Source organism: Haliotis cracherodii, unplaced genomic scaffold, assembly GCF_022045235.1.
Source record: "Haliotis cracherodii isolate W230 unplaced genomic scaffold, xgHalCrac1.p SCAF_13, whole genome shotgun sequence".
Taxonomy (NCBI): Eukaryota; Metazoa; Mollusca; class Gastropoda; order Lepetellida; family Haliotidae; genus Haliotis; species Haliotis cracherodii.
In genome coordinates this window covers 38535547-38652980 of record NW_027266268.1, presented here as the reverse complement: position 1 = coordinate 38652980, position 117434 = coordinate 38535547, and the positions used below count along the sequence as shown (strand labels likewise).

Here is a 117434-nt window from a genome sequence, read left to right as displayed (position 1 = left end):
ACTCTCAGGTAAACACAATATACAAATAGATCTGTTGAAACAGTTTCCATGGTTACAAGATTTGTACATCTAACTTGTTGACATGGCCTAGAAACAAGCAGGCAACAACATACTTGCCATGTCTGCTGTAAAAATGAGTTACATGAATTTGCTTTACAACACATCACTAAAAGCGTTAGGAACGAAGTCTCTGTCATAAAATGTCATAAAGTGTCATGTTAAAGATTTAGTGGGTCCCTAGACCTGTAATAAACAGCAACAAAACTCAATGACTCCAAGATGGCCGACATGGCTGCAGATGCACATTCTGTTTATCACAGCAGTCAGCTACATCCCAGAAGACTGTAAAAAAGTAAAGTCAAACCAGACACTGTCCCACGTACAACAATCATAATTCTAAAATCTTAACACTACACTGACTGTTACACCAAATGCTTGAAGTAGTGCACTGATGTAGGCTCACGTTCAAGCATATCCACTATGGTAACTGAATATTTTCACTGGACAAAATGATTACTTCATTTGTCCTGTAAGTGGATGATTTGCTTCTTCTTTAGATACTCACAATAGTCCAGCCATATGATGGCAGTCTGTAAATAATCGAGTCTGGACCAGACAATCCAGTGATTGACATCATGAACATCTAACTATGAAATCAGTGAGCCTGACCCCCGATCCCAACTTAAAACTGATCATCAATAAGAACATATGCTGTGGATTTGAGCTAATCCTTGACAAGGTCCTTCAACAAACATAATCTGATTTTCACATCTGCTAATAACCTAATTGTTTCAAACCATATTCACAGAAATGACTGAATTAAAGACTTGTAGCTGCATTGGTCTGGTCTGATTAAGACAGAATCACAGTGCTCACTCACAATGTTGTAAATTAAATAAGATAATCACATGCTATACATTTTTAAAAAAATGAGAATATTTAAAAATCTGTACAAATGTAATTAAAATGGCACCTGACATAAAGAACATATCTGAAACAAGTGACGGATTAACATGTGCAGGACAATAGTTTCATAATTGTCACAATGATACCTTTAACCCTAAAAATTACTTTTTACTCAGATAAAGAAAAAGTCAAAGATTACTGGAAGTAATGTTTCCACTCATAACATAGGTAACAATTATAATGATTTGTAGTTATAGTAACAAAACAGTGGATATTTTCAATGAAGTAATATCCAGAATTATTTAGCATTATGTCGTCCAGGCTACTTCTGCCCCTTACTTTGTTATTGCAGAATTCACGAGGGACGGCTATTTATTTAACTTTGTAATATGCAGTATGGGATTGGTAGAAGACAAATACTATAAACCAAGCTATTGAATCAAACCAATAGCCATGCTTCTATACCTCTCTCCATCAAGATCTGACAAACCATTATGTCTGAACTGTCTACTTGGCCAATCAGCATATGGGATTTCTGTGTCTTGAAAACAAATATAACATGGGCAGTCCTTAATGAAAATAATAATTAATTATGGATATTTGACACCCTTTTGTTTCAGTCGCATCATTCAAACAGATATGAGATCTATATCTGTCGTTTTATTCCTCTAGCTTCAAACATGAGTAGCAAGAGTCATCAGATGACATATCCCCCCGGTCTGGGGCAATTCGGAAATGGAATATGGCTACTTATACCCCACTTTTGGTTCACTGCCACTGGATACCTTTGGGGAAGAAAAAATATAATGCTGTTCATTGTTATTAAAAATCCCCAATCATCAAAACACACAAGTTCACCACCAGACTTATCTATATAGTAACTTCCAACAAGAAATATTTGTTTTGAGTTCTGCTCTGGAAATGGAAAACAACTTGTTTAAATCATGAAAACAAAACAATAAAAAGACTGATGTACATAGAAAGTTTTAACAAGAAATATATAATGGTTTTGCAGTTCTGCTCTGAAAACGGATGGTGGATGGTGGATGGACGGATGGACATGCCCTGTTCATGGGTGCCAGTTTGACAAGGAACCATTATAAATGTGATTGGCCCAAGAACCCGCCCACCCTTCATCTTGATTGGGTGTGAGAATTAGCTCAGTGTCCACCTGACGTGACTTCTTGTGGTGGGTTTGACAGGTCGTGAGGAGAGAGGTATCAAATCTGAGTAAACAACCTGATTGTATTAACATGATTAAGATTGAAAACCTTCCAAGGCTGCAGTTCTATGGAAACAGCTGGTGTCACACAAGGCAGTGTGTTATAACATGAACAATTCATGAACATTTCATGAACATTCTGCTGGAAGTAAACATTTTGAGGTGATGCTTTTACACATAGGTTTAACCACAGGAGTCGCGTGTGGAAATGGTCATGAATATGCATGAGGGCGTCTATTTTTAGATACAGACTCCTGTGGTTAACAATACTAGTGAAAGGGAGATAACTCTTGATAGAGACATCGAAAGTCGGAGCCAATTACTTTTCGGATTGTTCGAGAATGAGGCAAGTGGGCACAAACAGCAGCTACGTCCAACCAGTTTCCTAACCACACCCAAGCACAGTTAGGTGAACTATCAGGACCACATACAAAACAACTCAGGTTTCTGTTACCGCTCCTGTTGGGTTTTCACACAATCCACGGATGTTTAGTAAACACTTGCTGGAACTGAGTAATGGAAAAAAAACCTATAAAGTTAACATTAAACAAATAATTACTCTTGACGAGGTCAATATGCAAAAGGACCCAAGGACCTGACCCCAGAGGTGGTCTGACCGGACCTCGGGTCCTTGTTTTTGCATATTGACCTCGTTCAAGTAATCATTGGTTTTGTTACACCGAAATTCACTTTAAAGTTTATGAAGTCCTTTATCCATCCTCTGTTTCATTACAGTAACTTAGCTGCAAACTGTGAAACGTTCATACCCATCTTGTTTTCTAGCAGACGAGTTAAAATTCATCATGACAGGTCAATACTGATCATGTGACAATTAAGTATTCGAGGTCAGTGTCAGTAGCATGATTTCAGGGTCTACATTGAAATGTATTGTTTCATCATGTGGTACAGATTAATCAATGGAATTTCAAGATTCGTAATAGAGGTATAACAATGAACACTGATTAAGGCTCAACTGAAGGTTTTCTTCCAATGACAGATCAGTAAATCAGAGTTGAGCCTTCAGAATTCTCGGTATGAGTGAGCGAAGCAATCAGACCAGCATATCTGATTTCTGCATCATGAAAACCCCCGAAATCTACAAGTTATGAATGTAGATACATAAGCGCCATCACATTGTTGTGGATGTGTCATCCACCGTCACTGGTTTGGAAGGACTTGGATTAAGTTGGCCCAAGCCATATCACACTTCAGAGAACAGTTACGGCTCACATTCATATCTGCAGCTTGACCACATATCTTGATAATGTATGGAAACTTTTCCTTCATCTATTACCGCATTTATCTTTAATACCTGACATGATAAATACATGAATTTGAACAATGATGTTTTGAAAAATTTCCCTGTAGCCAGCTACAGTGACCACTCAGAGAGTACATCAAACTGTATTCCCTGTGGGATAAGCCTACAATATACATGTAAGTTGTAGCAGGATCACTCCAGGTGCATAGGCTTTCATGAGTCCTGCATTAGGTTTAATAAGAGCAGGAGGCGAGCGTTATAAAACCTAACGAGGGACGCATAAAACCCCATGTACCACGAATGATTCTGCTACAACGAATTTATCTTACTGACATGTCTCAATATGACATTGTAAAAAAATTCAAACAAATTCAATATTGATAGAAAACAGCTGTTCAATTGGTGAGGTAAGCTTGGGCTATGTCATGTGACTTCCATTGATTCAGACAAGCGTCCAGCTTTTTGCTTTGAAGCGTATAAAGGATTTATTCTTCCTCTCAGAAATCCACATGCAGCCTGACTTGCTTGTGGTGGGGTATAAGAGATTTATTCCCTTACTGAGAAATTTATTCCCCTCCAAGGTGGGATACAGTATTTTATCAAGATCACGTGGACAACAGATCTCATCATTCTGACAAGGAGGTATGATAACTGTATTTCAACACCTATTCTTCTTGAGCCACAAACTCATTACTCTGAACCCTTCTGGCATGAGATAGCATGCACTACCATCTGACACTCACTAACATCTGAAACTCACTAACATCTGACACTCACTAACATCTGAAACTTGCTACAGCTTGCTACATCCCCCCAGACCCGTGAAGAAGAACAGGTCTTCAGTGACCCATACTTGCTGTAATAGGTGACTGTGCTTGTCGTAAGAGGCGATTCACGGGATCAGGTGGTCAGGCTCGCTGACTTGGTTGATGCACATCATCGATCCCAATGCGTGGATTGATGCTCATGATATCAATCACTGGATTGTCTGGTCCAGACTTGATTATTTACAGACCGCCGTAATATAGCTGGAATATTGCTGAGTGCGGTGTAAAACAACAAACAAACAAACACCCCTTCAACTACCTACACATGGCACAATTCATCACCAGTCATCATAGCCAAACATACTGATCACAAACGGATAGTTATGAAAATATACTACAAAATATCACAGCTAATCTTACAGCCATTTCCCAGGTAAATACACAGTGCCCTAGTTCACATATTTGCAATACGACAGCATGTAAATGAAACGATGCAGACGCTTTGTGCTGAGGCATTTTAGAAAAACATCTCCTGCAATCTGTATAACATAGGCACTATTATGCAACAAAAACTGAAAGAGGCAAGTCTGATTCAACAAATAACATGTACATTATCTTGAGTCTATAAAAGAAATCTGCCATGATAATGATAATTTCTTCCTGATTTACATGTGTATTAAGTACCAAAACGGTTCTGTCTGTGTGTAGCTACATGTGTGAATCTTCGTTGTACAAGAACTAGGACACTGTCTCTTCATGTCACTGTATGGAGCACACTGAACTGGCTTTCTGAGACCTCTCTCCATTGGCCATGTGCATAGCTCGCTTCTTGTTGCCTGAAACGAAAGAGAGGGGATATCATATACGTCAAGAGCGCCGCGTGTTCCCGATCCTGCTTCTAGTAATAATGGAAATTATCACAAGGTGTTACGGCTTCACAAATTGTATCCCTTTACAGACATTTGTAAAATTGTTTACAAATCTACTGACCCTAAAATAATAGCAAAGAGAAAAAAGAATTAACTGCACAAAGTACTATCTATTTGATTCTGCAAAGTTGAAATCACCATTTTGCCCTCAACAATTGTGCCTGCAATAGGTTACAACAGAGAAGGCAGCTTCTAAACACAGCACACATGGCAAAATATTCAAAGAGAGGGCGAGGCCTTCAGCGTGACAAGCAAATGTTATAACCACTAGGCAACACCACTGCCTCTTACCTGGGAGATATGCTATAACTTACCCTCTATGTACACTGATTTATCCAAGTCAACTTACCCTCCTTGTACACTATCTATCAAAGTCAACGTACCCTCCAGTACACTATATATCAAAGTCAACTTACCCTCCATGTACACTGATCTATCAAAGTCAACTTACCCTTCATGTACACTATCTATCAAAGTCAACGTACCCTCCAGTACACTATATATCAAAGTCAACTTACCCTCCATGTACACTGATCTATCAAAGTCAACTTACCCTTCATGTACACTATCTATCAAAGTCAACGTACCCTCCATGTACACTATCTATCAAAGTCAACTTACCCTTCATGTACACTATCTATCAAAGTCAACGTACCCTCCATGTACACTATCTATCAAAATCAACTTACCCTTCATGTACACTATCTATCAAAATCAACTTACCCTCCAGTACACTATCTATCAAAGTCAACTTACCCTTCATGTACACTGATCTATCAAAGTCGTCTTACCCTCCATGTACACTGATCTATCAAAGTCAACTTACCCTCCATGTACACTATCTATCAAAGTCAACGTACCTTCCAGTACACTATCTATCAAAGTCATCTTACCCTTCATGTACACTATCTGTCAAAGTCAACTTACCCTCCTTGTACACTGATCTATCAAAGTCGTCTTACCCTCCATGTACACTATCTGTCAAAGTCAACTTACCCTTCATGTACACTGATCTATCAAAGTCGTCTTACCCTCCATGTACACTATCTGTCAAAGTCAACTTACCCTCAATGTACACTATCTATCAAAGTCAACTTACCCGCCATGTACACCACCATATATGTCCGCAGATAGGCTGAATTTTGAGGACCAGAAAAAAAAATTGTGTAGAAAGGGGTCTGCTTATCCACGGGATACACTTACATGATAGTATTTTTCAGATTGTGATCTGTCAGATCTTATATCATTGAATATCTGCAAGTACAGGCACATGTCTTGCAGTCCGACTTTGCTTTGTGTCTTTGCCTTTCACTTCCTGGTTCGGCTTATCTACGGGTCATATCATGTTCTTTCATATTTCAATGGTCAAGTTAACACCTCGGCTGATCTACGGGGTCGGCTTATCTGCCAAATCAAAGTCTGTATCTGTATCTATCAAAGTCAACTTACCCTCCATGTACACTACCTATCAAAGTCAACTTACCCTCCATGTACACTGATTTATCAAAGTCAACTTACCCTCCATGTACACTATCTATCAAAGTCAACTTACCTTCCATGTACACTATCTATCAAAGTCAACTTACCCTCCATGTACACTATCTGTCAAAGTCAACTTACCCTCCAGTACACTATCTATCAAAGTCAACTTACCCTCCATGTACACTGATCTGTCAAAGTCAACTTACCCTTCATGTACACTATCTATCAAAGTCAACTTACCCTCCATGTACACTATCTATCAAAGTCAACTTACCCTTCATGTACACTATCTATCAAAGTCAACTTACCCTCCATGTACACTATATATCAAAGTCAACTTACCCTCCATGTACACTATCTATCAAAGTCAACTTACCCTCCATGTAAACTACCTATCAAAGTCAACTTACCTTCCATGTACACTATCTATCAAAGTCAACTTACCCTCCATGTACACTATCTGTCAAAGTCAACTTACCCTCCATGTACACTATCTATCAAAGTCAACTTACCCTCCATGTACACTATCTATCAAAGTCAACTTACCCTCCATGTAAACTACCTATCAAAGTCAACTTACCTTCCATGTACACTATCTATCAAAGTCAACTTACCCTCCATGTACACTATCTGTCAAAGTCAACTTACCCTCCATGTACACTATCTATCAAAGTCAACTTACCCTCCAGTACACTATCTATCAAAGTCAACTTACCCTCCATGTACACTACCTATCAAAGTCAACTTACCCTCCATGTACACTATCTATCAAAGTCAACTTACCCTCCATGTACACTGATCTGTCAAAGTCAAATTACCCTATATGTACACTATCTATCAAAGTTAACTTACCTTCCATGTACACTATCTATCAAAGTTAACTTACCCTCCATGTACACTGATCTGTCAAACTGTCCACCTGACAAGTGACCCCTGCAACAAAAATGAACACCTGTACACAAATACATCAACAGTGACCTGCAGAGTTGACACTCCTTCCAATCTCATCAAAAATAAGATATTTTACTGAAGGGCTCTAAATTCTCGGTATGAGTGATCTGAGATTTGAACCTACTGTCAGCAGATCCTGGCACATGTAAGAGATACAATTCTGCACTTCAAACACCAAGATCATTGCCTGATATTTTAGCAAAGCATAGTGCATACGTTGACAAGCAAGAAACATTAACATTCATGTGATTGATGTAAGCTGAGCACTGACTGGTCAGATCACTTCCTGGCCTCTACCTCACCAGGCCTGTTTGATTGGTTGGTTAAAAATAGCCACTCCATCACTAAGCAGATGTACATATAGAGCTCCAGATAAGTTTTTAAGTAATTTGAGTTTTTACTCTAGGGTTTCTATTTTAATTGGGTTATTACATTTTTCATAGGTTAATCAATATGGTTTTTTCTCATCTATTCATCACTCTATTGGGTTTTTCCCACAATTAGAGAACATTTTAATATTTTTAAAAAATGAAATAATGTTTTAGATGTATATACCTGTCCTAAATATATAGGCTTGACTCTGAAAGTAAATTAACTTGTAATTTTGTTTTGGAAATTAGCTCCTTTGTACACAAGCTGAAAAATATTCATGGGGTATTTACAAGTGCTTTTTTTATACATTTGAGTTTTTCATTTAATGCATGCGCTTCTGTATGCAAGTTAATTGAAAGTAATTTAGTTTTAAATATTTTTTTAGGGTATTTTACTAAAATACGCTGTGTATCTGCAGCTCTGTCCGCAGTACCGGGAGAAGTAGGACCGTAGTGTTTACAAGAACATCCATCTTCCCAAGGCAAGTGTGTCCACTAGCCTGTATCAAAGCCTAGAGAAATACGACTTTGGTAAATGGGCTAGTGGACGCTTTTGCCTTGGGAAGATGAAGACCGTTAAGTAATGATGATGGATAAGCTGTCCTGAAGACACTGTCATGTTTCCACAAATCACACAACAAGAATGCACCTTACACAGTATTGACTGTCAAATCAAATTTCAACATGCCATTATTTCTGGTAACCTGTGCAGCTGAGATGACTATTGAGATGTTTAACCCGTGCACTGATGATTGTTAGGACCACCACCAATTGGTCACCCTAGTTTAACCTGTTTAAAAGATGTTGTACGTGTGACACTGACCCTTCTTTCCCAGCCTTGATGCAGGTCTCATAGACACCAAACACTGGCTTGTGGTCGGAGTGGCGGACCGACATCACAGAGTCATACTGCACACACTGGACCCAGTTCTTCTTCTTGCACCGAAACAATATACGGTCCTGGAAGTCAAACAACCCCTTATTATCTGTCTTCATTCACACTGATGTAGAAGTATTCCTGACCTGTGAAGATCCGGGACAGAATAAGTCTTCAGCAACCCATGCTTGCCGTAAAAGGCGACTATGCTTGTCGTAAGAGGCGACTAACGGGATCGGGTGGTCAGACTCACTGGCTTGGTTGATGCATGTCATCATGTCCCAATGTGTGGATTGATACTCATGATGTCAATCATTGGATTGTCTGGTTCAGACTCGATTATTTACAGACCGCCGTCATATACCTGGAATATTGCTGAGTGCAGCGTTAAACAACAAACAAAGATAAAAGAAGTATTCCCACAAATGTCATCTTCTGACATCTATTTCTCAATATTTGATACACATGCTAAACTAATAGCAGTGAATAAAAAAATGGTCTGAAACTTTAAGCTCTCTTCCAAATTTAAAGTCAAGTAACATTCCTTTTGGGCTAGTGAACTGATCATGCTTATCTGACAATAATAAAAATCATAATAATGTACTTCCTCATAATGCAATAAATCCACACCCTCAAGCATGCTCACACTGAGGCTATTTTGTAATTCTGAAATGTTTCCTTTTACCTGTTCAGGTGCTGTGCATTGCTAAGGCCACGGCTCAACACTTGCTTAGTTATCACACATTGGTAATCACAGAGTGAGTGAGTGAGTTGGGTTTAACCCTGCTCTTAACAGTATTCCAGTTATGTACAGCATGTCAGAAAAGCCCAAAGTGATGCAGGTCTCAGACGTTTTCCACTTCGGTGAAACCCCTAAGCACAGGTATGGTGCTGACAAACCTAGAAACATAATCAGGCGAACATGGATTCGAACCCACAATCATAGGTTTCTGGTGTGCCCAAACTCTGCACAGCGATTCACGGCGCCTTGGACAACTGGGGCTTGGTTCCTATAGTATATGAATCTAGGGACCCCCTCAATATGTAACGTTTAACATTGGGGTTATGACAAGGAGCCTTGGCCATCTATGTTTAGTCTCAAACACTGCGCTACCAGTGCCATGCGTTTGGACATACCGTGTATGAGGGAATCCTGGATTTGTTAGATGTATCATACTGGTCAGTCTTGATGTCAAACTTGTATGACGGCTGAAAATTTATCCTTCCCTCTTGGAAACCTTGAAATATTTTTCCTGGAAAAAGATCAATTATTCCACATCACACTTATGGTAATGGATAACAAGAAGAACAAATCTGTAGGGTAGGAACCAGAGTCAGTGCGGGACAAGGAAAGACAAGGGAGGATAGGGAAGGAAGGACAAGGAAGGATAAGGAAGGACAAGGAAGAACAAGGAGGGAAAAGGAAGGATAGAGAAAGATAAGGAAGGACAAGGATGGATAAGGAAGGATAAGGAAGGAAGGACAAGCAAGGATAAGGAAGGACAAGGAAGAACAAGGAGGGAAAAGGAAGGAAGAACTAGGAAAGAAGGACAAGGAAGGACAAAGAAAGAAGGATAAGGAAGAACAAGGAAGGACTAGGAAGGAAGGACAGTGAGGGAAAAGGAAGCATAGGGAAAGATAAGGAAGGAAAGATAAGGAAGGAAGGGCAAGGAAGGATGAGAAAGGACAAGAATGGAAGAACTAGGGAGGAAGGACAAGGAAGAACAAGGAAGGACTAGGAGGGAAAAGGAAGGAAGGACAAGGAAGGATAAGGAAGGACAAGGAAGGATAAGGAAGGACAAGGGCGCTTGTTGCCTCAGTGGAAATGTTGAGTTTTTAAGCAAAGGAAACTTTGAAACAAGACCGAGCTAACTTCAGTAGTTTTTGAGGAAACTTGTCCCCATTGCACACAATATGCACCAAGTAAAAAAACATAATTCAAGGGCCATAACTCTGTAAACTAATAATTTACGTGACCAATTTTCGAACTCATTCTTGACAAGTATCTCTTATATAAGCCTGCAAATTTTCATTCATGTCATTCAAGTATTTGCTGAGAAAACTTGTCCACAATTTCACACAGTATGCACTAAGTTGAAAAGCATGGAGCAAGGCCATAACACTGCAAAAATGAATGCTCAATGCCAACTTTTAAACTCATTTGAGATCATGACCAGTTACATCAGTGAGTGAGATTTCATTTCTCTTACTTGAATAGTTTTTGAAAAAAGATTTCCACTTTGAGAATTTGGCGGACGGACGGACGGACTCTGTTCCGCTATCCCTGACCCCACTTCATGGCGGGATAATAATGGTATGAAAACTTTCAGACATTTTCAAATGGTTGACATGTGGCCTTGTTTTATTCTTACACTTTCTAATTTCTAAACTGATGATGAAGACTGATTTTTCCAACTTCAAGAGAAAATCTAACTAAGAGCAAGACACTGACCCAAGATGAATGTTTGCTTATGTAGTATTGGAATCCTGGGACCCCTGAATTTGGCGCTGTTAACACGAGTTTAATGACAAGAAACCCTTTAACTTTATGTTAAATTTCAATCACTAAAATGGATCGGGTGATCAAATTTGTCGACTTTGTTGATTGCTTGTCATCGTACGGAAACAGCTATTATATCAATCACCAGTTTCTCTGGTTTAGATTTGATTAGGCTAAAATAAATAATAGTCTTGGTTCTTAGGCACCGCCCACATCATCATAAAGTCTGCCGCATATTTGGTGTTTATTTCCATTTCTTTTTTAAATAAAGTAATCATAATACTTTAAAACAAAGTGATCCAATAGAGCACACAGTTACAACCCTATACATTCGCACTGCTTTACTTTGTATCTTATCTTATGGCTATGGTGGCAATAGGAGTTTGTATGCTTGTTTATGTAGGGAGGCCCATTCCCAGGTTAGTGGTACACAACTGTTTGGTTGTAACTTGTTTTGAGCTAACGAAAAAATACAAAAAAAAACAACACCTGCCTGCTCTATGTTTTCAAAAGTCATTGTCTGAGTAGCAATTCATTTTTTTTAAAGCCTTATTTACAAGCAGCCATGACTAAGCTAGAATATTGGTGACTGTGTCGTCAGAGAATAAACATACCTTCCACCATGAACTTGGACAGCTGGTCTCCTCCCAGGAGGTTCTCGTAGTTCTTAAACTGCTGGTCTTCGATGTGGTCCACCATCCCCTCCACTGCAGCCTTCTTCCTCTCGATGCGGAAGTTGAGGTCGCCACTGAAGAAGACGCTGTCGAAGTTGGATGTAGCATCCCCTGTAGCACAAGCATGGGGTGGGTGTGAAATCACAAGGCTTTTTTATGACAACTCATCGTACTCCAACACGAGACAAGGGAGATAACTGACAGGAAAAGTCCAGTTTCCACCCTTGATGAACTAGGCTAGAATTTCATTGCTCAATTGTAGCACCACCAGTGGTGATTACAAGTTATGTCCCTTCTACATCCCTCCTACTGACCAATCAGATTCCACCCAGATCACTTGCATTTGCTTCAAACAAAATGTCAGCGCTCAGTCAAGACAATCTGATTAATACTCAAGATCTCTATTGTAATAAAATGGGCTAAGTTCAGCAACGATGGAAACTGGAATTTTATGGTCAGTTAACTCCCTTGTCCTGGGCAGATGACCCCAACAGTGTGGGACATTGTAACAAATGTTTTTGAAATTTGGGATTGCAGTTTACTGAACAAATTCAAGTACTTTTTAGGGTGAGACCTCCATTTTCATGCCTGGGACCTCCATCACCATGCCTGGGACCTGTCCCTATTCATGCCTGGAGCATCCATTACTATGTCCGGGACCTCCATTACCATGCCTGGGACCTCAATTACCATGTCTGGGACCTCCATTACCATGCCTGGGACCTCAATTACTATGTCCGGGACCTCCATTACCATGCCTGGGACCTCAATTACCATGTCTGGGACCTCCATTACCATGCCTGGGACCTCCATTACCATCCCTGCACCTCCATTACCATGCCTGGGACCCACATCATCATGCATTGGACCCATATTATCCTGCCTTGGACCCATATCATCATGCCTTGGACCAACATTATCATGCATTGGACCCATATTATCATGCCTTGGACCAACATTATCATACCTTGGACCCACATTATCCTGCCTGTGACCTCCATTATCCTACCTGGGACCTCCATTACCATGCCTGGGACCTCCATTACCATCTCTGGACCTCCATTACCATCCCTGGACCTCCATTACCATCCCTGGACCTCCATTACCATGCCCAGGAACTCCATTACAATCCCTTGGACCCACATTATCATGCCTTGGACCCACATTATCCTGCCTGGGACCTCCATTACCATGCCTGGGACCCATATTATCATGCCTGGGACCTCCATTACCATCCCTGGACCTCCATTACCATGCCTTGGACCCACATTATCCTGCCTGGGACCCACATCATCATGCATTGGACCCATATTATCCTGCCTTGGACCCATATTATCATGCCTTGGACCAACATTAATTATCATACCTTGGACCCACATTATCCTGCCTGGGACCTCCAATATCCTGCCTGGGACCTCCATTACCATCCCTGGACCTCCATTACCATGCCTGGGACCTCCATTACCATCTCTGGACCTCCATTACCATCCCTGGACCTCCATTACCATGCCTGGGACCTCCATTACCATGCCCAGGAACTCCATTACCATCCCTGGACCTCCATTACCATCCCTGGGACACTAATGAATTCAGTTTATTTACAATCAAAGAAACACAGACATAACATGTGCATTACCAGAATTACTGACCTGATCTGGGGGTACCCGTAGAGGAAGACTTGGGCAGTTTAATGCCTTGGATTATCTTCATGTAGTCATTCAGACGCTCCTTCTTCTTGCTCAGATCAGCTGAAACAGTAAAGTAAAGTCACATGTAAAGCCACATGTAAAGTGGCAGTTGAGGAAGGAGGGGCTACTTACATGTAAAGTGACAGTTGAAGAATATGGGAGGGGCTACTCACATGTAAAGTGACAGTTGAGGGATGTGGGATGGGCTACTCACATGTAAAGTGACAGTTGAGAGACGCGGATGGGCTACTCACATGTAAAGTGACAGTTGAGAGATGTGGGAGGGGCTACTCACATGTAAAGTGACAGTTGAGGGATGTGGGAGGGGCTACTCACATGTAAAGTGAGAGTTGAGAGATGTGGGAGGGGCTACTCACATGTAAAGTGAGAGTTAAGAGATGTGGGAGGGGCTACTCACATGTAAAGTGACAGTTGAGGAAGAGGTAGGAGGAACCAAATATAGAGAAGCAGCAAGCGATGCTGCCCTTCGTCCGCACCATCGTCATTGCACGGGTTGTCACAAAGTCCTCCTCTGGAGCTGAAATATGCAAGTTCGTAAAGTTAGTTTTTAGTTTCCTCACGTTTTAAGACTTACGTGTATCACAATGCAGGTTTAAGGTTCATCTCAGTGTGTTTCAGTCATTTTGGACCCTGCAGCTGGCCTACCTGAACAGAACCAGATGAGGTCCCTGCGGATGAAGATTGCAAGGTGGAGTGCGCCATGCGCTGCGGAGTGATACATGACGTGAGATGGCCCAAGGGTCTCCTGGATCTTGATCTCCCACTCTCTCCTGCAAGTAACAAACAGCTAGTGAGGAACTGGTAACATGGTAACACCTAGTGAGGAACTGGTGACATGGTAACACCTAGTGAGGAACTTGTAACATGGTTACACCTAGGGAGGAACTGGTAACATGGTAACACCACATGAGGAACTGGTAACATGCTAACACCTAGTCAGTGAGGAACTGGTAACATGGTAACACCTAGTGAGGAACTGGTAACATGGTAACACCTAGTGAGGAACTGGTGACATGGTAACACCTTGTGAGGAACTGGTAACATGGTAACACCTAGTGAGGAACTGGTGACATGGTAACACCTAGTGAGGAACTGGTGACATGGTAACACCTAGTGAGGAACTGGTAACATGGTAACACCTAGTGAGGAACTGGTAACATGGTATCACCTACTGAGGAACTGGTGACATGATAACACCTAGTGAGGAACTGGTAACATGGTAACACCTAGTGAGGAACTGATGACATAGTAACACCTAGTGAGGAACTGGTAACATGGTAACACCTAGTGAGGAACTGGTGACATGGTAACACCTAGTGAGAACTGATAACATAGTAACACCTAGTGAGGAACTGGTAACATGATAACACCTAGTGAGGAACTGGTAACATGGTAACACCTAGTGAGGAACTGGTAACATGGTAACACCTAGTGAGGAACTGGTAACATGGTTACACCTAGTGAGGAACTGGTAACATGGTAACACCTAGTGAGGAACTGGTGACATGGCAACATCTAGTGAGGAACTGGTGACATGGTAACACCTAGTGAGGAACTGGTAACATGGTAACACCTAGTGAGGAACTGGTGACATGGTAACACCTAGTGAGAACTGATAACATGGTAACACCTAGTGAGGAACTGGTAACATGGTAACACCTAGTGAGGAACTGGTAACATGGTAACACCTAGTGAGGAACTGGTAACATGGTAGCACCTAGTGAGGAACTGGTAACATGGTAACACCTAGTGAGGAACTGGTGACATGGTAACGCCTAGTGAGGAACTGGTGACATGGTAACGCCTAGTGAGAACTGATAACATGGTAAAACCTAGTGAGGAACTGGTGACATGGTAACACCTAGTGAGGAACTGGTAACATGGTAACACCTAGTGAGGAACTGGTGACATGGTAACACCTAGTGAGGAACTGGTGACATGGTAACACCTTGTGAGGAACTGGTAAGATGGTAACATCTAGTCAGTGAGGAACTGGTAACATGGTAACACCTTGTGAGGAACTGGAAAATGATAAACTGTCCCGAAAATTCTCCCTCACCCCCACCCCACCCCAGGAAATCAAATGGTCGGTTGCCAACATAGATACCAAACAAATCCTGTGATTCAGATGTGGGCAAAGGATCTATCAATCCCTACTGGCTTACTTGTTGAGGGCATTCTCCTGGGTACACACACAGTAGATGTCCTGAACATACATGGAAGTCTGCGGCAGTAGGAAGTCGTTGATGTCATCAGGAACTGTCTGGGAAAAAAAGTATCAAATCATTAGTTTCCTGCCATCAATGATACAGTGCTTGCAATAGCCTGAAACTACTTGAGACTGAAATACAAATCTTGGTTTGTCTACACTATTACATTCAGAAAAAATGTCATATATTAAGTGCATCCATGGGGCGATGGGCATCATTGATGGATTTACATATCTGTCCAGGTAACCAACCCCATTACCTGAAATTTCTAACATATCTTTAATAAGAGCAACCTCTTTATTTTAATTTTTAATTTGAACATTTTAATGGGAAAAGAGGAATTTTCCAATCACTGATTTTTCTAGATTCCTAGACTGTTAAAAGAACGAGTTTCGAGTGTCTGAAGTCACAGACTCTTGCTGCACGCAGTTTCTCTGTTTTATTGGGGGGCACGGGTGGCCAAGTCGTTGCGATTCGCTGTGCGGAGTTGCGTCCCTTGGGCACGCCAGAAACCTATGATTGTGGGTTCGAATCCCGGTTCACCCAGATTATGTTTCTAGGTTTGTCAGCACCATACCCGTGCTCGTGGGTTTCACCGAAGTGGTAAACATCTGAGACCTGCATCACTTCGTGCTTTCCTCCCACATTAAGCTGACACGCCGTGATATAACTGGAATACTGTTAAAAGTGGCGTTTAACCAACTCACTCACTCTGTTTTATTGTTACCTTGATCTCATTCATGTTCCAGGTGCCGACCCAGACATGGACTTCCTTGGAGGGGAAGTACCGCTCTAGCTCCTCACTGCCCAGCAATGAGTGGGTGCTGGAGTTGCCCACCAGGAAGTTCCTGCAATAACAATAACACTGAGAACATTTCCCAAAGGACTCTGAGAAGTTACCAGTCCAGATTTTGTTAAGCCCTTGACATATATTGTGATCACTGCTAGTTTGACATAAATCTACAACCTCCTCCAACAGCATTAGAAATTGGCACTAGTCCTGTAAGCCTTGCCAAGGTATCCTAAGGACCAGTAGAAATTTGCCATTTCTAAGGATTTTACTATATGTTATCATTATAAGGACTAATAGGCTATTAGTTTCTATTGCTGTCCACTGTGCCAACAGGTGGCCCAGTCAGCCAGTGCACAGGTAGAGGACACAGTCAGCCAGTGGTTGATAGCATGAGCATCAAACGATGTTGTACAGGGAGAATGAGTGAGTGAGTGAGTTGGGTTTAATGCCACCTTAAAACAGTATTCCAGTTATATGATGGCATGTCAGCTTCATGTGGGAGGTCATTTACCATTCTAGTGACCAGCACAGGTATGGTGCTGACAAACCTAGAAATATAAACAGGGAAAACCTGGATTCGAACCCACGATCACAGGTTTCTGGTGTGCCCAAGGGACACAACTCCACAAAGCTAATTGTGGCACATAAGAGTGAGTGAGTGAGTTGGGTTTAACGCCGCTTTTAACAGTATTCCAGTTATATCGCGGCGTGTCAGCTTATTGTGGGAGGAAAGCCCGAAGTGATGCAGGTCTCAGACGTTTACCACTTCGGTGAAACCCACAAGCACGGGCATGGTGCTGACAAACCTAGAAACATAACACCCACAATCATAGGTTTCTGGCGCACCCAAGGGACGCAACTCTGCACAGCGAATCGCAGCGCCTTAGACAACCTGGCCACCCGTGCCCCCCTGGCACCTAAGACAACACACAGGGAGAATGAACCACCAAATGGTTGATAGCATGAGTATCGAGCCATGTTGTACAGGGAGGAGACACAGAGTCAATCGGTGGTTGATATCATGATATTCAATTTATTTTTTGTCATTTATTTCTAAATTAAGTTTTTTTTGTCTAACATTGTTACCTTTCCCTGGCTTGTCGTGTGGTAATAGATGTCATAACACTGGAAGAAGCAAATGATCTCTCGGATAAACAGTCCAGGTTGCTCTGTTGGGATGACATAAACTTTTCTGGATACAGATCAGATTTATATGTTGTCCTTAAGGATTTTGAGGATATATTCTGTCCCAGAGGTGGGGGGCGTGTTTTTGGAGACAAAGGCGGCAATCTTGCTGAGCGAGGTGTCAGGGACTTTTCCTTGGCATCCATTGAGACAATACTCTCAGAAACAGCCTTCAGATCAGAAACAGATCCCATTATCACCTCTGCCTTTGGTTCACTTACTGAATCACCAATAGCAGAGTCCGCATTGTCGAATTCTTTATTCAAATGTTCCCTTATTTTTCTTCTTGACTTTGGCACAGCTGAGTCTAGGAATTGTGAATGGTCTGTAGAACTACCTTGAACAATATTATTAGCACCATTGGAATCATTTGCATTCACATTTAAATCTTCAAGACCCTGGTAAACAAGTCTCTTATGTCCTTGATCTGGTTCATCCCCGGAGGAGTTCGGATCCCTGGTCCGTTTCTCTCCTTTTGATGATCCCCTGGCCGACTTTTTAGGGGTAGAAGGAGGTTTGGGCATAAAAGGGCTACTTTTCAGAGATTCAACCGACCCAGATCTCTCAGTAGCCATTCTAAGATTTCTGAATCTGTGTAAAGTTGCATCTGTTTGAGATCCTTGCAAACAATCTTTATCATCATCTGACAAAGCCATTTCATCTATCTCCATTCCGACTGGGGACACACGACCTTCACTGTTTTTAGGCATTTTCCTTGGCTTAGGCTTGGGTTTTGCTGCATCATCACCAACAGGTAGGTTGGGTTTTACAACAACTACTGGTTCTATATAAACATCTCTGGATTCATTAGAAGTGAACACTTCATTCCTTGCACTAGAACTCTTTGAGTGACCTTTTTCATCTGTACTGACAGCTTTCTCCTTCACTGACAGAACTGACCCTAAGTTGCTTTCTGCTTCTGAAACTAGCGATGCACGTCGTTTTCTCTCGGCAAGTTTTGCAAGTGCACCCTTTTTCTTTCTTTTGGGGGTTCCCGGTGGTCTGCCACCAGGCAATGTTGAAGTAACTTCAGCTGTCATCTTGTTGTCAGTCATGGTGCTTATTTCATTCTGACTCAACTGACGATTTTGCTGCAATGGAAAATAGTGAAAATGGTGTTATTTTTCACATGATATTTTGATGCTGAAACCAGAGCTCCAGATAAGCTTTTGGTGTTGTGGGTATTTTACCCATGCATTTTAAAATCATTGGGTATCAGTAATTCTAGGTGCGTATTCAAATTTCTGTTACCCACTAGTTTTTACACATGTGGGTATTTAAGTTAAATATTTAAAAACACTATTCATCTAGTCCCTGCAAACTGGTGTCGTGTGGGTTCGAGAGCTTTATAGGACTCAAAAATACCACCATACTTCCACAAGAAAGTGTGATGGCAAATTATCATGATGAGTTTGGCAAGGTTGACGGAATGCCAACTTATAATTTCAATATAAGTTGCTCATTTGCTAATCAAATACGCAGGGTTACTTCACAATATTTCGATGATACGCACAAGTTTTATTTTTGTAGCGTATCTGTAATGTTCGTTGCGTATTTGATACGCTTGGATTATATTTTACTGCGTATTTCTGCATTTCTGATGCGTATTTCACGCAGATACGCAGCTTATCTGGAGCTCTGTGAAACAGTGATCAAAACTTATGACTGATCAAACTGCATTAGTAATAATAAAATAACGCCTGAGAAAAAAAACTCTAGGACCCTCTAACACTGCCTAATTTCCGGCGATGCCGAAAGAAATTTCTGATGAATGAAATAGCAATTTAGTGAGCGTTAACTTAGGCTCCTTTAACTGTTTTATGCTGGTTGACAAAAACATATTTTTTTAAATTGCCAAAAAGTACATGGAACAGAATTGTGATCATGACAATGATGATTAGTTGCAAAAAGTGAGTAAAGCCAGCATACACTGACAACTAATTGTGTTCATATGGAATAACATGTGTTTACACTGATTCTATATCTTAACACTTCATGACATAAGAAATATTTTTTGTAGCAATCCTTCAACTTGTGTAAGGGGCTGTGGGGTAGCCTACTAAAGCATTCACTCATCGTGCCGAAGACCTGGGTTCAATTCCCCACATGGATACATACTGGTTGTTATTGTTGTCATTTGTGTTGATAAACTAACTTATTGTGAGTATTTGTGACCAGTGAATATTGGAATATTTACATTCATTAGAAACAGCTTTAGATTCAAAACAATATACCAGGTGCAGCTCTTAAGTGTTTGGAGTTGACATCAACATACCACGAAAATAGGATTCCCACGGAAACACGGACGTGCTAAAAAACAACTTCGTCAGTAAAACTGCTACATAAACAAGTTTACCGACGATTTAGACATCAGAATGACATTGGTCATAGCAACCGGCTAACCAACAGTGCTATATATACTCAGTGTCATTGATCGTGTCAATAACAATGAACGGTGACAGTGGCATCTGTGAAAAATACAAACATTTACATGGCAACAGAAAAACAAACTACAGGGACTGACATGACAGGACAAAATTAGATTAAACACATGGACTATCTGTTAGAATGTGACTATTTGCTTGAAAATCTGACACTAAGAATCTCGGAAACAAATACAATGTCCATAATTACCGATCAGTGACAGAAGTAGTCTGCTAGAGTACGTCGCTTTGTCCGCCATAATGGAATGCGATTGGTGAATGCGCATGCGCATGTGCTTATCGGTAGGAAGTAGTTTTTACGACATTATCAGTTCATAAACAACTCACCAAACGCCAAAAAGTATGTTTTGTGCTACTTCCGTCATTTTACCGAAGGTTTATTATTGTGAAGTTATAACATATAATTTGCTTAGAGTGTATATAATATGTCGTTAAACAATACAGTCCCACAAAGCGAAGACTGTGCAGGGGTTAGCTGGGCGAGTTGTAAAGGGGAATATCTTGGTCATCATATCTTTGAGTTGCGTGTCAACATACACCGATGAAATATTTAATTGTCACACACCACACTTCTACAACAGAACAATTCATAATCTATTCCCACGGTTAAACGTGTTGATATGGGTTATCATAATTCACAGATGTAGTAGCTATATATGCTGCAGACGTATATTTTTATCAGATATGACGCGGCTTCAATTATGCCATAGAAGCTGACATAAAATATATAAGGGAATACTATATATATCAATATGTCACTTATTGACTGCAATGTTTTGCCTGGCCCCCGTTCCACAAAGTTCCACAAAGTGATCTTAGCGCTAAGTCGATCGTAACTCCCATTCTTTAACACTGACTTACTACAGTCTATACATCTAATAGTGATCACTAAAAAACAACATGAGGGTGCATATGATAGGGATGAACAAAAGCATCAAAGGATAATGGTTGATAAATATAGTAGAAGCCAGAAATATACAGTTCTGATTGGATACATTCGAGCGCTGGAGTGTTGTGTTTTATCGGTCCATTGCAGGCAGATGAGATGAGCCATCCTTGACAGCTGTTGATTCGGGGCTTGTGTCGGCGGATAAAGACTGCTTCTACTAGTTTCCGTTTGAATTGTGTTAGTCCTGCACCATGACCGTGGAATATATTTATTTTATGAAAAAATAATAATCTAGAAATGCATACAAAAGCAAGTCTAGCCAGCTCAAGCTAGCTGAAATCAGCATAGGGAATTTTTTTATTTTTAGAGTCAAGAAGGATATTGTGTAATATAAGATTTCAGAGACTAAATGTTAGTCTAGAATTGTGTGAATGGCATTACTTAGAAGTTACCGGGTGACAAAGTAGACACAATCTATGGATAACAACTTCGTTAATACTGAAGTTTTCGTTTGGCGAAGTCATGGAGATAATAGTAATTTTACTCTGTCCTACAAATGATGTATACCGTATTCGACGTAATAAGCGTCCAGGGCGCTCTCAAAATTAGAAATAGGGGACTCTTATTAGAATATTATTTTGGTGAAAAAAATCAGAGTTGAAAGATAAATTTCAAGGTTTATGCTGACAGCCTGAAATGTTTATGTACGACAGATATATTTTTTTAATAATAATAATTTAATTGCCCACAATTAAGGGTGCATATAACACACGAGTGCTTATTGTTCGCGAAAAAATAAGTCTTGTGTACATTGATCAATCGGAAGGGGTGCCAATTGGGATTGTTCACTAACCAATATATCAGCAAATATCGCCGGGGGCGCTTATTACGTCGAGACGGTATTGTGATTATGACAGCTGAAAATGAGGTCTGAGATGGCCGATTTTCGGTCTTTGGGGTAGATGTTTTATGTTCTTTTATTCTGACGTTTTTTTGTGAGTTAGCTTTCACCACCAAACGCATTGGTAGAGGTGATGCAGGCAGAGGTGAGGGGTGATGGAATCTAGGGAGAGGCTGGTGTCTAGTCGGCATTCTAGGTCGATGACACAGTGTCGGAGGATCTGGAGGGTTTACGATAGGGACCATCTTCCCGAGGCAAGGGAGGGAACTGACTATAAAAGTCCAGTTTCCACCCTTGCCGAACTAGGCTGGTATTATGGAGTTACTTTTTGGCTGGACAAACGAGTCTATGCATAGTCCAATCAAAATCGCGCACCGAAATTGAAATCCGGTTCGTAAACTGTCGTGCAGATTTCGATCGATTGCAGGATTTGCAAAATATGTGCTTCACCAACTCGTTGTCAGCAGATATTTTCCAATTTTTTTCATGATTTTAATCAAGGTGCTCACGTGATTTGAAACTTTTCGCGATGTAAGACCCGTTTTATCACAATGTAGATCTTGATTATCCATCAGATCGTCCTGACTGGGCGCCACCATTTTGTGTGAAGCAAACGCAGGTGATACGAGAGGTGGAATCTGATTGGTCCATAGAAGAGACTTAGACGGGACATCACTGGTAATAGCCACTGGTGGCGCTACGATCGAGCCCAGGAATTCCAGCCGAGTTCGGCAAGGGTGGAAACTGGACTTTTAAAGTCTGTTAACTCTCTTGCCTCGGTAAGATGGATAGGGACATCAGATAAGAGGTCTACCACGTTGTAAATGAGGATCTTGATGCAGTTGTACAAAGCGATCTTAGCGCTAAGGTCGTCTTAACTCCCATTCCTTAACATAGACGTACCGCAGTATTCGTCACCACTCGCCCCTTTCCGTAACCTGCAAGAAGACTCGCCCCCCCTCTCGATGAATGTTATGTGCGAAAATACGACAAACCAATCAGAATTCGCGTATGATTTCGAGTTCTTTGTCAAATAATCCCTCAGAAATAATTTTTGATTTTACATATGTCTTGCATCTAAAAATATACCCAAGACACAGTGAAATGTGTTCAATCATACTGTATAATACCGCACGACCAGATGTGCTTTAAATTGCATCTGAAATATATATACTATATGGTAAAATATATGTGAACCATTACGCAACGAGTTGACAATTGTTTTAGGTATGCCCGTTTGCGCTAAGACGGAACCTAGTCGCAAAAATGGCCATGAGAGGGGCACGAGTCGCTATTCGGCTTTTCCCGGAATAACACGAGTTGCTCACGAATGGTACCGCAGTAGTAGTGTTAAGTTTCTTTTATACAACGGGACCCCGTGATTTTCTGAAGTTTGAAGCAAAAGATAGTGGAGACGGAGATGATCGAGTCAGCTGTTTTACAAAGTGGAGAAAAGATTTTGGTCAAGTGTTGAACAGGAGTACAACTTGTCTCTAGAACAGAAGCAGCCTTGCCTTGCCTGGGTCCTTGTAGATTTTTATTGGCATAATGTGGTTGTGGATTGGGTGTTGATAGTTTGTTGTTCAGTTCATGGCTGATGTCATAGTTATCTTTAAGTGGTTGGGTGAATGAGTATTGTTTTACGCGAATGTTGAGCAATATTTCAGCAATATCACGGTCGGGATACCGGGAATGGGAGGCCTTCACACATTGTACCCACGTGAGGAATCGAACCCGTGTCTTCGGCGTGACGAGCGAACACTTGAAGCTCTAAGCTACCCTACCGCCCCATGTGGTCTGAGGCTGGCTTTATGGTGGCGGTGTGAAGTTTGCAGTGGGTTTTTTCTTGATCTTGCGGTGGGTGGTGGCGTTTCGGGGGATCATATAGGCATGTTGTGGTGTGTGGTGGGGTCTCGGGGGATCATATAGGCATGTTGCGGTGTGTGGTGGGGTCTCGGGGGATCATATGGGCATGTTGCGGTGTGTGGTGGGGTCTCGGGGGATCATATGGGCATGTTGCGGTGGGTGGTGGCGTCTCGGGGGATCATATGGGCATGTTGAGGATCACCGTCGGCTGGCGCAAAGGTGATCGTTTTGTCAATCAATCAGTCATGGTGCAGGTTACTCATGGCTTGCATGGGCGGATACAGTTTTTTTTAAAAGGAGGGGGGTGGGGTGGTGATTTATTGATTTTTTTCGAAATATAAAGGGGGGGGGGGGGGGGGCCCCCCCCCCCCCTTTTTGTATCCGCCCATGGCTTGGTTCTCGGCAGTTGTCAGGTTGGGTGCACGTGGACTGGCTTTGGCAAGGACTTCACTGTTCATTTCCGTTTTTGGAAACATCAAACGCAAAACAGTAGGCTTGGTTAGCCAATGAAATGACATGGATTCACCTGCAATGTATTTATTTAGGAAATGTCCACCTTCTAAATGTGTGTTTTCTTTCACTTGCCAAAGCACAGGTGTATGCAGATTAATGAGCTTATCCACCATAAGGAAGAAAAACAGCCAATTGACCAATCAAACAATCTCCACCAATACCGCCCCGAGTCGTACAGTTCAGGAGTACCTCCACGCAGATGGAGACCGCCTCCATGGTCTAGTGGTAGAGCGTCCGCCCGGAGAGCGGAAGGTCCGGGGTTCCATCCCCGACCGCGTCATACCAAAAGACGTTAAAGGATGGTACTTGTTGTAACCCATTAAGGGGCTAATACAAGGACTGGGAGGCTCGGAGTCAGTATACTGTGTCTGAGTGGGGTATTCATGTTAAACTGCGGCATGGTATCTCAGTGAGCTAGCACTATAAATCGGCATCAGTCCGGACTAGTACAAGCAGCCACACACACACACACGTACATGCACGTCTCTATATAAGTGCAATAATCTTGGACGCGACGTTAAACCCCATTTCACCTCACCTTCACGCAGATGGCGGTCTTCTGTAAATTTCATTTACAATCCTCAAGCTATGTTCGTTACAAACACACCCACTTCTAAGCACCATGAGAACCATCAATCAGCGTTGGGAAAACGTAAATTGCAGACAGCATAAAAATATGATTCCGATTTTGAAAGTTACCCATATTATATTTGGGATAACACTTTCAGAAAGTACGTGATATAGACTACTAGTTGTCGAACGGAACTCAACCCCCAAACGTACGATAATCTGTAGTTTACAAAGAAAGTGTTATCCCAAATATGTTACATTTGACCACTTTCTAAATGGCATTGTGTGTTCCGTGAGAAGAAGTATTGGAACTGCGTTGTTGCTGCCTGCAGAGCGTCGGTGGTCACTAAAAACGGCATTCTTCAAGCGGCTTTGCGGGTAAGAAAATAATGCACATGATCATGAAGATAATAATCTTAAAGACTTTGCTTAACAAACTATTCAGTTATATATTTTACTTATTATTATTACTTATTTTTAGACACCACAGGAATTTGTCACATGTAGGTATTTGTTTATAGTTAATATTAGTTAAAATGCAATTATGTAATTGCAGGTGAACCATACCCACCAACCTATCCCATATGAGATGGAAGTGGAATCTTTCAAGTCCAAGCTCATCCACCGTGCTAAGACGGAAACAACGCCGATTCCAACCATATACGGAGATGAGATTTCCAGACTTATTTTAAGATATTAGTTATTGTTGTTTTTGTAGAAATTATAATGTACATCTATGAAATATTAAAGTATTAGAGTTATTAAATTTGTTAAATGTAAAGTACTTTTGTGCAACTGTATTATACTTCAATATAGCATCTAATAAATTACTACTGTAATTACGGTATACGCATTTCTGTGTTTTTCTTGTAATTTGAGAGTCCCGGTATAGAAATATCCCGTGTTTACTGTAGCGGGACCAGTCTAACTGTAGCTTCACGAAAGCGAAGAGATTTTAGAGTTGATTATGGCTAGGTTTCGCTCTTCCGGCCCAGAACCCCTATGTGGCTGAGTGGGTAAGGTCGCTGACATTGTGTGCTGGCGATTATGGCAGTGTGGGTTGGAATCCCGGACGGGACACAACTCCCAAAAGTACGAGAATCTGTACTTTACAAAGAAAGTGTTATGCCGAATATATCACATGTAACATATTTAGATATTCAACTTTCAAACTGATTAGAAACACCCTTTATTTACACGAGAAATAAAAGTTGTGTTAAGAGTTTTAAATGATATACAAATGGCACCTCGCTAACTGCCCGATCTGTAATGACGACCACCCAGTCTCATTTGCCACATGGGCCTCGTGTTAAGGAATCACTTTCGGAATTAGTTGGGTGATATGAGTGATATAATTATTAATTAGTTGGGTGATATGAGTGATATAATTAGTTTGGTGACATAAAACGTATGTTCCGATTGGCGGGGTTCGGTGTTCTAATATGTTACGTGTGGCGGGACAGCGTTCCCTAACGGCGACCCGTAAAGATCGGGGTAGAATAGGTCTTCAGAAACCCATGCTTGTCGTAAAAGGCGACTATGCTCGTTGTTAAAGGCGACTAACGGGATCGGGTGGTCAGGCTCGCTGACTTGGTTGATGCATGCTATCGTATCCCAATTGCGTGGATCGATGCTCATGATGTCAATCACTGGATTGTCTGGTCCAGATTCGGTTATTTACAGACCGCCGTCATATAGCTTGAATACTGCTGAGTGCGGCGTTAAACAAACAAAACACGGCATATGATGTTGCGCATAATACCAATCACTGGATTGTCTGGCCCAGACGCAACATGTCTTTGTCTTTGTTGCTTGCGTTTCCATGGCAACGAGTTGACCTTAAGTTTTAAATGAAGATAGGGTTCATTTCTGAATCATAACTCATAGACGGTTCAATGTTTCGACATGAATCTTTGTATACACATCAGTCATGACCTGAACCTTGTCTTGTGTGTATTTTGTTAATCGGGAATTCTATTTTGTTGCGTTTCTAAGGCAAAAGGTTCGCCCCGATTATGTTTCTAGGTTTGTCAGCACCATACCCGTGCTCGTGGGTTTCACTGAAGTGGTAAACGTCTGAGACCTGCATCACTTCAGGCTTTCCTCCCACATTAAGCTGACACGCCGTGATATAACTGGAATAATGTTAAAAGCGGCGTTAAACCCAACTCACTCACTCACTCTAAGGCAAAAGATTGGCCTATGGCAATAACACAAAGGTTCAAATGAGTGTTTCAGGCTGCGGATCATGACTCATAAACCATTCAATATTTGTTGATGAATCTTTGTAAATAAGGGCACATCCAGTAGAAAAATCTAAACAACCCTTGAGAGATTCGGGGTTAGAATTGTAGATCAACAACTTAGGCTTGTTCTGGGCAGACAGACATATATGTTTATTTAGGTCTCCCTCGCATACATACAGCCATAAATCAGTAGGAATTTAAATAAAGTAGTATTACGGGAGACAACTATTAGCTTTAATACACACATCCAGCAAGCACATGAGGTATTCTTCACTTTCTGCCAGTAAAACAATGTCGACAGCCTAGGCTAACACATCATCCCGAGGTAAGGGAGGTAACTGATTGTAAAGGTTGAAACAGGACTTATATATATAGATAGTTAACGCCCTTGCCTCAGAAAGATGAGGCTAACACTCCGATAGTATATTCTCCATTCTGTATTCCTCTCCCTAAGGTAATGATTGTCTCAATGATGTTATTCATATATGCAGGTTAAAAAGCAGTTGTTATAAACGGTAGCCCTGTTTTAGGCCCCATTTGACTGTAAAGCATGACGTTTAGCCGGTTGACACGAATAGAACACTTGACATTGTGGTATATAGTGACTTGAGGCTCGCAACATTCTCCTTCTCTCTCCACTTCCGTTAAGATATTTACTTACTTTTTTCCTGTCGATCCAATCATATGAGTAGTTAAGTACCTCGGTATAGAACCCCCTCAGGATTATGGAACCACTCAGGATTATGGAACCAAGATGGCGGCACATCCTCTGTGACGTCACTTCCGGTCACGTGACCTGCGCAGTGCATGATGGGACTCTGCGCGTGCGCCTCCAAGATGGCGTCGCTTCCGTTTCCGGTGGCGTGCGCCTCCAAGAGGGCGTCGCTTCCGTGTCCGGTGGCGTGCGCCTCCAAGAGGGCGTCGCTTCCGTGTCCGGAGGCGCGCGCCTCCAAGAGGGCGTCGCTTCCGTGTCCGGAGGCGCGCGCCTCCAAGAGGGTGGCGCTTCCGTGTCCGGTGGCGCGCGCCTCCAGGGGGTGGCGGTGGTGGAGGGAGGGAGGGAGGGAGGGAGGGAGGGAGGGTGGTGGTGGTGAAGGGAGGGAGGGAGGAAGGAAAGGAGGAGGAGACGGGTTCATGGTGTGGGTGGGTGGGTGGGAGGGTCGTCAAAGCAAAGGAGGAAAGTTGTCTTTCGGGAGAGATGGCGATCCTGTTTTGTTTTTCTTCATCCTACAGACCACACAACACGACTATGGGTTCAACTTTTTTTAATCCCCCGCTCACATGAACCAACACAACAAAACAAAAGTCACAGGATTAGGGGCGTCCCTGTGACTTTTGTGAACATGAACGTATGTACACGTATGTGAACGTATGTGAACGTATGTACAGTTTGAAAAAAAAAAAGAACTTTTGCCACTTTGATAGTGAACGTATGTACATTCCTAAAACGCAGTGAACGTATGTACACTCCTCAATCAGGAATGTTGACAGTCAGGTGATCGTAGGTTCAGTGAACAAGTGTCAGGTCAATAAGGGCAGAAAGGTTGGTTCTTTTGATGTAGGGTACGCGTCTGGGCACTCAGTCGAAAGGCAGGCATCTCATCCACAGGAACGGAGGTAGACACTTTGGTATGAAACCATGCTAATACCGTGGCATCATTCATGGTGGTGTCCTTCCAGTCCAACGTATCTAACACTTGATTAAAAGTCCACCCACGCACGCGATAGGTCAGCATGTAGAGACAGTACACCCCACACAACGTGCTGTATCCATGTTGTAAGGGGCGTGTATTCCATCGTTGTTGAATCTGACCCATGCGATTCAAAGTCTCTTTAAACAGGGGTAATGAATACAGTCCATAGCTATCCATCATTTCCACGGATCCAGGAGCTGGACGATAGATGCTCACCCAGTGTGTGCCAGGTTGATCGCTTAAATCCGTGTTGATCACGTAGGCTTTGGGGTAAAAGGGGTCATCCTGTTGCCATCCCAGTCTGGCAAAGTCATCTCTGGCCAGGGTGCCCCGGTAGATGGCATGAAGTGGTTCGTCATCAGCCACGAGGGCTTCTAAATCCAAGGTGCTCAACCCGAGTGGTTCATCCATGGTTCCTTGTAGGAGGAGAAAAAGTGTGGCATGACCGTCTGTCGCTGCTCTTTTTATACCATCATCGCATTCCGGAAACGATCTATTTCCAGAACATTTTCGTATTCCTCATAGCAGATGAGGGTGGCTGGGTCCTCGAGAGCTTGTCCAAACTGGATTTCCAAAGCCAGCTTGCCAGTGTGTCGAGGGTAGTTGATGCCTTCATCAGCGCCAAGGTCTGGGGTGAGATCCACCACCCACAAGGTGTAACCTTGAGTAAAGGCCTTGGGAGTCAGTTCGCAGGTCTCAGGTCGCCATAGCTGCCCCGTATTTCGGAACAGATTCATGTAGACTTGTTTCAAATTGGCGCTGTTGTTGCTGAAGTCGCTTTTCATTTCCGTGCCATGGACTTCCTGGCCGTTGACTTTGAGCTTCATCATGGTGACATGATTGTGTTTGAAGTTGTACGGATTCTTCTCTTTGCTTCCTACGTAGGCACTATTGTCCACCAGTCCCAGGACCACGCGTTTTGGTAATTGGCCACCGATGAGGTGATCCTTGTGAAAGTCCCTACCGCCTCTCGGGATGTCATGGGCAGTCACATGCACACGTGAAAGGGGATACTTGGCAGTCACCCCAGCGTTCAGACTGGACACGTGTGTTTCTCGGACAGCAGGATCGATGTTGAGCTGACGCACATAGAATTCGGCTTTGGTCAGCGCTAGTTTGTAGGCACCATCAGCAGCACACATGAAGAAGAACTCATCGGGACTTCGTAGCAATTCCAGTTTCATAGGGACACCATCCAGCAGATAACGGTCTTGAAGAAACAGGTCACAGTGTAGACGGCCTGTAAGTTCCACTTCTTTGGTGGGTACGATAAGATCGCGTCGCGTTCTGACACCTGTGTTTCTAGTGTTCGCATCTGCATCAGGATTGAAGACGTCCATTTTACCAGCATCGTCGGTGAACCATCCAGGACATCGAAGGTGAGATGTTTTGGCTCCTGTACCATAACTCAGAAGGGTTTCCAAGTAGGCTCTGTAAGGGTAAGTGCCCATGGAGGGTGTGATCTCCAACTGATTGTGTCCTACTTGCAGCCGCACTTCGCGAAACAGGGAATGCATCACATTGTTGACTGTCGATACGGGGTTATCTGCTAGAACGGTATCCGTGCCATCATCTTTCGTCACGCGTAGACATACTCTCAGGTAGCACTGTTTCAAATCAATGTAAGCGTTCACGGGATTGGAAATGTTAAACTGGAGTGGTCCTGCTACAGAGGGTGGTGCCAAGGGACTATAGCGAATCCACTGACCCTCTTGCACAGAGGTGGACACAGGGGGTACAGTAAAGAGATCCAACTGGGCCTTTGAACATTCGCAAGCATCTCGGCGCATCATGATGATGGATGTTTCACCCTTTTCTCTGCCTTGAAGGACGTCTGGTCAGGTTGAAAGTCTGATGAGGACTGACCTTTAAACTGTTTTTCTTTTTCTTTTACGCTGTTTGTGGTGGGTGGTGGTGGTGGTGGTGGTGGTTGGGACGACTTTACGGCTTTTGGGGGGTCTCGGCTCCTCACGTTCCTCCAAGACATCCATCAGGGCTGCTGTGCCGCGATGTTTCAAACTCTCTGACCATTTGCGTTTGCCTCCAACCACATCACTCACCAACCCAGGCAGGATCTTTTTACCCATCTTGAGCACAGATGTTCCGGCAGATTTAAGGAAAGGCAACGCCATCTTCAAGATACCTCCAAGACCACTGCCACGTTGATGATAACGTCCTTTGTATACTTTGATACCACTCCCACGCTGGCCAAACTGTCCTCGATTCATCTGGTGTGCCATTGCGTGTCCCAACATGTTGTTTTCTGCGTTAGTAGCGGCGTCTGAAGTGAAGTGTCACGATGGCTTTTCCCATTTGAAATGGCACGGGTCGCCCTGTGTCGTCCATGATATAGAGTTTAATACCGTCAAAGGAACCATGACGCAACCCAAGGTAGTGAATGTGCTGAGGGCTTTTAATCACCACACTGTCTTGCATCATCTTCTTTGACACAGGCACGTAGATCAGCAAGGGAGCCATCGTATTGCCCACAATTTGATCTTCGACCAGGTTGGTGTAAATGTACACAGTATCGAATCCTGACAGACGATGTGCTTTTGTGTCACCTGTGATTTCCACATAGCCACCGGTCATGGGAGTAGCCCCCACTTGCCAATGGGCCAAGGCAGTCAAGGGAACGGCCGTCTCTGTGTAGGTTTTATAGTCCTCCTCACCGAGGAGCGGTAGTTGAACAAATCCGAGCATTCTCGAGAGTGGACTTGGCATGATCACTTCCGTGGAATAGAGTGGTCCACCAGTATTTCCCATGAGAGGATGATTGATTGCTACTTCTTGAGGGGCTTGGAATCGCACCTTTCCATCTTCAAGCATGTCAAATCGAAGACTATCTGCGGGATACTTGACATCAATGACAAACCGTCTTCCATCACTTTGGACGCTGTCTGAGGGCTGTTCTTTCAAGACATCCGTAATATGTTCCTGAATCAAACGGTTGAGGGTTTTCACCAAATCTTCAGATGAATAGACGCCTTTGTCGATAGGAATCTTCTTGCTTTCATAATGGACGACACCATACTGTGGCTGTGGTATAGCGCTCCCCGCGCTTTCATACACAAGGGTGTCTTTTTTCAGTTTGAGGTTCAGCGCAAACCAGTCAAAGGGTGGGGCGACGTTGTACCATGTCATCGGAAAGTGAACTTCGCTGACGCCCACCTCCCACTGTTGACGGTCCAGATGCAGAGGATAAGGCAACTTGATTTCATACGCATTGACGGTGTTGTTTGGATAGATGTCCATGGAGGCATCACTGGGCAGGGTCATGTAAAAGTCTTGTTTCGAAAAAAAGGTGGCAGCCATGATGACGTGAGTTAGGGTAGAAAACTCTGGGTGGATGAGGTATCAAGTTGAAGTCTTCTGGTGGACGGGGTCGTCGTGGGTATGCCTGGTGAGGCGGCCAAGGTGGGTGGTGGAAGTATGTATCCCAAACAACTGGAGAGCAGGGCTGTCCACAACTGTTTCTCTCCGTGATCCAAGGCCAACTGTACCATGCTCATGATGATCACGCCATATATCACAATGATCTGAGCAAAAAACACGACTTCACTGCGGGGTAACGTCATGCCAAAACAACACCAAGGTGAGTGTCGGCGCTGGTGATGACGAGGTGCAGCAGCAAGGGGTGGTTCATCGGTACCCACGGATGCTGAGAGGCTTCTCTGCAGAGGTGATGACGGTGGTGGTGGTGGTGGCGGTTCTGTCATCGCGTGTGTCCACCCTCTGAATGAGTCTGAGAGACAGCATGCTCCTTATTTTATCTGTAAATGATCTGCAGGGATCCACGAATTAAAACTGGCAGGGTAACCAGTCCATTTCACCAAGACCTCTTCTTGACCCTGTTTCGGTCCTGGACGTCTTTTTAGCACGCGATCCACGGCATACACATCGTCTGTTTTCAAGATGGGTTGTATTTCTTCAGGGTAAAAAGTTCCTTGGAGGACTTCACCATGATCATCTTTGATCCGATACACAGGTGGTGTTCTCCCTGTCACCAACCGGTCCACCGTAAACAGTTCGGTGGTCCAATTGGGGAGATAACCTTTCTCAAAGGTGCCTTTGGTTTTGTTCAGACGTACACGGGTGCCCGGCAGTAAAAGAGAGGGGGATCTTGTCTTGGGGGACGACAGTCTTTGAGCTGTTATTTTCTTTTTGTGCTGAAGCCGTTGTTGTTGTTGTTGTTGTTTTTCCTCCATGTAGTCTAACACCCGAATTTCTGACAGGGGATCTCCTGGGAGGACGTCCACAGGTCGCTGGCCAATGGTCCGATGCACACGACGGTTGTAAGACTTGATCAACTGGGGTAAGACTTTCAAATAGTGTCTGGTCCCATGCTGTGTAAAGTATCGCCACATTTTATTTTTCAGAGTCCTTTGAAACCGTTCCACCACGGCTGCTTTCGTTTCAGGATTTTGACTGGTGTAGAAATGAATGCCATGCTTCGTCATGAGAGCCTGGAAAGGACGGTTGACAAATTCTCTGCCTTTGTCTGTTTGCAATTGAGCAGGGAGTCGATCTTTGGCTTGTTGCATCAGCAAGGTTTGAAAACCTTCTGTCAATGCAGAACTGCTCTTGGCCTTCAGGGGTTGCACCCATGCCATCTTTGAAAACACATCGATCACGCACAGCAGATATTTGAATCCTTCGTTGTCGTCTTGAAAGGCAATCATGTCACTCAAGTCTGCTTGCCACAGTTCATCGACCCCTCCCACACGATAGTGGTCTCTGGGAAAGGAGCGTCTGGCTGGTTTGTGCAAGGTGTAGGTACTTTTGGTTTGCAACCAACGCTTGATTTGACTTTGCGATGGCATGGTTTTCTTCTTGCTTTTACTGGTTCTTGCATCTTGAGCGTGGATGCGTGCTGCTTTCCACAAAGGTCGCCAGCCTCCAAAACTTGCAGGATGTTCAGGATGAAAGTAGGTTTTTTCCAACCAGGCCGTCCAAAGGGAAGTAGGAAATCCTTTGTTTTGTTTCCCTGCAGCAGCAGCAGAGGGAAGAATGCTCTGTCGCGTCTTGGCCTGTCGCTTCATTTCTCTCAGACTGATGCCACTTCCTACATGAATGGCCTTTTTATAGAGAAGGGGAGAGATTTATTTGTTTTTCTTAGGTGGTGCTAAAGGGTATCCATGAACCTCGCCTGTTGATGACTCTGTCCTGTTTGGTATCAGATGGAGGTGGAGTCATCAACCATGGGGTTGACATCACATCTTTTTCTTCCTCCACTGGTGGATCCAGTTGCCACGAAGGAGGTGGGGGTGGCATCTCATCTTCTTCTTCTTCCGCTTGTGGATCCAGCTGCCGCCTCCTCCTCCTTCTTTTTCTCTCGTTGTGACTTTGCGGGGAGAACGTGGGGAGGGAGAACTGGGTTATGGGTGTTTCTGGTGTGGCATGAGGATGGTGTTGCTGCTGCTGCTGCTGCTTCTGCATCCATTGCCATCGTTGAGGATTTCCAATTATTTCATGAGGGACATGACTGTTGGCCAAATGGTGACTCAAAATGGTCCAACCTGCAGGTCCCTCTTTGGTTTTCCGGTGACGCACTAAATCGTTGATCAAGTCCACCATGTGTGTGCCAGGGACAGGTTTCCCTTCCACGGTCAGGGTTCCCTCTGGAGTCCAACTCAAGTCGGGATTGTTTTGAATCCTTGTCATCAAATTCATGGCTTTACTGGACATGGCTTTAGGAACACTCATGACCACTTCGTCTATCACTTGTTGAGGAGGGGCAGGTCTACCTGTGGTGTCCATTGTTGATGGTGATGACGGTGGTAGTGGTGGTGTCACTTTGGGTTGTAGTGGTTTGATGGTGTTGTTGTTGCTGTTGTGGTTGTTGTTGTTGTGCTGTTGGCGCTGCAACTCTAGCATGTGTTGCAACAGTTGGTTGTATTCTTGTTCCCGCATGTGAAAAGGCTGCTGTGACCTCTGCATCAACGCGTCCATCTCTTCCAAATTTTGGAGACGTTTCTTTTCCAAGAGAGGGGTGTGAAGTGTCTGTCGATGACGTTGTTTGGTGGCTTGTAGACTTTGCCATGTGTCTTCAGGCACCAACACCATCTTGCGTGCGTACTTCATGGTGGCACACCACACACTGATCCCAACCTTCCTGGTGTCAGACCATTTATTACATTCCTCCAAACAACGAGGCTAGGGCAGAACCAATAAGAGGTATGAGTCCTCCTAATAATCCTCCTCCATGTTGAAGAAGTTTACGTTTCTTGCTTAGAGGTACTTGTTTTTTCATGAGCGTATTCAAGACTTTACCGTGTCGTTGCAAGTTTTGACGTTGCGTCGTGGTCATGGGAATATTGCCTGCATACAAGTTCACCACACATTCACAAAGGGCACGGATGAGATCGGTAGGAGCATGTTTGAGAATGGCTTTGCGCATCGCTGGAGCGGCAGCACACAAATGACACAGAGCGTGTTTCTGTTTCCTGAGGCACTGAGACATCTTTCTTGCATGGAGGTGTTAGCCTGAATGAGGCACCTGATCTGCAGCTTCTCTCTTTTATCAGGCAGTGGCAGGAGGGAGTTGCAACTGTTGATCTGACTTCTTGGACTTTCTTTGGGTCCGCATGTGCACCAATCGTCTGAGAGCATCAGCTTGATATGCTTTCATGACATTTTCATGAGCCTTTACTTTTGGCTTAGTAGTCATCGTTGTTGTTGTTGTTGTTGTAGGTCGGTGTCGCCTGGTGTTACCCTGTTTAAGGAGTGGTGCTTGAAGATAATTTTGCCATTGCAACAGAATGCGTGTCAAGACCCCTGCAAGTGTTCCACTACCACTGCGTTGCATCAGGTAGTCAAGACGTTCATCCATAGGCAAACGTGGATTGACAATTTTAGCCAGGGTATCATTATGTCTCTGCAACCACGTCTTATGTTGAGCTTTCAATGGGATGTGTCCTGCTCTCAGGTTCCGCACGACAATCGCAAACCACTGCAAAAGACGATTTCTTCCTTTGACGGCAAGGGTTGTCGCATCCCTTGTCGGAAAAATAGACGGTCTCTTGTCTTTTTTCTTCCTTTGTGGGGTGTCCTGCTGCTGCAGACGTTGAAAGCGTTGAAGATCGAGTGGGGGTGAGGGTGCTGGTGAGGAAGACCGTTGTTGTTCCTGACGATGCTTGTTCAAGGGTACCATCGAAGAGGAAGACGGACCTGGCGTGGACTTCTGTTGCTGCTGCTGCTGTTGCTGTTGCAGAGGTTGAAAGCGTTGAAGATCATGTGGTGACGAGGGTGGCGAAGGTGCTGATGATGTTGAAGGACGTGGTGATGGGTGCTGCTGACGATGTATGTTCACGGGTACCATTGAAGAGGGAGACGATCCTGGAGGTGAAGGAGTCTTGTGAAATACAGAGGTCACAAGTCCCTGTAGCGATGAGGGGGAGACCATACTGTCATAGACATCATTCACCATCTCTTTGTCTTTGTTCTTTCCCTTCGTAGGATGAATCTGTTTCCGTCTTTGCCCCATGATGGATGTAGGTCAACTGAAGGAAGGTCTGAGGGTTCACCTCCTTTTATGAAAGTCTCTTCATCTCATAGGATTGGCACATACACGAGGGGTAATTCGGATCTCGAAAACAGGCGGGCGCGTACGCGATGGTCTTGCAACGTGGTGGGCTTCAAGTCCAAGAACAGGTAAGTGTAAGGCTCTCGGGTAGCGTCTTCATAGGCTTCACGCAGAAAAGGAACTTTGCCTGGAAACACCTGGCGAGCCAGACTGTCGATCTGCGATGCATCTCTCGGATTTTTAAAGAGGACCATGTAGTGAGCATTCAGACTGATGGTGCGATGTTGCGGCGATTGAGCAAACAAGTTCTGAGTGAGATACAGCACAGATGTGTTTCGGTGATGACTTTTCTTGGTGAACCATCGCAGTACTTCGGTTTCTTCTTCTTTTGTATTGTCCCCCAGCAAATCATCGATGACCAGCCAATGTGGGGCCACCCCTTTTTCGGGCAAGGCACGATCCGCTTCTTTCATGCTGTGGACAAACTCAAGAGCGACCCCTAAGCGGTCTGCCATCTCTTCCAGTTCATGATGAAGCGGTTGCCATTCGCTGTACACCCACACCATGCGATGGGGTGGCGTATCCAACACCTCGGGGCGATGCATCTGCTCCATACATGATTTCACAAAGGAACTTTTTCCTGATCCCGTGGGTCCCGCAATGAACATCGTAAAAGGATGGCGTAGGGTCAAAGGGCTGGTCATGACCTCTTCATCATCATGTGATGCCATCCTGTGTTCTGGCTGACTGACACCAGGCAACTGATCCTTTCAAGCATGACCTTTCTCTTTTATCTGTTATTTTTTCTTCCTATCTCTCCCATGACCCATACAATTTCTTATGAAAAAAAAGAAACACAACGGTCGGTCCGATTTAGAAAACCAGGGGCTCAGACCAACTGTCGGAAAGAACCCATCAGCACGATGCGTTTTCGACCAATCAGGAAACAGGGTGTCAGTGCCTCTCCTATAAAAAGAGCGAAGCCACGCACACCGTCACAGTCGAGCACTGAAGGAGAGATCAACCATGTCGTCTCGATGCAACTGTCTGACGTGCCAGACCGACAGTCAACAATGCCAGCGGAGGATGAAAGTCTATTCGTGGACAATAGTGGGCTACCCACGGGGTGAATCGGAGACGATCCTATCGCAGAGCCCACACTGGTTTAAGAACAAGTCTGAGGCTATGTCAGCATTACAACAAACTATTCAACGCGGAATTGACATACCCGACTGTTGGGGTGGTCCGTGTTATTATCTAGTATCGAGATCAAGGAAAGTAATGTAATCAAGGAGACAACCTTTGTCCAGCTTGTTTCCAGTTTGTTTTCCAACGGCCCTTTTCAGGGCCACCCATCTCTCCCGAAAGACAACTTTCCTCCTTTGCTTTGACGACCCTCCCACCCACCCACCCACACCATGAACCCGTCTCCTCCTCCTTTCCTTCCTCCCTCCCTCCCTTCACCACCACCACCCTCCCTCCCTCCCTCCCTCCCTCCACCACCGCCACCCCCTGGAGGCGCGCGCCACCGGACACGGAAGCGCCACCCTCTTGGAGGCGCGCGCCTCCGGACACGGAAGCGACGCCCTCTTGGAGGCGCGCGCCTCCGGACACGGAAGCGACGCCCTCTTGGAGGCGCACGCCACCGGACACGGAAGCGACGCCCTCTTGGAGGCGCACGCCACCGGAAACGGAAGCGACGCCATCTTGGAGGCGCACGCGCAGAGTCCCATCATGCACTGCGCAGGTCACGTGACCGGAAGTGACGTCACAGAGGATATGCCGCCATCTTGGTTCCATAATCCTGAGTGGTTCCATAATCCTGAGGGGGTTCTATACCGAGGTACTTAACTACTCATATGCTTTCTTTGAGTCTTAAAGGCTGCGCAGAGAGGCGACTAAATGGATAGCATGGGCGGATACAGCTTTGGGGGGGGTGCACAATTAAGACCTATTTATTGTCTTTGGTGGTAATTTATATTTTCTTCAAAATAAAAGGCGCGCGGGGGGGTTGGGGTGCGGAAGCCGGGCTCTGTCCTGGACAGGTTTTCCTGCCCTAGAGCGCTTGGGCTCCTCGTCTGCAGCCGCAAGGAAGCGAAAGGCATGGTACCAGTCTAACTCTATCCGACCTATTTCCCTGTTCAGCATTTCGCTGCGGTGAAACACTGACCCATTTCCATGTAGCAGGTCTGTCTGTCGAGAAGGATTGGGACAGGCCTTCAGCATATCGCTATGCGGAAAACGTTGACCCAGTGACGGTGTAGCGAGGTGTTAGCACTTTTGGACAGCGTGAATAATTGATGTGTCAGGGTACAAGAATAAACATATCAGCATTAGGAAGGTAACTTCAAAAGAGAAGTATGGTCCATGGTTAAAAACAATACGCATTCACAACGTTGTGGGTTTCAATTTTAACAATATCTGCATGTCTCCACTGATATGGATCATTATAACCTAATATTACAACAACAATGAAACTATTATTTTAAAAAGATCAATTATGAAACATATTAATACCTTTACCTCTGTAGATATATCAATGTCAACAGTATGATGTATGACATTATGATTCTGTCAGCTTAATACCTCTTGTTCCTTGGAAACAATCACAAATACTTCAGGAAGTCATTGTTGTGAAAACATATAACCAATGCCCCCAACAACCTGTCCTCGTCACGGGAGGCGACTTCATACACGTGGTCAGGCTCGGTGATTTGATTGACGGTAGGTCACTGTACTCCGACGCCGTGCGATGCTGCTCATGTATCAATCACAGGATTGGCTGGTCCTGACTCGATTGTTTAAAGGGCGCTGCCATTTAGCTGGAATGTTGCCGGGTGCAACCTTAAACAACAAACTTTATACCAGGGTTGAACTTATTTCATGACTCCGGGACTATACAGCAATATCGTCTTAAACTACAGTAAACTACGGTTATAACGAACTCGAAGGGGCCACTAATTTTAGTTCGTAATAACCGTAGTTTGTTATAAGCATATACAGCATTTATACAACAAATGGTCGGGACTTAAACATAAGTTCGTTATATCGGCCAGTTCGTAATAAGCGTGTTCGTTATAAACGTAGTTTACTGTATCCACGTGTTTTGAGTTAATAGACTTCAAGATCACCTGGTCCGACTGCATTTGGTTTGCCATCTTTTGATTGATATACTACCATTCAATGATGGATCGTCAGATATCTTGGGGAATGTTATACAAGTTTTCATGTGGAGAGTATTAAAACATCAACACGGTCGTATGTTTCTTAAAGCTTCAAGTAGCTCTCAATAATCCTAAGCAGGAGCAGCTTTGACACTCTATTCCGACTCAATCTTCGACAATTGATTAAGTACATTTGGCCACTCACCCGTGCTGTAATTTTCTTCCAACAGGTTGACGGCTCTTCCATTGTCCTCCCCTTTGGGAAACGTTTCCGAACAAGACGTTACAAATGATATTGTTTATTGGCTGCTGTGTCAGCTGGGGAAACATTTACTTATAGGGCCACAATGGTTAATGTCATGTCAACAAGTGTAAACATGATATATGCGCAATTGAATACCACCAGTTGTAAAGTAACCGACTGTAAATAATGTCCGTCAAGTTAATTGAACAGCCAGCGTCGAGTCGCGTGCTTGCCAACTAAACTGTTTGCAAACTGGCGGTGCTTAGGCGCGGATTACAGTGCTCGATAACGTATGTGCTAGTTGTGAAGTATACGCCCATGTACCTGGTCTAAATGATTTTGCTAATAAGCAATGGAGAAATGGCTAAACATGACGTGACGTTTCACGAAAAACACACTTCTCTTAACCAAGATCGTCTGGTCCAGAATAGGTTACTTGCAGCAGACGACCGATATGACAAAGAAGCGCTGATTGAATTTATTGGAAATTCGTCGAAACCAAAAACTGCCAAAAGTATTCGAGAGAAAAGCGAAGAACTGACAGGCTGGTTACACAGTTCCAAAGTGGCACTTAGGAAACCAGAAAAGGACTCGGTGAATTCCAAAGGAAAGGATGGACCGCGGGAATTTTTGAGTTGGAGAGATTCACGATTGAAACTTACCCCCAACCCCAGAGAAAATTATGTGTTTAAACATTATCAGGACATTAGGTACTATATGAAACAATATCGAGAGGAGAATTCAACATTAGACACCGCATCGCCCCAAGCTCCTAAACGAGTCAGTGCGTTCTACCACCCAGGGTTTTACAACGTGGCTCCTCAACCAAATCGTGAATATTCCAGTTGTCATTTGTTGTCAAAAATAGCCCAGTCCTCACAAAATGGAACTTTTCAGTACACCAGACGGGATAGTCAAAAGTTTGATAAACCTTCACTGGTTCCCAATTTATACAAACTAGTCTCAACTACCGCACGCGCTGATTCGGCATCTTCCAGTGAGAACGAAGCAAAAGGAAATACTGTACCTCGGAATACATCAGCGAGTGGTACAAGATCTAAACCACCTGCAACCGCAGGTAAAACACCCACGAAAGTTAGCGTTCCAACACCTCACAATGCGATATCAAGTGTCCAAGGCAAGCTATCAGGTTCCAACGGCCCGGGGTAAGTGTGCTCTTAAGCAGACGCCTGGTTGTACACCTTTGTTGAAAACGTAAATATTGTACATGCTTGTTAACATATAACATTAACAGTATAAATTTTCATACCCCAACTATACCATGTATACGCAGGTCATGGATGTGGTTGGTGGTTGCACCCATTTAAATCATATATATATATATATATATAGAAAAAAACAGTCCAGATATTTGTGCTTATCAAAACTCCTTTATCCAGTTTTGACAAGCATGAATACCTGGACTCTGGTATTTTTTTCTATATTTAATACTTATACACCTGATGAAATCACTTGTTTATATATAGATATAGGTAAAATGTATTTCTAACCCAACAACAACATCGTTTTGTGATATGTTTTCAATAAAAGACCAGTTGAACTTTTTAAACATGTAGTGACGAATACCTTAATAACAGTGTCACGGCTCTCTTGTGTGTGTTTCACCTGGGTGTGAGATTGTTGATTCAGATAGTTGATGGAATGTGACCTTTTAAACCAGGATTCTCACAAGGGCTCCATGGGGTAATCGGTAATACTCAAGTATATCATCGATTGTAATCTAGCCTTGTCAGGAAATGTGTCCTGAGATAGTCTTTATATTGGCCATTGTAAAAGCAGATAAACAGGTTAAGAAATCATTGCCAATACGGGGATTTATCTAGACCTGCTTAGAGGCCGATATTTAGCCCCACGTCTGCATCAAATGACAGTGAAAATTCCCAATTTATATATGTATATATATATTATATTATAATACATTTATATACCGCAGGTATCCAGGTACTAGTATCTGCTCAAATGTGGTTTTATTTGTTCCCCGACCACCGTTTGCATTCCAGTTATCATTCTCAACTCCCTGGGGAGTATACAACCCAATGGCGCTAGAAGGTTTTCACATCCATCTCAAATATCGGGTACCCATTCCCTGCAATTTGAATTAATTATTTCCCAATTTCTCAGAAGTTATAAATATAAGAACATTATAACAAATCAGATTTTGAACAATATCCTGTTTTTTTCCTAATTTGCCTGCCAAAGGCACTTAGGTGAAATGCTAGATAAATCCCTGCAATACATGTAAATGTGTCTGTGCACTGGGCTCTTTGTCTGCCATTCCATCAGCTGTATCAAACCCATTGATTCGTGTGTGTATGGGTCACAGTTTCTGGAACTACCCTTGCTGTCTTGCCTTGTCAAATCCCAAGTGAGGCTATGTCAAACATCTATTGATCATCGGTCATCTTTGTGTTTGCTTTGTCCATCATCATCTTACAAAAATAGTTTGTTTCAGGTCATTTTAGATTAAAATTAATACCAGTGACGCCAATGCTGGGTTACGTTTCTTAAAAAGTTCAAATATTCTTGTCCGCAACATTTGTTGCCACCTCGTGATTATTGTCACAGATCTCAGGGTTAGAGGAACTTGATACTAATGAACTCTCATACTATAACATTACAACATTGAATTTTAACATTACATTCAATGCAATAATATTAAACTAAGCAGCAAAAGCCATTTCCTCTGTAGTGGTCCTGTTATCAGTGAAATACAAGACACTGCTACAAAGCCATATAACATTAGTTATGACAAAAATAGCATAAATTGGAAAATTGTTTTGTTCCAGTTTGGGTTTTTTACTTGGGACCACGGTCAAAATAAATCCCTGGTGATGTCATGCAGAGCTACAGATCAGCTGCATATTTGCGTAAAATAACCCTCAAAACTATCTAAAACCCAATTACTTTCAATCAACTTGTGTACAGAAATGCATGCATTAAATGAAAAACACAACTGTTTCAAAACAACACGCATAAATACCCAATGAAGCTTTTTCAGCATGTGTACAATGGAGCTAATTTCCGAAACACAATTTCGTGCTAATTTACTTTCCGAGTCAAGCCTATATGTAGAACAGTTGTGTACATCTAAAACATTACTTCATTGTTCGTTTGAAATCACAAAATGCTTACTCATTTTGGAAAAACCCAATAGAGTGATGATATGACGAGTGAAGAAATATTGGTTACCAAATGAAAAAAGTAATAACCCAATTAAAATAGAAACCTTCGAGTAAAAACTCAAGTGCTCAAAAAGTTATCTGATATTAAAAACAAATCAATTTGTCAGTCTTCAGGTTCTTTCAGATGTAACTGTATTGGCTGTTCATACACCTGTCAAATGTTGAACGGTTACTGTAATAGATTATCAAGCCATCAGTGCCCCGGCCACCTGCAGACACACTTATTGCACCATCTATTATTGCCGTGACTGGAGGCTGTTGTAATTGATTGATGAGACAAGTGCCATTCAAACAAGTAAAATAATAACTGAAAGGGTATGTGGGTTAACTTCACTTACTGCTGGTAAATACGGGGTGTATACACTACCCCTTGTCAAGAACCCTGCCATTGTTGGAGGACCTTGAAGCTGGACAAGTATTTCAGTTATCAGCTTTATGGTAAGTAAATTGGGTTAAAAGCTGGGCTTGCTTTGTAAAACTAGGTTTGAAGTACAAACACACTGTCATTTCTAAGAAATAAAGAAAGTCTTATCATTATTAGGCAGGTTCCTTTTCTGTTCGTTTTCAACCATTCCAGCGAAATGGTGGCCCGTAGATAGTCATGTCCGAACAAGACGATTCAGTGATTGATGTTATGAGCAACAATCCACACCACCGTCGAGTTTTGTTGACACACTCTCTATCAAGTCTGCTCCTATGACTAACTGACAAAGTAGAGAAAATTTATGGATAACAAGTTTTTTATTTACCGTAAAGGCAAAACTTTCAGTATAGATCCTTATTCAGTTGTCAAGTTGTAATCCATAAATTAGCTCTACTTTGTCATCCGTCAACTTCTAAGTAATTCCTATCAAACAATTTATTTCGAACTGATCCATTACGTTACCTCTTATGACCAGCAAAGATTGCTGGGGAACAGTTCTAACCACAAATCCAAGACTTGCAGTACAGGCAGTATTTGAATTCAATGACTCTACCATTTAAGATTTTGTGGGGTACCCAGTTTCTCATGTAATGACCACGGAAAAGCCTTTAGTTCGCACACTGCTTAGTGTTGTTGCTCATGAAAACTGTCTAGTCAGTCCCAGATGAATTCTGAGGGAAAATTATCAAAATTCTGTGGCTAAAATTGCACAATTAAGTGGTACATTCTGCAGTAAAAACATAACCATTACCCTTTCAAAAGGTAATATTAACAGATGTTTTTCCTTCAAAATATTATTCTCTTACATTTAGACATTTCAAGACAAAATTGTGCAAATAAATATAGTGTCACTAAATATTATTTTATTGTTTGAAAATATGAAAAAATAAGTGTATTGCTTGATAAAATAAAGGCAGATTTTCTATTTTTACTGCAATCATGTAGGAAGGTACATTTTCTGCAACTCTTTCTGCAATCGCAGAATCACAGAATTAGTCTGTGACTGTTTAATGGGTACAAATTGTAACAATTATTGACACAAAAAAGGACATTCACAAAACATATGAGGGGCGGTCGGGTAGCCTAGTGGTTAAAGCGTTCGCTCGCCATGCCGAAGACCCGGGTTCGATTCCCAACATGGGTAAAATGTGTGAAGCCCATTTCTGGTGTCCCCCGCCGTGATATTGCTGGAATATTGCTAAAAGCGGCGTAAAACCATACTCACTCACTCACTCAAAACATATGACATGTTCCATACAACCACTGAAAGGACATTTTCATTTACAAAATTTTAAAGTAAAGATTTCTGTGTTTTAATTGAACCAAATTGTCTCAATTTGTTCACATCACTGACAACTGGAATTGTTTTCTTGATTAAACATGTAATGTTTGAATAACCAGAATATAAATGGTTGGTTGGTTTGCTGTTTTACGCCGAACTCAGCAATATTCCAGCTATATGATGGCGGTCTGTAAATAATCGAGTCTGGACCAGACAATCCAGTGATTAATATCATGAGCATCGATCCATGCAATTGGGATCGATGACATGCATCAACCAAGTCAGCGAGCCTGACCACCCGATCCCGTTAGTCACCTTTTACGGCAAGCATGGGTTGCTGAAGACCTATTCTTCCCCGGAATCGAATATAAAAGGTAGAGAGTGTATGACAAAAGCAAAACTTATGGATGACTCTGTCACTGATTCTTAGATCAACCTAAACATTCCAGGTCCACATTTGAAAGTTTGATAGGGTCCTTTCAGGCTGAGTGGAAATGTAACATGTTATGGTTAGGAAAACTGAAATGTGTTATGCATATTAGGTATCGTGTTAACATGTCTGACAATTAGCTTTTTTTTCTTATGGTTGCAATATTTTTGTTTTTGACCTTATGGTGTGCGTAAAATGGCGAAAATGAACAAGTTTTTGTTCAAATATTACAGAAAAAAAAATTCTTAAAAATTTCTCAAATCCCATTTTCTTCTTACCTCAATATTTGTTTTTTATGGCTTTCAAAATATGCAAGTGTTGAAAATATGAATGTCTAATTTTCATTTACGTGAACATATTTCGTGACAGAACTTTGTGAAAAGTATTGTTCACAGCTTCAATCATGCAGTAGGATTTCCTGGACTCTATATAGTGCATCTTGTAAACTATGAAAAGGGTGCAAAAAATTCAAGTTGTAAGTTGGGGGAGATTTTCTACTGGCATTGAAATCCCCATCTATAGTAGGATAGAGACTTCCAAGCATGTGCAGTGCCTCAGGTTGCCTGGGGGCGGTCGGGTAGCCTAGTGGTTAAAGTGTTCGCTTGCCACGCCAAAGACCCGGGTTCGATTCCCGACATGGGTACAATGTGTGAAGCCCATTTCTGGTGTCCCCCGCCGGGATATTGCTGGAATATTGCTAAAAGAGGCGTAAAACCATACTCACTCACTCACTCACTCAGGTTGCATGACTCTACTATGTTCATACCTTGGACACCCAAAGGCAAAGGGAACCGAAAATTGATAGACCTAGTTAAATACCTTGTGTAGATCCTAAAGGCAAAATTAAACAATTATTAGTCCCAATTATCTGCCCAAAAAAGATTTCACAGACCATTGAAGAAAAGCAGTTAAAATTAAATGGATCACTGAAAATTGGTGATGACACCAGGTGTTCACGGACAGGGTAAGCATGTCCTGCTCTACAGGTAGAACCTGCCACTTGCACAATGTGCATGAAGAAGTATGTTTGTTTATTGCCCATCGCGGCACAGCAGTGCTCCTGCCATACGATGCCAGCCTATTAACAATCAAGTCTTGACCAGACAATCAAGTGATGAAAAGAATGGCCTTGTATGTCAGGGTTGGAAATTAGCACTAGTCCTATAGTCCTTGCCAAACTGTCCAATGGTAAAGGTATCATAAGGACTAGTAGAAAATTGTCATTTTTAAGGGTTTTGCTATATGTTATCATTATAAGGACTAGTGGACGTTCTAATGCTGTATGTCAACCTTTTACAGTTCTAGAGGGCCATGACCTTGTCCTATATGGAATATATTCAATGGGTACATGAGCAATATTGCTTTGATTGTTTCATAATGGTGTAAGATGCATGGATACCAGCACTAATGAAGGTTGTCAGGTACTAATATCAGTTACAATATATTGTGTAATCAGAGCCAAGTGGGTTAGTACTAATCATATTAGTTTAATCAAGCGCGTAAACCTGCAGGCTGTAGAGGCGGAATCCTATCACACCCAACCTGTGTAATCTTCACGTATCAACTACTAGCATCGACAAGGAAATAAATCTATCAAGGACTCCTTGGGACATTAAGCTACGCCCGGCTTGCATGTCCAGGAATCATTTGCATGGGACTAGGATAATTCAAACTGCATATTTCTGTCGCCGATTCCCATGTCATGTTAGCTGACTTTTGGATAGATTTCAGAATTTACAGGGGACTAGGCAGACTTGACACTGTTATTTAGAAATTGATTTGTGTTTCTTTTTTTTAATTTGGTACAATATATTAACAACACGCTATTGTGACGATTAATGTTATAATTGCATACTCGTATATGCAAGGGGTTGGTGTATGATTCTTGGTAAGAAGTGACAACTTGGAGACGATGGCTTGTGGTATATACAATGTTAATTTATACAGGTAGATATGTACATACAAAAATCACTATGTGCCAGGTCAGCACATAGTGGTAGTGGTTGTTGTCTTGGTGCCCCCGGAGCACCCAGCCTAACCCTAGCTAGGCTAAGGGTAAAACCTTTCTCTCTCTCTCTCCCTCTCTCTGATTTTCATCTCTGGACCAAGGCTTTTATAGCCAAGGTCACCTGACATTTAGTAAGTCATACGTATAAGCAACATTGACATACTTGCAAATCTCGTTCAGGATGGCAGATAGTCGATGTACAATACAATGAGGATTAACAACTGGGATTAGCAATAAAAAGCCTTGGTCCAGAGATGAAAATCAGAGAGAGGGAGAGAGAAAGGTCTTACCCTTAGCCTAGCTAGGGTTACGCTGGGTGCTCCGGGGGCACCAAGACAACAACCACTACCACTATGTGCTGACCTGGCACATAGTGTCTTTTGTATGTATATATCTTCTAGGGGTGACAAATGAGGCATTTTTGACTATTGCGATACTATTGCAATAGTTAAAACAACTAATGCGATACTATTGCGATAGTGGCCCTACTATTGCGATACTATTGCAATACTATTGCGATAGTTTTCACTTGCAATTATAGCAGGCTTTAGCAGCATATATTTCAGCATTTTGACTGACACGATCAAAATAATTTTAACTTTGTGATACTATTTGTAAAGAAAACAAGAAATGAAAAGAAAACAAATTCAAATTGACCTCTCAAAAACATTTTAATACAAATATCTGGGTGCCGTCTTGTCAAGTGGTCGGTCAGATTAGTAGTATTTCCTGAATACTTTAGAATTATCCGACAGATTCTACAACTTACTTTTTGCTTGTCTGTCTCGTTTTGCGTTTTGACAAAGCCAAAATGGTCCCTTACCCATGATTTGCCTGTCTTATTGGTGACAATTTCAAACTGACATGTGGCATCTGCCATCTTGTCAATGTTGCCTAGCGACAAGTAGCTAAGGGACGTAACTCTAAATCAAGCAGACAAAGTCATACAATCCAAACGAAAGTACGACAGAGGTTAGATGATCATAGGAGTTGTTTCTATGTTTTTTAGGAAAGTAAATGTACCAAACAAATTAACTATCGAAACTATCGATAGGTAGACAAACTATCGCCAATACATGACATGGCTCCGGGGTAAGTAGCCTTTGGAATAATATTCATTCAGACAATAATCAGTCTCTCTGACAATATATTCAGATCTATGGCATGTCTTGGCTGTAGCGGGGCACGGGTGGCCCAGTCGTCTTGAAGGCACTGCGATTTGCTGTGCAGAGTTGTGTCCCTTGAGCACGCCAGAAACCTATGATTGTGGGTTCCAATCCCAGTTCGCCCCAATTATATTTCTAGGTTTGTCAGCACCATACCCGTGCTTGTGGGTTTCACCGAAGTGGTAAACGTCTAAGACCTGCATCACTTCGGGCTTTCCTCCCACATTAAAGCTGACACGCCATGATATAACTGGAATATTGTTACAAGAGGCGTTAAACCCAACTCACTCACTCACGAGTCCAAATTTACTTCCTGGGTAACACCATCCCTAGGAGAGAGGTACAGTCCTTTGTAATGTGATACAAATAATTACTCTTGACGAAAAATAATTCGTTTTGTTATACTGTATTTTAGGGCTGGCATGGGTAACTTGGGTACTTAGGTCGGATGGATACTGAGTAGGACCCGGGTACCCACAGTACTACCCGGACCCGTGGTTAGTCAATGTGATTACATCCCAGCCCAAGCAAAATTCACTTCAGAAATTTATGAATTTTTTAAACTGTCCTCTGTCTCATTACAGTAACTTATGTATTTTATTGAGATTACATATTTTTCAACTACAGCTGCAAAACCAGGTATTGTTTTATTTTCAACTTTGAACCTAAATTTTCTTTTAAGAAAATAACTTTGCAACAAAGTAATGTTTATTGTAGGCAATTTATTTATTCAACAGCCTGATTTTTTTCAAGAAAGTTTGGGGTCAATGTACTTTTTCCGATAAAATCCCAGCATCCGAGCCCCATTCACTAACTAGGTGACCTGCAAGTACAGCATCACGAACAGTGCAACACAGGTCAGGGGTTTATCGAGGATTTTATACTATTTCCTTGGCAGGCAAATTGGAAATTTATTACTATTTCTGTTCAAAATTGAAATTATCTTAAATTGTCCCAATTAGTTTACTTATTGTCCTAATTTCTGAAGTATTTTAACGTTGCATAATGCTTCTGTACAATAATGTTAAACAGTGTATGAAAGCCTTCCCCTTCAATGGTCCTGTTATCAGTGAACTATTAGTCACCTCTACGTAGCCATAACATTTGTCATAACCATATCAACATGACTTGGAGTACAGGTTTAATTCCATTTGGGGAATTTTTATTGACATATCCTGCAGTCTTGATAAACCCCTAGAGGTGTTACACGCCAACCATCTAACACACATTTCTTTATTACAGACTTACCACTCAACAAACAATGTAACCTGTCATGCAAGACGTTTCAGTTTGTCTACATATCTGTATGTGAGCTATTACTGATACATACCTGTCAGAGCGTGCTTCAATATCAGATCGCCAGTTAATCAAAATTCCTTTGAATGAATCAAAGACCCGCTTGTGTTTAACTGTGCCATTGAATTGACAGGTTTCATAGACATGTGTATTGTCCTTAGAGACAGTAAACACTGGTATATTTGTCATATATGTGTGTCATTTTGACAGAGTTCACACCAGCTTATGTCTGTGTTGTGGATGATTCTATGCTTTTAGTTAGGACAGTGTTTGAATATAAATGTTTTTTGTCAACAGCTGTAGCAAGTCTTTGAAAGGCATTTAGAAGTGACACACATAAGGAAGAGATTTTATGGATGTCAACTTCTTTATTATGAGAAACACAACGTTTCGGAGTATAGCATTCACCTACTAAAGGTAGTAAGCATATACCTCGAAATGTTGTGTTCGTCATAATGTGGGCGGTCGGGTAGCCTTGTGGTTAAAGCGTTCGCTTGTCACGCCGATGACCCAGGTTCGAATCCCGACATGGGTACAATGTGTGAAAACCATTTCCGGTGTCCCCCGCCGTGATATTGCTGGAATATTGCTAAAAGTGGCTTAAAACGTTACTTACTCACTCACTGCTCATAATGTAGTAGCAACCTGGCGGTGCAATATAATTCTTTGGGTGACACCTTTTTTGTGAATTGTCCTAACTGATTTCACAGACCAAATCCAAAAGCCACAATCTGTAAATAAAACAAGCATAGTGTAAATTTATTTATGTTTGAGCCTAACTGCTCCATCTTTGACGGAATAGAAAAACAGCATGATAAACTACACCCATCATGCCAACCGACCTTTTTGAATAGTCTGCACAGAATGTCAGCTTGCACTTAGATGTTGGGCTATCACTTACGTTTGGTCAACATTGGCTGTCAATTTTGCTCCAAAGTTGGTTTGACCGTCAGCCCAAAGTTGGATCAACATTGGCTACATTTCACTGGCCCAAAGTTCAGTCAACATTGACATGACATAGGCAAAGAAACATTAGCTCAACGTTGGATTCATGTCTATTTTGTTTCTCAATACCTTCCAGGCAGCTTGAAATGTTTAGCAAGCAATACATGCTGCAAGCTGAATTCTCGCTGAATTCTCGTTGAACTCCATCCACGAAAAAGCAGTCTGAGTGACAGAATCAATTACAAAACATGATGGTACTAGTGATAGTAAAAGGCTCAGACGCTTTGTAAACATGTATCCTATTTTCAGATCCTTTCTTCTTCTTTATTAATTTCTAGCATTGATAATTTTCTAGACATAATACAGAAATAAACCACTGTTTTAGATGGCTTTATGGTTTTCATTTGGAAAAATACTAACTCCAGTATGTATTGTTGTCGCCTTTAACGACAAGCATAGTCACCTTTTACGGCAAGCATGGGTTGCTGAAGACCTATTCTAACCCGGATCTCTTCACAGGTCAGCTTGTAGTGGGAGGAAAGCCTAAAGTGATATACTGTATTCGACACATCAAGCCCCCCTTCCCCCAATAAGCGCCCCCCCCCAAAAAAATACAAAAATACAAAAAAAAAATTTAAAAAATTTATATAGTAGTTATTTCGTTTTAAATGAAAATCGTCCGGGAACCGAGGTTTCTGGATATTTGAAGTCCGTATAGGCGGGGCATGACTGTATTCTGTTTATTTTAGATATTTGAGACTTTGAATATTATGCTCAGAGAAAAAATACACCGTACCCCTTCAGCGAAGTCAGGCAAACGAACGAAGACCTATTCTACCCAGGATCTTCACAGGTCAGCTTGTAGTGGGAGGAAAGCCTAAAGTGATATAGGTCTTAAATGTTTACCACTTTGGTGAGCCCAATGTGCATGTGTCAGCGAGTCTGACCACCCGATCCCGTTAGTCACCTTTTACGGCAAGCATGGGTTGCTGAAGACCTATTCTACCCAGGATCTTCACAGGTCAGCTTGTTGTGGGAGGAAAGCCTAAAGTCATATAGGTCTTAAATGTTTACCACTTTGGTGAGCCCAATGAGCATGTGTCAGCGAGTCTGACCACCCAATCCCGTTAGTCACCTTTTACGGCAAGCAAGGGTTGCTGAAGACCTATTCTACCCCGGAATCTTCACGATTCCTTTATGTTATGAATGCAGGAGAACATCATGTCTAAGTGTGTGAAATGCCTTCACAAAATCTATGAAGAGGCAGTAAAATCTCCCCCTTTTCTTCCAGCATTACGTCTTGTAAAGCCTGTAAAGTTAACGTGATTTGTAGTGGAGTCATTCCGCTGAAACCAGCCTGCGCATCACTAATTATATTATTACTTTCACACCAAATTTGAAGCGTCTATGCTTGTCGTAAGAAGCGACTAATGGGATCGGGTGGTCAGGCTTGCTGACTTGGTTTATGCATATCATCGTATCTCAACGGCGTGGATCAATGATATCAATCACTGGATTGTCTGGTCCAGACTGGATTATTAACAGACCGTCGTCACATAGCTGGAATATTGCTGAGTGCGGCGTAAATCAACAAACAAACAAAAACAGACAAACAAACAAACCAAATTTGAAGCCTTTTATTCAAAATGGAAATGGAAAGAAATATTTTGCAGAGAGTGTCAATCAGTGACATATCCCTGTAGTTGTTTATATCATTTTTACTGTCAAATTTAAGCTAGGGGCATATGATAGTTATACCCCAGCTGTTTGGGAAGTATCCAGTGTTAAGAATGTTATTAACCATGAGTGTAAGCGACTGGATACTTATATGCTGTGCAGTTTTGAAAAACTCTGTAGTGAGCCCAGGAGTTTTATTGTTTGGTAAGTTTGTGTTGCTAGATAACATTTCCTGTTCTGTAATGGGATAGTTGAGTATGCACATATCATCTGGGTCAACAGTACTACAGTGCATGTTGTAGTCTGTAAGGGTATTTGTGCAGAGACGATTGATAGAGTGTGTTACCCACTGTTCATCTGTGATTGTGTCACTCTGTGAAACTCATTTCTTGCATGTATTAGTTTGTCTTTCTGTTTGCTTAAATATATCTGTTTCTTTTGAATGAAGGGTCTTCTGAAAAATAATCTTAATTTCCTAAATCATGTAAATAGTGAAAATATCTGTGTTATTGTCAGTGTGTGATCTTAAAGCCATGTGTTTTTGTTGTTTGAGGTGATCTTGTTCATTATTCCACCAGGGTGGTTGAGTATTATATCTCTGTTTTAAAACATGTACCACTGTATAATTCTCTTATGTGTTCTGCCGCTTGATGAAACATATTTACTAGTTGTATATCATATCAAACAAAGTGGAATGTTAGTTACTGAGGATATTGCTAAAGTAAGTGATGAAGCAGTTATTCTAGTCTTTATTCCATGAAAACTTAATCTTAATTTCTTGTTTGTCTCTGTTCCTTTCATTTGAAGTGTTCCCTAGTGGTTAAAGCATTCGCTTGTCACGCCTAAGACCCGGGTTCGATTCCCGACATGGGTACAATGCGTGAAGCCCATTTCTGGTGTCCCCCGCCGTGATATTGCTGGAATATTGCTAAAAGCGGCGTAAAACCCAATTCACTCACTCACTCACTCACTCATTTGAAGTGCATGTAGCCCCGTGCTCCAGATAAGCTTTTGGTGTTGTGAGTATTTTACCCATGCATTTTAAAATCATTGGGTATCAGTAATTCTATCTGAGTATTCAAATGTCCATTACCCACTAGTTTTTACAGATGTGGGTATTTAAGTTAAATATTTAAAAACTGTATTCATCTAGTCCCTGCAAACTGGTGTCGTGTGGGTTCGAGAGCTTTATAGGACCCCAAAATACCATGATACTTCCACAAGAAAGTGTGCTGGCAAATGATCCTGATGTAACTGTCATCGTGGAGTTTGGCAAGGTTGACGGAATACCCGTTTATAAGTTCAAAGTAAGTTGCTGATTTGCTAATCAAATACGCAGGGTTACTTCACAACATTTTGATGATATGCTCAAGTTTTATTTTTGTAGCGTATCTGTAATGTTCGTTGCATATTTGATAAGCTTGGATTATATTTTACTGCGTATTTCTGCATTTCTGATGCGTATTTTACGCAGATACGCAGCTTAACTGGAGCTCTGTAGGCAATATGAGGGTCGTGTAGAGTAATGAAATGGTGCAGTGTATTGTACATTTTGATAATTACTATAGAGCCTCTATAAATCAATGATCATGTGGACAGTGGTCATGCATGCTTGGGGGGGCACGGGTGGCCCAGTAGTCTAAGGCACCGCGATTTGCTGCGCAGAGTTGCGTCCCTTGGGCACGCCAGAAACCTATGATTGTGGTTTCGAATCCCGGTTCGCCCCGATTATGTTTCTAGGTTTGTCAGCACCATACCCGTGCTCGTGGGTTTCACCGAAGTGGTAAACGTCTGAGACGTGCATCACTTCGGGCTCTCCTCCCACATTAAGCTGACACGCCGTGATATAACTGGAATACTGTTAAAAGCGGCGTTAAACCCAACTCACTCACTCACTCATGAGTCAAATATTCATGATCATAAAACCATTTGATTTCTGTCCAACTAACCATGAGGATGTTTTTGTGTCAGCATAAATTGTTTATTGAGCGAGCGAGTTTGGGTTTTCAGGTGTAACAAGGTCCGTCATTTAAATGTGGGTGCAAGCCCAAAGTGATGAAGGTTTTACAGAGATCATACCACTTTGGTAAAACCCATGAGCACAGATGGAACCACTACTAATGTACTGTTATGTAGTGTATTGTCAGTGTCCCTCGTGGAATTAACTTGTATCGTAACTATCAACCAACAAATGTACTCACCTCCCCAACCCTACCTGCTCATTACAAGGGCAGTGAATTTCCTTTCCTAAACAAAGTTCTACATATATCAGCATGTTTTTACCAGTAAATTTAGCCTTGAAAGGGTAATTCATGTGACTGCCAGTCCCTGTGGACCAGCAAATAAAGTACCTTATAAATCTTTGTTATGGAACAAAACATCGGTGATATTCATATAAGTATATTTTTCGAACAAAGTCAGCTTGTCTGTTATCATCAGGGTTTTCCCCTTGTCTATTTCTAGGTTAAATATCCATTAGTTAAGTGACTTCGTCTCGAAATATTAAAAAAAAGAGGGAGAAAATTGTGACTGAAGTTTGTGTGAATGATGTAAAGATCTAACTCAATTACTTCAGAGATGACATCTTTGCACTGAACATAATGTTTGAAGAATTAAAACTAAATAATTTTCATACATTTTTTTATTTGTTTAAAGTCGGTAATTTTGCCAGTCCGGAAGGAACACTGTATATACATGGAAGTTTTTTGCAATATTAGGCTTCAAAATGCATTACAACAGAAAATATTGACAGATTAAGAAGCTACACTCCACAACTAGATACCCGGGAAGTGATCACCGGCAAAACGTGTTCCGTTGTGGAAAGTGTTCACCGGCAAAACGTGTTCCGTTGTGGAAAGTGTTCACCGGCAAAACGTGTTCCGTTGTGGAAAGTGTTCAACGGCAAAACATGTTCCGTTGTGGAAAGTGTTCACCGGCAAAACGTGTTCCATTGTGGAAAGTGTTCACCGGCAAAACGTGTTCCGTTGTGGAAAGTGTTCACCGGCAAAACGTGTTCCGTTGTGGAAAGTGTTCACCGGCAAAACGTGTTCCGTTGTGGAAAGTGTTCACCGGCAAAACGTGTTCCGTTGTGGAAAGTGTTCACCGGCAAAACGTGTTCCGTTGTGGAAAGTGTTCACCGGCAAAACATGTTCCGTTGTGGAAAGTGTTCAACGGCAAAACATGTTCCGTTGTGGAAAGTGTTCACCGGCAAAACGTGTTCCATTGTGGAAAGTGTTCACCGGCAAAACGTGTTCCGTTGTGGAAAGTGTTCACCGGCAAAACGTGTTCCGTTGTGGAAAGTGTTCACCGGCAAAACGTGTTTTGTTGTGGAAAGTGTTCACCGGCAAAACGTGTTTTGTTGTGGAAAGTGTTCACCGGCAAATCATGTTCCGTTGTTGAAAGTGTTCACCGGCAAAACATGTTCCGTTGTGGAAAGTGTTCACCGGCAAAACGTGTTCCGTTGTGGAAAGCGTTCACCGGCAAAACATGTTCCGTTGTGGAAAGTGTTTGACATGTGGAGTGGAAAGCATTCAGTGGGTAAGGGTGGTGGTCCTTTGGTGCTGATGAACCACTGAATAGCGAAACTTCTTAGTTTGCAAAAGTATTCTTTAATGAATTATGTAGAAGTCTTTATAAACTTTGAAAACTAAAAGTTTGTATGGTGAATATAGCAATCCTTTCTGTGGCTTTGTTTCTCAGATGTTTTTCTTCCGACTTTTTTAACGGCTATCAATAGTATTGCAAGTAAAGGGCTTATATTTTGCGACAAAGTATTTTCATGTCTTTGCCTTTACAGCATTGAAAAGGTTTTGACATTAATGCTTAGAGCTCCAAAAATATAAGAAAATGCTACACTGAAACAATGTTTGCAAATTTTACATCTCGTAGAGAGGTAAAATTCCCTTGTGGAAAGATCACCTGACATACATGATCAAAGGGGTGCGTTGTAGACCAGACAATCAAGTGATTGATATTAAGAGTAATGATCCACGTTGTCGGGGTAATATTACACACAATCAACCAAGTTACCAAGGCAGACCACCCGTGCCTCAACTCAACTAATGACAATCGCAGACCCGGGAGGATTCCGGGGTAGAATAGGTCTTCAGCAACCCATGCATGCCGTAAAAGACGACTATGCTTGTCGTAAAAGGCGACTAACGCAATCAGGTGGTCACGCTCACTGACTTGGTTGATACATGTCATCGGTCCCAATTGCGTGGATCGATGCTCATGATATTAATCACTGGATTGTCTGGTCCAGACTCGATTATTTACAGACCGCCGTTATATAGCTGGAATATTGCTGAGTGCGGCGTTAAACAACAAACCAACCAACCAACTAATGACAATCGCAGGTTCCACTGAAATAGCCCATTCGGAACAGCTTTCGTTTTCTTCCTTTCAGGTCAAATGGGTTTCATGTGAAGTCGGAAGTATTGCCAACAGGGTCAAGGACACTGGACACCCTGGCTTGTGTTGCTGCTCAGGAAGGACAGGTAACCCCAGCAGTCATGCCTGCTTCCATGTCAGCCTTGTGTGATAGAATAGACAGAGAGAATAGGTTTAGGCTCACCTGGACCAAGGGTACAAGGGAGCATATGGGGAATTGTCCGTTATCCGTCCGTCTCAGAATCTAATGAAGCTGAATGAACGTGTATCTACAGGAAGATGTTTATTACAATAGGACATGATTTGTTCTTGGTGTTAAAAACTACACTTTTTTTTTTCTTTTTCTTTTTATTGAATGAAGAAAGATATGATATGTAGAAATGACATGGTCATGCAGCTTAAATATTGATATGTTGCAATATAATGGGATTCATGCCAGAAAGATTAATAAACACTTTTTTTTAAATTTTCTTCATAACACATGTGAAAATCTCAAGGTATCTTCTCAGAAACCACAAGACCCAGGGTGCTAGAACTTTATGAAGATGTGCAGGACTGAAAAAAAGGAAAAAAAGATGTGTAGGATTGTAATGTAACTGTATTCTTGGCATGGAGTTGAAAAATTAACTTATTTTTGAAAAATAGAAAATGGATAAAAAAAAATGTTTATGCATTATCTTTTCATTTCTGAAGCAAAAGCGCCTTTTGTAGGATATATATATATATATATATGGCACTACAACAGGATTCAGATTTTATATTATGGCATTGATAGAGAACTAATTTTTTTTATGTGATGATACTTACACAAGTGTTTTTTTCAACAATGTGGTTTAGTGATATATATTAAGCAGCCAATTATCAGCCATGCTTTCCTTACTTGTTGACTAAAGATTCACTACAATTGATCATTTAGTAAGGCTCGATAGTTTGGTTGATTGCATGTGGTAAACATCTGAGACCTGAATCACTTCGGACTTTCCTCCAACATCCAACATGCCATGATATAGCTGGAATATCAACTCACTCACTCACAAACAACAACCAACAAACATATATAACATCCAGCTCTCAACCAACAAGCATATATAACATCCAGCTCTCAACCAACAAACATATATAACATCCAGCTCTCAACCAACAAGCATCAATAACATCCAGCTCTCAACCAACAAGCATATATAACATTCAGCTCACAACCAACAAACATCAATAACATCCAGCTCACACCCAACAAACATATATAACATCCAGCTCTCAACCAACAAGCATATATAACATCAAGCTCACAGCCAACAAACATCTATAACATCCAGCTCACAACCAACAAACATCAATAACATCCAGCTCACAACCAACAAACATATATAACATCAAGCTCACAACCAACAAACATATATAACATCCAGCTCACAACCAACAAACATGTATAAGATCCAGTTCACAGCCAACAAACATATATAACATCCAGCTCTCAACCAACAAACATATATAACATCCAACTCTCAACCAACAAACATATATAACATCCAGCTCTCAACCAACAAACATATATAACCTCCAGCTCTCAACCAACAAACATATATAACATCCAGCTCTCAGCCAACAAACATATATAACATCCAGCTCACTTGGAGTACTGGTGAGCAACAGCGCCTTGGTTCTTTGTGTGAGGGTGAACAGATGTTGATCTTTCTAGACGAAGCTCTGCTTGTAGATAGAATTACCACTTATAATCAATTTCTATCAACATTCAACTAATTTAACAATATTCAGCGGATTGCTTTTGGTGAGCGGATAAGTATACCACCCATGGCAGTGTTTTCATTGCTCGATATCTCCTTTTGACATAGTGTGCGTTGTCCCCTGTCTATGTTCATGTACCACCCATGTTAGTGTTATTACTGGGTATCTCTTACTGACATATAGTGTGCGTTGTCCCCCAGCCAGATGTGGAGGAGGCTGAGAAGGCTACAGCAGTATCGGAGGCGAGCGAGGCCATCAGTATCGGTAAGCTCTCGACGACGTGCTTGGGAGCCGACGCTGTCGTCAAGCAGTCTCCAAAACTAGAGGCATCATGCACATATCACATCTTCCCCTCCGAGTCTGTCCTTACACAACAAGCAACCATTGTTAGCAGTAGTAGTACCATGATGTGGAACCCACAGAAATCAGCGTTTGAACGGAAACCTGCGAACAGAAATGAAAAGGATGCTGGGATGAATTCCCCATTTAAACAACCGCGGTCCAATGTTAAGTTGTCTGTTAGAAGGGGTGACACAAATGGGAATCGGTCGAAAAGAAAATATGGCAAAGATGAGTTCCCTCCCTTGGCAACAGGTAAAATGGCTAAGGGAAGTGCGGTGAGAGAACACACATTAGCACTGATGGAAATAAAAGGGGAAACGTCAGACGCTGAGAAAGAACCAGTGTTGAAAGTTCAGAGTCTCAGCTCTCAGGGCCGGAGTCACAGCACGGTTAGTTATGGAGAGTTACATGGGAGCAAGAAATCACGGAAAATGCGCACACCTACCAAAAAGTATTGCCGCTCCCCCATTGATGAGGGTGAGGCTCGACATGGGTCAGCAGGGCTGGTTGATCAGCTCCACCCAGGCTTCGAACTCTGTGTGGCAGAAGGTCCTCTTGAGGACGTGATGACTCCGGAAGGATTTGTGCCGTATCATCAATACTGGAATCACAACGTTCCCCAACGTGCGATCGCATTGACCAGAACAAAGAAGTGGTGTGTGGACTCGGATCACAATCTGAAGCACCTTGCGGAGATGGTTCTGGCAGATCCCCCACCTCTCATGGCAGAGTTTGAGAATGGGTCTGGACAGCAGGTTCAAGGACCGTCTATCGCATCTGGGGTAAACCAAGTTGAGTTTGCTGTGCAGGAGCCACCAGTGTTGTTACTCACCGTGTTGATTTCGTCTAACTTCACATCCACTGTTAATTTTTACGTGTTCACGAGTTGTTGAATTATATTGTGAACTAATTATTTGTTTCATTTCAGCATGTGTTAGGGGTGTCATCATTCACACAGACCCGTGAAGATCCAGGTTAAAATAGGTCTTCAGCAACCCATGCTTGCTGTCAGAGGCGACTAACGAGATCGGGTGGTCAGGCTTGCTGACTTGGTTGATACATGTCATTGTATCCCCCATTGGGTTGATCGATGCTCATAATGTCAATCACTGGATTGTTTGGTTCAGACTCAATTGTTTAGAGACCGCCGTCATATATCTGGAATATTGCTGAGTGCGACGTTAAACAACAAACAAACAAACTTATAATGATAGCAATAATAGTCTTTAGTAGAGTGCTTGTTTCCCATAAGTGTTAACTGCTCAAAGACAGTAAGGAAAGAACAATTCTTTGATTCGGTGGTATGCCTGGCTGAAGAGTGAGTGAGTGAGTGAGTTTAACACAGCTTTTAACAGTATTCCAGTTATATCATGGCGTGTCAGCTTAATGTGGGAGGAAAGCCCGAAGTGATGCAGGTCTCAGACGTTTACCACTTCGGTGAAACCCACAAGCACGGGTATGGTGCTGACAAACCTAGAAACATAATCGGGGCAAACCGGGATTCGAACCCACAATCATAGGTTTCTGGCGTGTCCAAGGGACACAACTCTGCACAGCGAATCGCGGCGCCTTAGACGACTGGGCCACCCGTGCCCCCCCTGGCTAAAGAAGTGAGTCTCAGCTGAATCTAAATACATTGGAGATGAGCTGGAAGATTATTCCACAGTACTGGTCCATCTTTGTCAAAGGCTTGATCGCCGAATGTCCTGGTGCATGACTTTGACGCTGACAACAGATGCAGGCTATCTGATCTTTGAGATCAAGTTTTGATCAGAGTTTCTAAAAGTATTATATTTATGATTTGTTGCAATAATACCTGGGCTAGCATTACCTTAGTGTCTAGAACAAAGCAAAATGCTAATCAGTCTGTAAAATATGCTAATTTCACACAAAAACTGCAAATCAAGTACATGTACATTCACATCATATTATGACTTAAATAACACGATAGCAATATGTGATGTACTAATACGCGAGCTAGGGGTATTGTGACTTTTAACAGTTATAGTCTAATGGTCAGTTGGAAAGGAATTCCTGCATGTATTATGTATTTTATTGCAGGGCATGCTTACCCTTTTCATGGACACCTGGTGTCATCACTGCATTTCAGTGATCAATTCGTATACTTTTCACTGCTATTTTGCCTTTTGCAAATGATAGAATTTGTTTCGGTGATGACTTGTGTCAAGTGGCTATTACAAGGTAATCATGATGTCAACTAAAATAAACTGCCTTGAATATTTGAATTTCACTTTACCAACTTCATGTGAGTGTAAACCTTTCATAAAATAATAGTGTCATGATTACAAAGTCAACCTATTCTTGCTTCACCTATGTTTAATTCTATGATCATGATGGTGTATATAACATTTTGCCTGAATTACTAATTTGTTTGCCACAAGGTATTTTCGCCAAATGTTTGTTTATTTTAGCACTAACACAAAATTCTAACATGCTACGTTGTTATATTGTTTTATTCATTACACTTACTATTCACATAGTGTGTTATAGGTTGAAGTAACACTTTTAATTAAAATGTGGTAACTGAAATTTGTTCTTTTATACTTTCTTGGTTTACAGATCTTCATGTTGTAGGTGGGAACAATTTATACGAAATACGTAATTTATATGATATTTTTTACATTTCAGATCAGAAATCATATTTATGTACATGTATATATATATTGTTCCAATTCAAATTCGACATATTGCAAATTAATATGTTGATGTTTGTTGTCCTTTCTCTGTATCGATCTGCCAGCCTTAATAGAATGTTATTGGAAATATAATAGTGAATATAATAGAATGAATGGTAGTGTTGTTTTTGCATTGTTGGGGACCTATGCTGGAGCCCATTCCACAAAGCGATCTCAGCACTACGATTGTTGTAAGTCAGTGTTATAGAATGGGAGTTACGATCAACTTAGCGCTAAGATCACTTTGTGGAACGGGGCTCAGGTTGTAAGAGGTGATGGGGTGACAAGACTTGTTTGAGAGCATGTCATCGTACCCAGAGGGTCGTGGATTGTTGCTTAAAATAACAATCACTTGATTGTCTGGCCCATACTCAATTATTTACGGGCCACCTTCATATAGCTGGAATATTGCTGAGTACATGTCATCATACCCAGAGGGCTTTGATTGTTGCTTAAAATAACAATCACTTGATTGTCTGGCCCATACTCAATTATTTACGGGCCACCTTCATATAGCTGGAATATTGCTGAGTACATAAAAACTTCAGAATGAATAATCATATTGACAGATCAATAAGCTCAATAAAGTTTTATGAAGTATTTAAGTATTAACAATACATATTCTAAATGATATCATGATGTATGTTTTCTCTTTTATGACCAATTGTGATTTCAGTGCAAGAACTGTTTCATTTTCTGTTGTTTCTTTTGTAAGATGTGGTATAATGTTGTATTTCAGATGTGGTTTGATACAAATGGCCGCGCGTATGTCAGCCTAGCAACTCGCTATGACCCTGTTACAAAGTAGTTAGAAACCAGGTATCAGTCTTCCTTCCAACTGTCACTAACTCCTGTACGTTCTTATCGAAAGTGTCTAACATTGTCTGTATCCATGTTCCTGCTTCCATGGCAACTAGACCTCACGGGTATTCCGGGTTAGAATTGGCACAAAGCAACCTATGCTGGTCATCAGCGGCGACTTAATGGATCGGGTGGTGAGTTAGTAGTGGGACTATACACCGATGCATTGGCGGATCAAGTTATTTTTACAACTTGATTCTTACCTGAAATGTACTCTTTAATGAATTTTACACCATACACTAATTACTTGTAAAAATGAGTAGTGAAAACGTAAATATTTTCATCTATTGCGCCCTGCTTGACATGGCCAACAATAAATCGTTAGTTTGCCAGGTATTTGGCCATGCTGTCAATCAAAAAGATGGCTTATGCACCACAGATAAGAGCACATGCAAGGTACAGTGATATGTATCGGGTCGCACAGTTAGTGTATTGTCCCAGCCTAATGGTCAGGCTTGGTGACTTGGTTGATTGCTTGTCCTTTAGGGCTGGGATGAGTCCAAATTTACTACTCGGGTACCCTACCCCCTATTACCCGACCCTACCCGGGTACCTGCTGTGGTTGGGAACCAAATATCTGATTGGGAAAAGTTTTACTTCAGCCCTGGAAAAAACTGTTCAGATACATGAATCAAACAATCAGATCATGCGTATACTGAAGTTGACTGAAGCTTTGTCTTTACTCAAACATATACAAGTCAAAAGGAATTTGTGTATCGCCAGAAAGAAATGCGAACATTAGCGACTTGTAGTGTTACCACAGAGCTATAGTGACTATACAATACAATATACATGTATTATGTGACTAACCATGGGTCTGGGTAGCCATGTGGGTACCCGAGTCCTACTCAGGACCTGCTCGACCCGAGTATCCGAGTTACCCATCCCAGCTCTAGTGTCATTGCAGCCTAATGGCATGGATGGTAGCACAGAACTTCAGTCTGTGGTTTGTCTGGACCAGACTCAATCATTTACCTCTTCCCCATCATTTTGTGGGAATATTTCTGGATGTGGCATGAAGCAGTCAACATGGACTTGGAGACAGTCAGAGCTTCAGAGTGAAGTTAATATTTACAGATACGATCGCACATTACCTGTGCAAAGAATAGCGTGGAGGCTGGAGGGCCTAGTCCTGCACCATGACCATGGAATATATTTATTTTATGAAAAAAAAATAATCTAGAAATGCATACAAAAGCAAGTCTAGCCTGCTCAAGCTAGCTCTGCATAGGGATTTTTTTTATTTTTAGAGTCAAGAAGGATATTGTGTAATATAAGATTTCAGAGACTAAATGTTAGTCTAGACCGGGCAACATGTAGTCTGAAGCACTGCACAATAACCTTTAAGGTGTTTTGTTGAAATTATCTGTGGTTCCTTTCCATGCACCGCATGTGACTAACATTGTTGTTTTGTATGTGCATGAATGTATCGGTCCTAATAACAGAGTTAATAACGATTTTCTGTATATGTTTGCATCTATCAATGCATACCTGTTCAGTCAATGCATACCTGGTGACCAGGGATTCAATCAAAGCATACCTTGTGACCAGGGATTCAATCAATGCATACCTGATAACCAGGGATTCAATCAATGTATACCTGGTGACCAGGGATTCAATCAATGCATACCTGGTGACCAGGGATTCAATCAATGCACTCATGGTAACCAGGGATTCAATCAATGCACTCGTGGTAACCAGGGATTCAATCAAAGCATATCTGGTAACCCAGGATTCAATCAAAGCATACCCAGTGACTAGGGATTCAATCAATGCATACCTTGTGACCAGGGTTTCAATCAATGCATACCTTGTGAGCAGGGATTCAATCAAAGCATACCTTGCGACCAGGGATTCAATCAATGCATACCTGATAACCCAGGATTCAATCAAAGCATACCTGGTAACCCAGGATTCAATCAATGCATACCTTGTGACCAGGGTTTCAATCAATGCATACCTTGTGACCAGGGATTCAATCAATGCATTCATGGTAACCAGGGATTCAATCAATGCACTCATGGTAACCATGGATTCAATCAAAGCATACCTGGTGACCAGGGATTCAATCAATGCATACCTGGTGACCAGGGATTCAATCACAGTATACTTGGTGACCAGGGATTCAATCTATGCATACCTGGTGACCAGGGATTCAATCAATGCACTCATGGTGACCAGGGATTCAATCAATGCACTCATGGTAACCAGGGATTCAATCAATGCATACCTGGTGACAAGGGATTCAATCACAGTATACTTGGTGACCAGGGATTCAATCAATGCATACCTGGTGACCAGGGATTCAATCAATGCACTCATGGTAACCAGGGATTCAATAAATGCACTCATGGTAACCAGGGATTCAATCAATGCAATCAGGGTAACCAGGGATTCAATCAAAGCATATCTGGTAACCCAGGATTCAATCAAAGCATACCTTGTAAACCAGGATTCAATCAATGCATGCCTTGTGACCAGGGTTTCAATCAATGCATACTTTGTGACCAGGGATTCAATCAATGCATACCTGGTGACCAGGGATTCAATCAATGCATACCTGGTGACCAGGGATTCAATCACAGTATACCTGGTGACCATGGATTCAATCAATGCATACTTTGTGACCAGGGATTCAATCAATGCATACCTGGTGACCAGGGTTTCAATCAATGCATACCTGGTGACCAGGGATTCAATCACAGTATACCTGGTGACCAGGGTTTCAATCAATGCATACTTTGTGACCAGGGATTCAATCAATGCATACCTTGTGACCAGGGATTCAATCACAGCATACCTGGTGACCAAGGATTCGATCAATGCATACCTGGTGACCAGAGATTCAATCAATGCATACTTGGTGACCAGGGATTCAATCACAGTATAATTGGTGACCAGGGATTCAATCAATGCATAACTGGTGACCAGGGATTCAATAAATGCATACCTTGCGACCAGGGATTCAATCAATGCATACCTGGTGACCAGGGATTCAATCACAGTATACCTGGTGACCAGGGATTCAATCACAGTATACCTGGTGACCAGGGATTCAATCACAGTATACCTGGTGACCAGGGATTCAATCAATGCATACCTGGTGACCAGGGATTCAATCAATGCATAACATGTGACCAGGAATTGACACAAGGAGCTAAATGAAACTAATCCATATGTATGATATTTCTCACGACGAGCATGGTGAAGATTAATAATACTGTTCAAAGCGGTATCCATCTTAATTCACTGACTAACTCACTCATTATGATGTATGCTGGCAACTATATTCGTGTTAAAGTCAACTTACGAATGACCACATCAACATTTCCCTGCATGTCTCTGTCTCACTGAACTGTATGCGTGTGCTATCTTTCTTTCAAGTATACAAGTTGTAGTAAAATATTATTTTCTTAACTGATTTATTAATGTCAAGAAAAGATTTTTAGTGTGGCAATATTGATTATTATCAGACAGAATGGGATTGTTGTTCCATCTAACTTGTTAAAATGTGTCTCTTACTACCAAATGTATATAATGTATAAAGGTAATATATGGCTGTAACAATTTTTGCACATACTTGAATGCCATCTGGCCATAGCAGTTTTGCTGAAATATATTCCTGACTTTGTCATCCATGTTTTGCCTATCCATGTAAATTTGTATAAACTGCATTTTCTAAGTCATTTATTATAGTCTCCCTTTCCAGGTGACCTTGACCCCAAGAACACTTGATGGCCTGTCATGGAGGGAGAAGCTGGAGGTTCTTCGACAGATAAACAAACCACGGGAGAGGATAAAACGAAGACCGCTTCGACTTACATTCTACAAGGCTCATGCAGAGTGTGAAATGATTGGTTGTCGAGATCCCTTGTCACATGACCAAGTCTCACATCGACGCAGAGTCAGACATTTAATTGAGCAAGCAAAGCTTAAATGTCCTGTACGACCAGTTGAGAATTTTGTGTCTTCTAAATCAAAATACTGGGTAACTGATCCCGAAACGGTGTTAGATGTGCATTTGAATATTACTCGTCCAAGGTTTTCTTTCAGCAAGCAGCAAGCCGGATGCCAACCAAACACACCCAGAGATGGTGTCCTAAATGATGAAGACACTGACTTTAACAAAATTGAGTACCGACTGGTCCGTAGTCCTGAGCAGGCAGCGATTGGACTGCCGTTGATGAAATGGGAAGCGTCTTTGCATCAGTATTCTTCCCCAGGACTGATTCCCAGATCACAGACTTGCATCTACCCTGAGTGAGTGAGTGAATGAGTGTGAGTGAGTGAGAGAGTGAGGTTTTACGCTGCTTTTAGCAATATTGCAGCAATATCATGGATGTGGACACCAGAAATGGGATTCATACATTATACCCATGTGGGGAATCGAAGTGGGGTCTGAAGCGTGATGAGTGAACGCTTTAACCACTAGATTACCCCACCACCCCTCTACCCTGATGGAAGTACATGAGATTATGTAACTTGTGAAAGACAACATATCATAGGCGTTTGTATAAGCCTCTATTTGTCTAACTAAGGTGCCACACATTGCTATACAAAGTTGTCTCCCTTACCTCGTGCAAGGATCCTCTAGATGTAGGCGCAAATAGACTGTGCTCTGTCTACTAGACATGCCTATCTGCTGGTACAAGGATGTGTGTGGTAGGCTGGTTGACGGCATAAGCACATTATTATGATGGAGATGTATGACAGTGTGTAACATGATGAGCTATGATAGATGTTTGGCCATTGGTAGTCTTTCATACATGTGCCTGGGTGTTTGTCTTATGTACACATTCTGCCTCTATGTGTTTATAAAATCTTTGTTGTCACACGAGTAGTTAATAATATATGTCACAGGAAAATGAGCAGGAATATAAATAAATATTCAGCCAATAATGTTGCTGTTTTGCTTGAGTTTGATACCATGCATAATGAACCCATGTGACTAAATCCATGCAATATTGTTCTCTCAAATAGAAAATAAATAAATAAAAAATAAAGTAGAAATACATCCAACCTGTCCCATGTTTGGATGGGCCGAAATAGGAAACACACACATATTATTTTGGTGTTATCAAGAAATTATGATAATGGTGCTTTGACTTGCACCGAAATGTGTCATTCAATAGAATAAAGGAATATATGATGATCTCTATTGAAGGTTTCCGACACCTGATGATTCGGGGTAGAATAGGTCTTCAGCAACCCATGCTTGCCGTAAAAGGTGACTATGCTTGTCGTAAAAGGCGACTAACGGGATCGGGTGGTCAGGCTTGATGACTTGGTTGATGCATGTCATCGTATCCAATTTGCGTGGATCAATGCTCATGATGTCAATCACTGGATTGTCTGGTCCAGACTCTTTTATTTACAGACTGCCGTCATATAGCTGGAATATTGGAGTGCGGCGTTAAACAAACCAACCAATCATGATGGTTGAGGTCACAAGGGTTCACATGAGCCAATGATCAACCTAAAGAATTTGAAGAAGAATTACCTTAACATGTGTAAGTTAGCATCTGTCATGTCATGGTTGTATTGAATGTCAAGGTCGGTATATGCTGTTTAAGTCAAACATGAAGATCCCTGTAAGCATCTTCGCGAGGCAATGGAGTTAACTGACTATAAAAGTCCAGTTTCCACCTTTACCGAACTCGGCTGGAATTTCTGAGCTCGATTGTAGCGCCACAAGTGGTTAATTACGAGTTGTGTCCCTTCTATGCGTCTCCTGTTGGCCAATCAGATTCCACCTCTAGCATCACTTGCATTTGCTTCAAACAAAATGGCGGCGCCCGGTCAAGCGTTCTGTTGAATAATCAAGATCTATATAGTGACAAGACGGATCTTACAACGCAAAGTGCATCAAATCACGTGAACACCTTGATTAAAACATGACAACATTTGGAAAATACCTGCTGACGCCGAGTTCCGGCGGTGCTCGTACTTTGCAAATCTTGCAATCGAGTCAGTTAACTCACTTGCCCCGGGAAGATGCCCTGTAATATATAGAGAATACTACACTCATTCTCGTTAGATACCATTTTTACGAAACGAGTGGACTTTCTATGGTATCTGACCGAGCGAAAGCGAGGTCAGATACCATAGAAAGTTCACGAATTTCGTAAAAATGGTATCTAACGAGAATGAGTGTGGTATTTTATTTATTACCCACGTTAAATATATATTTAAGTGTAAATACATAGCAACTTTCGTTCATTGACAGACCAAACTGAAACCGGTTGCAAAATCTGGTTGCGCATGAATATTGATATATGACCAAATATGGGCATTGTTGACATGTTTATGCATACGCATTAACAACATGCGCCTGCTGTTCTGTTTGCAAACAAACCAGCACCGACGCTCAAGATCCTTTTGGAAGAAAGTCTTCAACTTATGGTAATTCAAGCGCCATGTTGTTAGAACGCAGGACACCGAAAAGAAAATTTGAAATGTAACATTAGCGCCGCGCTTTGAATATCGGATCAACAGTCACACGCATCACACTGCCTGGGTCCCGTCTGTGCATTCAAAATGTTTCGGTTTCCTTGATCTATCAGCTGAATTTATCTCATGTCCGTACCATTTTGGAAGAGGGAAATCAGACTGTTCGCCAAAGACATTCATGTTAACTGTACCACCCTATATACTGAAGACGTGAAAATCAACAAACTAAAATCTGCTTGCATGTCAGTGACAGCTTCGAACGATCGAAGGGCAAGGTCGCCAGCGGAATAAGAAAAGACAACCGCGATCCACTCACAGCGTTTTACGCTAGAGATAGGGAATGTTACTGTTCACATTTGGGATGTTTGGGGCCACAAAATTTGAAGTCAAGCACACTTCCACGGAGTTTTCCAGTGATTTGTATCGGAACTGTGAACTGTAAGTGATCTGGTCGTGCTGTCGTGTTCGTTCATTCATGAACAACACCTCCCGAAACAGCGCCATAAAATACGCTTCAAAGGGGACACCGATGGCACAACCGGATCATCCCAAGTAAGTCTAGATATCTGTCCAGATAGTTTAAACAGACTTCATTTCACCACGCTTATCCTTTTACGTTAAATCAAATTGAAAGTTGCGAAAATGGTCGGGTGCGTCACGCTCAAGGGACGCGCTCGATCGGCAGTCGTTCATTGTAAATCGATTTATAGATCTAGCTCGATTATATGTCTGTAGGAGCTCTATGCATAACTTATATAGAATGCAAACCGAATGTGATGCGTGTGACTATCTTGTTTGGTTTAATAAAGTGTTTGTAAATATCTCTCGTTCTCATGAATTTCTTCAGTTCTGCCTTGTAATCGCAAAATGAATGACGTCTCGCGATTTTTTATGAATGAAAAAAGTAGTCCCGGTGTGACAGAGGTCACGGTTATCCAATCAAAACGAATAAAACAAGGTCAACCTTGTACGACACACGTGTGACGTACGGATTTAGTATCTTACCACCTGTATCTTCACCACGTGGGTAATAAATAAGCTGATCGGGTGGTCAGGCTTCCTGACTAAGTTACCCTCTGGATGCCGAGTTTTTTTTCTGACGCACATTTTCCCAAGATCGGAAAAGTGAAGGTTGTGCGAGAATTGCGCTCATGCGGCACTGGATCTACCTCTGGCTATAAAATTACGCAAAGGTGGAGAATATTAAATTTCCTATTTGATGGTGTAGATTTAACTGCAAATATTAAACCGGTTTTAAAAAAGACACTTCCAGGTGTTGTCCGAGAATTTATTCTGCGTTGAAAAACAATAAATTTCTCCGCTTTTTATCGTACAACGATAAAAGAAAGTACTGTGCGACGATATTTTTTATTAAGAAGCTTTACGGAAACTGTGAGCGAACAAAATACTGCCTAATATCTGAACGACATAACTACATATCAAATGGAGTTATATGTGTATGTATATCGACATACAGTCAATTCCAAAAACAGCTTGCCGTAAATGACGAAAACTGTTTTTTCTCTATGACGCCAAAAGGCGACAGAGAGGTTACACACGTACAAAGAAAAGGGGGCATAACTCCGGTATGCTTAGCTCCAGTTTGTTGTAACTCAGGTCACTTGGTGAGAACTATCTGTGGGTAAGGACAATATATTTTCGTGGTGTTTTGTTCAGGAGGAACCAAACTATTCCAACACAAATATCGATATTGAAACTGTACACGTTAAGAAATTATGAAATCGTACTTCATAAAAAGGAAGTAATAGATAAATGGATGGCCTTATCTAACCTATAACTTAGTCCTTAGATTCCAACATTCTCCTGATTGTGGAAGTGTAATTTGACTAATGTTGCATCATTATTAATGGAGCACTAGCCTTATCATCAAATGTAATGAAATACCCTAAAAATAACACCATTCCTTTTGACGTCATGGCTGTTTTATGTCTTTCATAACGTCGGAAAAAGACGACACTGGTATTTTGATTAATATACTTCTCCCCTAATTTTCGTTCATGGTATGGACAATATCGATGTGTGGAACGGAATTTGACGCTTTTTCGACACAACATAAAATGACTGCTTTCACCAAGTAAATAATGTCTTGAATATGTAAACAATTAGATAGTTTATCTTGTATCTTAATTGGACAAGACACGCACCTGTTTGGCATAAATTTACGAACTGAATTTCCCAAAAGAATATTTCAAAACAACCCAAATTATATTCAATATTGGACATATATTTGTTCATTATTATGTTATTATTTCTTACACAATAAAAGATGCAAAGAAAGCTCTATTGGTATAGAATTATCAGGGTAATCGTATACGTTTGAACCAATGGGGTGCCTGGCATGGGTTTTATTTTTATACTTTTTACAATTCCTGGAGAAATAAAGTAAACAGTTTACCATCCTGTGATCACAATATTGACAAAAAGAATGAACCCATTGATTATATAATGCAAAACGAGAGGAATAATTCGTAAATTGTTTGTGACTAAAGCGCACCTGGCGAATTGTTAGATACCACTGTTCTCTGTATCCAACGACATAAAAGACAATTCCAAGGCCAAGACATTTCAGAAATATGTGCCTATTTTTTACCGAAAAATATTATCCATTTTGTTAAAGTAATATATTCAGTTTTAGTTATAAAATAAAATGAAACGGCTTTTCATGGACATTGGTTATATGAACTTATTATTATTGACTTATTACACATCCCAAGAAATACGTACATGCTGCAGTTACATTTACACTTCATCCTGTAACACTTGTCCAAAGGGAAGAAATATCGTCAGTCGACACTATAAACCTATCAATTGTTATGTAAATAATGTTCAAACAAACAGGAGATTATCAAAGGTTCGTTCATACATGTTGTGGCCTACATTTACGTATGATATCATTTTGAACATTGACAAATATTCAAAGTGAAATTAATTGTGTGAAAAAATGTATAAAAGATATGCAAAATATACACTGAAACTGTAAACAGCATGATACAATGATCGTGTGCACTCTCATTCAAGGACCTTCACCTCAAAGAAATTACCAAATATGTACAACAATGTTGACGTATGACATCACTACCTGTGACCGACTTTTACAAAATGGCATGTTCCTGTCAACAGTACGCGGGATTTTACGAGCGGACTTTCGTTGATTCAAGGATCGTATATACATAAATGTGACATGTAAGTAATCAGAAACATTCTGACAATCTATGTACTGTTATTTGTTGTCATTTTCATTGAAACAAACGGAAATAGTCAGAAATTCCGAAAAATACCGTTGTCGTTATGCGTGATTTTGCGTCAGTCATGGCGTCACACAGAACGGTAACTTTGACAACCTCTGTTGAAAATATCAAATCATTGCAATTTATCTATTTTAGATTCCCTAATTCTTCCTACGATTCTCTTCCCATGCATATTCTGAAAATGTTGAGCTATATCTTGAACGAATAGACGAATGGATAGCTCAGAATAGGAGAAAATGCTACACTGCGTAAAATCTGAATTTTGCTTTGTTTACATTTCAACCAAGTGCAGTTTTTCGAGCACAGCGTTCGTTTTCACACCTCACTTATTTTGCTTGATTTCATCTAGCCACTTTGTATTGGTGACAAAGACCATTGGTCATTTGATTCTAAAATGTATGAGGAATTAAAGGATATGTGTATGGCAGCTAAGTTTGAAATATACGCGATGTTACAGGCGCCTCATAACCGGTGTACCTGAAACGTGATTTTGTAAACACTAGCCATTATGGCGGAAAGTTCACTTCGGCGTTCGTGTTTGCGTATTTTCCAAAACATTCGAAACGATTCTAGGGTTATCGGAGACATTTTGGAATGATCATAGGTGATTTGATAAAAGACAGATACCCGTGATCACTAATATGCTATTTTTGAAATTTATTTCTCCGAGTAAATATCCAAAATTTAGATTTCAAAACATGCTGTAAATAACGCCGTGAGTGGTGATTTAGTAATGTGTAAAAAATGGCGACATTTACAATGTACCTAATTTTCAGAGGTCATTTTCAGTACTCTTGCTTGGCCTAAAATGCCAGTGGGTGATATCACAGAACAGGGAATCTCCCACCTTATTCAAAACTGTGAAGTCTATTTGTGTGGGTGATGTATTTTGAATTTTATTCGACTTCAAAGTGATGGTTGTAGAGGAGGGACATATATGTCCCTGTGGCATCCAGGGGAAGGCAGGTCTTCATATCCAAACTGCTGAGATGTCAATCAAATATTTACTGACGGCCACCATATAAGCTGCAATATTGATGAGTGGGATACATGCAATTGGAATATGATGACATGCATCAACCAAGTCTGCGAGCCTGACCACCCGATCCTCGTTAGTCGCCTCTTACGACAAGCACAGTCGCCTTTTACGGCAAGCAGCTAACACATTTGGTTGTCACAACGTTGTGGTAAGGTTGTGGATTGGTAACGCCGTGATACAACGTTGCACATTTACGTTGTGAAAACGTGCATCGGACTTCACGCAACGTTTTGTAACTACGTTCCTAAAACGTCGGTGACACGTAATACAGTTTGCTTCTTGATAGTCATATATATCGGAATCGAACTGCTTCATCAAAATCAACTTGATTTTGTCAGAATACCATTTCAGTAATTAATGCATTACGTTCCTATATTTTCGGCATTTGAATTTTCATCTCTCAATACTTAAGTCTCCAAACATAATTACATCTCTCTACGATCTCTCTATGACAACGTTAGTATTACGTTACATTGTAACGTTATTCCACAACGTAACAAATAAACGTTGTGATAAGGTTGTGCATTGGACATCACTAAACGTTTTTGTAAATACTGTTTAGGATACCACTTGTAGATCTACCATCTCTTAGTTGCTTTTTTAAACAACTAGGCTAGATCTATTTACGAAGTATTCTGTATGCTAATGTCTGATGAAAATTAAGCTTACATGAGTAGGATAAAACTATAATCCTTATTAGCTGTTTTGTCACAAACAATATTACAGTCATACAATATTGGCGCGCATCTTTAGCAGCTTGAGAGCAACTGCTGAAAAGTAAAGCCTTGTTGCCTCGTGAAGTGACGTCACATTATCGCTGAAGATATGTTGTCACCAGCCATCTTATTTATTATTTAAGAATTGAGCTTCACTTTGTGTGAGGTCATTGGAGTATGAACCTGCATAGAGTGAGGGCCAAACTGTATGAACGCCTTTTATAGTAGTAAGCTGTAACTTTGAACCCTCAGACATGGCCTTTCACACTAGGAAACTGTAACTTTGACCCTTCAGACACGGCCTTTTATAGTAGTAAGCTGTAACTTTGAACCCTCAGACATGGCCTTTCACACTAGGAAACTGAAACTTTGACCCCTCAGACACGGCCTTTCACATTAGTAAACTGTAACTTTGAACCCTCAGACACGGCCTTTCACAGTAGTAAGCTGTAACTTTGACCCCTCAGACACGGCCTTTCACAGTAGTAAGCTGTAACTTTGACCCCTCAGACACGTCCTTTCACAGTAGTAAGCCGTAACTTTGACCCCTCAGACACGTCCTTTCACAGTAGTAAGCTGTAACTTTGACCCCTCAGACACGGCCTTTCACAGTAGTAAGCTGTAACTTTGACCCCTCAGACACGTCCTTTCACAGTAGTAAGCTGTAACTTTGACCCCTCAGACACGTCCTTTCACAGTAGTAAGCTGTAACTTTGACCCCTCAGACACGGCCTTTCACAGTAGTAAGCTGTAACTTTGACCCCTCAGACACGGCCTTTCACAGTAGTAAGCTGTAACTTTGACCCCTCAGACACGGCCTTTCACAGTAGTAAGCCGTAACTTTGACCCCTCAGACACGTCCTTTCACAGTAGTAAGCTGTAACTTTGACCCCTCAGACACGGCCTTTCACAGTAGGAAATTGTAACTTTGAACCCTCAGACACGGCCTTTCACAGTAGGAAACTTTGAACATTCAGACACGGCCTTTCAAAGTAGGAAACTGTAACTTTGAACCCTCAGACATGGCCTTTCACAGTAGTAAGCTGTAACTTTGACCCCTCAGACACTGCCTTTCACACTAGGAAACTGTAACTTTGACCCTTCAGACACGGTCTTTTATAGTAGTAAGCTGTAACTTTGAAGCCTCAGACATGGCCTTTCACACTAGGAAACTGTAACTTTGAACCCTCAGACACGGCCTTTCACAGTAGGAAACTTTGAACATTCAGACACGGCCTTTCATAGTAGGAAACTTTGAACCCTCAGACATGGCCTTTCACAGTAGTAAGCTGTAACTTTGAACCCTCAGACATGGCCTTTCACAGTAGGAAACTGAAACTTTGACCCCTCAGACACGGCCTTTCACAGTAGTAAGCTGTAACTTTGACCCCTCAGACACGTCCTTTCACAGTAGTAAGCTGTAACTTTGACCATTCAGACACGGCCTTTCACAGTAGGAAACTGTAACTTTGACCCCTCAGACACAGCCTTTCACAGTAGGAAACTGTAACTTTGACCCCTCAGACATGGCCTTTCACAGTAGGAAACTGTAACTTTGACCCCTCAGACACGGCCTTTCACAGTAGTAAACTGTAAGTTTGAACTCTCAGAGAAGGCCTTTCACAGTAGGAAACCGTAAGTTTGAACCCTTAGACATGACATTTCAGTCAGAAAGCAGCTCTCTATTTGTTTACTGTTCTCGCTGTTTAAGTGTTTCCCCCAACTAATTAAAACATCGACCAATCATAAAGCTGCAATCCGACACCCCTCCACTCTGTACGGATCTTGGCTTCAAACAGCATCATTTTGCCTTCACTCAAGTGAAGGTATCCAATGGCAATGAACAAAAAGTGGGGTGTAGGTGTTCAAATTCCATTTCCGAATTGCACCAGACTGGGATGATAATGTCACACCTGATGACTCTTGTTCAACATGCGAATAATTCCAAAATGAGAGGAGAAAGGTGTCATTGTTAATGTGGATCATTTTTTCTTTTTCTTCAGAAAGTGTCATCACAAGAATAGACAATCTGAAAAATACTTTTGTCCAAATCGACCAACTAGAGACAGCAGAGGATCTTCTGGAAAGGTATGACCATGCTGCTAACTGTGGAGCCCCAGGAGATGGGAAAACTAGCATTGCACTGATGCTCTGTGAGAAATATCTCAGGAAACATTATGAGGTATTGTTCATAGAACATATTGAACAGTTTGATGTGAATGTGATCATCAAACGGCACAATCACATATTCATTGTCTTTGATGACATTTTCGGCTCCGTTACATTTCCAACTAATTTAGAAAACACACAGAAAGTGTTCAGTGCCTTGGAAGAAGCTTTACAGATTGACATTCTGGAGAAGGAATGTAAGACCAGATCCAACCAGGGTAGGAGACAAGCGAAACCAGACCAGGATGAATCACAGCCAAGTGAGAAGGAATCACAACAGACATTCAAACTCTGCTTCCTTTTCACATCGCGAACCTACAACTGGAATGAGGGACGTGCAAGACTCCATCAGTTCAAAGTCAACCTTTTTAACCTGCATCGTGTCATTGATTTAAGTAAGAAATGTCTCACAGATGACGAAAAGGAGACTATTCTCAGGTCCCACATGCGAAGATACCCAATGTGTTACATCTCTGAGGAAGATGTGAAGACTATCGCTCATTTACAGACCAAAATGTTTGGATATCCTCTGATCTGTAGCCTATACACATCTAACCCAGACTTCCATGTGCTATCGCCTGAAGACTTTTTCCAGAATCCCGTGACACATTTGAGAGGCCACCTCGACACTATTGTCCGTGAACACAGCTGCAGGTCTGCAGCTCTTATTCTTCTCTTTCTATGTGAAGGGAAACTGGACCTTGTTTCGTTACAGCTTGGTAAAGGAGAAACAGATATGTTTCAAGTTGTGAAGGAAGTGGTTCCATCTTGCACTCCTACAGAAATTGGTAACGAGATCGGCAATTTAACTGGAACCTACTGTACAGTGGAGAAAAACATGGCTTTCTTCTCACATCCATCCATTTATGATGCAACAGCTTGTGCCTTTGGAAACTACAATCCGATTTTGTTGCTGAAACATTGCTCACTGAAGTTTCTATACGAAAGAGTAAAACGGGAAAAGAGAGGCCAGCAACAGCTAGCAATCACTAATGATGTCACAAACCTGACCCACCTCAGTCCTGGTCTGTACCCCCTGGTGTTGACGAGGCTGGTGGAAGGTATCCGACAAGGATATTTCAAGTGGACGTTAAAACACCCTATTTTCAATAATGATGACATATCCAGTTCTTTTGCAAACGATCTGTCTGATAACTTGCCACAGATAATCCAACAGGAAGATAAAGTGTTTGGAGAGTGTTACTTGAATTGGGTGTCACAGTCAGATAATCATGCTCTGTTTGAACAATCACTAGAAATGCTTGGAAAAAAGGAAATTGGTATGGCACTTTCACATAGGTCCATAACTGATCTCCGTTCTGGCATAGTGGCCTGTGTGCAACATGGTAGGCTCAGTTATCTCAAACAGATCATAACAGAGCTCAACGCTGGTGAGGCATTTGATGTGAACATGACAAAGGGAGACAAATCCCTCCACATGATTGCTGCAGAATCAGGCCATTTGGATGTGTTCCGGTTCCTGTTGGAGGAAGGACCAGATATCAAACTAGCTGACAGTAAAGGCTATACATGTCTTCATCATTCTTGTAAATCAGGAAGCACAGACATAACCAAGGTTATTGCAGAGGGTGTTCCAGGTATGATAAATGTGCCTGTCTCCGACGGATGTACACCAGCCATGATGTGCATTTCGTCAGGAGAAGATGAAGGTTTAAAACTCCTTGTGAAGGGAGGGGCAGATATTTGTATCACCGACAACTATGGCAGTTGTTGTCTCCATTTAGCATGTGCAAGTGGATCGATCTGTATCTACAGTCAAATATTTGATGTCATTGAAAAGATTTAATATCAACTGTAAAGGTAGAATGTTGAAGACACCAGTCATGATGGCAGCAGAAAGGGTACATTATGATGTGTATAACCTTCTTGTCTCAGAGGGGGCTGACCTGTCGCTCACGGATGCAGAGAACAGTGATTGTCTGATGTTGGCACGCAAGGGAGGAAACATGTCTATTGTGAGACACCTGCTATCACTTAAAACATTTGACATCAATCGAAAAGGAGGCAGTGGTATGCAGACACCAGTCATGCTGGCTGCAGAAGGGGGACATTATGAAGTGTATAACCGTCTTGTCTCAGAGGGGGCTGACCTGTCACTCACGGATGAAGAGGACAGTGCTGTCTGGAGGAAAGATGTCCTATTCCCGAAAACATAGTAGAAAAAGACACCCCTTCATGCAGGCACCAGCAATGATGGCAATACGAGGGGGTGTAATGATGTGTATAACCTTCTTGTCTCGGAGGGAGGCTGATTTGTCACTTTCTGACAATAATACAATAATGACTTGCTGGCTTGTTAGAAAGGACACATGTCTATTGTGAAACATATTCTTGTATCGGAGGGAGCTGATATGTCACAAAGGAAGACAACAGTGACTGCCTGATGTGGACATGTGAGTGACCTATATGTAAGCCATGTAAAGTATGATCGACTGGTTTCAATGTGTAGTGTGGCCATCTTTGTGTCACTATGGCCTGAGATATATTCTTTTGTGTAAACTACCGATGACTTTGTGTAAAACATCTACTTCTATGACAATGTGTCAGCCTGGATGACTTTGTCGGTGACTTTGGTTGTCATGGTACTGTAACCGTAGATGTCGGAAATGTGATACCCTTCTACCAAAGCAACATAGTCTTTCCACTTGGTTCTGGGTCCATATATTGTAGATGGAAGTCTTGAATATTACACACAATATGTCCTCAGATGTGTTTTCTCTCACTTTTTTTTCTGGTCTAGACTTCCAATATACAGAGAGAAGTTCTCTGGTCAGGAGTTAGTCTCCAAATCCCTGCCCCACTCTCAGACAACTGACAAAATATGCTCAATTGTAATTTGAGCTCCTCATACTGAAATAATGTTTAACGTCTTACGGAATGAGTCATAATGCTAATCTCAATAATAAATAATTTCCATACCCTCTAGTGGTGGATTCAGTTCACGCTAACAACACTTCTTATCTAAAATACCCGTTTAACTTCCTAAATTCAGCAATTAATCGAACATAGGATGGAGAACAAATACTATGTCAGACTGGAAGGCGCGTGAAGACCCTTAATCAGTATTCCAATCAATCAGTTCTTGAATAACCATTTATTCCATCAGTACATTTGCTCTTTGGCACTTAGATTACAAGACCTGGTCTGGGTAACTTCCTGCTACTCAAAAGTAGTTATTTCTTGTCACCAAGGGAAACGGAATCAATTGGCTTTGGTGTCACAGGTCAACCTCTCCTCCCAGTACAATCACCCTTCTTATCGCCATTCATATTTTAACCTAGAACTTTGTAGAATTTAATAGATAAAATATTATGCTTATGTTAAAAACCTTTCTCCAAAAGACAATTGTCTTAGTACCCCTGCAGCAATTGAATAAGCGTGTGTGTTGTGTAAAAAGATGTTGCCATTTTATGTTTTCACCATATTCACTAAAATGTATTGATATATTACCCTTTCCTGATATTACAAATATAATAAAGCAGGCTTCTTATAACAACTCTTAATCCACAGTATGATTCCGACTGTAGCATAAACATGTGTTTATTAATCGCTACTGGTTTATGAATACTTATACGTTTATGAATCATTATATCACTATATGTATACACTGATAAACAAGCACAAATCTACTGTAAAACAATATATCTTTGAAACGAGATATTCTGTATATCATTATAGCACCATAGTGAAGTAACGTTTTTTTGCCTTTCATACAATAAATCATCATTGTTAAAGATTTGTCAAATACATTTTTTCTTGCATGCCATTTAATATGTATATATGTAGCCTGAATATCTGCAAAATTGTTTTCACTGATACATTTACAATTATTGTATTGATTCTGTCTATGAATTAAATATATTTTAAATTCTGACATAGTTTAATCAACGTTTTTAAATAAGGTACCAATGTTAGCAACTACGAATACATGTACGACTGTAGAAGTATTTACAGACTATTCATTTACTAGCTAAGAAAATATATGATAACAATTCCGTCTGACTATGACATACCCACACAGAACACTTCAGCGAGTGCAGTTTTAGAGTGTACAGGAAGCAGGTGCCCCCAACATGCACCTGACTTCCGAAATTACAGGCAGACCATGCTGGTTAGTTGGGAGAAAGTATTTTGCGACTGTTGTTCTTGAGTGAACGTTTGAGTGAACGTTTGATTCCTGTAGACATATCAGTATTTAACAATGTCCTCATTTGTTTTAGAATGAATTATACACGAGTATTATCGGCAAAGATAGGGTGTTTGTGGACAGGCAGCTATGTTATTATAACTGCCGTTGTTCGTTGACCAGTTTAACATTTATGGTACTGGAAAATATATGAAATGACCACATGATAGTATAGAAAAAGACCAGACCTGAAAAGGTTTACTTTTGGAAAAGTCAAAATGAGAGTTATCACTGTTTTCCTGCTATCTTTGTGTCTTCATGAGTAATCACTGATTTCAAGATATTTCATCAGGGCTCATTTTCTGTGTAGCTGATTTCCAAACTCTTTCTTTCTTAACAAATTGCTTATGTAAATATACTTGAAACGATTTGAAAGTAATTTTCATGTGATATTATGTGTATTGCTTCAAACAAGATTATTTTTATTCGATTATTCTTTCATGTGATATTATGTGTATTGCTTCAAACAAGATTATTTTTATTCGGTTATTCTTTCATGTGATATTATGTGTATTGCTTCAAACAAGATTATTTTTATTCGATTATTCTTTCATGTGATATTATGTGTATTGCTTCAAACAAGATTATTTTTATTCGATTATTCTTTCATGTGATATTATGTGTATTGCTTCAAACAAGATTATTATATTCGGTTATTCTTTCATGTGATATTATGTGTATTGCTTCAAACAAGATTATTTTTATTCGATTATTCTTTCATGTGATATTATGTGTATTGCTTCAAACAAGATTATTTTTATTCGATTATTCTTTCATGTGATATTATGTGTATTGCTTCAAACAAGATTATTATATTCGGTTATTCTTTCATGTGATATTATGTGTATTGCTTCAAACAAGATTATTTTTATTCGGTTATTCTAAATGTGAAGTGGTATACATATAATGACAACGTGTCTGTAGTCTTCTATAGGTGCATTGCTTTTGTAATATTTTTGAAGACATATCAGTGCTTTAACTGTGCAGAACGAGTGTCAACATTCGTAGTGAAAGTGTCAGCAAAGCCAGGCCTGAGTAATAGTTTTAGAATAGTCAAAATGTGAGTCATCACTGATCTGCCTTCTGACATGACGTGTTGACCTGATTTATCATTCAAAGATATTTTATGAAGACTTCATTTCATATATAGCTCACTTCAAAAACATTTCTGGACTTGTAATGAAATGTATTCTCGAAATCGGTTAAATGTAGCATTGATGGTTTATTTTGTGTTTTGATTATTTTTCTTATTTTATCTTTGTTTTATCTGGAAGTGAAATAGGATGCCATATGTACTGTTGTCTTCAACGTGTGTGTTTGGTGTATGTTCGTGTGGGGGGCATGGGTGCCCCAGTCGTCTGAGGCGCCGCGATTCGCTGGGCAGGGTTGCTTCCCTTGGGCACGCCAGAAACCTATGATTGTGGGTTCGAATCCCGGTTCGCCCCGATTATGTTTCTAGGTTTTTCAGCACCATACCCGTGCTCGTGGGTTTCACCGAAGTGGTAAACGTCTTAGACCTGCATCACTTCAGGCTTTCCTCCCACATTAAGCTGACACGCCGCGATGTAACTGGAATACTGTTAAAAGCTGTGTTAAAACCCAACTCACTCACTCACTCAATTAGATCCATCTGATTTCTCCTCTGTTCATTGGAGATTGTATTCTATAATATTTCTATTATATTTCAATACATCCAAATTTATTTTATCATTGCAAAAGAATTTGATATAGACTACTTTTGAAATCATTCTTTTGGTTCTAATTCTTCAGATTTAGATTGGTGTATTTTGTGTGTATGTCTGCTTTGTCAGTTCCTCTTGTAAATGTATATGCAATGTTTCATACTTTTTGCTGCTGTTTTTAGGGATGTTTACAGTCGGTAATTTCTTTTCAGTTGTTATTAATAAAAGTGTGTATCAATTCTGATTGTGGAATTTCTACTTTTTGATGATAAAACTAATCGTTATGTCTTTCTCACATTTTTCATAGTCACATATCTAATTACTTATATTTTATGTTGATGCATGTTGCAAGGATGTTGCTTTACCCCTTATTTCCATAAAAAAGTTTGTACAAATAAAGTGTCACCAACATTATTAGTGGTCTAACCTTCAGCCCAGGACTATTTTTCCACGGTATCAGATGATTGATGATATTGCAATATTTTGAATCAGTAATATTTTAACTTTAGGATTGAGCAAACGGGACACTGTTTAATTCATTTAGATGATAAAGTGAAAGGTTTATGAGGGTTTGTACAAGGGTTTTAGGGTTTTATGTAATCTGTACTGTAATTACTGAATATATCCTTATCGGGTTAAAAAATTGACACATTTAGGAGGAGAAAGAGTTCTTTCTGATCTCCTTATAATATATCCCAGCCTTAAAGCAAACATTTTAGTGCAACCTATAACTTGTAAATAACTATACAGATTCTTTTTAAATTTTATGAAAACATTTTTTTACCTATGGGAGAGTTGCAGGTCGAAGTTTATATTCAATATTTGGGTTTTCTGAAAAAATACAGCTCTTTTTATTTTTTTACTATGAATTGTTTGTGCGACCTTTAACTTGAAAACTACTTGGTGGATGCTTTTCAAATATAGGGAACAGTTTCCCTTCTAGTAGAAGAGGTACATTGCAAGGTTTGATTTTGATATGTGTATTTTCTGAAAGAAATATTTGCGACCTTAACTACTTCATGGATTCTTTTCCAATTTAAGGTACATTTCTATACCAATATGGAGAAGTGCAGTGCAAAATTTGGATTTCATAAGTATATTTTCTGAGAACTTTCATGTTTAGAACTTTGAAATATGTTGTAGTATAGTCGGGGGAACTAGGATGTGAAACCTGTTCATTTTTGTCTTGTTTTTCATTGTTATGATCATGATTTTGGGATATGTATTTCTTAAAGACAAATAATAAAGATATCTAGCTATATATTTTTTATTTGCAATTGTTTCTGTTGCCGAGATGCGCGTCTTTTGTTGATTAAGAGTATATGCCATATCCTGTAAATGAGGCTCTGTGATACATCCTCCATCAGGATTGGCATCATCTATATGGTCAGAAGAAAATAACTGTGCTTCATATTAAATTCAATAAGAATAGATGTATACTGAAGATAAATAACGTATATTCATGACGATTTCTCGACTTTGAGGCCCTGATTCCCAAGTACCATTACACCCTCACCCCCCGTGAGTACTTTACAACCGACCGACGAATGTTGTTCCCGAAAGTTAAGAGATTTTACAGGCGTTTCGAGACTGTAACTTCGTCGTGGTACCGCACATCTGTCATATTGCCGTCGATGACCACAACAGCGATCCTGTGATGGCCAGTGATGCCCCTAACACCATTACGCCCCCTCCACCGAATGCAGAGCATTACAACACACGTGTCAGCGTATTGTTCGATAAATCATCACGACCACCACTGCAACCGAGACGAAACTGGGCTACCCCGCGACGAGGACCTCCAGACGCGTAACTTGCACCCTAGATGTGTTGACCATGTCGGGCGTGCTGCTCGATCACGTGACACCAAAATCTGGACGTACAGCTCTCATAGTCGATTCCTCACAGCACTAATTCGACGTAAGGTCAGAATGATGTCAGAGTTGCAATCGGGAACTGATTTCGCAGGTGAGTGAGTATGGTTTTACGCCGCTTTTAGCAATATTCCAGCAATATCACGGCGGGGGGCACCAGAAATGGGCTCCACACATTGTACCCATGTCGGGAATCGAACCCGGGTCTTCGGTGTGACGAGCAAACGCTTTAACCACTAGGCTACCTACATTTTATCTCCATGTTATCTCAACGACCTTCACATTGTATCTTGGTTCAAGGTAACCATCAACAGCTAGCAGATCACACGAGGCAGGCCAGGTTCATATACTTTTTATTCACCCAGAATGGACTATATTGTCGCAGTGAGGTGTGTGTGGGTGTGGGTGTGTGGGTGTGGGTGTGGGTGTGTGTGGGTGTGGGGGGCGGGGGGAGGGGGGGGGGGGGGGGGGGGGTTGTTTATGATAACCTATTTGGAAACAGAATTCCTCATCAATTTGACCTATATCACAATCCTTCCTTCCCTGGTTTGCCGCAAGCCCTACCCTCCTGAATTAGTCGAGGTAAACCTCCACAGAGAGTGAGTGAGTTAATATTTAAAGTCACATCGGCACTACTTCAGCCGCCTCCACATAGAAAGTGTGATAACATACGACAATATTTATGTACAATTGTTGTGCATTAATATCTCGGGTTCGAAATTAGTCTTAAAATCTTCATAATTTTGTAGTATAGAAGTATTGTTCAAACAATAGATACCGAATAAAACTTCCCATCACCATTGTATAACTTTTCGTGGCATTTCATGTTGTCTAGGGGCGGTCGGGTAGCCTAGTGGTTAAAGCGTTCGCTCTTCACGCCTAAAACCCGGGTTCGATTCCCGACATGGGTACAATGTGTGAAGCCCATTTCTGGTGTCCCCCGCCGTGATATTCCTGGATATTGCTAAAAGCGGCGTAAAACCTCACTCACTCATAATGTCTTTACGTATTGTCTGCCCTCCTAGTCATCGTTATCCAATATGCAATAACAGCTTCGATTACTCCCCCGTGCAGAGAACCCACGTTTAATAACATTTTTTTTTTTTTTTTTGACATCATATTGATTGTCCACGATTTTACATGCCCTGTACATTGCCACACGTTTAATAACGTTTAATAACATCACCTGCGGACGGGTGTCTATTTGGCATCAGCCAATAATTCGAATGGAGGCGTTAGTAACACTGTGCAGTTGTACTCTGCAACGTCTATATGATCTAATCCCGATATACACTACAAATTGTCAAAAACATCAGAGATGCATGGGCACACTACTAAAGATTGTATTATTTACTTGCCAGTGATCTATTGCAGGTTTGGCGAACAAATAAACTAGCGACAAATAATCAGGGAGCTTAGGATATGATATTGAATGTGTAATGATGATTAATGTCTGTACCGTTAATATCGGGTGTGTAGATCAATACTTGGTGTGTCCACCCCGTTAGGCGACGGCACCTACTGTTGATTAACTTATGGTTGCCCGTGGTATTGCCCGCCATTTCCCCGAAGAGCTACCCAATGTGGACCATGTGGGTTGGTGCCAGGTCTCTGGCGTACATTCTCCGCCCGAGAACACCCGACAGGTGAGTGAGTGAGTTTGGTTTAACGCCGCTTTTAACAATATTCCAGTTATATCGCGGCGTGTCAGCTTAATGTGGGAGGAAGCCCGAAGTGATGCAGGTCTCAGACGTTTATCACTTCGGTGAAACCCACGAGCACGGGTATGGTGCTGACAAACCTAGAAACATAATCGGGGCGAACCTGGATTCGAACCACAATCATAGGTTTCTGGCGTGCCCAAGGGACGCAACTCTTCACAGCGAATCGCGGCGCCTTAGTCGACTGGGCCACCCATGCCCCCCAAACCCGACAGGTGCTCTATTGGGAACATGTAAGGGGACTTAGCGGACCAGTCCAATGTCCGTATACCTTCTCGTCGGAGAACATCGCTGACTAGTTGGGCACGATGTGGTCTGTCATTGTCATCTTGCAGTTCAAAATTTCTGCCGATGATTCCAGCGAATGGAACAACGAAAGGACGCAAAATTTCGCCAACGTATCATTGGCCAGTCAAATGTTTGGTTACAATGGCCAAACCAGTTCGCCTGTCATGTGTTATGACACTACCGCCCCATGTTGTATACTCGGGCATACCACTACGTCGCCAAAAGCGCATTCTGCCATCTGTGAATCTGAGGCAAAGCCTTGATTCGTCTGTATACATCGCCCACAGCCATTCCTTGTATGTGCCTAGCTCACTAAATCTGTGCTGGGGGCGGTCGGGTAGCCTAGTGGTTAAAGCGTTCGCTCATCACGCCGAAGACCCGGGTTCGATTCCCGACATGGGTACAACCGTGATATTGCTGGAATATTGCTAAAAGCGGCGTAAAACCATACTCACTCACTCACTTATCTGTGCTGCCTATGGTAAGCTCTTTGGGTCACACTCTTCACAGGACGCCTTGCTTTCAGGCGACCTGCCGGTATTATAAATGTACACCCAAACAATAGCGACATTCCAATCAGTAGTTCCCTAAATTTGGGTCGGTAGTATATACGTTTAGAATAGAGTAAATGTGGTCGCACTCGTTATATCCATTTTGAAATACACTCGCTACAATCACAGCGGAGGGAGGGGGAGAGCGAATGGTTTTACGCCGCTTTTAGCAATATTCCAGCAATATCGCAGCGGGGGACAACAGATATGGGCTTCACACATTGTACCCATACCGGGAAACGAACCCCGGTCTTCGGCGTGACGAGCCAACGCTTTAACCACTAGGCTACCCGACCGCCCCATAATAACTACGGTATCTAACGTGGACTCTATTTTAACAAGTATGAATAACATTCACTCACTCTCTCGTGTGGTTAAAAAGTGCTAACTCTCCCTGACGTATATATAGTGTGTTTAATGAGATGAATGCATCACAAAAAATAAGCATGGACCCCTTAGCTTAAAATACGTCATGAAATTTGCACCAGTATCCCTACATTTGTAAATAGAGAAAAACCTCATAAATTCCGGGTTGGACTAGGTGTCGAGCTGATCTCAAGAGGCGGCTATATAGATCGGGTGGTCGTCCCGATGGCGTGGGGCGTCGCTTATAAATGGGGGATTTCATGTATTGCTATCATAATTTTGTGGATCGATATCGATTCTCGTGGTGTAAAACTCTGGTTTATCCTGTCCAGAGTCGATTATTTGGCGCAGTGATGCATGTTGTTACAGGTGTTATCTATTCGCTAAGCATGGTCACATCCGCTGTTACTGCAGTGGAACTAAGTGGGGCCGCGGTGTTGTATCTAACCCCATCACCCCATTACTGCAGGTCGTAGGAGGTCAGGATCAGACGCATGGATCGTTGCTCATAACATCAATCACTGGATTGTCTTGTCAAGGATTACAGGCCGCCGACATATTGCTGGAATTTTGTTGAGTACAGTGTTAATCAACTGTACTTTGGTGCGATCGATTCCTTTTCATAGAAAGTGGCTACACATCTACACATACTAAACCCAATGTCTCTCTCTCTCTCTCTCTCTCTCTCTCTCTCTCTCTTCATATATATATATATATATACAAAACATATCTCCCTCTCCCCTCTCCCCCCCTGTCTCTCTCTCTCTCTCTCTCTCTCTCTCTCTCTCTCTCTCTCTCTCTCTCTCTAAACTTATACATCTCCCCCCCACTCTCTCCCTGTCTCCATATATATACTCTTAAAAAAAAGACACTTGACATAGATGTAAAACCATTTTTTGCCAAATATCTAAAATAATTACATTAAATGAGAACCAAATAAGTCAAACAGAAAGAAGATGTGTCTATAATTCGCGAAAACACATGCAAAGCACATAAACGTAGCGTTTGGGGATCAACTTGACAGCTTCATCCAAACGCAACCGCCTGTAAAAAACGTGCAGCACAGGATCCTGCATTTAGGCATGCAGGCCCCCCCTGCTGAATGGGTATAAAAATCCACATCAACGGCTGTTCACACAGTCCTTATAACGGCAGTAGAGGCGGTGACAGAATGCAAAGACTGAATGCAGCTCAACGGAACAACGGCAGTGGGAGATTACAAGCTGGAGCAACTCAGCAAGAAGTGGCCAGGCACTTTGGCATATCCAGACAGACAATCTCCGCACTGTGGACGCGATACAACCACACAGATCCCTGGGGTACGCAGAATATCAGATCAAACGGCACGCAACAGACTGAGGGAGGCTTGACGTTTTGCACGAAGACCTGTTCGACGTCATGTATTGACCCCACTTCATCTGGCGGACCGTCTGCTTTGGTGCCAACAGAGGGTTAGATGGGCACGTGCAAGGTGGAGAAAAATATACTGTTTACTGACGAGTCCCGTTTCCTCCTCACACGTGCTGATGGGCGCGCACGTGTCTACATACGTCGGGGTGAACGTTACGCTCCCAACTGTGTGCAGCAGGTTGTCCCATTTTGCGGCGGGAGTGTCATGGTATGGGCCGGAATTCATCACGGTGGTAGGACGCCGCTCGTGCATGTGGCAGGTGCATTGACAGGTGTGCGTTACAGAGACTTGATCCTACAACCTTACGTTCTTCCTCACGTCCATGTTCATGGCGGACAGTTCCAGCAGGACAACGCTCGACCGCATATTGCACGTGTTTGTCAGGACTTCTTACAGCACAACCACATCCAGACATTACCTTGGCCAGCCCGGTCATCAGATTTGTCCCCGATTGAGCATTTGTGGGAGGAGTTGGATCGACGCGTTCGCAGAAGGAATCCACCGCCCCAAACACTTTCGGCGCTTCTTGATGCACTTCAGGACCGCCTGCGTGGTCTAGTGGTAGAGCGTCCGCCCGGAGAGTGGAAGGTCCGGGGTTCGATCCCGGCCGCGTCATACCAAAAGACGTTAAAAGATGGTACTGATTGTTACCCTGTCTGGCGCTCGGCATTAAGGGGTTAAAGCAAGGGCTGGTCGGCTCGGAGTCAGTATACTGTGTCTGAGTGGGGTATTCGTGTTAAACTGCGGCATGGTATCTCAGTGAGCTAGCACTATAAATCGGCATCTGTCCGGACTAGTACAAGCAGCCACACAAACGCACACACGTACATGCACGTCGCTATATAAGTGCAATAATCTTGGACGCGACGTTAAACCCCATTTCACCTCACCTGATGCACTTCAGCATGAATGGCAACACATCCAACAGCGTGTTATTGACAACATGATTGCATCTCTCTCCCTCTCTCTCTCTCTCTCTCTCTCTCTCTCTCTAACAGCATTAGTTATATGAATCCCATCCCATCATTAGGTATGGTTACATTACAATATACAGCATCCATGTAATCCATAATCCATACCTCAATATCGGCTTAATATTCCAGATGTCTGCTTTGTGTTTCAACATTATATTCTAACGCCTTGTAAAGTGACAGGTGTGTGCGTTGGAAACACGCACCCTGTAATGTCGTTCAGAGATAACCCTTTGCGAGTGAAACAATCTGTCCGCCGGGTGACTGAATCGATAAAGTTGAGGGTTCGTATCAAGACGTGTATTCAGGGTGTATTCAGTGTGGGACGTATTACCACAATCACGTGTGCATTGTGGTCCCAGCACAACAGATTCTATCCAATGCATTATAATCCCTAAGTGAGCGTTCACACTATGCAATGTGCACATGCACACTAGAGAATAGACGGTATTTCACAGGTTTCTGACTTCACTGTGAGTCAACGCTCGGTCAGTCTGATTGACACACGTGGCTGTACACAGTGCGTAAAAAGGTCCCGAGGAATGAAATCAGGTCACTTATCACCAATTGAGCCCGGAGAGATAGGAATGAATACACACCTCGGCGTCTTCGCCGCTATATGACTGAAGACGGTGTCACAATTAACCAGGTAAGTTGAGGTACAAGGGTTCTATAAAAAAACAAATGAAGACGCGTTATTATTTGAGCCTGGTATGTTTCAACTAGGGATGGGACGGGTAACTCGGGTACCCGGGTCGAGTGGGTCCCGAGTAGGACCCGGGTACCCACAGGACTACCCGCACGCGCGGTAAGTCACGTAATATATTGTTTAATGACAAAAATGATCTAAAACTACACTACAAGTCACTTATGGTCCCATTTCTTTCTGACTATGCACCCATTCTTCTGACTTTAATATATTTGAATTAAGATTCATGAACTTCATATAGTAAACATCAGTGTATGCATGACCAGATCGCTTTACACGTGTATATAAATACATTGTGCCAGGGCTACGGTCAAACTTTTCCAAATCGGACAGTTTGTACCTATCTCTAGATATCTACAGCGGGTATCCGGGTAAAGTCGGGTAATAGGGTGATGGAGTCCCGGGTAGTAAATATTCGTCCCAGCCCTAGTTTCAATGGTGTTTGACATGTGACGGCCATTGACATTCCCGGGAACGGTCAACGATTCTAGTCCAACGATATTGCGATCGATTTGAACTGCTGTGACATTTACCATTGTGTTTACACTCAAACAACTGCTTCGTGATTACTTCCGTGTTAGGCAATAGTGTTTGTTTATTATTTATATTGTCATTACTCATTCATAGGAAGGGCTTATGTCCTCAAAGTTTCGCCAGGATGACCTACATATGCGTCACCACAACCCGATCGTCCAACGTATAGCATTTCTTAGAGGAGCCCACTACTCTCGCGATGGCGAGTCCATGGAATAAATGGTGGCGTCTGTTGTGTCTTGGAGTATCTGGAATAATTCTTATGTTGATCTTCCATTTTCTTCACTATTCAAGAGTGATTGATCCACGGGTCACACCTCATCATGAAGCACGTGTCATTCCTGACACTCAGCCCATGCCAACACAGGTCAAGACGACCCATGCGCCCAAACTCCACACTGGCGTGTACCGTTGGAAACAAGACAAATGGGTTCGGATTCCAGGATTCTGTTCTGCAGTGAACAAGTTTAATTCTGCCCAACTCCGAACCCCGGTCGGGACTATCAAGATGTACATTCATAACGTTAAAGACGACATCCATGTGTCCGGGTCAATTCAGAGATCTGGAATGTGGGAATCTCCAGGAGTTAACACAATGATCTCAATACTCAGGGACAGTGCAGATATGGGAGTCCTTGACCTTGGATCTCAACTAGGGACGTATTCCTTGACGGCTGCGTTGATGGGACGTCGTGTCGTTGCTGTGGACCCGCTTGTTGAGAACGTCATGAGACTGTGCGCAACTGCACAGGAGGCGAACTTGGCGGATCGGATCACTATTTTATTTGCAGCTCTCTCGGATGACTATAGAACTGTCACCTTCAAGCGTGAAAAAGCAAATATAGGAGGTACCGTTATCAAACAAGTCCCGAACGCAACGTTTGACATCAACGACAACTACAATCCAAATTTCATCCCGACTGTTCGTCTGGACGATATCTTGCAGTTTGTTGACTTCCCCAAAGCCTTCATCAAGGTTGATGTTGAGAACCATGAATATGAAGTTTTGAAAGAAGGGAAGCAACTGTTTTCTAAAATTGATATCCGTGATATAATGATGGAATGGTTTCAAATAAAAAGGACTCCAAATGGCCCCAAAATAAGGGATTTCCTTGTAAACCAAAATTTCAAGCCCATGACGATGAGCAGAGTGAGGACGTTGTCGCCCGCAAGCTATATAACATGGCCGAATGATATACTCTGGGTTAAACAGTGACTACTCTAACCGAACTGATGATACGATGGACATCTGGAATATCGTCTTCTTGCCTTAGGGACCGACAATTAATTGATTAAGGGGTGGGGGATGGGGATGGGGGATTTTATCGAAGAAAAATGTATTACATTGTTGCAATGTGTTTTTCATTAAAAACTATTCAGAAAACTATTTAGGCTCATAGTTAAAACTTTAATTTCTTTTATCTGCTTTTGAGGATATAGCTGAAAACAATATTGAATCTCCACACAAAAGCCCAACCAGATCCCCTTCCCGGGTCAGTATCAGTGCCCTGTATGGACTAGAGTCAATGACGTCCTCTTAAACAAGCTGAGCCTCTCGGAGCCCTGTATGGACTAAAGTCAATGACGTCCTCTTAGACAAGCTTAGCCTCTCGGAGCCCTTTATGGACTAAAGTCAATGGCGTCCTCTTAGACAAGCTGAGCCTCTCGGAGCCCTGTATGAACTAAAGTCAATGGCGTCCTCTTAGACAAGCTGAGCCTCTCGGAGCCCTGTATGGACTAAAGTCAATGGCGTCCTCTTAGACAAGCTGAGCCTTCGGAGCCCTGCATGGACTAGTGTCAGTGGTGGCCTCTCAGCCAAGTTGATTCTATGTATAACATCCTATGACTACGACTTGTGTGCTTTGCATGGCATTTTGTTGTTAGTTATATGAATGAGTGGTATGAATAAACATATTTTTCTCTTGTCTTGTCATTTGTTACAACTATACTGCTTTGTAATGTGTATGTGTATATATGTGTGTGTGTCAGTGAGTGTGAGTGTGTGTGTGTATTTGTGTGTGTGTGAGTGAGTGAGTGAGTGAGTGAGTCAGTCAGTCAGTCAGTCAGTCAGTCAGTCCGTGCGTGTGTGCGTGCGTGCGTGCGTGCGTGCGTGCGTGCGTGCGTGCGTGCGTTCGTGCTTGTCGTAAGAGGCGACTAACGGGATCGGGTGGCCAGGCTCGCATTGGGGTATCATCCCTGAAGTGACAAACATCTGATGTCAGCTTCAAATGGTCCTGATGCTGAGGAGATGATGTTGACTGTGCGAGGAAATTATGTAAGAATTGAGGAGCATGGTCAACATGCCAGGGTCACATATAAGTAATCAATATAACATATCGAGAACAACGTCACATGTGTTGAGCTTCACTACTAGCTAAACATATACCAAATGTCGTCACCTTTGGAGAACAGGGCTGAGCTCATGACCATAATATTCTTTAAGCTTTCAGCAAGGTCGAAGTACAAAGGCAAAAAAAACTGCCATGAAACGTCACAACAAAGGAAATTCCAAAAGACAGCAGTACTAAACCGCATATGAATAACCTTCCAAAAAGGTGAAGATCGGACACTTTCAATAGAGTGAGTGAGTGGGGCAGGTTTTACAATTATTTAGTCCAGGCACATCACAGCGGTAGATGCTTAGAATGCGATGCAAACATTATACCCATCTCACCAAAAGTTAGGCTTCTGCACTGACGACACCCCCCCCCCCCCCCCCCCCCCCTTTAATATTTTAATCTCTTTCATCGATGGGCAGATTAACCCCAGTAATATGAAAGAATCGGGTGGTCCTTGACCTTTTTCAGTAGAATATATATATCCAGAGGCAAGAGAGTTAACTGACTATAAAAGTCCAGTTTCCACCCTTGCCGAACTAGGCTGAAATTATGGAGTTATTTGTTATTTGTTAATCGCGTAACGAAATCGACATTCTGTTTGTAAACTACCGTGCAGATTTCGTTCGATTGCAGAATTTGCAAAGCATGTGTGCCGTCAATGTAGCCTCAACATATGTATTCAAAATCTTTTCATGTTTTTAATCAAGGTGCTAACGTGATTTGATACACTTCGCAAAGTAAGAACCGTTTTATTACAATATAGACCTTGATTATCGATCTGGTCGTCTTCACAGGGCGACGCCATTTTGTTTGAAGCAAATGCAAGTCATATGAGAGGTGAAAGCTGATTGGTTCATACTGGTGGCTACGATCGTGCCCCAAAAAATCCAGTCTAGTTCGGTAAGGATCGAAACTTGACTTTTACAGTCAGTTAACTCCTTATATCAGCAACCAGGGTACACATGCTCAAAGTGATCTTAGCGTTAGGATGATCGTTACTCCCGTACTCAACATAGACTTACGATAGTCGTAGCGCTAAGAATGTTTTGTCCAAGTGGGCCCAGGACGCTTTTGAATTAAGGTTACCGGAGACCATATACCGATATATATATCGGTATAATGTGACCGTCAACCCTAACGTGCTGGTTATCTCACGAGACGTTTCCATGGTGACTGCAGGAGATTGTTGTCTGACCAAGCTTTGTTCCTATTCACAGCGCGTGTTCAGAGACAGGATATGTATACACGATATACAGGCAAACAAACGCTGGATAAGTTCATTAACATTATGTTTGCACGAAAGATAAGTAAATAACCCTGACAAGGAGTGCTAACTCTGTGCTTGATCAATGAAATATGATAGACTCGTTCCTGGTCTAACAGTCATGCCGCTTCTAATCGCTGGACTTGGGCGTGCTGCTAATACCTCGGAGCTACATGTATTTGCCTGGTCCTACTTACTGAACATGGTATGTCACATGCGCCGACTCGACCTCATTTGCCCGTCAACTATCTGTACATTCCGAGTACGCATTGGTTTACTATTACGAAAGCCTGATGGTGCCACTTTCGTACCATAATTAATTTTTTTAGTTTGAAATTTCTCCTTATTTCAATTATTTTCTCGAAATTTCGATCTTTTTCTCCTTATTTCAATTATTTCTCGTTAATTAATTTTTTTTCGTCCTTATATCGAGTTTATTCTTGTTGCTTCGATTATTTTCTCGTTACTTCCATTATTTTCTCGTTATTTCAAGTTTATTCCATATCGAGATGATAATTATAATAACGAAGAAACGAGAAAATAATCGAAAAAAGAAGTATGGTACAAAAGTGGCATCATCAGGCTTTCGTATACTATAGGTTGTAGCAGTATCACGGAGGGTGTAGGTGGATTTATGTGTCCCGCGTTAGGTTTTATACCTCGAGCTGGAAGCGAGTGATTAAAACCTAACGAAGGATGCATAAAAACACATATATCCGATTGGTACTGCTACATCGAATTCATACTGCCGACATGTTTCAATCTGCCATTGTAAACACGTTATAACAAATTGATAGAAAACAGCTGTTCGATTGTCATCGTAGCGGGGTATAAAGGATTTATTCTCATGCTCAGTAATCCATGTGTAGCCTGTTTTCTTAATGGCGGGGTATAAGGGATTTATGTATTTCACTCTCAGGCGGGATACATAGTAAACTGGACGGCAAAAGAAAGTATAGGTCGAGTTCCATGATCGATAAATAAATAACAAGAAGAGGTTTTGTTGTGAATTATAATATAATCTAGGGAGGGGTAACAAATGATTGATTGATTGAAATTTCATTATCCAAAGTCAGACACACCACAAATTCCTTGTCGACACAGTTGCCTTCAATAGCGTGTATGACTTCCAGCTTCCTGCATGGTGTGATACGCTGCCTCATCGATGACGTCAGTCTTCCGATGCTACACGTCTCTCAGGGCCTGTTGCAATTCTTGTCTGTTGACGGGTGGCTGATGGCGTGCTCTAATCTGTCAAAATGGTCCCACATATGTTCAATAGGATTCATATCGGGTGAGTGGACAGGCCAGGGCAAAACGTCAACGTTCTGCTGGTTTAGAAAGTTCCGAGTCAGTCTTGCAGTATGGGGCCTGGCATTGTCGTGTTGAAACAATGTCCCCTGCTGTTGGTTTTGTAAGAACGGAAGCACAACTGGCTGCAACACATGGTCTCTGTACTGCACAGCGTTCAGGTTTCCCTGTATAATCACCAAATCAGTCTTCTGATCTACACAAATAACGCCCCACACCATGATACCTCCCCCGCCGAATGAATGGACCTCTCGAATATTAATACACGCCGGAGCCAAACGTTCCCCTCTGCGTTGATAAACTCGTTCTCTGTCGTCATTTCGAAAAAGATAACCGACTTTCTTCAGTAAACAGCACTCGACGCCAATTTCTCACTTGCCAGCGTCGAACCTGCCTCGCCCATCGCAGTCTCAGGCGTCGATGTTGAGCAGTCAGTACCATTCCTCGGAAAGGACGATACGCTCGGATTCCAGCAGCACGAAGTCGTCGTAGTACTGTACGTTGGCTATTGGGATGTCCCAACGCTGTTTCTGCCGTCACCGTCGCCGTCGCCGTTACGAATCTGTTTCGCAGGTGAATGAGCCGTATCTGACCGTCTTCCAGTTGTGTTGTCACTCGTGGTTCTAGGCCTGCCCTGTGTCCTCCCTGTCTACCTGTACCGTTGAATCAGCCTGGCTACTGTCAATTGTGTACAACCAAACCTTCTGGCAATTTGGACCTGTGTTGCCCCCATTTCCGCCATACCGATGGCGCTCTCTCTGCTCCTGTGACAGTCGTGGCATTTCTTTTGTGTGCTTTCATCACGTTTGGTTATACCCTGAAGACGAACGCATTTATACAGCTAACATGCACGTGCAGTTTATGCCATAGGCGGGAAACCTTTTTCACATTTTTTTTGTCACCGCACGAGCGCCGTCAAAGGTGGCGCGTTCGGGTGAGGTGTTAATTGGTACCTGTTCCTGGGCAGTCATATTCCCTATACCCACTTTCCACTAGTTATCGCTGTTTTTAGGAAAATTACAAATTGCCAACCTATACTTTCTTTTGCCGCTTAGTTTATTTTATCAAGATCACGTGAGCCAATCAGATCTCAGATATGGAGGTAAGCGATGTGCATGTCTTCAGCGTGTTATCATCCCTCTAAACAGACCTGGGGCGGTCGGGTAGCCTAGTGGTTAAAGCGTTCGCTCGTCACGCCGAAGACCCGGGTTCGATTCCCGACATGGGTACAATGTGTGAAGCCCATTTCTGGTGTCCCCCGCCGTGATATTGCTGGAAGATTGCTAAAAGCGGCGTAAAACCATACTCACTCACTCACTCTAAACAGACCTTTGAGGTCAAAGTTATTTGCCTTGTCATTTTAGCCTTACAACGACCCCTTTGGTATTCGGGTACTCGGCAACTTATGCTTGTGGTAAGAGGCAATTTAATGGATCGTGTGATTGATGGTGTGTCCTCACACCGTGACGCCGTGGTTCGTTCGTCATATCAATCACGGGATTGTCGATTATTTACAGGTCGCCGTCACACAGGTGGAATAGGCCTGAGTGCAGCGTTAAGCCATGAACACTGAAGATAAGCCTGGACCGGGGACTGGGAGGCTTTATCAGTCACTGTTTCGCAATGTAATTTTGTTGTGTGGACGTGGGAGGCCAACAATGTAATTTAATTAAATTTCACACGTCTTTGTTCAAGAACCTAATAAGTCAAATAATGACATCCACATGACAGCTGAAGGTCCACTATTAAGTCGGGATGAATCTTTGAGGTGCGGTGAAGTTCAACTTCGTTTTCAAGATTATTGGAATCAATGCGTGCGTGCGTGTGTTAGTGTGTGTTAGTGTTAGTGTGTGCGTGCGTGCGTGTGTTAGTATGTGTTAGTGTGTGTTTGTGTTAGTGTTAGTGCGTGCGTGCGTGCGTGCGTGTGCGTGCCTGTACTATTCCGGACTAATGTCGGTTTTATCGTGCTAGCCCACCGACATACCATACCGCTTTTTAACATGAATACTCCAGACACACATACGTACACCGTGCCGACCAGTCCTTGGTTATCTACCTAATGCCGAGACCCGAAAAATCCGGGATATAATAGATATTCAGCAACCCATTCTTGCCGTAAAAGGCGACTATGAGTGTCGTAAAAGGCAACTAACGGGAACGGGTGGTCAGGCTCGCTGACTTGGTTGATGCATGTTATCGATCCCAATTGCGTAGATCGGTGATTATGATGTCAATCACTGGATTGTCTGCTTCAGACTCGATTATTTACAGGCCGCCATAGGGAGCACGGTTGGCCTAGTCGTCTAAGGCGCCGCGATTCGCTGTGCAGATATGCGTCCCTTGGGCACGCCAGAAACCTAGGATTGTGGGTTCGAATCCCGGTTCGCCCCGATTATGTTTCTAGGTTTGTCAGCACCATACCCGTGCTCGTGGGTTTCACCGAAGTGGTAAACGTCTGAGACCTGCATCACTTATGCTTTCCTTCCACATTAAGCTGACACGCCGTGATGCTTGCCGTAAGAGGCGACTAACGGGATCATGTGGTCAGGCCTGCTGACTTGGTTGATGCATATCATCGTATCCCAATTATGTAGATTGATGCTCATGATATTAATCACAGGATTGTCTGGTCCAGACTTGATTATTTACAGACCGCCGTCATATAGCTGGAATATTGCTGAGTGCGGCGTTAAACAACAAACAAACAAACAAACAAACATCTTGCGATTAGAAACTTCATGGTGTCAAGAAAGGTTTAAGAGGAACACATCTAGGAGGTTCCTCCTCGTCGGAGTAACAGTATTTATGGGTAAACCGAATGTGAATGATACCACATCGGCGGTAGATAACATCATCACGTCTTGACTGACATTTAATTTACTGATCAATGTTTCAAATACATGTAACATAATTTATTCATGCCTCTCCCCTCCCAGTACATGTAACAGGTTTTTTTATGACATCACCCCCCCTTACATACAGTAAACTACGGTTATAACGAACTCAAATTTTAGTTCGTTATAACCGTAGTTCGTTATAAGCATATATACAGCATATCTACAGCAAATTTTAGGGGAAAGAGAGTAAGTTCGTTATATCCGTCAGTTCGTTATAAGCGTGTTCGTTATAACCGTAGTTTACTGTATGTAACCTGCTGCTTAGCATAGCGCTCTTAGCGATATACCACTGTCAAACAAAACATCTGCAGTTGCTATACTTTCTATACTTTTTCATAAAATCGACAAAAACTATTAATCATTAGAATTCTCTTCCGATTGGTCCATCGTACGATTCGGAATACACTAAACTACGGTAGTAACGAACTCAAATGAACCTCTATTTTTCGTTCGTTATAACCGTAGTTCGTTATGAGCATATATTAGCTTATATACAGCAAATGGCCGGGACTAAAAAAAACAGTTCGTTATATCCGTCAGTTCGTTATAAGCGTGTTCGCTATAAACAATGTTTTCTGTATATCAAACACATGCAAAGTCATTAGTTCACCTGACAAATATGGCACTATATGGTACAAGTCTAACAAGGAATTTGCATCCACCTTCAATTTAACACCCCGTTTCATGGTATGTATTTACAGCAGTCTGCGAACATTAGTAGTGGAAAAAGAAACACCGCATCTCTCAAAAACCAGCGACACAGAGCGTCCGCTATGGTTCCATACATTAGCTAGGCCCTACAAGGCACATGGATAGGAATGTTTCGGGTATCGTGATTAAACTGAACTATTTTTATTTCTTTTTACATTTTTTTAATCATTGGCTAAATTCATATGCTCTTCAAAAATAAGAAACGCAATACGGATATTTTGGGCCAAAAAAGTAAAATTAGCAGACCAAGAGGTGCAAAATGAAGAGGTTTAATGTGTTATAGTGTCAGCGACTAATTTCCCAAATCAAAATGATCACAAGGACATGCAAACCATTAGTCGGGAAACACGTACGATTCGGAAAAACGCACCTAGTGCATTAATGAAAGGGCCATGGAGCTGCACGTACTGCACGTGCAGCACCACTATGAACGGTATAAAAGTGCAGGGTTATTGCCTTGCATCTGCGTCAATAGAACAGTGACGAACAGTTCAACAACATGCCAAGATTAACAGAAGTGCAAAGAAACAACGTCAAAAGCTGCTTGCAGGCAGGGGAATCCCGATCAGCTGTAGCCAGGCTTTTCAATGTAGTGCCCAGAACAATCACAAGGCTACGGGATCGGTTTCAACAACATATGTCAACATGTGATCGACCAGACTGCTGGGAGAACGTTACAGCGGAAACCGCGTACAGGAAGTGGACAGGTTTGGTAAGGGTAGCGTTCTGATGTGGGCGGATATCTCTGTTCATGGCAGGACAGATTTGGTCCATATCCAGTGCAATCTTACGTCTCAACGATACATCAACGAAAATCTCCTACGCTAGCATGGATCACAAAAGCCTATCTACACAATAACAACTTTGATGTTCTCCCCTAGCCCTCCAGATCCCCGGATTTGAACCCGATAGAGCACATGTGGGATGAATTGGATAGACGGCTACGCCAACGTCAACCACAACCCCAGACGTTGCAGCAACTGGCTTTTGCGTTGCAGGCCGAGTGGGCTACCATTCCCCATGATGTGATTCGCATACTCGTCTCTTCCATGGGCTGGAGATGTCAGACCGCTAGCGATTCCAACGGGGGCCATGCGCGTTATTGATGGTAGCTGACCTTCACCTTGGACTCTTCCTATGTACGGATAATTGAGATGACTACAGTCACCAAGTGTTCTCTCCACCAAATCCACCAAATCCAGCAATAAAAAAAACTTTATCCCCTAATTCTGGGTTGGGGGAAAATATTCATTTCTCTGCCGGACTACAATACCTTGTACGGTTCCTCGTACAAATGTATTTTCCACCCTAACACAAATCTGTATTTGCGTTTCTTTCTCTTCTTTTTTTAAGAGTATGTAATTAGTATCATTAATTTCACTCACTTATTGCTGTAGGGGAAATTGGATTATATCATACTGATCGGATAATCAAATATTACTACCCATTTTAGTGGTGTTCTGTGATGTTTAAAACGGATTTTGTGTCTTAACGTAAGGGTTCAGGCAACAGAGTGAAACATTCGTCAGCTTGTCCTGTTCCGGGACAATATACAGCGCCGGTTCACTACATATTGTATTTGAAACCTTTGTTCAATAAATACAATATTGGTCTTGAATTCGACTTCTTAGAAACGTAGGATAGGTTGTTCTACCATAATGTGGCAGTAACGTATAGTTTTGTTGCCCTAAACTAAATGCAAACGTCCTCGTGCTTTAAATATGATAGTCCGTACTATATTTCAATACAGGGGGAAGGGCAAATTTTGTTTCTTATATACTGAACTAAAACGTGAGGGATCGTTACTTATTTGGGGGATTTCTTTGCAGAGAAGACTGGGCACACAACTCCATGAAAATATCCACAATAATAATATTGATCCCTGACATATGTGTTCAGTTTATAAGAACCTCATTTTATAGGCGGCTTATTGTTGAAGGCCATTGTGGATGAGGTGAAGGTCAAGAGAGGCATCAAGTTGAAATATCTCGGATTTCATTATCCTCGCGTCTTTGATTATCTTCGGGTCTTTGATTATCCTCGCGTCTTTCATTATCTTCGGGTCTTTCATCTGCAATATCCTGATATGGAATAGAACAAAATCACCCTCAACTCAGTTTGTTCAACCTTTGAATATTGTCAGGTTCGTACGGATTTATAGATCGTCAAGCCAGATCGAACAAACAGGTATGCACACAACATCATTATCGTTGCCACCAAGCACTACAGGATTTCCTGGTTAACAAAGCACTAGAGGGCAATCATTTCCGACTATTAATGGCTGGTAAACTGGGATAAAAGAAAACATTGTTCATATACGGTTGCTATGGAGATAGTGATGGTGTTATGACTCATTGTCATGTATAACGGGCTAACGCTTAAAACGCTATGTTACCTTACGGTACCCCACCGACGGTTGTGAAACCAAGAAGGGTGCAAGACAGATGATCATCTGCATCTTCAAGTTCCATAATAAAATGATGACAGACCTGAATCACATGATATGATGAGTGAGTGAGTGAGTTGGGTTTAACGCCGCTTTTAACAATATTCCAGTTTTATTGCGGCGAGTCAGCTTAATGTGGGAGGAAGCCCGAAGTGATGCAGGTCTCAGACGTTTACCACTTCGGTGAAACCCACGAGCACGGGTATGGTGCTGACAAACCTAGAAACATAATTGGGGCGAACCGGGATTCGAACCCACAATCATAGGTTTCTGGCGTGCCCAAGGGACGCGACTCTGCACAGCGAATCGCGGCGCCTTAGACGACTGTGGCAACCCGTGCCCCCACATGATATGATGAATGTGAAAAGTTAACATGTAAGTCATGTTCTACAAAACAAGAGGCGACTACGAAATCAGGTGGTCAGGCTCGCTGACTTGGTTGATGGATGCATGTCATCGTATCCCAATTGCCTGGATCGATGCGCATGTTTTCACTCACTGGGTTGTCTGGTCCAGACTCGATTATTTACAGACCGCCGTCATATAGCTGGAATATTGCTGAGTGCGGCGTTAAACAACAAACAAACCAAAGTAAAACAAAACTACATGCAATCAACGGGCACTCCTACCTTCAAAGTATTACAATGTATAACACAGCAGTTTGGTTATTAATTGAACGTAGCATCTTCCTCGTATTGCCCATCATTCTATTGGTATCTATAGGACAGCTACGCCATAAATGGCAAAGAAACATTGTTCTATCATGACGTCATTTCTGGAGATTTGAACATTCCCTCGCAGCTTAATGACGTCGTAAATTGGACGACGTTTTTTAGAGGGAAGTGTCCAGTGCCCTGTTCCCCACGGACGTAGCTGGGCAGCGGAGGGAGACGCAATGGCCGAACGATCGCCTCATCATGGGAGGGGGCACGGGTGGCCCAGTCGTCTAAGTCGCTGTGCAGAGTTGCGTCCCTTTGGCACGCCAGAAACCTAGGATTGTGGGTTCGAATCCCGGTTCGCCCCAATTATGTTTCTAGGTTTGTCAGCACCATACCCGTGCTCGTGGGTTTCACCGAAGTGGTAAACGTCTGAGACCTGCATCACTTCGGGCTTTCCTCCCACATTAAGCTGACACGCCATGATATAACTGGAATACTGTTAAAAGCGGCATTTAACCAAACTCACTCACTCACTCACTCATCATGGGAGAGACATATGACAATCGGTATTGTGAGAAAAAGTACAGATAATCGATGTAAAACTTGTGAGAATATCCGGGAAATACCACACTCAACTCCTTTGTTCGTAAAATGGACATGTCCGACATTGCCTTGGTATGATTTTACTTGGGGAGTCATCATGATTAAAATACGGGGAAATATGTTTCAAGCTTGTACATTTTATTTTCATTCTTCAAAAGGCTGTTACAAAATGTTAATATCTCATGTAGGAAATAGACGACTCGTGGTCTTTGTTGTCCCGACCATAAAACACTCCCTACAGTGTGTTATTGTACGATAAACAACTCCCACTCGACGTATATTTCAGTACATATGAAATGAATGAGTTGGGGTTAACGCCCCTTTGGAGGGTATTTCAGTTACATCACGCCGTGCCAGCTTGATGTTGGGGAAACCAACGAGCATGGGTTTGATTCTAACTAACCTTGAAACCTCGAACATACCATCGTAGGTCTCTGGAACACCTGCTGGCGCGTTGAACACCTGTCCCACCTGTGTCCCCTGGCAATGAACTAGTACCGAAGATGATGCAAAATCTCCATTAAAATTACTTGAAACATAATAATGATTTTACACTAATTTGTAGCAAATGTAGATGGCGATGCGACTACAGAACCAAAAACAAAGTGACCTGTGTGCGTTCATTCCCTTTGACTGTCAGTTACTTGGTATTTGCTTATGAGTAACGAAGAACAACAAAGAGATATCTCGTCCCAAACATTTCTTTAGTAGTTGACTCAACATAACTGACACATGCTACATATAACGGTTCGTGCCGACTTGGAATGACAACAACTTGCAATATTAAAGCTTATATTTTCCAATAATGAATAACGGTCATTAGTGAACAGGATAAACACGTCCCATGCACGTACAGGTATTCTGATATCTGGCGGAGGTAGATGTACATGTTCTGAAGAGAGGTACCCAACAGAATGCCACAAATGATGCGTTAATCCGTCCCTAGGGTTGTATGCCAAATTTCCCAACATGCAACTGTGATCCTGGCATGATTTACTCAGACTATGCAGTTCGGCCTCACTGCTAACATTAAATGGGAAATGTATTCTGTTCCTTGGGACCATGTAATGTGTGTTGTTTTAATGGGCCCAATAGACTATGGTACTGACTGCCATGTCTCAAACCTAACTTAACTCTAAACTTAACTAGACGAGAAAACGTTGATACGAATATCATCACGGCAGCAACAAATTCTCATGTCTTTACTAATATGGCAAACACATAAAATTTACAATAACATAATTATCTAAGCAGATGTTGAAAACAATACGGACCGCCTCCGTTGTCCAGTGGTAGAGTTCGCCCGGAGAGCGGAAGGTCCGGGGTTCGATCCCCGGCCGCGTCATACCAAAAGACGTTAAAAGATGGTACTTGTTGTTACCCCTGTCTGGCGCTCGGCATTAAGGGGCTAAAACCAGGACTGGTCGGCTCGGAGTCAGTATACTGTGTCTGAGTGGGGTATTCATGTTAAACTGCGTCATGGTATCTCAGTGTGCTAGCACCATTAATCGCAACAGTCCTGACTAGTACAAGCAGCCACGCACGCATACACGCACACACACACACACACGCACACGCAAACGTGCATGCTATACAGTGCATATAGACGCGATGTTTTCTCATCAACCTCAAAACAAGATGAACAATGTTGGTTTAAATCCATTCCCTGTTTTACATCTTACGCCATGTTCTTGACTAAAATGCGATAAACTTCTTACAAACTCTTGCTACAGTTAATTAGCGCAGCGGCTTATGAGGATGAACTAGCACGCAAGCACGTCACCCCCCCCCCCCCCCCCCCCCCCCCCCCCACCACACACACACAGAGTAATTTAGCGTCAAATTGTTGCAATTTGTGAAGTAAAGCTCTAAGTAAAACTGTCACAGACTTCTGACTAACAGTCATGTAGGATTGTTGATATGCCAGCAACTGTAGCAAGTTCGTAACGTGCGAAAGCGAACCCCCACCCCCCCCCCACCCCACCCCCACCCCCACCCCCATTCTCCCTAACACCCCCATTCTCCCTAACACCCCCAGGATCCAACCTTGGTGAGTGTGACATGGATACAAATATAAAAGAGTCACATTCGTATTATGATCAGGGATTATTTCTATACTGTCAACAAGTGTGAAGTAGATTGATCCAATTCTCGATTTAATATTTGCTTAAGAAGAGATGTGTCACGCGCTATCTGGCGTCAATAATCACATTAAGTATGCACCAAGAACAGACAGGAGATACAAGCACACAAGCCATATACTTTAATAATCATAGATAGAGGATATTCCAGGTGTCTCGTAAAAATACCATCGCATTGTTACATCTGACCGAATATGTGTAAACTGCGTAAAATTTTACCACCTAAACATAAACTGACGTCAAAAAGAAACTTTACCAACTGAAAATATAAATTTCAGACAAAGTATAAATTTGTTTTCGATGAAGTCTATCTAAAACACATAACCTAAATACAACAATAGTGTATGCAGAAAATGTTAATCGTCTGTCACATGTTTGCGAGATAACACGTTAAAAAGTGAAGAACACGTGCACCACGGACAACTGCAAATGCACGTGCGGGTAAAGGTATAAAACGATTGCAACGGCAAGTCAGAAATCCACAGTGATAAAAAACACAAAAGAAATGCCACGACTCACAGTCGAACAACGCGAACGAGCATTGGGTATGGTACAGATGGGAGCCACCCACGCCAATATTGCACCAACCTTCGGTTGCTCCCGTGTTGCCGTTACCAACTTGATGCAACGTTACAGACAGACAAGGCGGACCGCTGACAGGCCAAGAACAGAGAGACCCAGGGTGACCACGCCCCATGATGACCGGTACTTGCGTACCTTGCACCTCCGAAATGGCTTCCTGACAGTGACGTCATCGGCGACAAATGCCTTAGGTCACAAGGTTAGTCGACAGACAGTGGCCAGGAGACTCAGGGCTCATGGAATCAGGGCTTTTAGACCATACAGAGGACAGCTATTGACAGCGCAACATCGTCGTCTGCGATTGAGATGGGCCCGGATTGTACGACGTTGGCAACGACGTGACTGGCAGAGGGTTGTCTTCAACGTGTTTACCGCCGAAGGGGTGAATGAACGGCGGCGTGTTGCGTGCAGGAGGTCGTACCATATGGTGGAGGGAGTGTCATGGTGTGGGGAGGGATCTGTGGGCAGGAGAGGACACCGCTGGTCATCGTTGACGGAAACTTGACAGCTCAGCGTTACATGGATAACATTCTTCGTCCAGTTGTCCTACCATTTCTCCAACAGCAGCCACGTGGTGTCATTTATCAGCATGACAACGCTAGAGCCCATACAGCCAGAATTGTCACTAACATCCTCGCAGCCAACAACGTCTGCGGCCTGCCGTGGCCTGCACGCTCACCCGGTATGTTCCCCATAGAACATCTCTGGGACTTGATGGATCGTCGTGTTCGACAACGACCACACTCTCCAGCTAACCGGCAGGAACTGATCTTGGCCCTCCAGGAAGAATGGCGTCAAATCCCACGTGGCCTCATCAGACTACTGACTTTTTCTGTGCGAAGAGTTTTTGCGTGTATTGAGGCATTTTGTGGTCACACACGCTACTAATGACTTGTTATTGAACGTGAGCGATTGTTTATGTAATCTGCCTATTGTCCATGATTCTGAAAGCTCGAGTTTTGTACCACACCCAAATTTGGGGGGCTCTGACGTCATTCTCGGTCGCGGTATGATTGTCATTTTCAGTGTTGATTATGTTGATATATTGATCTTCTCAATACACTTTACTTCAGGCATGTATGTTTTGTTTTGTTTTAGCAAGAGTGATTTCAAACTCTGGTAAAGTTTCTTTTGGAAGTCAGTTTATATCCATTTGAAACATCTGTCCATATTCATTGTACATTTGAACACGTTATTATGTTAAAGTGTTTGTATTACACATTAAGGCATGTTACAATCTTCATCTGCATTGAATATTACCGTTGGTGGTTTTCAGAGAAATAAAATTGAACTGAACTGTGACGGGGGATAATTTTTTACTCGACACCTGAAATATCCATTTTTTTTATATTCTTTTTTTTGTGAAGTCTACCGACAAATTAAATAATTTCATTTCAAATGTAAACATTAAAGTGTACATTCTCCCTAAACCTATAAACAAAAGTAACACGAAATATTTTATGTATGTCAATTTTATTCTTTATTATGCATTGGGATATGATTATATACAATATCAACTTCAACCAAAAATATTCTTGAAATGAACGAGACAGTTGTGGGAAGCGAAAGAATACACGCTGGCCATGGAACAACAATTGCGTTGCGCGATATGTAGGCACGAAGACCTTACAAAATGATAATTTGTCATTATTTTGCCTGCCAATGTGGGAGATACTTTGAGGCAAATTGAGGGGAGGTAACTCTTGTATGACAATAGTTCCGTCAAAGTGTTATGCTCAGTGCAGTGAAATATCAAGTGTCATGTTCCCTGCGATGAAAATATCACCTTTCTCAATATCAGAAATATCTGTGTAAGTGCATGCACGTGGCTACATAATAATGATAATCTTGAAGGCGACGTCAAAGCCCATTTCATCCTATCACATGCTTGTCATAATAAATATATACATTGTGATATTGGAAAAGAAAATGAAAACACAAAGTCTTGTATTCCCTTATTTGTGTCCCTCAGTATATACAAAGGTGGGGGGTCGGGGGTGGGTGGGGGGGGTGGGGGGGGTGGGGGGGGGGGGGAGGGTGCCCCATACGCTTTCCATTCTAAAAGCCTCCCAGCATATTTTGTTTGTTTGTTTAACGCCGAACTAAGCCATACTCCAGCTATATGACGGCGGTAACTAATATACTCTGGACCAGACAATCCAGTGATTGATATCTTGAGCATTGATCCAAGCAATTGGAATCGATGACATGCATCAACCACGTCAGCGAACCTGACCATCCTATACCGTTAATCGCCCCATCCGGCAAGCATAGTCGCCTTTTATGGCAAGGATGGATTGCTGAAGACCTATCCTACCCCGGATCTTCACGGGTCTCACAACATGGACCAAACCTTTACATTACATGGATACCTACGTTACAAATTGCAGTCTGTCTTGGTCATCAAATACGCAGCGTATGGAATGTCAGGAATGTCAATGGTCTGTGATAGTGTGGGTCTCCAGGTGTATGATTATAATTACCTTAAAACATGACTTTCGGGATCGGATGATCCGGCTCACTGACTTCGTTGATGCATGTCATCGTGTCCCTATTGCGTGATCGATGCTGGTGATGCCAATCACTGGTTTGTCTGGTTCAGACTTCATTATTTCCAGACCGCCGTCATTTAGCTGGGATATTGCTGAGTGCGGCTTTAAAACAATGCAGCCAAAAAAATAAAATAAAAAATAGATATGGATGCAGGTAGGCATAATTTTCATGGGGATCATCTTTCGTGACCACTCGTGTAATTCCGGGATAAGCCGACATACAATTATTAAATTATAATAATACAAAGCAATATGTGTCTTCTTCTCAGTCATGTCAAAGACCTCATACATGCATGCTTAAACGATAATAAACTAGAAGGAGTTATTGTCTAAGATAACAAGTAGGCATCCCTATTGGAGTCTCGACGTCAGAGCAAGATGGTCTCTCTCCGTCTGTGCTGTGACGGAAAGTGGCATTTGAAAATGTCTGCGTCACACAACAGATAAATTAATAAATTAGGATTACTTATTGCCGAACACACGTTCCTCGTGCTGTCACGAGGCTTTTTCCCTTTTTAATGTTTCAAAATACCAAACGCAACAAGGTGAGGTGAGGTGAAATGGGGTTTAACGTCGCGTCCAAGATTATTGCACTCATATAGCGACGTGCATGTACGTGTATGCGTGTGGCTGCTTGTACTAGTCAGGACTGATGCCGATTTATAGTGCTAGCACACTGAGATACCATGACCCAGTTTAACATGAATACCCCACTCAGACACAGTCTATTGACTCCGAGCCGACCAGTCCTTGTTTTAGCCCCTTAATGCCGAGCGCCAGACAGGGTAACAATCAGTACCATCTTTTAACGTCTCTTTGTATGACGCGACTGGGGATCGAACCCCGGACCTTCCGCTCTTCGGGCGGACGCTCTACCATTAGACCACGGAGGCGGTCAAACGCAACAAGGTTAAGCTGCAGTAAAATGTCTACAAACACGACCCTCTGCATGTATCTCTGGTTATCTTACTTATCATCACGCTGTCAAGCAGCAACTGACTGCTTCTGTGTATGTGATTAGAAGATTCCCGTTTTCATATTGTCATATACTTGGCAAAATGTGAATCTGGACCAGACAATCCGGTGATTCCTTGACGTCCTACACCGTCGGGAATGATGCCACGTGGGGACCTGTACACCGGACTCCGAACGCTTGTCAATACAAGAATACTGCAATATTCACCAGCAGGATGTGGAATTGTTAATGACTTCTCAGTGGATCTTCTTTCGAGATCCCCGATCCCCGATTCGCGATTTCAGTCTCAGTTTAAGCATCTCCTCCCTCATAATTTGTTCACGTAGACTTAGTCTGTTTGCATCGCTATTTAACGTCCAACCACCATTGCATGTGTCTGAAAATAACGTCCACCCACCATTCTGTGTGTCTAAGCATATCGACCAACTGCCAATGCTTTTATCTCAACCAACCACCACTGCTTTCGTCTGAACATAACGTCCTACCACCACTGCTTGTGTCTCAACATATCGTCCAACCACCATTGCTTGTGTCTGAACATAACGTCCTACCACCACTGCTTTTGTCTAAACATATCGTCCAACCACCATTGTTTGTGTCTGAACATAACGTCCTACAACCAGTGCTTTCGTCTGAACATAACGTCCTACCACCACTGCTTGTGTCTAAACATAACGTCCAACCGCAGTTGATTGAGTCTAAACATAAAGTCCAACCACCATTGCTTAAGTCTAAACATAACGCCCAACCACCATTGCTTGAGTCTAAACATAACGCCCAACCTCAGTTGATTGAGTCTAAAGATGAGGTCCAACCATCATTTGCTTGAGTCTAAACATAACGCCCAACCGCAGTTGATTGAGTCTAAACATAACGCCCAACCGCAGTCGATTGTGTCTAAACATAATGCCCAACCGCAGAATATTTCTAAGTACGGCGTCAAACAACGAACAAACATATCAAACCATTGCTTGTGTCTAAACATAACTACCACCAATCATTGCTTGTGTCTAAACATAACGACCACCAATCATTGTTCGTCTCAAAACACAACGTTCAGTCGGGTGCTATTTCAAGCTCCATGCAGGGTTGTAGAAAGGACGCATTCAGAGTTGTGAGTAGCAGCGGAGATCCAGGAACGAGGTAAACTGGTTCTACTGTTGGCTCGCGCAGCACTCTCATTGCTTATATCCAATAGGCGGCTCCCAGTATTTTTTGAACAAATCTGTGCCATATTCGGTAATAGGTGCGCATGCGTGGTAACCTAAATGCGAATGTTAAATTTCTTGCATCTAAAAGTGTTATATGTGGTATTTATCTGTGGAAGGTAAAAGTGAAACAGGCATGTCAATATCTGAAATGTGAAATAACTGACTGTGACTTTATTCAAGGTTATTTAAGTTTTAATGTCATATACAGTGTGCAGTATACATGGATTTATTGTGTGTATTTCTACAATTATATCAAGTGTATTTTAAAGACGCCGTTAATTCCAGCCTTTATCATTTTTAAACATTACTCAATAAGCCGACGCACGGGACACAATGCCAAGAAACCATGTTGCATTTTTGCGTAGTGTCAACACATCACATCTTGCTTGCAGTGTTATGCAATAAATCCTGGGCCCACTTGAACAAAGCGATCTTAGCGCAAGATGATTGTAACTCCCATACTTAAACATAGGCTTAAGATAACCTTAGCGCTAAGATCGCTTTGTGCAAGTGGCCCCTGGTTTCAAGAACCGTGGCTTTCCTCATACCACTTGAAATAAAACAACCTCGAAGAACCAGCGCTACATCAATGGTGCCAGGTGTGCTGTGTTCAGTCCATGCTGAAATGGCAGTAGTATGGCCGTGCACTATAACAGGCCACGTTCTCCCATCGATACTTCTTGTCCTTCCACGTGTACTGGATACAGTCACCAAAGTACCAATCCTTCGGGGAGCCGTCGTGCCACCAGAAGCGTGTCAGACGCTTCTCGTCCCAGCCCCACGCCCCGCGGCAGAGCAGTTTGCAGTTAGTTTTACTCGGTCCTAATAGACTGTCTCTCCTGTTTGCTGTTAAAGAAAAGATGATCTTTATAAAGCTATATTTATATTTAGATCTTTGCCTTTGTGATTGTCAATATGTTCCATTTCCTATCAGTAATGATTGCTCAATTGTTGAAGGAGGTACAGATTATGGTTTATACTATGTCCCCCACTTGTCTATTTCATGGTTTTGAATATTATGTTTCATTTTTGATCATGTGCCAATTTTATGCCAATCTTAATAAGAAGGGGGTGGGGGTGGGTTGGGTGGTGGTGGTGGTGGTGGTGGGGGGGGGGGGGGGGGGGGGGGGGTTTAGTCGTCTAAGGCGCCGCGATTGATTCGCTGTGCAGAGATGCGTTCCTTGGCCACGCCAGAAACCTATGATTGTGGGTTCGAATCCCGGTTCGCCCCGATTATGTTTCTATGTTTGTCAGCACCATACCCGTGCTCGTGGGTTTCACCAAAGTGGGAATCGTCTGAGATCTGCATCACTTCGGGCTTTCCTCCCACATTAAGCTGCCACGCCGCGATATAACTGGAATACTGTTAAAAGCGGCGTTAAACCCAACTCACTCACTCACTCACTCACTCAATAAGTAGGGAGATAACTACTGATTGGTATGGTCAGATCACCATGTGCTTTGTGCAGCATGCATGTTGAAGTCTTGAGAGGAATGTTTGTCAGGCCTTGAGTAAAAGTGAGGCAAATTCACTAATTTGACAATTCATCAATAGGAATTAATTTGTAAATGCATCTTCTTAATTTCCACCATACATAATAACTTAATTCTTCATAATTCAGGTTTCTTACTTGGCTTATGCAAATATGGCGTAGGATTCAAATTTTATTCATGAGTACTTTTTGGCCTAAAGTTCATACTTCATAGTTCATCGTGTATATGACACTTTAAACTTCCTTTTTATTTAGTTCAGTTATGGTAATGTTTTTGCACATTTTATTGGACTGTTACGTATTTGGGCTATTTCCAAATTTATGCTGTAATTTACGTTATAGTCAAATGAGCATGCCTATGTGAAGCAAACAAGCCCAACGTTGTATATAATATAGCTGTATTATGAAGTAAATGTGTTAACTTAGGGAAATTAATAGCCACATAATCAATGAAGTTCATTCTATCTGTTACAGTCATTCTAATGTTTGTAGTTCATAAGAAATGAGAACAGGAAAGGAATAAAGAATCGAGGAAGGTTGACTATCATGTTGATATCTACAACCGTCACCATTGACATTTTCTGAAAATTCACGTCGTCTTATAGTGACTACAATTCAATTACAATGTTACTACAATCAGGAGACCAGTACCAGAGGGTCGACATGCCCGAAACAGAAGGACAACCCTCAATTACAAAGAGCCAATGATTTCAATTGTGAAAAGACCCGTGAAGATTCCGCGGGGTAGAATAGGTCTTCAGCAACCCATACTTGCCGTAAAAGGTGACTATGCTTGTCGTAAAAGGCGACTAACGGGATCGGGTGGTCAGGCTCGCTGACTTGGTTGATACATGTCATCGATCCCAATTGCGTGGGTCGCTGCTCATGATGTCAATCACTGGATTGCCTGGTCCAGACTCGACTATTTTACATACCGCCGTCATATAGCTGGAATATTGCTGAGCGCGGCGTCAAACAACAAACAAACAAACAAACAAAATTGTGAATAAAGTGTTCGTGATTTGACACATATTTGTTATGCCCACTTACTCTGGTTAGCCACGACCTTGACGTAGAACTCATGCTTGGCGTCGCTATCTACATTAAACATGGTGCCGTTGAGGTGAGTGCAGTCCTGTATAGCTGTAGTCCACACCGTCACCTTTGGCATCCTCCTGTAGCATATGTCACCCTCGGCCCAGTAGCTGTGCCCGAGACGCGTACACTGAATAGCTGAAACATGGGACACGACTGGTGACCCTGACCCTTCGAAGGAATGACAGAGTACCAACATGGACAATCCCTCACCCTTCTAAGGAATGACAGAGTACCCACAAGTACAATCCCTCACCCTTCGAAGGAATGACAGAGTACCCACAAGGACAATCCCTCACCCTTCTAAGGAATGACAGAGTACCCACAAGGACAATCCCTCACCCTTCGAAGGAATGACAGAGTACCCACAAGGACAATCCCTCACCCTTCGAATGAATGACAGAGTACCCAAAAGGACAATCCCTCACCTTTCGAAGGAATGACAGAGTACCCACAAGGAGAATCCCTCACCTTTCGAAGGAATGACAGAGTACCCACAAGGACAATCCCTCACCCTTTGAAGGAATGACAGAGTACCCACAAGGACAATCCCTGACCCTTCGAAGGAATGACAGAGTACCCACAAGGACAATCCCTCATCCTTTGAAGGAAGGACAGAGTACCCACAAGGACAATCCCTCACCCTTCGAAGGAATGACAAAGTACCCACAAGGACAATCCCTCACCCTTCGAAGGAATGACAAAGTACCCACAAGGGCAATCCCTCACCCTTCGAAGGAATAACAGAGTACCCACAAGGACAACCCCTCGCCTTTCGAAGGAATGACAAAGTACCCATAAGTACAATCCCTCACCCTTCGAAAGAATGACAGAGTACCCACAAGGGCAATCCCTGACCCTTCTAAGGAATAACAGAGTACCCACAAGGACAATCCCTCACCCTTCGAAGGAATGACAGAGTACCCACAAGGACAATCCCTCACCCTTCGAAGGAATGACAGAGTACCCACAAGGACAATCCCTCACCCTTCGAAGGAATGACAGAGTACCCACAAGGACAATCCCTCACCCTTCGAAGGAATGACAGAGTACCCACAAGGACAATCCCTCACCCTTCGAAGGAATCACAGAGTACCCACAAGGACAATCCCTCACCCTTCTAAGGAATGACAGAGTACCCAAAAGGACAATCCCTCACCCTTCGATGGAATGACAAAGTACCCACAAGGACAATCCCTCACCCTTCGAAGGAATGACAGAGTACCCAAAAGTACAATCTCACCCTTCGAAGGAATAACAGTATATTCGCCAGGATAATACCTCAACCTTCCAGGAGGTTATAGAGTATCCCCGATCAGTGAATCCCTATTCACACCAGTTATCATTCTCAACTCCATGGGGAATAACCAACCTAAGCTGCATACTGGCGCTAGGGCGCTTTAACATCCTCAACAACTTTTAATATCTCTTACCTTTCGGACTAAGGGTAGTTGTAGAAAAGTCTTTCTCCCCATCTGTGCCAACGATGTAGCATTTGTCTCTCGCTCGAGAGTAGTAGCGACCCTGGCTCCTGCAGACTTGGGCTGAAGAGTTGAAATGAAGAATGTAGCCTCATAACCAGGACAAATGGCGTCCAGTGAAACATCTGAGACCTGCATCACTTTGGGGTTTCCTCCCACATTAAGCTGACCCGCCAACTCACTCACTATGATGCCCAATTCTGCTGCCTACTGTCCGAAGATTGGTGACTGTCTGAGTGTTCGAAGTGAGGGGTTTAACTGTATATTATTATCTAACTGTGCGGTGAAAACATCGGAGTTCTTAATGCGGACTGTATTTTCCTACTGTGGCTTAATAGCATCTTGTCGACACTACATAATCTACCCGGGGGACTTCGTTTCAAATAAGAGCAAGCCATGCTTTCCATAAGAGGAGAATAAAAATAGGTCAGGCTCAGCTTTTGGTTCATTGCACGTCATTGTATCTCAACTGTGTGGATCGATGCTTATGACGCCAGTCACTGGATTGTCTGGTCTCGATTATTAAGACCACTATCATATAACTGGAATATGACTGCGGAGTTACACAACAAACAAGCTACATTGATCCGTAATCGCCACCCGGCGTGTTGCCCAATATATCGAGATTTAGCTTTCGATGGTCCACAAGACTGAAAATATCATCAACAAATGACATTTACTGATGTTGTTTAACGCCACATTCAACAATATTCCAGCAATATAACGGCGGTCGTCTGTATATAGTGTTTATATCGAGTCTGAACCAGACGAATGACATCATCAGCATCGCTCTACGCAACTTGGATCGATGACATGCATCAACCAAGTCAGTGAGCGTGACCACCCGATTCCTTTAGTCGCCTCTTACGACAAGCATTGGTTGTTGAAAACTAATTCTCACCAGGATCTTCATGGCTCTTGAGATATGGCCCTACCTTTTGGGTCAAGGTATAGGTGCACTCCTTCTGTCTTTATCAACTGATCCTTGATTAGGGCCGTGTATACTTCCGGGTACGCGTAACACTGTCCGGTGCCTTGGCCGTATAGGAAGGTCACACAGCCATTGACCATGACGCACCGATGTCCGCATTGAACCAAGGACAATGTATCGTTCAACGGCTGGACATCGCTCATGAATATATGCTTTACTGCTAAAATGAACTTGACCGCGTCTATTGCCGAATGCATTTTGAAGTGTTGCTGTGGCAACGACGAGATGTTGCTTTGTGAAACTTTCAAACTCTATATGATGTACATGACAGTAGGCCCGATCACAAAGTCACTGCCTCTTTCCACAAGACAGAGCTATATTTGATTTTCACTATAGTATTCAAATTTCATGTTGTCATAAACTATTCATGAATCGACATTCTTAACCAACTAATAATTCAAAGTAGTGGCTGTAGTCTATGAAGGTAGTTGGATTTACTCAGCATGCGGTGATGCAAATGAAACATTTTACTCAGAAGCACCCATTGTTTTAGTCGCCAGAACCTCATGCTTGCGTCCACGTTATGATTAAGGAACAGTGTGAAATGAATGAGAGCGTGTGCAGCAATCTGACTGATATAATAACATTGTTTGATCGGATTGGATATTCCGGCCATTTTGCAGACTTTTCACTGCGTATGAATACTTTTTTCAATGCATATAGTATTATTTTTTCCTCAATCCTAAACCTATTTTTTTTAAATTCGGCTTGGCAAAATGGATGCAATACTGAAACAATATCACGTTTGATGAATATTTACGGGCAGGTTTATTTATCACGGAAGCATTTGTTTTTGTTTGTTTGTTGTTTAACAACGCACCCAGCAATATTCCAGCTATATTACCCGGCCTGGTAATAGGCGATTCTAGACCGAACAATCCAGTGATTGATATTTTGAGTAACGATCCACGCCATCGGCGAACGGTGACACTCACGTCAACGCAGTCACCGCGCCGGACCATTAGATTCATTTGGCCACCCCTTAGGACCAGCTCAGGTTGCTAGACACCTATACTAACCCGGATCCGGATATATATATATATATATATATATAGAGAGAGAGAGAGAGAGAGAGAGAGAGAGAGAGAGAGAGAGAGAGAGAGAGAGAGAGAGAGAGAGAGAAACGCTGTTGATTACAGGCAACAACACCAATGATGATGATGATGAGGCGACCAACGGGATCGGGTGGTCAGGCTCGCTGACTTGGTTGATGCATGTTATCGATCCCATTTGCGTGGATCGATGTTCATGATATCAATAACTTTTGTCTGGTCCCGACTCGATTATTTACAGACCGCCGTCAAATAGCTGAAATATTGCTGAGTGCGGCGTTAAACAACAAACCAAACCAAACCAACATGAGCATTCTCATGAACTATAATGGAATAAATCAATATGAACATTATTGGCTCCTTGGCTCCACTGCTAATGGGCTTTTTGCGGTTGCATTTACACGTGCGTGTGGTGTGACTTGTGTAACACAGAGCAAGTATGGACGAAAAGTAAAGGGTTAAAATAGAAAATCTCAAAGCTGACTTTGTTAATAAACGTTAGCAATTCGATCGCTGTGTACTGCGCTCAAAACGGGACTATGTGAAGAAATTGCATGATGAGATTGCTGACAGGGTAAGGGGTGATAACATACAGTTTGGGAAGACAATAGAAAAAGTGGGCTTTGGTGATGAATGCAGAAATACAATCCCCATGGAAGTGGTTGAGGGTGATGGGACTGTATCCAACTCATTTGATGTTGTAATGAACAAATGTTCATGCAGACTCTGATGTTAACCTCCCCACAGATAGGCAGTACCTAATGTTGATCATACTTTGAATATTCCTACAACGGAGGAAGAATTATCCCGTGTCATCTCCAGTATGAAAAATGGGAAAGCAACCGGAAGTGATGAAATACCAACTGAAGTATTACGTAATGGACCTTCGCATGAATTTCTTCTGAGCCTTCTCAGCAAATTGTTTAGCAGTGGCGTAATTCCTGATTCATCGCGACAAGGTATCATCAACCCAATCCCCAAAGCATCTACAGCAGACATGCGAGATCCTATGTCATATAGAGCATTACTCTGATAAAAGCTATGAATAAACTGTTGTGCAATATTCTTAACAATAGACTTACTAAATGGGTTGAACAAAATGGCATTTTAGTTGAAGAACAAAATGGATTCCGAAAGGGAAGAAGAACAGTTGACCATTTAACCACTCTGACATCGATTGTGGAGCTGAGAAAGAAGAAGAAATTGTCAACATACGCAGCACTCATAGACTTTAAAAAGGCGTACGATTCAGTGGACAGATCAATATTGTGGGGGAAGCTACGCCAACTCGGCCTCGGAGGAAACATACTACAGA

General features: G+C 42.2%; 5 protein-coding genes and 1 pseudogene across 5 annotated transcripts; 4 read left to right on the top strand and 2 right to left on the bottom strand.

The window, feature by feature from the left end:
• Positions 1–2781: 2781 nt before the first annotated feature.
• On the bottom strand, positions 2782–20518 carry LOC139459324 (phosphatidylinositol polyphosphate 5-phosphatase type IV-like). The gene is made up of 12 exons (XM_071240780.1): positions 20472–20518; positions 17739–18928; positions 16587–16707; positions 15815–15912; positions 14295–14419; positions 14047–14166; positions 13590–13688; positions 11881–12051; positions 9904–10019; positions 8713–8849; positions 7454–7500; positions 2782–4992 (listed from the first exon to the last, which is right to left on the bottom strand). Exons 2-12 carry the CDS (start codon positions 18890–18892, stop codon positions 4916–4918), a joined length of 2265 nt encoding a protein of 754 aa, XP_071096881.1. The 5' UTR covers positions 18893–18928; positions 20472–20518; the 3' UTR covers positions 2782–4915.
• Positions 20519–29421: 8903 nt separating this feature from the next.
• LOC139458694 (uncharacterized protein F54H12.2-like) lies at positions 29422–31089 on the bottom strand. The gene is made up of 2 exons (XM_071240106.1): positions 30903–31089; positions 29422–30791 (listed from the first exon to the last, which is right to left on the bottom strand). Exons 1-2 carry the CDS (start codon positions 31087–31089, stop codon positions 29422–29424), a joined length of 1557 nt encoding a protein of 518 aa, XP_071096207.1.
• Positions 31090–40223: 9134 nt separating this feature from the next.
• On the top strand, positions 40224–66146 carry LOC139459323 (uncharacterized). The gene is made up of 5 exons (XM_071240779.1): positions 40224–41056; positions 56730–56820; positions 58660–59592; positions 62237–62316; positions 66068–66146. The coding sequence occupies exons 1-4, from the start codon at positions 40224–40226 to the stop codon at positions 62303–62305; spliced, it is 1926 nt and encodes a 641-aa protein (XP_071096880.1). The 3' UTR covers positions 62306–62316; positions 66068–66146.
• Positions 63826–65523, top strand: LOC139458693 (latent-transforming growth factor beta-binding protein 1-like; annotated as a pseudogene).
• Positions 66147–75143: 8997 nt separating the features above from the next.
• On the top strand, positions 75144–78178 carry LOC139458692 (uncharacterized). Its single transcript, XM_071240105.1, has 3 exons — positions 75144–75156; positions 75836–77599; positions 77898–78178. The coding sequence occupies exons 1-3, from the start codon at positions 75144–75146 to the stop codon at positions 78176–78178; spliced, it is 2058 nt and encodes a 685-aa protein (XP_071096206.1).
• Positions 78179–89645: 11467 nt separating this feature from the next.
• LOC139459322 (uncharacterized) lies at positions 89646–91614 on the top strand. Its single transcript, XM_071240778.1, has 2 exons — positions 89646–89721; positions 90409–91614. Exon 2 carries the CDS (start codon positions 90515–90517, stop codon positions 91529–91531), a length of 1017 nt encoding a protein of 338 aa, XP_071096879.1. The 5' UTR covers positions 89646–89721; positions 90409–90514; the 3' UTR covers positions 91532–91614.
• The last annotated feature ends 25820 nt before the right edge of the window (positions 91615–117434 follow it).

What these genes read in the sequence shown, in the direction of transcription:
- LOC139459323 (XM_071240779.1), top strand. Translation starts at nt 40,224, where the DNA reads ATGATTTTGCTAATAAGCAATGGAGAAATGGCTAAACATGACGTGACG. An exon ending in TCAGGTTCCAACGGCCCGGG is followed by an intron (nt 41,057 to 56,729) that starts GTAAGTGTGCTC and finishes TCTTCCTTTCAG; the next exon opens with GTCAAATGGGTTTCATGTGA. An exon ending in TCGCATCTGGGGTAAACCAA is followed by an intron (nt 59,593 to 62,236) that starts GTTGAGTTTGCT and finishes GTTGTATTTCAG; the next exon opens with ATGTGGTTTGATACAAATGG.
- LOC139458694 (XM_071240106.1), bottom strand. Translation starts at nt 31,089, where the DNA reads ATGGCGTTGCCTTTCCTTAAATCTGCCGGAACATCTGTGCTCAAGATG. An exon ending in GCCGAGACCCCCCAAAAGCC is followed by an intron (nt 30,792 to 30,902) that starts GTAAAGTCGTCC and finishes CAACCTGACCAG; the next exon opens with ACGTCCTTCAAGGCAGAGAA.
- LOC139459324 (XM_071240780.1), bottom strand. Translation starts at nt 18,892, where the DNA reads ATGACTGACAACAAGATGACAGCTGAAGTTACTTCAACATTGCCTGGT. An exon ending in CCAGGATTCCCTCATACACG is followed by an intron (nt 8,850 to 9,903) that starts GTATGTCCAAAC and finishes TTTGACTTCCAG; the next exon opens with GACCGTATATTGTTTCGGTG. An exon ending in ATCAAGGCTGGGAAAGAAGG is followed by an intron (nt 7,501 to 8,712) that starts GTCAGTGTCACA and finishes TTTTTGTTGCAG; the next exon opens with GGGTCACTTGTCAGGTGGAC.
- LOC139459322 (XM_071240778.1), top strand. Translation starts at nt 90,515, where the DNA reads ATGGCGAGTCCATGGAATAAATGGTGGCGTCTGTTGTGTCTTGGAGTA.
- LOC139458692 (XM_071240105.1), top strand. An exon ending in TATTGCAGAGGGTGTTCCAG is followed by an intron (nt 77,600 to 77,897) that starts GTATGATAAATG and finishes TTCTTGTCTCAG; the next exon opens with AGGGGGCTGACCTGTCGCTC.